This window comes from Ostrea edulis, chromosome 7 (genome assembly GCF_947568905.1).
Source record: "Ostrea edulis chromosome 7, xbOstEdul1.1, whole genome shotgun sequence".
Taxonomy (NCBI): Eukaryota; Metazoa; Mollusca; class Bivalvia; order Ostreida; family Ostreidae; genus Ostrea; species Ostrea edulis.
In genome coordinates, this window is record NC_079170.1 from 27249420 (window position 1) to 27393598 (window position 144179).

The 144179-nt window shown below is 35.3% G+C and overlaps 10 protein-coding genes, 1 long non-coding RNA gene and 1 other non-coding gene across 17 annotated transcripts in view; 6 read left to right on the forward strand and 6 right to left on the reverse strand.

Moving 5' to 3' along the window:
* Positions 1 to 907: 907 nt before the first annotated feature.
* On the reverse strand, positions 908 to 9469 carry LOC130046560 (hibernation-associated plasma protein HP-27-like). 4 transcript variants are annotated; one of them, XM_056143823.1, is made up of 3 exons: positions 9423 to 9469; positions 4116 to 4174; positions 908 to 1349 (listed from the first exon to the last, which is right to left on the reverse strand). In XM_056143823.1, the coding sequence occupies exons 2-3, from the start codon at positions 4165 to 4167 to the stop codon at positions 943 to 945; spliced, it is 459 nt and encodes a 152-aa protein (XP_055999798.1). In that variant the 5' UTR covers positions 4168 to 4174; positions 9423 to 9469; the 3' UTR covers positions 908 to 942. The 4 variants fall into 4 exon arrangements, with proteins under 4 accessions (XP_055999798.1, XP_055999796.1, XP_055999799.1 ...); XM_056143821.1 differs by having other exon boundaries at positions 908 to 1352; positions 9423 to 9467; XM_056143824.1 differs by lacking the exon at positions 9423 to 9469 and adding an exon at positions 8932 to 8973.
* An 8392-nt stretch (positions 9470 to 17861) lies between these two features.
* On the reverse strand, positions 17862 to 27054 carry LOC125653443 (complement C1q subcomponent subunit A-like). The gene is made up of 3 exons (XM_048882896.2): positions 27018 to 27054; positions 20211 to 20269; positions 17862 to 18306 (listed from the first exon to the last, which is right to left on the reverse strand). The coding sequence occupies exons 2-3, from the start codon at positions 20256 to 20258 to the stop codon at positions 17908 to 17910; spliced, it is 447 nt and encodes a 148-aa protein (XP_048738853.1). The 5' UTR covers positions 20259 to 20269; positions 27018 to 27054; the 3' UTR covers positions 17862 to 17907.
* A 5584-nt stretch (positions 27055 to 32638) lies between these two features.
* Positions 32639 to 40736, forward strand: LOC125656086 (polyglutamine-binding protein 1-like). Its single transcript, XM_048886671.2, has 7 exons — positions 32639 to 32820; positions 33231 to 33378; positions 34837 to 34989; positions 35357 to 35457; positions 37752 to 37834; positions 38102 to 38262; positions 40409 to 40736. The coding sequence occupies exons 1-7, from the start codon at positions 32748 to 32750 to the stop codon at positions 40545 to 40547; spliced, it is 858 nt and encodes a 285-aa protein (XP_048742628.1). The 5' UTR covers positions 32639 to 32747; the 3' UTR covers positions 40548 to 40736.
* Positions 40737 to 41058: 322 nt separating this feature from the next.
* LOC125656088 (uncharacterized) lies at positions 41059 to 48126 on the reverse strand. Its single transcript, XM_048886672.2, has 3 exons — positions 47864 to 48126; positions 44349 to 44436; positions 41059 to 41591 (listed from the first exon to the last, which is right to left on the reverse strand). The coding sequence occupies exons 1-3, from the start codon at positions 48069 to 48071 to the stop codon at positions 41213 to 41215; spliced, it is 675 nt and encodes a 224-aa protein (XP_048742629.2). The 5' UTR covers positions 48072 to 48126; the 3' UTR covers positions 41059 to 41212.
* Positions 48127 to 52982: 4856 nt separating this feature from the next.
* LOC125654624 (ELKS/Rab6-interacting/CAST family member 1-like) lies at positions 52983 to 78931 on the reverse strand. Its single transcript, XM_048884616.2, has 15 exons — positions 77660 to 78931; positions 76674 to 77060; positions 76193 to 76291; positions 70955 to 71104; positions 70611 to 70778; positions 68572 to 68739; positions 65318 to 65460; positions 63548 to 63671; positions 62399 to 62539; positions 61139 to 61332; positions 60569 to 60704; positions 59314 to 59445; positions 58234 to 58388; positions 57782 to 57929; positions 52983 to 56977 (listed from the first exon to the last, which is right to left on the reverse strand). The coding sequence occupies exons 1-15, from the start codon at positions 78605 to 78607 to the stop codon at positions 56825 to 56827; spliced, it is 3246 nt and encodes a 1081-aa protein (XP_048740573.2). The 5' UTR covers positions 78608 to 78931; the 3' UTR covers positions 52983 to 56824.
* Positions 78932 to 83732: 4801 nt separating this feature from the next.
* LOC125654358 (latent-transforming growth factor beta-binding protein 4-like) lies at positions 83733 to 123375 on the forward strand. Its single transcript, XM_048884300.2, has 22 exons — positions 83733 to 83824; positions 87532 to 87633; positions 88170 to 88263; positions 89225 to 89292; positions 89554 to 89672; positions 92129 to 92204; positions 93230 to 93792; positions 94974 to 95104; positions 96633 to 96782; positions 98738 to 98974; positions 108837 to 108989; positions 109309 to 109425; positions 110237 to 110425; positions 110620 to 110760; positions 111045 to 111233; positions 114931 to 115068; positions 116139 to 116264; positions 117540 to 117659; positions 118527 to 118646; positions 119827 to 119958; positions 120759 to 120900; positions 121388 to 123375. The coding sequence occupies exons 1-22, from the start codon at positions 83807 to 83809 to the stop codon at positions 121794 to 121796; spliced, it is 3534 nt and encodes a 1177-aa protein (XP_048740257.2). The 5' UTR covers positions 83733 to 83806; the 3' UTR covers positions 121797 to 123375.
* LOC130047981 (uncharacterized) lies at positions 113552 to 114815 on the forward strand. The gene is made up of 2 exons (XR_008796804.1): positions 113552 to 114232; positions 114577 to 114815. It is a non-coding gene; the product is annotated as an uncharacterized LOC130047981 (long non-coding RNA).
* Positions 123376 to 124259: 884 nt separating the features above from the next.
* Trnaf-aaa (transfer RNA phenylalanine (anticodon AAA)) lies at positions 124260 to 124336 on the forward strand. Its single transcript has one exon. It is a non-coding gene; the product is annotated as a tRNA-Phe (tRNA).
* A 313-nt stretch (positions 124337 to 124649) lies between these two features.
* Positions 124650 to 133145, reverse strand: LOC125654836 (LHFPL tetraspan subfamily member 3 protein-like). Of its 2 annotated transcripts, XM_048884926.2 has the most exons (4): positions 132592 to 133145; positions 128931 to 129167; positions 128046 to 128075; positions 126037 to 126249 (listed from the first exon to the last, which is right to left on the reverse strand). In XM_048884926.2, exons 1-3 carry the CDS (start codon positions 133004 to 133006, stop codon positions 128065 to 128067), a joined length of 663 nt encoding a protein of 220 aa, XP_048740883.2. In that variant the 5' UTR covers positions 133007 to 133145; the 3' UTR covers positions 126037 to 126249; positions 128046 to 128064. The 2 variants fall into 2 exon arrangements, with proteins under 2 accessions (XP_048740882.2, XP_048740883.2); XM_048884925.2 differs by lacking the exon at positions 128046 to 128075 and having other exon boundaries at positions 124650 to 126249.
* On the forward strand, positions 129179 to 131698 carry LOC125654837 (uncharacterized). 2 transcript variants are annotated; one of them, XM_048884927.2, is made up of 5 exons: positions 129900 to 130510; positions 130745 to 130879; positions 131028 to 131103; positions 131277 to 131341; positions 131438 to 131698. In XM_048884927.2, the coding sequence occupies exons 1-5, from the start codon at positions 130175 to 130177 to the stop codon at positions 131486 to 131488; spliced, it is 663 nt and encodes a 220-aa protein (XP_048740884.1). In that variant the 5' UTR covers positions 129900 to 130174; the 3' UTR covers positions 131489 to 131698. The 2 variants fall into 2 exon arrangements, with proteins under 2 accessions (XP_048740885.1, XP_048740884.1); XM_048884928.2 differs by having other exon boundaries at positions 129179 to 130879; positions 131438 to 131695.
* Positions 133146 to 136595: 3450 nt separating the features above from the next.
* Positions 136596 to 138285, reverse strand: LOC130047982 (uncharacterized). The gene is made up of 4 exons (XM_056143826.1): positions 137901 to 138285; positions 137692 to 137748; positions 137150 to 137296; positions 136596 to 136944 (listed from the first exon to the last, which is right to left on the reverse strand). The coding sequence occupies exons 1-4, from the start codon at positions 137948 to 137950 to the stop codon at positions 136710 to 136712; spliced, it is 489 nt and encodes a 162-aa protein (XP_055999801.1). The 5' UTR covers positions 137951 to 138285; the 3' UTR covers positions 136596 to 136709.
* A 571-nt stretch (positions 138286 to 138856) lies between these two features.
* LOC130047983 (mucin-2-like) overlaps positions 138857 to 144179 on the forward strand; it is a 5328-nt gene continuing 5 nt past the window's right edge. Inside the window, exons 1-8 of the mRNA XM_056143827.1 lie at positions 138857 to 140253; positions 140773 to 140889; positions 141062 to 141178; positions 141568 to 141684; positions 141857 to 141973; positions 142369 to 142485; positions 142679 to 142723; positions 142873 to 144179. The exon at positions 142873 to 144179 is cut by the window's right edge and continues 5 nt beyond it. Of these exons, the coding sequence (XP_055999802.1) occupies positions 139818 to 140253; positions 140773 to 140889; positions 141062 to 141178; positions 141568 to 141684; positions 141857 to 141973; positions 142369 to 142485; positions 142679 to 142723; positions 142873 to 143213 (1407 nt within the window). The 5' untranslated portion in view covers positions 138857 to 139817 and the 3' untranslated portion in view covers positions 143214 to 144179. The remainder of the gene's footprint in view (positions 140254 to 140772; positions 140890 to 141061; positions 141179 to 141567; positions 141685 to 141856; positions 141974 to 142368; positions 142486 to 142678; positions 142724 to 142872) is intronic.

Below are 144179 nucleotides of genomic sequence, written 5' to 3' on the forward strand. Positions count from 1 at the left end.
CTAAGATGACAAAATGTTTATTTCTTCACACGCATTTAATCACTATGACCATTTTGGCCCCACTTTGTTACCGAAAACCCCTACTACTGGAATCATGAAATTTAGAAAGCTATATTTTGAGCTTCTTCTACGATGCATTTGCAATCAATGGGGATAATAAAATGAGAACAATGTTATCAAATATGGAAAATGTTTTCAAATTCCGTACGTATAATCAAAGGTTAGTGGCAATTTTGAATATGTGCAGCCAACGATCCAGGGCGATATCCGAGTTCCACATAGTACAACTTCTAGATATATTTGACCAAGCTAATGCGGTGGCATTTGCAGGGCATGATGACCCATTATCTATTCTTTTCCCTCATAGACATCAATTTGAAGTATTTGGCAAAACTTACACTGCTGTTAAACATGTGTTCCAGCATGTTAAATCGCTTTGTTCTGTAAATCTCATCTATAGAGTCCAAAAGGCTCAGAACACAAAACGCATCAAACATTAAGTTCTACCTTTTGACACATGGCCAGACAAAAAAAATTAAAGACTCTCTTACAAATATCAGAAGATTGTGTAGGCAGTGTGGGACGATTACTGGGGTACCGTTCTCATTAACGTGGGGAAAGTTAACAATTATGCAGCGCTGTCCCGTCCAAAATAAATTCAAAACTTGGAAGAAAGATATACTCGCAATACTGGTTAGGATAAGCACACACCTATAAAATATAGGATCCAAGCCGCGGAACGATAACATTGTTTGAAATGAAGGGGTAATTTACTAGATCGCTGTATGTTGTATTTCCTGAACATTGTTGATGCATAAATGCATTATGCAATGAAAGTCTCAAAATGTTTTCCCAGTTTATCGGTCATTTGATAGACTTAATGCCTTTGCAAAATGAAACCTTCTAGTGAGGATATATCTTTTATTTCTTATCAACACAAGTTTACAGTTGATCTATTAGAAAACCAGAAAACACATTATAATTAGACACACTACGGTCATGCATTTTTGATGCACGGCCATTGTTGTTCCGAATCCATATTCTGTCGCCTTTGTTAAGTACTAACTGTAAGGTCTGACTGGATTGTGGAAAAGTTTTGGCATTAGAAAACACCACGGACAATCTGATGCCATTCTTCATTATTCCTAGATGAACATAGTTCTTTGGAAAACTCATCAAGGTACAGGAGATGCTGTAGAGACCGTTATAGGGGGCGGTAAAAACGCCGGTTGTCGGTTGATAGGCTCCACCCCAATTTGTCAACACATGATCATACTTCACCACTGCGTGAGAGCCCACTGTTGTGTCTTTGGACAGAAAGGCTGTAAAGGCAACACTCGCTCCTTTCTCTGCTAAACATGAATTACATTTTAGTACTTCGTGCAATTTCTGAATATATTTGTAACAAATGTTCATGTTATAAAAAATCCAAAGGGTGAAAATTTCCAGTGTTGCCAATAGCAATATGCAGTTTTTATTTCATACCACTTTATATCATCATACCTAAGTGAAATAGATCTAATGGTATAACGATTTAGTTTGTCAATACAACCTATCATTTGATCAAATGCTGTCTGACGTCTTTCATACCGATTGTTAGACCGTTCTTGGCACACTGATTTTGACTACAGATAACTCCGTTTATTTGATCAAGATGTATGGCTTACGACCGGTGTGGCCGGTCGACAGGGGATACTTACTCTTCCTATGTGTATCCAGGGGACAGTGTTTACCAACTCTATTTTGAATTGCTCATTGAAGTTATGAGATTGATCGCTGTTCGTTATCTTCACCTTTCATCTAATGCCTTGTACAAGTATCCCAATTATCATTCATATCAGTTATTCAAATATCATTAAGACTTTCTGCTTTCTCTTTTTCAAATTGCATAACTCAAACGTCTTTTCATTTCAAATTATGTGACAAAATACTCAAAATGACAATCAATTGTAGCATAACTTGGCTAATGTGGTCATGTACTTAATATCCTATGCCAACTACCGTCAGCAGATACTAGTACTATAAGTTTAAGTCAATGTATTTGCTCACAGAAGGGAAACAATATTCTAGTGATTTACATGAAATCATAATCAATTTATCTTTATATTTTGAAATCTGTATTTGATCCAAAACTTCACAAAAACCTTTAAAGAGGTATATTGCTTATCCAGTAAATGATCTACCGAACCCCTATCTTTGTTCCTTGGAGATATATCAACAGCTTTGAATGAGATACTTCAAACGTATTCTATCAAAACATATGCGAGAAGTGATGTGAATCCAATGTAGATTCTCTAACATTCCAAAAAACCTTTCAAAACTTTTAAATGACAAAGCTTTCCCCTCATGAAGAGCATCAAAACGTATGATTTTTCAACACTTTACACGATCATTCCTCACAATAAATTAAAGACTAGCTTTTTAACATCTTAGATATTCCTCTTTCAATAAAAATGGAACAGATAAAGGTTTATATATTGTGATATTCCTTACTTTCTTAGACATCATTTTTATTCTACACGTCAGTTCTCTCAAGTTCATAATAAAACGAGCCAGGAGTTCTTCATTGACAATATCTACGTCGTCTTTGGAGATCAAGTCTTTAAACAGTCCTTTGGAATTCCCATTGGCACGAATTGTGCTCATTTATTAGCCGAATTGTTTTAACATTCTTATGAGGCAGAATTCATTCAAAACTCTCTATATGAGAAGAAAAAATATTTTGTTGTGTTCTGGCGTGTTTAGATATATCGACGTTTTATCTATTGATAATGTCTATTTTTATTAATATGTTGATTTTATGCAAGGTGAAGATAACGAACAGTGATCAATCTCATAACTCCTACAAGCAATACAAAATAGATAGTTGGGCAAACACGGACCCCTGGACACACCAGAGGTGGGATCAGGTGCCTAGGAGGAGTAAGCATCCCCTGTTGATCAATCACACCCGCCGTGAGCCCCATGTCCTGATCAGGTAAACGGAGTTATCCGCAGTCAAATCAGTGTGCCAAGAACGGCTTAACAATCGGTATGAAACACGTCAGACAGCATTTGACCCAATGCGAGGTTGTATTGACGAACTATATCGTTATAACGACCATAGAATTTGCGAAATGCTGACTTCAATAGAGACTGTTGAGATCCCTGTACCATCAACTTGTTTGTCAGTAGCTTACCTCGATTTAAAAACTGACTATACCCAGAACAAGCTCTTGCATATCGAATCAGTTGAGATATATAAACACCATATGCAGGTGATGATGGAATATTGTTACATAAATGTGGGAAGTTGACGATGGAGAAGCTGAAATCATCCCGTTTGTCATACAGTTGAGTTGTCAGTTTGCCGTTAATGTCTACTTTCAATAAAATATATATCCCTCTGAACTCGAAATAAAAGACACCAAATAGTCTTTTTCCATATCCCATTCATATTTTGATATCTCATTGAACACAGATGTTCATAATAAACTGACAACTCAACTTTATGACGACTTCAGCTTCTCCATCGCCAACTTCCAATATATATGCAGCAATACTCTACTATCACTTGCATATGTTGTTTATGTCTCTCAACTGATTCGATACATGAGAGCATGTTCTATGATCAATTTTTGATCAAGGCAAGTTACTGCCAAATAAGTTAATGTTAGAGGGGTTTCAAAAGTCTTGTGTGACGTCAGAATTTTGCAAATTAATACTCTTAAGCTTGTTTGAAATTACAACTTGTCGTTCGATCGAATGCTGGCTGATGTATTCCATACCGATTGTTAGACTGTTTTAATATACTCAGTTTGACTGCGGATTACCCCGTTTATATCATCAAGAGGTATGGCTCACGGCGGTTGTGACCGGAAAGGGGGATGCTTACTCGTTCTAGGCAACTGATTTCATCTCTGGTGTGTGAAGGGATTCGTATTTCCCCTATATATTTTTCGTATTTCCCCTATTCTTCATTTTGTACTCTTTATGGGATTTTTGAGATTGATCACTGTTCGTTATCTTCGCTTTTCATTACTCATGCACTGCAACTTCAGTGGCTATTTTTTTCTCTTTGATTTGATTTTTTATCCCTTCAATTACAAAAGTAACAAGATTATAATCGTACTTACGACAACCAGAAACGATTCCCAGTACAGCAAGAAAAATAACACACTTCATCATGTTTCTTCTGAAAAACATATATCAAAAAAATTATATATTTCTCTTATATTACTGCCAAAATTTGCAATATCTTCAGATTACTTCACATTTTCATTCCTGCAGTCAAAATGTTGAAAGTGTTAAGTTAGATGTCAGAATCTCTCTTGTCTCGATCGCATTCGTCATACTTATTTTCAAATCAATCGTCATTATGAATCACATATTACTAATCTCCAAAAAGAAATCAATATATCATATGAAACACAGTACACAATATATCAATATTGTACACAAAAACACATTGTAAACCATACCCAGCTGATGTATTTATATTTATCATATTTTCACAAATTGTTCTCAAATGCTTTCTTCATTGTCTACCTATTTCACACAAAAATACACAGAATTACTAACTTATGCATATATTATCTAATTTACTCCGTTTATCAGAATTTCATTTTAAAATTATCAATGAATTGTGTACGCTGTTTGGAACGGGTTAAATAGTATACGATGGTGGGTATCTTTTAGGGGAGAAGATGAGTTAGGGGGATATAATGCTGAGATGAAAGTAATCAAATTCTTCTAAAAATCATTTTATCATAGAAAGGAGGTCTCTCCTGTTTGAAAATGACAATTTAGATAGATAGAGAGAGAGAGAGAGAGAGAGAGAGAGAGAGAGAGAGAGAGAGAGAGATATGTTATTGAGTTTGTTTCCATGGAAACAACCCCTGAACCTCACAATGTTGAAAAAACACAAAAGGCTAAAATTTAGCAGTTGTAGATCCAAGAATATGTACCACAAACAGGTTGTAAAATGAATATTTTTAATGGTCATTATACAAAGAGTATATGTGCAGACAGAGCTGTGAAAATATATAACACAAAAACAAATAACTCAAAATTTAGTCTGAATTTCCTCAGCGCCTCTAAAAAATATCTTTTTGAGGATAGAGTTTTCCAGAAAAATGGTCAAAAACATTTACTGAATGTAATTGGATTTTAACTATTTTGCTCTGATTTAACGATGTTGTCCATGGCTACAGGATTGATTGATTGATTGAATATTGTTTAACGTCCCTTTCAAGAATATTTCACTCATATGGAGACGTCACCGCTGCCGGTGAAGGGCTACATTATTTCGGCCTATGCTCGGCGCTTATTGCCTTTGAGCAGGGAAGGGTCTTTATCGTGCCACACCTGCTATGACACCGGAGCTCGGTTTGTGCGGTCTCATCCGAAAGAACGCCCCATTTAGTCGCCTCTTGCGACAACTAACCAAAGCTATTGGCATGTTAATGAATTGGATAAAAAGATATGATGATCTGAAACAAACACAAATTGGACCGATTATTCTTTCTCTAAAACACATTTGTTTAAAACATCAAGCACAAAGTTTAAATATTATGCTCTTAAAAGTGATTAATTTGTGAAAATATTTTAGTTCGTTTCAAACGAATTCAATCTGGAAACAAAACTGTGTGAATTTCCTCTGTCTTTTTTTTTTTTTTTTTTTTTTTTTTTTTGCATTTGAGCGTTTTAAATTGTTAGGATAAACGACAAAAAAATCATATCCTGTATGAATGTATATAGAATTTTTGAAAATTCATTTTAAAAATGCATAAAGGTACCGAACCAAACCAAAAAAAAAAAAACAGAGATATCACTGACCTACCTAAATGTTCTGATCTCATTAAAACTTTAATACTTTAGAGAATCTTTAACCACTATAATCAAATGTTTGGCTCGAATTGTTTTGAAAACAGCCTTATTTTGCTTTGAAAAAATAATTCAATCAATAATCTGACAACCGATATTGATACAGTTGCGCCTTAGTATTTGATAATCTAATATAGTCTTGTGCCATTAGTTGTAATTGAATCAGTGTAATTCATTTTAGTAAAAGTGTAAACTGTGAAAAATACTAATAAAATTGACATGAATCAACAGATGATCGACACATTCTAATTGGATCATTAATGATTTAACTAGATACTCACTTAAAGAAGTTACATAACGAAGATATTCATAACTATGTGTACCTCTAAACTGCAAATATTGTTTTAGATGCATGGGGAAATTATTTGATTGCTATTGATTCTATCTATTCATAAGTTTCAACCGATATTCTGGGGAAACCAACAGCCTTTCGAAAAGGGAAGGGGTGTAACAAGATGGGCGCATTAAACATTTTCATAAAACTTTTAATGAATTTGAAGAAAATGATCAGTGATCAATCTCATAACACCTATAAATAGATACAAAATAGATAGTAGGGCAAACACGGACCCCTGGACATATCAGAGGTGGGATCAGGTGCCTAGAAGGAGGGATGGGTTAGTGCTTCATCTCCTTTATATCCCCTAGTTTATTGTTTTAAAAATTTACACCAGAATTATAATCAAATGTTTGGTTTGGTTTTCTTTCTACGCAATCTGGAGAGGGGTGTGAATATGGAATTTGGGTAACAAATGTTCCTGTTTTAAAGAAGAAGAGAGGCAATCTGGAACACGCGTTCAAGTCCCCCCCCCCCCACCCCCGATCTGCAAATGAAAATTAGATTTGGTAAAATACATGTACTATGTTAGATTTAAAGCATATAATCATTATTTGATGAGAGCAGATACAGGGTGATAAGTAAGTTTTGATTTTGCCGATTCCGCATTTCCTCTGTTTTATGACATAGGTGTTTGGACACGTATCGGCAGATCTAATTTCAAATCAAAACATCTAACATTATATGATTTTGATTCAAATAAGGAATTAAACTTACGTAAATTTCAATAATTTTCCCCCCAAAAAATGCATGCATGCACAACTCATTTGGAGACGTTTTTCTGATGAGTAAATCGATCGGTAATAAATTCCGCCATGCATATGCAGAAATCAGTGCTAAATAATTCGTAGCCTTCTTTGTATTTTTCTACTTATTATGGTACTTGAGATTGCATGTATCATAAATGAACCAATGAATTGCATTAAATAATTCACAAGACGCAGACAGTATCTACATGTTTTTCCCTAAAACAGCTCTAGCAAATTTATCGTTACTTCGAATTTCAAACATTTCGGTTGAGCATCACTGAAGAGACATTATTTGTCGAAATGCGCATCTGGTGCATCAAAATTGGTACTGTATAAGTTTTACATGTGCATGTACAGGTAGAGGCATATACGTAAGCGGTACCACATGTACCTTTTTGCTGACAAAATGTTTAGTCCTCGGGTAAAGATATTTTTCAATTATTTTCATAATTTACGAAATGTCGGAATATAATACAAAATATATATTATTACTACGGCATGATAATTATTTTGGAGAATTGTTCAGCACCACCTTTATTGTCGTTCAATTTGGCTATACTTTTTAAATTGTGCAGAGATTCTGTTCGACGTGTTGTGATTCCGTGTTACATTTCTATTTTGAACATATTACACGGGTCTAAATGTATATAATAACATGCAGTACCGGGACATCTGTCAAAAACTATCTGCTGTCAACGAAACCAACGTAAACATGGCGTCAAAAATCACGCGCTTATGTCGTTACCTCATATTTGCTAAAACACGTCATAACGGCATTTATACAAAATTATTCAATCAAAATAAGGCCCCAACTCTATTGATTTATGGTTTTCTATTTCGAAAATATGACTTTGGTCAAAGTCATTATCAATGTATTTTACGACAATCATAACCTAAGTACGTTAGTTCGAGTTGCGCAGTGACTTTAAAAACGTCACAATCATATTCCCCTTAATGCTGATATATTAAAAAATATACTATTGTTACATCTAAAGAGTTCGCATGGTATAACAGGGGATGAGTTTTGTTGCGCTTCACTTCTCATCGGTGTTTCCGATTTACTTGCGCAGATAGTCTCATTATGTAACACGTACATGTACATATCCAATACTGACGTATTACAATAAGATGTGATCAAACTGCAGACTGTTTTCTTTTCCATACAATGTTAAAATAAATGGAAGTAAATAAAATTGTATTACCGAGTTATTCCGATTTCTTTATTATCAACAGAGATATCTTCCATAATTCGGAATTGTATTACTTTCAATGTACACTTTTTTTCAAAAATTACGAAATTAGAACCGTAATTGAAACATCACAATTGCCTGAGAAAGAAAAAAAACACTGAGACTTGTTGATGATTGTTCGGAACATAATACTTAGAAACGTGCTTCTCATTTCCTGAATATTAATTCAAATAAAAAATTAATTTAACATTATATGGTTGTTATAACCATGAAATTTGCCAATAAAACCTGTCATTGGGTCAAATGCTGCCTGGTGTGTTTCATACCAATTGTTAGGTCGTTCTGCACACACTGATTTTGACTACGTATTACTCCATTTACGTGATCAAGATATATGCCCAACAACGGTTGTGATCGGTCGACAGGGGATGGTTACTCCTCCTTATCACCTAATCCCGTATGTAAAGGGTCTGTAAAGGGTCTGTGTTTGCTCAAATCTTATTTTTGAATTCCTTATAGGAGTTATTAGATGATCACCCTTCGTTATCACCATCTTTTCAGGAATCTCTCAATTAATTTACCTTCAAAAAGTTATTTTCTTACGTTTTAATTGAGAAATTAAGTAAATAAGATTAGTTGAAAATACAAGAAATGCAGAGAGTTAAATTGCAAACAATTCCAAAAATCCCCAAGTCCCCTCTTCATTTTACTAATGTTTGATATTTTTGTTGTAATTATCTAAATAAGCAAACAAACAATACATAATAAGGAATCGTTTTTGAAACAGCACCTTTATCGTGTCGTTTTGTTTTTCCCCACAACCAGTTTTCACACCTTCTGTACGGAGAACAATAACCACAGCCTTCATAAGCGCCTCTCAGTATAATGTACCGTTGATATTTTCTGAGTACTTATCAGTAAATAGCAAAACTCAAAGTAAATATCAGAATTTCTCAGTACTTGATAGAAATTATCCCAACAGCAGTAAATATGTCAGTAATTATCATAACTTCTCGGTATCGACAGCACAATAGCAGTAATTATCAACATTTATCAAGAAGCAATGTCACTCAATACGTTTTTCTTTGAATGGGGTTGGCTAAATTAATTATGATGCCTCCGATTTTTCTCTTAGAATTTGATATTTGCAATAGCTCATAATTATGATTTTCATACTCAGAAGCCAACATAATTCAAACTTTTCGAAGACTTTTCTACATAAAATATTGTATTTAATACATTGTTTTACGAATCCTACGGTTTATTTACAGCTGTACTTACCACCACGGCTTCACGGTACTGTAAAGTAAGGTTGAGAATAGATCAGAATACCAACATATTATATACCATTCCATCACCACATCTGGTGAGGAATTACATGCATATATCAATACTTAATTTTGTTTATGCGGCTTCAGTATTAGTTACATTTGTAAAGAACAATTATTAACATCAAAAACCCAGATATTCAAATTTATAAAACTACATTTCAAATATAATGGATCCCGTTTTGATCAGAATGCCCACATATTATTTTAATAATTTATGGTACCGCCATATGGTTCTAAACTCCTTTGATGTTATCGATATTTGATTTCATCTATGTCTCATCAAAATGAGTTACATTTGTAAAGAATAATTTGTAGCAAAAAGGAGACATTGAAGTTTATAAACTGCATTTTAAAAATGTTGCTTATTATTATAGATTAGAATACCCCTATATTTCCTATCATCCTACATCCACATCTGGTGCAAACTTACAGAAACATTATCGAGTCACGTGCTGCAACAGGTGATGATCACTGGATTAGAACTTTTGGCACTGCATTTCTATATGGGAGTAATGATAAAGTAGACAATTTGGGATATCTTTCAAGTCTATAATCAAGAATGAAATTGTTTGGAATTGACAGAAATGATATAAGAGTCTGTATCAATTGACGGAATGAAAATCATTGAAAGAAATAGCGAAAGGACTAAAGAAATTACCGTGGTAGGGGTGTCTGAAAAGAACGGGGTAATTTACTGTAGATCGCTGTATGATGTAAAAAAAAAAAAAAAAAATACCAATATGACTTATTACAAGCAATGAGACTACTTGTATATACTTGTTTTTATTAACACTTGGAATGAACTTTCAAATGTTGGTGGATTTTCAATCTCAAATCAACAGAGTTAATAAATGAAAGAGCCATGTGAGAAATGAATTGGTACTCCTTTTATTTATAATTTAGATACGGTGTTTTTAATGGATACCTTCTAAAGCCTTGTATGTGAAAAACACTATTTTACGAGGGATACAGTTTCAAATCTCTTTCAATTTTTTTCCAATTGTACACCAAATAAGACAAATTCGATATGGAATTAAGAACATTTTCTACTATTTTTAATGATTAAGTAGAAAAATCTATTATAATATAGAATGTATTAAGTGATTATCTTAATATAGATACAGTGTGAAAATAGAAACATATCACAATTGGCATAATAGAAAGGTATATTATGAATTCACCCAATCAAAATTTCCCATATAGCAAACAGGTTATGTAAGTATAAGATGAACTGTGTACAATATTCCCTTGATGAAATATGTTACTGAAACAGATACTTTTTTGTCTTTGCTGAGAATCGAACCGAAACCTCTGGCACGACAGCATAATGCTCGACCAATCAAGCCCAATGGTTAACCCACTAGCCAGAGCTAGTAGGGAGGTCGAGTATTTTACACTACTACATTGTCTCCCCTCATCGAGAGAGGCGTCCCGAATCTCCTGGTCGTGCCTGCGGAATGAAGATCTTGGGGCAATCACTCTCACCGGTCCCACGTAAGGGACCAAATGTAACAGTGCAGTATATACCTCTATTGAAGACTGAACCCGAGATCTCTGACACGATAGTTGATAACTCTACGGATCGACCTAAAGAGCATCTAACACTACCACATTACAATATCCTTAATGATGTAAAATTACATTTCATGCTTCTTACAACTACGTTTACTTCACTCGCTGATTATAGATTCTATTTTATTATTTATTCTCTCTAATGCCCAAAATATGCATTTTGGAATGAGATAGTGTTTGCGTTTTTTTATATTTGTGAATTGAGAAACATATGGTAAAACAAAGTTTAGAAAAACTCCTTATCTTTGATCTGAGTAATCCTATGTACATGTAATACCATATATATGCATTATCTGCTATCTATATATCTTATGAAAACATCCAAATAACGGCGAGAGAAAAATGAAAATGTGAACATTCCAGGTTGTAAAAATTCCATTATAAGGATATTACTTCCATTTCAACCTATCGGTATTATGTTTATCATTTCAGATGGTCTAATCCGCGATATTCTTAGACAGGTATTCCGAATTACCGAAAACAATTTATCGAAATACTCTAAACAACCAAAAAATAAACAATTTATGGATTGTCTGTGTTCGTTCTAGATATTTCGATTCATTAACGCTTGCTCCATCAATTCCATATTGAACTAGAGTTATAACATTTGTTCTTACCCGTGTGACCCATGCATTGAGGCTATGATCGAACGTTCCAGAGGAAGTTTTGTTCATGTATATTGTTTGCTATCTGAAATGTGCTGTTGTCATCTTGTCATAAAACCTATAGGAAAACCAGTTTCTCATAATATTTACATCGTGCCATTGTGTATCGTCTCAGTCATCAGGAGAGCGTTTGTAGGTTCATGTACCTCTAGTTTTTGGTCATGAAATTTTGTATTCACTCCGTTCTTGTTCTGAATCCAGATTTTATCCCCCTTGTTTAACAGCAGCATGTGGAAAGGTTTTAGTATTAGAAACTACAACGGATATCTTTTTGCCATTCTTAGTAATGTTGACGTGGACACTTATCCAGCTACAGGAGATGCTATCAAGACCATTATAGGGGCGGTGAAAAAAACGGTTGCCCGTTCATAGGCTCCGCCCCAATTCGTCAACATGCGATCATACTTTACCACAGCGTGAGCGCTCACTGTTGTGTCTTTATATAAAAGGACTGTAAAGGCAACGTTCCTTCTTCTCTGTGGTAAAACAAAAATAGAACATGTCAATATCTGAAATACATTTGCGTAGTTTTTTGTGTGTGTGTGTTCATGTTCACAACCATAGTGGACAATCGTTTACGAGGGGTAACACTTTCCAAACTTTCTCATAAATACACACAGCATTCAGAACATACTACTGACGATAATCAGACCTAAACAAAAAAGGATAAGTTAATTACATTTGAAAATTTCTTTCATATCATCTTTTTTTATTAAAGTTGTTATCAAATTGATAAGGGTATAGATTTACCTTCACAGGGCATACCAACATCAATTTTACGCTACTGACAACACAAAACTATTATTATGTTACTATATAAACATTGTATTGTTTTGAGAAGTCCTTAACACAGTGGGTACCAATTAAAAAGCCTGTCTAAATATCTCGATTTATTTTCCATGGATAACAATTAGTTGTATAAACTGTGTTTGGGGCTTTTTAATCCCACAATGTTATGACCATACATTACTTAAGCACGGAAATGGTGATGTAAAAATTATACGGTACCAATTTTGATGCACCAGATGCGCATTTCGACAAATAATGTCTCTTCAGTGATGCTCAACCGAAATCTTTGAAATCCGAAATAACTTTGAAGTTTTAGAGCTAAATATAGCCAAAAATAGCGTGTCAAAAAAGTGGAGCCAAATTCGTCCAAGGATAAGAGCTATGCATGAGGGAGATAATCCTTAATTTTGAAATGAATTTCTAAATTTTGTAACAGCAACTAAATATACATCCGTATGTTCAAGCTAGTAACGAAGTACTTAGCTACTGGGCTGTAGAGACCCTGTGATGTAATGAATTACGTTTTAAAGAAAACGACGATTGGTAATGGTAATTTCATACCCAAAATAATTACGATAGTTGTAATGATATATTTAATATCCTTTTTTTTCTTTTGAGATATTTTACATTGATTTGCCTATTTTTTTTAATGGCAATGCAATACTTAAGTAAGATAAGATCACGAATGACAAAGGTGATTTAGTGTCCAAAATAATTCGATAGTTGAAATGAAATGCACTACCTCAAAATAGTATTCGCACCAAGCTTGTTGCATACATTACAAATTCAGTATATTTCTTTCTTTTGGGATGTTTATCATTAATTTATTTTTTCATTTACATAATCATGTCAGTGTAATTTAACTTATGACTCCAGAAATTAGTCCCATTGCAGTACAAAGAAGTATACATTTCATTGTGTCTTCTAAAAAAAAAAAATACGGTTATAAAAAGATCTAATTTTGATTTTTTTTTCCTGATATTAGCGCAAAACATACAATATATTCAGTTCAGTTCACAGTTTCATTATCACAGTTAACGTGTTAAACTCGCTGTCAGTGTCTCTTTTCACTTGGATTTATCATGCTTATTTTTCCGATTTTTTTGTACAGTATATCTACAATATACCAAGTTTGCACAAATAAACCATGGTTTACACCGACTTCAACATGTCTCATGTATTTACCTGTGATCATTAGAATGTCTGCGCATTATCATAAGTGAATTGTATACGATGATTGGAAGGGTTATAATTTACGATAAAGGGTATATCTTTAGTATGAGCTGAAATGTAGATTTTATTTCTATTCCGATTGCTTTGATATCATAAATAAAATTATCAGCTTCTTAACTTGATACCGAGTAGTCTAGCAACAAAGAAGTATCCAATGATTTCAAATACTCAAGAGAACGATTTAGTGATACCTTTGAAAACGTCAACGTGACCTGCGTGTTAAATTTCACAGCTTCTTCTTCTTTGCTGATTGTTATCATGAGCTTGAAGTAGAAATATTTCTATTGAATGATTCATAGTTGTTGACTCCTGAGTAAGAGACATGTATACTGTATCTGCAGCAAATGTTAATATGTAGGAGAAAATTGAACTCATTGTGCTTGATTATAAGCCATTTAGCATTACATTTGACTCCTTTTCAATTAAAAAATATCATCTAGCTTGTTCAGATTTACCATTCTTACTATTACTATTACTCTCGATCTAGAATTCCAATCTGAACCCCTAATTTCTATTTCAATTCATTTACGATATACTAATGTGATTGAGATTCTTTCTAGAAAAACTTTAACGCTTCGCAAATATCATATGAAATTTGACTTGTATGACATTTATATTTTTTTCTGGACAATGTTGATAAAAAGAGAGATATGTGATGTTTCTCTAATCAATGATTTAGCATTTTTGCTTATTGGGTGCACTTATCTTTGCGATTCATTTCTGCTAATAGTAAGAATGGTAAATTCGTCCAAGGATAAGAGCTATGCATGAGGGAGATAATCCTTAATTTTGAAATACGGTTCAGCGGAAATATGCTTACCTGATTTAACAGTTTTAGGTTATGTTTTTTTAAAGGTTTATTTACAGTCATACTTACAGCCAGCAGAATCCATCAGTAATGTTAAGAATAGATCAGAATTTCTGGACACACTAATTTTGACTACGGATAACTCCGTTTACCTGAACAGGATATAGGGCTCACGGCGGGTGTGACCGGTCAACAGGGGATGCTTACTCCTTCTCTGGTGTGTTCAGGGGTATGTGTTTGCCCAACTCTCTATTTTGTATTGCTTGTAAGAGTTATGAGATTGATCACTGTTCGTTATTTTCACCTTTCATACCATCCCCTATTACACCTGTTGCGAATCAGAGTACGGGAATTTATTTATACGACCTCAGTTTTAGCCACATATGTGAGGAATAAATATAATCTTCATAAATTGAAAGGTATCCTTAAGGTTATAAAGCTGTATTGTTGAAATATTGCCCCATGTTCGGCTTGACGGCGTAGTCTGAAACTTTTTCTTCATAATCACAGTCTAATTCTAGATATTCCTAGATGAGTCTTTCGAATCACTGAAATGCTCAGGAATTTTATTGGGGGTTGGGGGGTTGGGGGGTTGGGGGGGGGTTCTTCTGAGAGAAATGCTCTTGCATACAAAAATGCATAAGATAAACAGTTTTATGAATTGCTTTCGTTCATTTTAAGTCATGGGATTTTATTAAGGCTAGTTCCGTTTCATTATTTTTCATTTTGAATTAAACCAACTCACATCCATATATTGACTTCCCCATCCTTAATGTGTTTGTGAACTGGATATTTATTGTTACAACCTGATAATATCACTATTTATTGTTATAACCTGATAATATCACTATTTATTGTTATAACCTAATGATATCCATATTATTGTTATAACCTGATAATATCACTATTTATTGTTGTAAGCTGATAATAGCACATGCAGGGAAACAGTTTCGCAGAATATCATTGTGTAATATTGTTCTAATCATCTGATTAGTGTTTCAATGTCAACGTTTCCCTTGGATATTTTTTCAGTTAGATGATAAATTGAATTACCACATGTTAGCAGGAAGGTTGAATGAAAGTTAGAAAATTTATAGCAGAGCGATTAGACAACAATAATAGATACTAAATAATCAATGGTTGTTAAGCTTTGCATCCTGACCAGGCCTGTCCTCGATTAAGATGTCACCACCGTTTTTCTACAGTAGGTAATGCGTCTGACTAGCATGTAACTTCGGGGATGGGGGTTAATGCAGAAAACAAATGCTGTCTGTCGTGTTTCATACCGATTGTCAGATCGTTCGTGGCACACTGTTTTTGACTACGGATAACTCCGTTTACCTGATCAAGGTCTACGGTCGATATGGGATGCGTACTCCTCCTAGGCACCTGATCCCACCTCTGGTGTGTCCAGGGGTCCGTGTTTGCCCAACTATCTATTTTGTATTGCTTATGGGATTTATGAGATAGATCGTTGTTCGTTATCTTCACCTTTCATGGATATATTTTTACCGTCATTATGATTTTTATCTACACATCTTTACTTCTCTGACTCATCAAGCTACATTAAATATTATTAAGATCTTTCTAAAGGGCGGTGAAAACACCGCTTGTTATCTGATAGACTCCAATCCAGATGGTCAACACGTGCTAATATTTAAAAACCTAATGGCGCTAAATGTGTGTAGTTGTACAGCAGGGACGCGTTTTACAAAAGAACTTACGACTTAAGACCAAGTTTACATACTGGAATTTTTTTAGTTTATTGTAAGATCATTCACTCCAAATGCAAAATATGTTTTTTTAATATTGAAAACTAAGCCTCAGAAAAGTTTTACTTCATTCATTCAAAGTAATAACAGTGTAATACAATTTAAGACTTGTGACTTCGTCGTAAGTTGTTTTGTAAAACGGGCCCCAGGACTTTAAAAGCGACCATTGGCACCGTGGTGTAACTTGGTTTCAATACAGCACGCACTGACGCTGGTCCAAATGAGGTACCGGGGATTACCATATCTGATTCTAAATGAAGACGGTTAGTCTGCACATCTTGAAATTGCAAGATTCGCTTCATTATGTCGTATAGATGCAAAGGATAGCGATACAATATTGACAAGTCGCAAGTCATTTTGGTTGTTTATAAGAACTAAAAGTTTCATATGAGAAGATCAGAACCATACATGTATAAAAGCAAAACAATTCCTTTCAAGATTATACTATGTAGAACTTTTGATATCCATAGATCAATACATGTATATTCTAAATTTATTTGAAAGTGATAAAAATATTTTCACAATTAACATATTCAAAAACATTTTTATGATGGGTTACAGGATAGTTAACATCATTCACTTTAAATTTCTTACGACCTACTGTTGCAAACAATTTCTTTAAATTCAAAGTACTAAAATCAAGATTTGTACAATTGATGATTTGATATTGGATACTTTCTAAGGAGGGGGAAATCTTGGAAATATATCGATTATTTGGTTACGCTGTCGATATTTTTCCATACAATAACATCAAATACAACTTAATACTAAAAGTACAATTTTATTAACATCCCTATAAGATTGCTCTAATGTATAAAACGCTCAGATGAATTTTACGAACAGTGAAAAAATTTTCCAACATTTTCGACATCCTTTTGTTTTTCTACGCTTTGTGACAAATTTTTAAAAGTTTGTCTTTGAACTAGTCAGTAGTAATGATATTTGTGATATTTATTTATGGGGAAATCAGGACAGATGTGTCCTGTATAATTAGATGACTAATTTTTCATATCAGCTGATTTCCCTACAGTTTGAACTAGTCAGTGGTATGGTTACTTGTGTGAATTGTTTATGGGGGAAATCTGGACAGATGTGCTGATATCCTGTGTAATGATATGACGAAATTTTTATATTTGTTGATTTGCCATTTTTTGTTTGTGAATCTTTATTTTCGTAACTTGTCTCCTTTAATAAATCACATATTTCATTCTTTTTTGTGTTTTGTTATTTTCGGGAAAAAAAAGCTTTCGTGAGCTGTTTTCGTGTGCACTGAACAGTATGAGACAAATCTGTTTATCGAAATGCTCTGAAGTACCATCACGGAACCACAATTTGTAGATTGTCATTAGTATTCATTAAATTTTATTCAATGTCAGCTTAATTTCCACATTGAACCTGTACTGTTGCCATCTTGGCATGAGACCCCAGGAAAGCCAGTTTTGCAAAATACATAAAGCGTACCCTTCTTTGTTGTTTTTTATCATCAGGCATTTCTAGGCTCATGGACCTCTTGTTTTTGTATTAAAGGATACAATGAATCAACACATGAATGGATGCAGATTGTGTTTAATATAGAGTCCAACTCCAGAAATAGATTTACAGTTCGTTGATTAGAACACCAGAAAAGACATTGAAAGATTTGTGGTCATAGAACTTTGCATTCTTGCCGTTCCTGTTCTGGATCCAGATTCTATCCCCCTTGTTTAACAGCAGTTGTAGAGTCTGACTAGCATGTTGGTATGTGTTGGCATTAGAATGCACCATAGACATCTCTTTACCATTCTTAGTAATACTGACGTGAACAGCATTACTTGGATGACTCATCAAGCTACAGGAGATGCTGTAGAGACCATTATAGGGGGCGGTGAAAAAGCCGGTTGTTGGTTGATAGGCTCCGCCCCAATTTGTCAACACGTGATCATACTTCACCACAGCGTGAGCGCCCACTGTTGTGTGTTTGGACAGAAGGGCTGTAAAGGCAACCTTCCCTCCTTTCTATGGTAAAACAAAAAAAAACATTGTATCAATGTATGAAGTAGATTTGGATAGATTATTTTAATGTTTATTTTCTCAACCATAATGGACAATTGTTTACGACGAGGTAGCTCATTCCTGTGTTTCCCTTAAATACACGCAGTATTCGTATAATGATATTGAATGTCATTAGACCTCAACAAAATAACGGAGATTGGATGATTTCAATCAAATCTGTTTATCGGCGAGACACACCCTGCATGTAATTCTTCATACATGTGTTACGTACTTGTTATCTTCCTTGTTTATTTCACGTCTTTTATCCATCGTCCACAGTCACAAGATGGTGTGAAATCCAAATCACTAGATATTGAATATATGATGTATATCGTTTTCGATAATCATGACAAAAATAGTTAATCATTATTATTATTAATATCCCTGTTATATGGCATGCAAGGTGAAGATAACGAACAGTGATCAATCTCATAACTCCTATAAGCAATACAAAATAGATAGTTGGGCAAACACGGACCCCTGGACACACCAGTGGTGGGATCAGGTGCCTAGGAGGAGTAAGCATCCCCTGTTGACCGGTCACACCCGCCGTGAGCCCTATATCCTGATCAGGTAAACGGAGTTATCCGCAGTCGAAATCAGTGTGCCAAGAACGGCTTAACAAACGGTATGAATCACGTCAGACAGCATTTGACCCAATGCGAGGTTGTACTGACGACGTAGATCATTATAACGACCATATAATTTGCGAAATCAGAGTGTTGTTTAACAAAGTAAGTTTTTGAATGACTGATCACTAGATATGAATATTTCCTTTTTCCGTTTTTGTTGAAGAAGCAACTGTTTATGATGTCAAAAAGTCTAGTCTTTAATTTATCGTGAGGAATGGTCGTGTATAGTGTTGAAAAGTCATAGGTTTTAATGTTATTGATTTGGGGAAAATTCTGCGATTTCAAGTTTACTAAAAGTTCTTTAGAATTTTTTAGAATCCACATTTGATTAACATAAATCACAATTACATTGTAATCCGTTAATAAGTTGGACATTTAATTCCAGGGTTCATTTGTTCACGTTTTATCAATGCAGTCATGGCCTATTCCGACGATGATTATGTAACATTCGTAATTCGTATATTGTCATTTTAATGAATTTTAATTATAATAAATCTGGTGAAGTTGATTAAATCTTCACATTCGTTTTATGATAAACTTGTTATCAAATTGATATGGTTATTTACCTTTACAGTTATCTCAAATGGGGCGTATACCTTGTGTATAGAGTATCAACACCATACTAACATTATATATATCAAATTTCCAACAAGTGTATAATTTTGGATATGCTTAATACTGTCGTTAACAATTAAGAAGCCCTCTCTGAATAAGTCGATTTATGTTCCATAAATAAAACTTTGTTGTGTCAATTATTTCATTTGTTTTTAAATTCCAAAATGTGATGGTAATGCAAAGGTAATGGTAATGTAATGAATTACTTTTCAAAGAAAATGACATTGACGAAGGGTAATGTTAATTTAATGCCCAAAATCATACAGTAATTGTAATGAAATGCATTACTTCAAATTTGTAATTCGTACCGAACCTGTCCCATACATTACAAATTTAATATCCATTTTTCTCCCTTTTTAGATATTTTCCATTAATTTGTCTATTTTTGTAATGGCAATGCATTATTTCAGTAAAGTAATAATTATGGTGTACTACCTTACTTATTAAAGAATGACAAAGGCAATTTAGTGCCCAAAATAATTCGATTCGATAATTGAAATGAAATGCACTACCTCAAAATGTAATTCGCACCAAGCGTAAAAAATTCAAGATCCTCTTTTGTTTTTCTTTTGAGTTTACAAATTCATTTCTTCATTTCTATAATCACATAATAGTACTTACGACACCAGAAATGAGTCCAATGGCAGCACAAAAAAGTAAAAGTTTCATTTTCTCTTCTTCTGAAAAACATAACGTTATAAAAAAAAAAAAGATAAGTTAATTTTTTTCCTGATATTAGCGCAACAACCTAAAATATCTTTAGCTCATTCTCACAGTTAAGAGGTTCAGAGTGTTACAACCTACAATATCTTTAGCTCATTCTCACAGTTAAGAAGTTCAGAGTGTTACATTTGCTCTCTTTAGCTCATTCTCACAGTTAAGAAGTTCAGAGTGTTACATTTGCTCTCTTTAGCTCATTCTCACAGTTAAGAAGTTCAGAGTGTTACATTTGCTCTCTTTAGCTCATTCTCACAGTTAAGAGGTTCAGAGTGTTACAACCTACAATATCTTTAGCTCATTCTCACAGTTAAGAAGTTCAGAGTGTTACATTTGCTCTCTTTAGCTCATTCTCACAGTTAAGAAGTTCAGAGTGTTACATTTGCTCTCTTTAGCTCATTCTCACTGTTAAGAGGTTCAGAGTGTTACAACCTACAATATTTTTAGCTCATTCTCACAGTTAAGAAGTTCAGAGTGTTACATTTGCTCTCTTTAGCTCATTCTCACAGTTAAGAAGTTCAGAGTGTTACAACCTACAATATCTTTAGCTCATTCTCACAGTTAAGAAGTTCAGAGTGTTACATTTGCTCTCTTTAGCTCATTCTCACAGTTAAGAAGTTCAGAGTGTTACATTTGCTCTCTTTAGCTCATTCTCACAGTTAAGAAGTTCAGAGTGTTACATTTGCTCTCTTTAGCTCATTCTCACAGTTAAGAGGTTCAGAGTGTTACAACCTACAATATCTTTAGCTCATTCTCACAGTTAAGAAGTTCAGAGTGTTACATTTGCTCTCTTTAGCTCATTCTCACAGTTAAGAAGTTCAGAGTGTTACATTTGCTCTCTTTAGCTCATTCTCACTGTTAAGAGGTTCAGAGTGTTACAACCTACAATATTTTTAGCTCATTCTCACAGTTAAGAAGTTCAGAGTGTTACATTTGCTCTCTTTAGCTCATTCTCACAGTTAAGAAGTTCAGAGTGTTACAACCTACAATATCTTTAGCTCATTCTCACAGTTAAGAAGTTCATAGTGTTACATTTGCTCTCTTTAGCTCATTCTCACAGTTAAGAAGTTCAGAGTGTTACATTTGCTCTCTTTAGCTCATTCTCACAGTTAAGAAGTTCAGAGTGTTACATTTGCTCTCTTTAGCTCATTCTCACAGTTAAGAGGTTCAGAGTGTTACAACCTACAATATCTTTAGCTCATTCTCACAGTTAAGAAGTTCAGAGTGTTACATTTGCTCTCTTTAGCTCATTCTCACAGTTAAGAAGTTCAGAGTGTTACATTTGCTCTCTTTAGCTCATTCTCACAGTTAAGAGGTTCAGAGTGTTACAACCTACAATATCTTTAGCTCATTCTCACAGTTAAGAAGTTCAGAGTGTTACATTTGCTCTCTTTAGCTCATTCTCACAGTTAAGAGGTTCAGAGTGTTACATTTGCTCTCTTTAGCTCATTCTCACAGTTAAGAGGTTCAGAGTGTTACAACCTACAATATCTTTAGCTCATTCTCACAGTTAAGAAGTTCAGAGTGTTACAACCTACAATATCTTTAGCTCATTCTCACAGTTAAGAAGTTCAGAGTGTTACATTTGCTCTCTTTAGCTCATTCTCACAGTTAAGAAGTTCAGAGTGTTACATTTGCTCTCTTTAGCTCATTCTCACAGTTAAGAAGTTCAGAGTGTTACATTTGCTCTCTTTAGCTCATTCTCACAGTTAAGAAGTTCAGAGTGTTACATTTGCTCTCTTTAGCTCATTCTCACAGTTAAGAAGTTCAGAGTGTTACATTTGCTCTCCTTTCACTCACGTTTATCGTGTTTATCTTTCAATTAGCATCAAAATGTCTAGTGCATAGTATCTACCAAGATTGCACAAATAAACTATGGTTTACATCTACTTCCACATGTCTGGTTTAATTTACTGTGTTCATTAGAAGTTCATTTTATAACGCATTTTATACCAATTGTAGGGCCGTTTCTTACATACAGAGTTTAACTACAAATTATACCGTTTACCTGATCGAGATATAGGTATCTAGGCGAGTGTGACCAGTCAAAGGGTATGCTTAATTCTCCTAGGCACCTGATCCCTCAGCGGGATTCAAAGATTTAACAATTTATTCCCAAAAAATATTAATTACAAAATACAAACTTATATTAATCAAACTCCACCAATCAATGTCCATTGTTTGTTCAATGCTGAGTACATTCACACACGCGGAAAAGAATGCTTATAGCCCTATCGAAACCGGCCTATAAGTTCAGTCCCTAGTAATGTAATATCCAATGATATTCTGATGAGTACATCTTACCACAAAATTTACAGTCTATTTATGCTTAAGAAAATTCTAGAGGATTCAATTTCTTCAAAGTGTACAACATCAGTAAACAGGTACTACACCACATTTTTATGGAATCCTCCCTAATACAATTTTAAAATTAGAGTGTCTTTTCCAAATTCTTAATTAGGTCACATGTTAAAAAAAATATAATTAAAAGATAGGTCTAGTGCACAAGAACTACACAGCAATTCACACTTTATCGTTCTCTGTGGCTTTAGCATCAGACAATTGTAAGTCTGATTCTTATCCTTTCCTATATTCTCCTGTATTATTTATGAAATAATGGTTACAAAAACCAGGATGTCCTTAATGACAAAATTGAAGATAACAAACGGTATTCATTCTCAAAATTCCTATGACGAACACAAAAGTGTAGGCCAAACACGGGCCCGGGACACACCAGAGGTGGGATCAGATGATTAGGAGGAGTAAACATCCCCTGTTGACCGATCAAACCCGCTGTGAGCCCTATATCTTGATCAGATCAACGAAGTAATTCGTAGTCAATGTTAGTATGTAAAGAATCAATGACAATAGAAGAATGGCAATTGATCGTTAACGGGGTTTTTTTTTCAAAATAATTTGAGGTAACAGTAGTACCACATTAATGGTTTCTTGAGATACACCTATTCATTGTATTCCTGAGAATTATATTGATTATGAGTTTGCGAAGACGTTAAGATAGATCGATACCCATGTGATATCATATGAATTTGCAAAATGTTTACTTAATTAAGTTTTGTGCATGATAGAAAGGTGAAGCTAACAAACACAGATCAATCTCATAACTCCTTTATGGAATAATAAACATTGCGTTGGGCAAACATGGACCCCTGAATATACTAGAGGTAGGATCAGGTGCCTAGGAGGAGTAATCATCCCCTGTGGACCGGTCACGCCCGCCGCGTGAGCCCTACATGTATATCTTGATCAGGTAAACGGAGTTATTCGTAGTCAAAATCGGTGTTCCAAGAACTACGTATATATCTTTCAAAGGAATTTTATTCACTTGATAAAATTAAACATCTGTTAAACTATCGATAATGAAAAAGCTTATATTTTCCGTAAATAATCAATTATTTATAATTAATTATACATTTATATAGCGCCTTATCTAATAAAGACAATTACCTAAAGCGCTTTACATGTAAAACAATAAAAACAAAGAACAATCAATACATAGAAAAAAGTATAGAATAACACTAAAAGTGATTTTGTATTTTGTTTTTTGTTTGTTTGATGGGTTTGTTTGTTTTTTGGTTTTGGTTTTGTTGTGGGTTTTTTTTTTTGTTTTTTTTTGGTTTTTTTTTTTTTGTTTTTTTTTTTTCAATTTGGTTTAGTTGATTTTTTAAAATAACTGTATACATAAATACCCAATTACAGATTAAATGCAAGTTTTAAAAGATATGTTTTAAGTTGGTTTGATAAAAATATGTTGTTAAGGGCAATAACTCTTATGCTGGTATTTTCTCTACTACATGCCTATTATACAATGTTTTCCCTAATATCTACAATTAATCAAAATATATTTATAAATTAGCAGGTTTTTTAATTGTTTACATTTTAACATTATTTATTTTAATTATTCTGTTGAATAAAAATGTGTGATTTTCTGATGTTGACATATATACTTCCGTTTTCCTTTATGAAAGTTGAAGATAACTAACAGTGATCAATCTCATAACTCCTATAAGCAAACACAAAATAGAGAGTTGGATAAACACGGACCCCTGGATATACCTGAGTTGTGATCAGGTACCTAGGAGGAGTAAGCATCCCCTGTCGACCTGTCACACCCGCCGTGAGCCCTATATCTTGATGAGGTAAACGGAGTCAAAATCAGTGTGCCAAGAACGACCTAACAATTGGTATGAAACACGTCAGACAGCATGTACCTAATGATAGGTTGTATTGGCAAACTAGATCGCTATAACGACCATGGAATTTGTGGAATGCTGACTTTAAACGAGACTTTTGAAACCTCTGTACCATGACTTTGTCAGTAGCTTGCTTCGATTTAAAAAGACCATACGCAGAACAAGCTCTTGTGTATTGAATCAGTTTAGAGGTGTAAACACCAGAATATTATGCAGGTGATAATGGAATATTGCTACATCAATAAGGGACGTTGACGATGGAGAAGTTGATGTGAAGTTCATGTGATATATTAGTGGTCGGTCTTCTGCACAGTAGACAATAAAACTGAGACCAGAAACCCCAGAATATGCGCCCCGATACTTCATGATATAAATGCAACAGACAGGACCTTAAATAATAACATTATCTACAACACACGACCATCAATACAAGGAACTCCCATCCCCTAAATCATTTCATACCTGTTGTTTACAGAAAACAAATACTTGATTCGACATCTTCCAGGAGTCCCCTGGAAACACCAGAGGTGGGATCAAGTGCCGAGGAGAGAAAAGCATCCCCCGTCACCCGGTCACACCGGCCGTGAGCCCTATGTCTTGATGAGGTAAATGGAGTTATCCGCAGTCAAAATAAGCGTGCATGTCATGAACAGCCTAACAATCGGTATGAAACACATCAGTCAGCATTTAACCCAATAATAGGTTGTATTGACGAACTAAATGGTTATAATGACTATAGGATTTTGTGAAATTATTGACTTTAAACGAGATTGTTGAAACTCCTGCGTCATCAACTTCTTTGACATTAGCTTGTCTCGATTTAAAAATCGACCATACGCAGAACAAGCTATTGGGTATTGAATGAGTTGAAAAATATTAACATCATATGTAGGTGATAATGGAATATTGCTACATAAATACGGGAAGTTGACGATGGAGTAGCTAAAATCATCCTGTTTATCCTAAAGTTCAGTTGTTAGTTTGCCGTTAATATCTATTTTCAATACAATATCTAATATGTGGTGTAGTTTGCTAACTCCGTTTGCCTGATCAAGACATAGGACTGACGGCCGGTGTGATCGATCGACAGGGGATGTTTACTCCTCATACATGTAAGCATCTGATCCCATCTCTGGTATGTCCAGAGGTCCGTGTTTGTCTAACTCTTTATTTTGCATTCCTTATGGGAGTTATGGGGATGACCACTGTTCCTTATCTTCTCCTTTCGTTATAGTGAGAAGCATTTTACAACTCTTGTATTTTAGTAAGATACATGTTAATATAATTTTGCACCCGTCCTAACAGATTTATATATCAATGTATAATATATCAGTGTATAATGAAATGATATTGAACAATTTTAAATGATTTAAATCAAAATAAATGTTTATTGTTAAATAATGATGAAAGTGAAGTACAGCAAATTTACATGACTGGCAAATTATTGGAAGCCGGTCATTTTTAATTGAGACTTTTTTTGAGAAGTTTTCCGCCCTTGGTAAAAATACCAAAAACCTCATTTTCTATATGTCTATGCGGTAAATGATTAATTTTACTTCAAATTTTTAATAAAGAAAAAGTTTATATAACTTTTTACCAAGAAATTCGTATGAAACCATATTTTCTTTTCGAAATATTTTAATGTAACATACTCATCCTATAGACTTGTAAATTTCTAGGTGAAATATATCAAGCAATAATCAAACTTTTGTAAATTCCTTTGGTTGATTATTTTTGTTCAACAAACTCTTCGAAAAGATACCATAATCACAAAAAGTTCACCATCCATTTTTCAAATATTATACATTGAATACCTTAAGAAATTTAAAACAGTAAACTATGTTGGCGCATGTGCAGTCATGTGAATACATATCATACACAATTGAAGTAAGTATTTTTGTCTGGTATAATAAGAATTATAAATAAATTTTACAGTTTGTCGTTTGTAATCACGAACAATATTAATAAACTCTGATTCATCAATTTGATTGAAATCTATTTTACTATCATGCATATAAATATGAGAAATAAATGTCTACGGTTTTTTTTTTCCTATTATAGAGGGGTAGAAACAATGAAATATGGCGGTTTCGCTAAGTCACTTACTCGCGTTTTATTCTATCCATATTACAAACAACATATTGATTCCAAAAGTAAATTGCAGTACCTATCATGTACATTTTATCATGTGAGTATTACTAAAGGTGACAATATTTTCCATAATATCCATCGTGAAAGGGATTCAAGCAAATTCAAAAACAATCAATCATGCACTTATCTCTGAAACTGAAACTGTTTTTATTTGATTTAACGCCTAATTTTACACAAAGTATTCAATGGCGTTGTACATGTATAATATAAAAAGCTTTAAAAGAATAAACAATACATCATATACATGCAAACACACTCTACATATAATAAACTAAAAATATGTACATTAAAATCTCTTGTGCGAGTTCTAGTAAACTGACAGAAAATGGTAGAAAAATATTGAACTTACCTACTGTGTATTGCGCCTGTGAATGAAAGATCGATTTGTCCTGGGCGCGTATGATTTTTGTTTTTATATATATAGACTATATTTTGCTATCGTGTGTATTATTTTCATTTTAATTGCCTAAATTCCTATATAATTGACGCCGGATACATGGGAGGCTTTTTCTTATTCAATCAGCCCCTGTCGCATTAACGTCAACCTACCCAGGATATAGAACACATAATAAAAACAAAGAGGCTCTCAGGCCTCATCGGTCACATGAGTTTTCATTAAAAGTAATACTAGCCCAAACGGCTATGAAATATATAATGATGTATCATAATATAGTTATTATTTCAGCAAAGTCTCTTAGAATTTCTTACACATCGGAAACATTTAGGAGTTATTTTTCTCTAAAGGTACAACACTAATAAACGACAAAAAAAATGGGGTTATGAAAAAGTTAAACTTTAGACTCAGCCGAAAATCCTTATCTTTAATGTACAACACATTTGTTAGACCGATATTAGAATATGCGTCAGAAGTATAGGAAGGGTGTAGCCAACCTGATTCAAAAAAGTTAGAAAAACTTCAATTAAGTTCTGCTAGAATAGTTACTGGTTAAACTTCATTGGCATCAAGGAAATATCTGTATTTTGATACCGGGTGGGAAACACTTTACATCAGAAGAAAAACAAAACTGAAAACAATTTGTAAAGTAAACTGCAATCCTGATTATCTATCGGATATTTTTCTAAGTATTAAATCCCGTTCTCAAATTATGTCAAGAAAATTTCAAGACAATAGTACATTAAGATGTATACTACAAATTTAAAAAACAAAAGAAGTCCTTTGTTCCAACAGTCATAGAGGAATGGAACTCTTTACCTTTGAAGACAATGCAATCTGAACCTTTATCAAAATAAAATGCATCAGTAACCTTAAAAAATCCCCTCCCTTTCATTTTTCATTCGGAGAGAGACGTTTAAATATCTTACATACAAGGCCTCGACACAACTGCATTCTTCATAAACATTCGTTACGCTGCATATCGTTGAGAGCCCTTTACATGTGGATTAGTAGAGGATGATTATCATTTCTTTTCTTGTAGGAGGTACCGAAATGTCAGACATGAATTATTTAAGAAAATATTCAGACAAACTTCAAATAATGAACTACTGTGGGGTGACACTTCTCTCAGCAATAAGGAAAATAAATATCTTTTCTATTCATCAATCTCATTAAAATCAGACCCCATATTCATTATCATACCGTTTATAACTATATGATAATCAGTATGAGGTCTGATTTTAATCAGACTGTCTCTTCATACATTTATTAAACAAAGTAATCGATTTAATCTATAATATACCGGTTATAATGTACATATTTATCATATATATCTAGAATGTTGTTAAATGTCATGTCTAATATTGATTATCTCCTACTATACTTACATTCCTAATGTTAATCAATAATCATGCATATTATGAAAGACTTTGTATTTATGTTATTACTATGTAGCGAGAGGGCGGTCAAAGTTTTTAGAACTTGTGCCCGATCCCTTTGTAATTATATTACAATAAAATGCGTTTAAACCAAACCAAACCAATAATTTTCCTTTTCTGCATATCTAAGTTAAATTTTAATATTCAAATAAAACAAGATGTGTTCATAAAACACAAATACCCCCGAAAGTACCAATATTGATGAAAGCTAAGACCTTGCATATCATATGTCATATTATATATGCCCAAAGTATACTATTTTCGACTCGCCTTAGAGGTTACGAAATTCACTATTCTGACATATTCTGTTCTGTTTTCCGGAATATGCATTAAAATTGTATACCATATTAGCAAAATTAAAGAAGAGGTTTTCTCAAATAATAAAAACAATAATCACTGCCATGAATTTGGTCTCCCTCTGGGATCATGAGATTTACAGTGTTTGTAAAGGGGCTCCTGCTCCTCTTAATATCCAATCAGTTTCAATATAGTATCAATAGTATTAAAAAAGACGTTGTTTAAAGGGTTTTTTATTTTACACATAAACATTATATACCAAGTTTGGTCCTGCCCTGTAGTCAGAATCTCTAATCCAACGATTATAAAATTTACAATTTTGGTGGAGACCTCCCTGCTCAAAATGACAATGCTTTTAATTATTCGTATAGATTTGCGGTTGTTGAGAAGAAGAGTTTTGAAAAATAGTCACATTTTGGCGTGTTTTTCCCGCCCCTAATGTCAAGGACCGGGGATGCAGAAATCCTAAAATTTTCAGTTTATGACCCACTTGTCCAAAAGACGCTTTATACCAAAAAAAAAAAAAAAAAAAAAAATGGGTGAACAAGGCGAGAAAAATGCCTAATCATCGAAATACATACTATAAACATATTTTCTATCATGTATCATTTTTCTTGTGATCAACTGATATTTGATATTTTTATTGTTTGATGATATGGGTTTCAAACATTCAGTGATGAAATAGATTATATTGGCCACCAAAAAAATATGAAAATAAACAAGATACAATGTATAAGAGGAATGGAAACCCTGGCCTAAAGTGTTCTACACATGTACGTAGTGATATGATGTCGTCAATGTAATGGACTTGGAATAAATTTACAAAACTCTATTATTTTATATCAGATTTGTACTTCTCTCATCTATCGGGGGTCATTGCTCCATCTTTTGTAAAGTCTGAAAAATGCAAGGTTTTTTTTAATAGTTTTTCTATAAGTATCTTATTTTTTTTTTTTTTTTAAATGGAGAGTTGATCCACACATGTTGAAATATTCCAATATTTCAAATAATTTAATTGCTCGTGTGCTTTATTTACAACCTATGGTAAAAATACATACTTTAAATCTAATTCTAACTCCATTTGAGAGTGATTTTGTTTTTGTCTTTCCTATCTACCCACTCGTGGTAATTTTTCTCGCCTTGTTCATTCATCTTCTTTGAATAGAATTGGAATGGTAATTATCAAGAAGATAATATTAACAGTCATTTAATACTATACCAAGTTTTATCTCGCTTCTGGGGCCCCGGGAGTACAGGAGTCCTAAAAACAATCTATGTCCCCTCGTCTCTTAGATGCATCATACCAAATTCGAAAAGAATTGAATTGGTTGTTATTACGAAGAAATTAAAATTTTAAATTGTTCACACACGACAGACGACAGAAGCAGACCAATAACAGTATGGCTGAAAAGTTTCCTGTGGAATATTGGGAAGGTTGTGTTCTAAGTTTCCCATTATCTGCGCTTTTTCTACAGGATCTGGAAGATGTTAGATAAGATGATAAGAATTATTTAAAGTCAGGTTTAACAATTAGAAACATGAAGTCCTTAAAAGAGCTATTTTCCGACTACATGCATAAAACTCGCACAACACAACATATACAAGACAGTACTGTTTCAATATAGAGTAAGTATTATAATACATCACTATCTAGCGTCTTTAAGTTGACTCGTGGTCAAAAACCTACAAGTAGCCAGTAAATATCATAAATTATTCCAAAATACATCTTCATATACCGAATATATAAATAACTTATTTGAGACAATATAATATGCATTTGATTTGTACTTGTACTTTAGTGACTCAATTCTTTTTTATGAGTCGCACAAGGTATGAATGCATAGTGATTTGATAATCGTGGTATTGTACGGCATCGTGTCTGTTGGGGAGACTCCATGATTTCCATTGTCAGATATATCTTTGCTTTGACGCGACCACTGATTGATTAGTTTTTTCCATGATTTCCGTTTATGCCTGGTCTGTTTAAAGGCTGAGGTTTTCAACCAGTCGGTTTTCCTCAAGTAAGTTAAGTAAGGGCGGGGCTAATTTAAGGCAGGTGTGAAGCCCCAAGCCTGAGGAGACCCTGCTAGCTTGTATATACCGTCCCAAATACACAGGATGTTATCTGTGTTACCTGCATTACCTGTACGTTTTTGTAAGAACGAAAAATTCATAGTAGTCATTTTTCGTGTGCAGGTCAATCGAAACGTTGATAATTAAATCTAATGAATCAAACGTGTAAAAATTAAAGCTCGATAAATTTATCTTATATAAATGAGAACGCTTAGACAGAATATTCTTTATTCTAAGTTTTCTTGTATCCATTTAACTGCCTCCGTCAGATACCCGGTATTCGACGATGGACTGCCAAACATACAGTTTCCGACGGGAGTTCCTGCGTACTGCGGTAGATTTTCTGGCTATGTACCGATCATCGTCCCACGCCCTGTGATGACTACATGTATTTATATTCCAAAACTGTTCAGAAAGTTTTATTCATTTTGAATTAATTTTTCTGGAAGGCACACCAGAGATGGCTGTGTGACTCGTCCATAACGCATGGCCTACAAAACAGTCAGGACATTCGGATTTTCCGACAGTTCCTTCGATAACTGGTCCAGACGAAGAATTTGTTCTTCCTCTGGATCCTAATTCCAACCATTGTATGCAAGAAAGCGCCCTTATAGCGGCTAACTTCTCTTCCGATAAGTTGACAGTTACATCAATTCAATTAAAATTAGATGTTAGATCCGCTTGCGTACTCGCATACCTATGTATGCGAATACACGAGAGGATTTAACGTCTAATTTTAATAAGAATAAAGTTACATGTACACGTTTGTCGCCATGTTTCGAGGGAAAATTACGCTTATAGATTTTCAAATGAGTGTAAACAAAATTTCATTAACGTACAATGTATTTATTCATAATTAATCTGATTAGCATAAAATCGATGTCCTTGTAAATTATATTCTAACAATCCATAATAATTATTGTCAATCGTACCCATTCTTAAGCATACCCTACTATATTCTATAATAATTGATGTAATTGTATGCAAATTTTACTACTAGGCCTATTATTGTATAACTATCTCTACATGAAAATTCCCTCTCCAGTTGGATTTCGCGGTAACCATCAAAGGATTGCACGAGCGCCTCGATCGCCTGATAAGATAGATAAGGTATACTAAATGTCCATCAATTTCTAGCATTGAATGTGAAGCTCAATTTCTCCTGATTGACAAGGGTTCACAGGCCAGGTAAATTTGAAGGCGGTGCTTATTTTCGTGGTCTTTAAGATTCCAGGTTTCTCGGTACTTTCAGTACTTTGATTAACATGTTTATCATTTTGTAAAAGATCCTACGATTGGTACGTTTTTGGTTGTTTTGTTTTTTTCCAAATGGAACTTATTTCATGCATGTACAAGAAATTCAGGGATTGAAGAAGCACATAAAATCACATTTACATTTTTTCCCACACAAATGGAAACATTTCTATCTGGTTTAAGTAACAAGACTTTTTTTCAGACCAAAGAATTGCAAACAAGTTCTGACAATTAACTTATTAGTTTTTATCTTTATAGATTAGGCCTAGAAATAATCGTAAAATAATCTGTCGTTCTCAGCCTTCTAGCATATGTCGCATATGTTCCTATCTTTCAAGAATTTCTAGATTACGTGATTAAAGAATGAATTGTAAAATTTGTAAGTAGTATGTTACGTTAGATTAGCCATGTTAGGTTGTCGTCAATTCTCAAGGGGGAAAACTTGTATGAAAAAATCAAGCATGGTACACTAAACACTATATTTATACTGCTTTGAACCGAAATGACTGGGGTCGAACTGGTGAGGGTTCGAAAATCGATTCCTCCATTCGGAGTCCCTCGTGCATTTCATTACCGTGTACGTATATGTGAAACTCGAAATTAATAATCTGAAACATTAAAAATGCCACTTCCATCGGCTTTACTTGCAAAGTTGAAGAAGAGGGGGATTGTTCCTGAGCAGCAAAGAAAACCTGGTGTGTATTTTGTGTCCGTACCATAACAGATTAAATTAGGCATAATAACCTTGCCGAATTTCCTCTGACATTTAAAAAGTGTAGTGTAATAGGAGTAAATAATGTAGACAATGCAGATTATAAGATACTCTCTGAATATTTTTCTATAAAACGATTTGTAACTTATTTCGGCTCAGTCAGAACATTTTTAAATTTCTTTTAAATAACCCCCCCCCCCCCCCCCCCCCCCCCCCCCCAGACTATGAGCAAGCTAAGACTGTACCATATTGTGACCGTAATTACAGTGTCCACAAATTTCAGTGTTTTGCCTCTTCGTATCACTACGTCTTCATTCTACATGTACGTTTGCTGTTTACTGGGCCTAATTCTATTTTAAGCCATTTTATTGATGATAAGGTTTACTCTTTCAGCGGAGGAGATAGAGGAGGTATTTGCTGAGGATTACGATGATCCAGTCAAGGAAAATACCGCCCCTCCCCCCGCAGATCTGGAGATGGACACGTCAGTGGACAATCAGACAAAATCCCTGGTGTTCGAAGTCTCAGCTTGCCCAAACAGGTCACATTTGTTTTTGTCCTATGCCATTACTTCTAAGTGCACAAATTGTTTGGGTTTTAGTACAGGACTGTCAGATTTTGATTTGCATGTATTAAAGCACCAAGAAGCTAGTCCGAAATATCTGACGTTTTCCTGGGTTTTTTTATGATTTGGATATTTACCTGGCACAGTAAATATCAAAATCATAAAAAAAACCCAGGAAAACGTCAGATATTTCGGACTACAAGGAGCATGCATGTGTATATATTTCATCCAATGTGTATCTCATGAGCATTTTGCAGATTACTCCAGTTGAATTTTATGTTTGTTGTAATACATGGGAAATTCTTGTAGACAATATGCATTTCATTTCTTTATTTTGCAATCCATCTTCATGATCATTTAGTGAGCTCTTGATCACCTTTCACATGTATGCTTTTAATTTTGACTGAAGTTGACATACCAACTTATTGGAAAGCTTGAGATTTTAATGAAGAAAGCAACATTATTTTTGTTACATTTTGCCACACAGTACTCGGGGTTGTCAGTAGAAATTATTGAAGATGAGTTCCGGACTCTTGGTTTATAAGCAGCTTGAGTCCCACGAAAAATTTATGAGTCCATGAAAATTTTATGAGTCCCATGGATATGTAATGAGTATTTTTATATAAGACAATTAAAATGGAAGCAGTAGAAAACACATCAGTTTTAAGATTTATTTTTAATCATTCGCGACTTGGCCTCGGACGACTAATTGTCCACACCAACAGAATCATTTCCCTGAATCTCCCATCATCACAACAACCCTATTTAAAATTAAACAGCATTTTAATCAAATTATCATTGTGATAAAATAGATGGGTACTAGTTTTGTTTGCCGACAAACTGAAAAACCTACCAAAGTTTACAAACTACGCTACTTTCGATTCCAATAAAAATGGCTACCAGAAGACAAACATTTATATTTAAATATAGATACCGATTTGTAAAACAAACAAATAAATAAAGAAATAAGAGTAAATAACTGCCAGTGCCCCGGAGTGGCAAAACATTCTACATTTTGCATGTTATCTAATTATCTTTTGAATATTATATTCTAATTTGCACCTAATTGACTGATGCTAAACAAACAAGTCGGATTGGGACACTGAACTCGGTGGTTTTATTTCTGTTCACTAGAGCGTAACATTTTACCTAATTTTTTTCCTACTACGAGTTTTAATTAATACACACAATATCAGGGCTTCTAAAAAAATTATGATTTTCACTCGGAGTCCTTGACCATTATTGACGCATCCAAGGGACTCACCATATCAGACAAACTTGAGTCCCAAATGAATTTTTTGCGTCTAGGATGCAGATTCTTGCGTTAGTGACAACCCTGGTACTGTACATCTTTTCTTCCTAAATTTTGTTTTTGCGTGTTGTGACGATATGTTGCTGTGAATACAACCTTACCTGAGATCGTGTTTTACACAGATACAATAAATACCACACCTGTGTAGAGTACTGCATGAAGAGATGGGGGAGTCAGAGGTTTGAGCCGGCCCCCACCATGATCAGGAAGAGGGACAGGATGCTGAGGCGGTATCCACTCCCCGAGGGGTGGGAGGAAGTGGCAGACCCCCAAACGTGAGATCTTTTTGATGTGTTGCAGATAGAAAGATATCAAAAGATTTTATGTTTTAGGATCTGTATGATTAGTGTGTGGTGTGTCTCATGTCTCATTCATTTTACTTCCTTATGTAAGGAGTACCATATCCTAACTGTATAACATAATAGGATTAGGCAGCAGGCAGAGTCTATATAAACCTTCTCCCATGCAAGGACTTGTACTGACTTAAAAGTGACTTTCTGAAAATGTTAAAATGAGTTCAAATGATTATTCAAAAAAACTTGACAGTTTCACATCGTTGTTGAATCAGATCCAGATAGAAATAGTTTGGAAAATTGAATTACACCCCTCACAGTTAAAACTGGCCTGCTTTCTATTTATCAGGAATCGTTACTTCTACTGGAACACCTTTACAGACCAGGTATGCTGGCTGTCACCTGTACACCCCCGGGCTCATATCACAATTTCTGCCCAGAGAATTCAAGGTAGGCGTGTCTAAAATATTTCATTATGGCTGATTGTATTGTTTTTTACTGCTTTAAATTCCCATAGGTATTGAATAGTCTGAACATGCCTTTCATACCCCAGGGTGTCAAGCGCCTGTTTATTCCTATATTTTCCTTTAAGCTTGAATGTTCCTATATTTTCCCCGTAAGTCATATAAAGCCTTATATATATATATATATATATATATATATATATATAAATTACTCCTACTTTCAAAAATTATTTTTTTTTAAAAAGGGAAAAAACCCAAAAAATCCAGGAGCTGATGCTAGATTGATATTTAGTTAGATTGTTATGAAGAGAATAACTATGATTATTGTATAAGAACTGTCTACTGGATGGAAAACTGTCCACATCTGAAAGGATTTTGTCTTTGTTTATGTTTAATATTATTTCTTCTCCAGTAAGATACTATGCTTGCTAGATTTTTATGCAGAAAAAATAAACTTTTTTTTACAAACTCTTTAATGAAAACCCTATTTATTTCTCTAAATCTGTTGTAAAAATCCCGATAATTGCCCTATAAACTACCCCAAAAAAATCCTATAATCCTATATTTTTTAGACCAAAAGTGGCTTGACACCCTGATACCCCACAGATCATCTGTCTTAGAAGAATAGGTCTTTTGATAGGCAAAATTTATTTGTTAGAGATGGCAGTGTAATTAAAATATCAAAGAGAATAGATTTATCCTGAGCATGATAGCATTGTAGCTGGCCATATTTATTGTAACAATGAGATGTCAACTATTCCCCCAGGTGTATCCAAATCATATGCACTGCATGATTACTAATCCATGCTCTCCAGACTATCAATGAAAATTTATATCAAAATGTCAAGGATTAGTAAAATCGTTGATATTGCGTGAAATAAAAAAAAAAAACATAAGAAGTAATTATAGATGTAACTTTATGAATTTTCATACAGTTTCTTGACTGTTTCTGATATTTCAAATGATAATAGGCATACATATAAATATATTTATTTATTACATAACTAATAAATAGTCTATTATAAAATCTGCGTAAAATCTAGAGAATGTTGGCGTTCAATATCCTGAGAATTTATTGAACGCTAACTTTGCATTGCGTAAATTGTGTGTGCCCGAAACATTCCGAGTATGAGCGTTCAATATTGACCTTACCATAACGACGTAAACAAGCCAATGCATGCTGAATATTGAACAGTTAAGAAATGCATGCAGATGTTGCACATTTTCCCCTTAGATGTCAACATTGATGAATTCTCGTCTATTTTGGAGTATTTTGAGTGAAAAGGGATATAATTTAACAACTAAATACTTTAGCTATATAATAAAAGGGTTATTAAACTTATATTGGTGAATATTGGCACTCGTTGGCTGTCAAAATTCACTCGCAAGCTCATGCATTTTTACAGCCACCTCGTGCCAGTATTCACCAATATAAGTTCAATAACCCTTTAATATAAATCATTTGGGATGTTAAAAGTTGAAGGTGTTTGTGTTGATGTTAGTTTTTGTACATCCTGTTTAAGAATTTTTTACTCATATAGAGATACCACTAGCTACAGATGAGGTGAAACTAATTTTTACTTGTGCATGACACTCGAGAACAATAGTAGTGACATGGGACCTTCATTTATTAGGCCATATCCGATAGACCTGTGACTTTCACTTCTAACAAAGGAACAGTGACCATCTATGTTAAATGTCTTGGTTTGATGTAGATTGAGAATTGAACCTGGGACCTCATGATTGTCAAACAAGTGTCCTAACTACTGGCCTATCACAGCTGGTTTAACAAGTGTCCTAGCTACTGGCCTATCACAGCTGGTTTAACAAATGTCCTAACTACTGGCCTATCACAACTGGTTTAACAAGTGTCCTAACTACTGGCCTATCACAGCTGGTTTAACAAATGTCCTAACTACTGGCCTATCACAACTGGTTTAACAAGTGTCCTAACTACTGGCCTATCACAGCTGGTTTAACAAGTGTCCTAACTACTGACCTATCACAGCTGGTTTAACAAGTGTCCTAACTACTGACCTATCACAGCTGGTTTAGCAATACTCTTCAGTTTGAACTTCATTGGAAGAATAGACCAACGACTTTTTGTGCAGCTATGGAGATACATGAATAAAAGGGAATAGTTGAGAAATAATATCACTTGTTCCAGAACAGGCCCTCTTGAAGCTAAATCTTTAGAACTTGATCATACAGTATGTACAGGGTATATGTTTAGGTATGTTTTCATTAATTTACAAAGGTAGAGTGTATTCATATTTACAGATCTCCTGGGTGACCAGTCCCTGGCAAATAAAGAGGGAAGTGATGAGGAGATGGAGACAAAGGGTTCAGATGAAAGTGACATGGTGGGTGTGGCAGTATTTGATGATACATAGAATTTTGATGAAGTGTTTTCTCAGTGTCATTTTTATTATGAGTATATGCTGTGATATTTGAGCTTTTGAACAGAAATGAACCCATTTTAGTTTATGGGCCTGAGACCTGTTATATCTGAACTTCTTTCTAAATTCTAAATGAATCTTTATATTATCCAGGAAATTGCTTTAATCAAGTTGAGTAATATACCTTGTTTTTCTGATACCTTGTTTACTTTGATATTTGTTTTGTTACAGAGTTCATCATCTTCATCTAGTTCATCAGACTCGGAGGATGAATATGACAAACGGCGACGAGATAGGGGACGTCGTTATCATGATAACAGACGTAGAGGTGGAAAACGCCAGAAGGATGAATTAGATCCCATGGACCCAGCAGCGTACTCAGAGGTTCCAAGGTAAACGTCGATTTATATCGGAACAATTACAGACACCTAGTCATCACCAATTGTCTGCAGGAGAGAATTTTGTTCCTGCTTTGTTTTTGTTTAAGATAAGGTTTGCGACATTTTAACATGTAGCGAACAAAGACATGTTGCATATCAGTATGTTCAGTAGGAATTTATCTTTTAAAAATTGACTTTTTAAAAAAAATCGTTCGTGTCGTTTTTTGACCAGATGGGCTTATTTTTGTGATGTTTTACATTTTCGGGATCTTTGTACAAAAGGGAATACTAGTGGTATTAAAAACTACACGAGACAAACTTATGGGGTGAAAAGCTGGTATGATTTTTAAAAAGAGTATTATCTATAAGATTATACTAATTGGTAGAAAAATGTTATTTTAAAACACCAAAAAATAGCACATTTTATATCTTGAATAAAATTTAAATTGGTTGCCATGGCAACAAAAAATGTATATTGAACAGCTTTATAAGATCTACGTCAGAAAAAATTTTACTTTAAAAATAAATTGATATATTGATCAATTATAACAGCATCAAAATAAATCCTACTTTCCTTACTGAGCAAGATTCGCAGAGATTACATGGTCACAACATAATTTTAATGGAAATTAATCGCAGCACATACTATATATGTATATATAAAATATTGTAGACTTTCATAATATCAAAGAAAATAATTTATAAATGATCATTTGAGAAACATTATTATTATTTTGTCATAGAGGTTTACACATACGCCACTTGACACTTGACAGCGGTAGTAGATAACAAGTAAATAGTATGACATTTTCCCTCGATTCAACAATGACGTGACGCATTTTTTCATTATGACATCATAAAGCGTGAACTGCACTGAGGTATATCCAGAGTTATTTCCCTGTTGTTGCAAACCTTACCTTAAAGTATGGGCTTTTGTATTTTACACAGTGAGAAAGAAGTCCTTCTAGTTGGACCTCTGTTTAAATTGTTTACCAGGAAGTGACTCACTGTTTGTTCAGAGATACATGAAGAAAGCGTAGACAGGTTTACGTATCAGTCAGTATACTTCTGTCGTAGGCCTCAGTATCAGTCAGTATACTTCTGTCTTAGGCCTCGGTATCGGTCAGTATACTTCTGTCTTAGGCCTCAGTATCGGTCAGTATACCTCTGTCTTAGGCCTCAGTATCAGTCAGTATACCTCTGTCTTAGGCCTCAGTATCGGTCAGTATACTTCTGTCTTAGGCCTCAGTATCAGTCAGTATACTTCTGTCTTAGGCCTCAGTATCAGTCAGTATACTTCTGTCATAGGCCTCAGTATCGGTCAGTGTACTTCTGTCTTAGGCCTCAGTATCGGTCAGTATACTTATGTCTTAGGCCTCAGTATCGGTCAGTATACTTGTCTTAGGCTTCAGTATCAGTCAGTATACTTCTGTCTTAGGCCTCAGTATCAGTCAGTATACTTCTGTCATAGGCCTCAGTATCGGTCAGTGTACTTCTGTCTTAGGCCTCAGTATCGGTCAGTGTACTTCTGTCTTAGGCCTCAGTATCGGTCAGTATACCTCTGACTTAGGCCTCAGTATCGGTCAGTGTACTTCTGTCTTAGGCCTCAGTATCGGTCAGTGTACTTTTGTCTTAGGCCTCAGTATCGGTCAGTGTACTTCTGTCTTAGGCCTCAGTATCGGTCAGTATACCTCTGACTTAGGCCTCAGTATCGGTCAGTGTACTTCTGTCTTAGGCCTCAGTATCGGTCAGTATACTTCTGTCTTAGGCCTCAGTATCGGTCAGTATACCTCTGACTTAGGCCTCAGTATCGGTCAGTGTACTTCTGTCTTAGGCCTCAGTATCGGTCAGTATACTTCTGTCTTAGGCCTCAGTATCGGTCAGTATACCTCTGACTTAGGCCTCAGTATCGGTCAGTATACTTCTGTCTTAGGCCTCAGTATCGGTCAGTATACTTCTGTCTTAGGCCTCAGTATCAGTCAGTATACTTCTGACTTAGTCCTCAGTCTAGTGTTAGCCCAAAGTAAAGGGGTCTAAAGTTCATTAGATTTATATAAGAGTAAAATGGATCAGATGGACATTGAGGCCAATGGTCCGTGTTTCTTGCCTGCTTTTTCCTTCTTCTTTTTTTTATCCTACATTATTACTTTTATTACAGAGGGTCATGGTCAACAGGACTTGCCACTCGAGGGGAGGCGAAGACAGGGGCAGACACTACTGCCTCAGGGCCACTGTTTCAGCAGCGTCCATACCCCAGCCCCGGGGAAATCCTGCGCAGGAATCGGGACCAGACCTAATCAGACACATCAATATTATCATCCTCATATTTATCATCATCATCTAATCTTTGTATCATTAACATATGACAGTATAAACATTGTTTCTTAATTCATTAAAGATAAAACTGTTGACAGATAATTCTGTATCATTTACATCTTGCTGTATCAACCTTTTATTCAGTAAGAATAAATGTGTGGAGAAATCCAGTGATACTTGTTTAATCTCTTCATCCTGTTCAGCCTCAGTAGGAGCAGAAGTCTGACTTATTGTTTTATAAACAAAATTTCCTTTTCCTTTCACCATTTCTCTGGAAGGGGTCTAACTATTTATTTCATGATTTCCACAAAAATTGATTCCTGAACAGCTTTAGACTTGTCAAGAATAGAATCACTGAATACTTGACAAACCTTTACAGGGAAATGAAAAATGTGTGAATGCTCCGATTTCCTTCACCAAAGTGTATGAAAAGAAATAAAATTTCATTTTTGAGAATACGTTAGGGTATGAAGTGCGACATTTCACACCAAATTAGACGTACTATATTTATCTGTATTCATACGTGCATTGTTTACAATTGCATCACATTCATGAGGAAATGATTATCACTACAATGTGTATAAATATCATTTGAGCTGTGAATATTGGCTTGTAACAGATATACATGTATGTGTAACAGACAGTTCTATTTGGTGCTGGTGTTAATATTTCGAACAGGGTTTGCAAACGGTTTCCATGCTGTAACAGACTTAGCCTCGCGAGAATTAGAGGGTCTGCCATTCTCTGCTGGTGCTTCCTTTCCTTTCTTTAATGTTTTCCCGCCTTTTCTAGACCTCATTACTTTCCCTTTTTTGGACACAACTTTCTTTCTAGTTGATTTACCAGCCCTCACACCAGCTTTATTGGTTTTCTTTGCAGGAGCTTTTTTTCGGAGTGGTTTTCTTGCAGTATGCTTTGGTTTTTCTTTTTCACTGTCATAGTCTGATGAACTGCAGCAAGAGCAAAACCGACGGCAGCATCCGTGGCCATCTGTCTCACTTTCTTCATCGTAAACACGGTGTTTGCTGCAATATAGATTTGGAACCTTGATTTCGTCATATCGCACATACACAACATCAGATAACCTTTAAAATATGTCTGTTACAATATATAAATCATTGACAGTGATTTCTTTAAAGCATATGGTAAAAAAAAACATATGTTTGCTGCAATGTAGTTGGGCAGTGATCACAATTTTGATGGAGTGAAGGTGAAGAACATAATTCCTGTAAAAAATACAAATTTGAGAGTAAGACAAACATGTACCCCTGGACACATCAGAAGTGAGAGACCCCCCTCATTGTAACATCAACTTATATATAATTTGATGTTTTTATGCATGCAGTGATTTATCCAAGAGAGCACTTCTGATCAGATGGTAGACTAATGTTTGCAATATTTACTCTTCAAATGTCTACACAAATACTTATGATGTTTTACTTTCCATTCAGTAATGTGCTTTGTAGTAAAATTTCATGTTAGTGATTTTGATACCACTCCCATGGAAATTACCACTCTAAAGAATAGCCTGTAAAGACGAGAATAGTCTGTAAAGACTGGAATAGCGTGTAAAGACGGGAATAGTCTGTAAAGACGGGAATAGTTTGTAAAGACGAGAATAGTCTGTAAAGACTGGAATAGCCTGTAAATCCGGGAATACTCTGTAAAGACGGGAATAGTCTGTAAAGACGGTAATAGTCTGTAAAGACAGGCATAGCCTGTAAATCCGGGAATACTCTGTAAAGACGGGAATAGTCTGTAAAGACGGGAATAGTCTGTAAAGACGGGAATAGAGTGTAAAGACGGGAATAGTTTGTAAAGACTGAAATAGCGTGTAAAGACAGGAATAGTCTGTAAAGACGGGAATAGCCTGTAAAGACAGGCATAGTCTGTAAAGACAGGCATAGCATGTAAAGACGGGAATAGTCTGTAAAGACAGGAATAGTCTGTAAAGACGGGAATAGTCTGTAAAGACTGGAATAGTCTGTAAAGACGGGAATAGCGTGTAAAGACGAGAATAGTCTGTAAAGACGTGAATAGTCTGCAAAGACTGGAATAGCGTGTAAAGACGGGAATAGCCTGTAAAGACGGGAATAGTCTGTAAAGACGGGAATAGTTTGTAAAGACGAGAATAGTCTGTAAAGACAGGCATAGTCTGTAAAGACGAGAATGGTCTGTAAAGACGGGAATAGTCTGTAAAGACAGGAATAGCCTGTAAAGACGGGAATAGCCTGTTAAGACAGGAATAGTCTGTAAAAACGGGAATAATCTGTAAAGACAGGCATAGTCTGTAAAGACGAGAATAGTCTGTAAAGACGGGAATAGTTTGTAAAGACGAGAATAGTCTGTAAAGACGAGAATAGTCTGTAAAGACAGGAATAATCTGTAAAGACAGGCATAGTCTGTAAAGACGAGAATAGTCTGTAAAGACAGGAATAGCGTGTAAAGACGGGAATAGTCTGTAAAGACGGGAATAGTCTGTATAGACGGGAATAGCGTGTAAAGACGAGAATAGTCTGTAAAGACGAGAATAGTCTGTAAAGACGTGAATAGTTTGTAAAGACAGGAATAGCGTGTAAAGACTGGCATAGCATGTAAAGACGGGAATAGCCTGTAAAGACAGGAATAGTCTGCAAAGACTGGAATAGCATGTAAAGACAGGAATAGCCTGTAAAGACAGGAATAGTCTGTAAAGACGGGAATAGTCTGTAAAGACGGGAATAGTTTGTAAAAACGAGAATGGTCTGTAAAGACAGGCATAGTCTGTAAAGACGAGAATAGTTTGTAAAGACGAGAATAGTCTGTAAAGACGAGAATAGTCTGTAAAGACGGGAATAATCTGTAAAGACAGGCATAGTCTGTAAAGACGATAATAGTCTGTAAAGACGTGAATAGTCTGTAAAGACGAGAATAGTCTGTAAAGACGAGAATAGTCTGTAAAGACGGGAATAATCTGTAAAGACAGGCATAGTCTGTAAAGACGAGAATAGTCTGTAAAGAAGGGAATAGTCTGTAAAGACAGGCATAGTCTGTAAAGACGGGAATAGTTTGTAAAGACGGGAATAGTTTGTAAAGACGGGAATAGTCTGTAAAGACAGGAATAGTCTGTAAAGACGAGAATAGTCTGTAAAGACAGGCATAGTCTGTAAAGACGAGAATAGTCTGTAAAGACGGGAATAGTCTGTAAAGACGGGAATAGCGTGTAAAGACGGGAATAGCGTGTACCGACAGGAATAGGTGTAAAGACGGGAGTAGTCTGTAAAGACGAGAATAGTCTGTAAAGACGGGAATAGTCTGTAAAGACGGGAATAGCGTGTAAAGACAGGAATAGCGTGTAAAGACGGGAATAGTTTGTAAAGACGGGAGTAGTCTGTAAAGACTGAAATAGTCTGTATAGACAGGAATAGTTTGTAAGGACTGGAATAGTCTGTAGAGATGGGAATAGTCTGTAAAGACGAGAATAGTCTGTAAAGACGGGAATAGCGTGTAAAGACGGGAATAGCCTGTAAAGACTGGAATAGCGTGTAAAGACGGGAATAGCCTGTAAAGACTGGAATAGCGTGTAAAGACTGGAATAGCGTGTAAAGACGGGAATAGTCTGTAAAGACTGGAATAGCCTGTAAAGACGGGAATAGCCTAATTCCCTGTAAAGACGGGAATAGTCTGTAAAGACAGGAATAGCCTTTAAAGACTGGAATAGCCTGTAAAGACGGGAATAGTCTGTAAAGATTGGAATAGCGTGTAAATTTAATCACAGAAGAACGATCTTGTGATCTACTTACCAAAAATATCGGATGCAGAGAGCGATTAGGAGCAAAATTATGATGAATGCGATGAATCCCATCAACGATAAAACCAGGATAACCCAAACTGTGAACAGAGAATTTCAATCAGAAACAAGACTGTAAAAAGACAGGAGGCCCACGGGCCTTATCGGTCACCTGATTATTACACTAGTGTCAAGGGTTATGAAATCTTGTTCTGCATATCTAAGCTAAATTTTGATATTTAGCAACTGTATAAAACAAGATGTGTTCTTATAAAACTTAAATGCCCTCGAAAGTGCCTATACTGATGAAAGATAATACTTAATATGATACATGTTATGTAACATTAACACGATTTGACTAGTACTCATCCTAGAGTCAAAACCCTAAGGTTGCAAAATTCATAATTTTGGTACATCCTTTCCTGCTTTTTCGTAAACATACCGTTAGTTTTTATACCGTAACAGCAAACATAAAGAAATCTTTCAAATGATAAAGATAATAATCACTATAATAATTTTTGCCCCACATATAATTTTGGTAAAGATCAACATACTTCATTTAGTTTCAATTTAGTATCACTAGCATTGAAGAGGATGTCATTATTTTACATATTTACACTACATAATACTCAGTTTTAGTCTCACCCTGAGGTCAGAATCTCTACCCCAGGGATCATAATATTTACACCCTGACACCAAATCCCCTACCCCAGGGATCATGAAATTTACAATTTTGGTAAAGGACTACCTGTTCTTTCTAAATATCCATTGAGTTAATTATAAAGAATATGCTAATTGTAAAACTAGGATAAGAAGTTTTCTCCTGCGATGGCATCATTAATTATGTTATACATTAAACAACCCTGCTTAAGATTGAAGTGTTAGAAAGGTCTAGTGTAAACAAACTATTATTTACTATTCTTCACAGGCTACACAAAAACAAGGCGGAATGGAGTATTTTAGAGGTCATTGTAAAAAGAAAACAAAATCAATGAAACCCGTTCATCAAATCAAATCAACAAAACATGAGAGACGATAAATCGTGCCAAATGGCAGTGAAAAACTAAATAATACCGTATTGTAAAAAGCAAACCATTCAATATTAAATAACGATCGACAAACTGCATGGGCTCTGAAAACCCCACCAACGATAAAATCTAAAAAACTTAACCAGGATATAAAACCCCACCAACGATAAAATCTAGAAAACTTAACCAAGATATAAAAGCTGATTGAAGGGGAAAAAAGCAGGATGAACTTCACAGTAGATTAAGAAAGCAGCTACACATATACCACGTCGATGATAATACTAAGTCAATAGATCAAGACAGTCTGGATCTGTAGTAAACCATACATCACTAAGAAAACCAGACTGTCAACGGAAAACCAGACAGTCAACGAAAAACCAGATCAAAAACAAAACCAGACTGTCAACGGAAAACCAGACTGTCAACGAAAAACCAGATCAAAAACAAAGCCAGACTGTCAACTGAAAACCAGACTGTCAGCGGAAAACCAGATCAAAAACAAAGCCAGACTGTCAACGGAAAACCAGACTGTCAACGGAAAACCATATCAAAAACAAAGCCAGACTGTCAATGAAAACCAGACTGTCAACGGAAAACCAGATAAAAAACAAAGCCAGATTGTCGCTACAAAATCACATCAATGATAAAATCAGACTGTCAAATGAAAACCATATCAAAAACAAAGCCAGACTGTCGCTACAAAATCACATCAATGATAAAATCAGACTGTCAAATGAAAACCATATCAAAAACAAAGCCAGACTGTCGCTACATAATCACATCAATGATAAAATCAGACTGTCAACGGAAAACCAATCAATAACAGAATAATTAAGATAATCGATAATGAAACTAGACTGACAGCAGAAAATATACCAATGACAAAACCACATTGTCTACAGAACATTACACTAGTGACAAAACCAGACTTGTCATCAGAAAACTATATCAATGACTGCCCCCCCCCCCCCCCCCCCCCCCCAGATTGATGACAAAACCAGGTTGTCAATATTAGAAATTCACATCAATGACAACAACAGATAGCAAAAACCACATCAATGATAAAAACAGAATTGTCATTACAAAACTAAATCAATGACTGCCCCCACCCTAAAAACCCAGATAAATGACAAAATAAGACTGTCTACAGAAATTCACACCAATGACAAAACCAGACAGTGAAAAACCACATTAATGACAACACTAGACAGTGAAAAACCACATCAATGACAACACCAGACAGTGAAAAACTACATAAGTGACAAAACCAGACAGTGAAATACCACATCAATGACAAAACCAGACAGTTAAATACCACATCAATGACAACACCAGACAGTGATATACCACATCAATGACAAAACCAGATAGTGAAAAACCACATCAATGACAAAACCAGACAGTGAAATACCACATCAATGACAACACCAGACAGTGAAAAACTACATCAATAACAACACCAGACAGTGAAATACCACACCAGTGACAAAACCAGACAGTTAAATACCACATCAGTGACAACACCAGACAGTGAAAAACCACATCAGTGACAACACCAGACAGTAAAAAACCACATCAATGACAACACCAGACAGTGAAAAACCACATCAATGACAAAACCAGACAGTGAAATACCACATCAATGACAAAACCAGATAGTGAAATACCACATCAATGACAACACCAGATAGTGAAACACCACATCAATGACAAAACCAGACAGTGAAAAACCACATCAATGACAAAACCAGATAGTGAAAAACCACATCAATGACAAAACCAAAAAGTGATATACCACATCAATGACAACACCAGATAGTGAAATACCACATCAATGACAAAACCAGACAGTGAAATGCCACATCAATGACAACACCAGACAGTGAAAAACCACATCAATGACAAAACCAGACAGTGAAAAACCACATCAATGATAAATTCAAATCTTCAGCAGAAAACCATATCAATGATAAAACCAGTCTATTAACAGGAAAAGAAGATAGACTCCCTGTAAATAGAAAGCATACACATATTTACATGTACATCAATATATAAAATCACGAAAACTTTAACGAAGGTGAATAAAGATACAAGTGGGCCTATACAAGAAATTGGTATTTTTAATCTCTATTACAAGGAGCTACGACCTGCGATTTAATCAACACTATTCCAAACTTTCATCTAAAGTTTTAAACATTTTTTTATTTAACACCGATAATAAAACTTTTGTTCCGTCTTGTTTTTGATTCGTTTTGTTTCACCACATTTATAATATGAAATTTTGTATAGCCCTATGTTTCAAACGGAATGTACATTTAAAATATATTGATTACTAATTGGAAACAGTAGACCACATTTTATAAATTAGGGTTTATACTGTTTCTGAAATTGGAGATAAAGACAGTCCACCAATTTCTGAAATCTACACACATATTCAAAACTTGTGTAAAATTTACACGTAAGTTAACGTCTAGGTACTAATATTTAAGTCAACACTTACTGTTGTTGAGATACGAACTACTACATTCTGGCAGAGACCCGGAGGTGGGCAGCCACACCCCGGTGTTGTTACACGTGACGATGGGACTCCCGGACATGACATAATCGGTATTACAGATATACTGTATGACGTCACCGGTGGCATACGAAACCTTAGCACCGACGTAGTATCCGTTAGATATCGCTGTCGGGACTGGACAGACGGACATGGCGGAACAATCTTAACCTAAAGCTAATGACGACAAGAGTCAATAAAGCTCTGTTTACAGAATTCAGCTGTTAATGGAGACATTGTTATTTCAGTTTAAAGTATTTAACTAGTATTGACCGAATGAAACGTCTAAGCAAGTGTGCGCAAGGTTCTATTGATTTAGTAATTTTTTAAATATATATAGTGTTAATTGCATTGAAATTTTTATAGAAAGCAGGTTTCCCTCAGAATGTAGGGCAATGAAAGTATAGATATACACGTGTACGGACCCGATGCGCTTTTAGTTCGTCAACCTCCGAGAAAAATAAATTTTCAGCAATGGAACTGGTTTAATTCTCGAAGATAATTCTATTTGACGATTTCAATATGGAATAGTGATGTTTTTATAAAGTCATAAACTGCCTATCTTGTAAAGGATTTCGAAACCTTGAGACCTTTGTATTATACTTACTAAAATGAATCTTGTCATTCTAATGTTCGTTGTTTTACGCCCTATTCAAGATCTTTTCCACTCATTCAAAAACATCATTAACAGCTAATTATAAATAGTTGAAGTGCCACTAATTTTGACCAACTCCGTGGCAATGAGAACTCTCCAACGTCGAGGTGATCCAGACTGACCATCGATACCCCTCCCGGTTGTGAAGCAAAAACCCCATCTTTCTGATGAAAAATTGGGTGTATTGTTCTTGCAGTACATACCCCCACGTGCCCGTCGTATCGTCAGTTTGTCACACTTTCTCTTCATTTTAATTCCTTAATTACAACCCGTGGGGATCCGGGTTAGAATATTTCCTCAGTACCCCTTGCTTGTCAGAAGAGGCGACTAAATGGGGCGGTCCATCTGATGAGACTGTAAAATCCGAGGTCCCGTGTCACAGCAGGTGTGGCATAATAAAGATCCCCCCTGCTCAAAGGACCTAAGCGCCGAGCAGAGGCCTAAATTTTGATAAAGATCCCCCCCTGCTCAAAGGACCTAAGCGCCGAGCAGAGGCCTAAATTTTGCAGCCCTTCACAAGTAATGGTGACATCTCCATATGAGTGAAAGATTCTCGAGCGGGAAATTCACCAATATACATCCAACCAACCTGCCTTAATTACAATATGTGCAAAATCATAATGATTCGTTTTGAACACGACGGGGCATATCGTTGGTGTGCAATAAATACTTTGGGTGTATGACCATTGGCCAGATAGACAAAACTCCGTGAACGTTGGTCAATGAAATAGTTTCTACAATAAAGGATTTAGGATTGTAAACTTACGACAACCAATACTAGTGACATAGAATACCAATACTAGTGACATAGAATACCAACACTAGTGACATAGAGAACCAATACTAGTGACATAGAGAACCAATACTAGTGACATAGAGAACCAACACTAGTGACATAGAGAACTAATACTAGTGACATAGAATACCAATACTAGTGACATAGAGAACCAACACTAGTGACATAGAGAACTAATACTAGTGACATAGAGAACCAATACTAGTGACATAGAATACCAACACTAGTGACATAGAGAACCAATACTAGTGACATAGAATACCAATACTAGTGACATAGAGAACCAATACTAGTGACATAGAGAATCAATACTAGTGACATAGAGAACCAACACTAGTGACATAGAGAACTAATACTAGTGACATAGAATACCAACACTAGTGACATAGAGAATCAATACTAGTGACATAGAATACCAATACTAGTGACATAGAGAACCAACACTAGTGACATAGAGAACTAATACTAGTGACATAGAATACCAACACTAGTGACATAGAGAATCAATACTAGTGACATAGAATACCAATACTAGTGACATAGAGAACCAATACTAGTGACATAGAGAACCAATACTAGTGACATAGAGAACTAATACTAGTGACATAGAGAACTAATACTAGTGACATAGAATACCAACACTAGTGACATAGAAAATCAATACTAGTGACATAGAGAACCAATACTAGTGACATAGAGAATCAATACTAGTGACATAGAGAACCAATACTAGTGACATAGAATACCAACACTAGTGACATAGAATACCAATACTAGTGACATAGAGAACTAATACTAGTGACATAGAGAACTAATACTAGTGACATAGAGAACTAATACTAGTGACATAGAGAACTAATACTAATGACATAGAGAACTAATACTAGTGACATAGAGAACTAATACTAGTGACATAGAATACCATTACTAGTGACATAGAGAACTAATACTAGTGACATAGAGAACTAATACTAGTGACATAGAGAACTAATACTAGTGACATAGAAAACTAATACTAGTGACATAGAATACCATTACTACTGACATAGAGAACTAATACTAGTGACATAGAGAACTAATACTAGTGACATAGAGAACTAATACTAGTGACATAGAGAACCAATACTAGTGACATAGAGAACTAATACTAGTGACATATAATACCAACACTAGTGACATAGAGAACCAATACTAGTGACATAGAATACCAATACTAGTGACACAGAGAACCAATACTAGTGACATAGAATACCAATACTAGTGACATAGAGAACCAATACTAGTGACATAGAGAACCAACACTAGTGACATAGAGAACCAATACTAGTGACATAGAATACTAATACTAGTGACATAGAGAACCAATACTAGTGACATAGAATACCAATACTAGTGACATAGAGAACCAACACTAGTGACATAGAGAATCAATACTAGTGACATAGAGAACCAATACTAGTGACATAGAGAATCAATACTAGTGACATAGAGAATCAATACTAGTGACATAGAGAATCAATACTAGTGACATAGAATACCAACACTAGTGACATAGAGAACCAATACTAGTGACATAGAGAACCATTACTAGTGACATAGAGAATCAATACTAGTGACATAGAGAACCAATACTAGTGACATAGAATACCAACACTAGTGACATAGAGAACCAATACTAGTGACATAGAATACCATTACTAGTGACATAGAGAACCAACACTAGTGACATAGAGAACCAATACTAGTGACATAGAGAACTAATACTAGTGACATAGAATACCAATACTAGCGACATAGAAAACCAATACTAGTGACATAGAGAACCAATACTAGTGACATAGAGAACCAATACTAGTGACATAGAGAACCAATACTAGTGACATAGAATACCAATACTAGTGACATAGAGAATCAATACTAGTGACATAGAGAACTAATACTAGTGACATAGAGAACCAATACTAGTGACATAGAATACCAATACTAGTGACATAGAGAACTAATACTAGTGACATAGAGAACCGATACTAGTGACATAGAGAACCAATACTAGTGACATAGAATACCAATACTAGTGACATAGAGAATCAATACTAGTGACATAGAGAACTAATACTAGTGACATAGAGAACTAATACTAGTGACATAGAATACCAATACTAGTGACATAGAGAACTAATACTAGTGACATAGAGAACCAATACTAGTGACATAGAGAACTAATACTAGTGACATAGAGAACCAATACTAGTGACATAGAATACCAATACTAGTGACATAGAGAACTAATACTAGTGACATAGAGAACCGATACTAGTGACATAGAGAACCAATACTAGTGACATAGAATACCAATACTAGTGACATAGAGAATCAATACTAGTGACATAGAGAACTAATACTAGTGACATAGAGAACCAATACTAGTGACATAGAATACCAATACTAGTGACATAGAGAACTAATACTAGTGACATAGAGAACCAATACTAGTGACATAGAGAACTAATACTAGTGACATAGAGAACCAATACTAGTGACATAGAGAACTAATACTAGTGACATAGAGAACTAATACTAGTGACATAGAGAACTAATACTAGTGACATAGAATACCAATACTAGTGACATAGAATACCAATACTAGTGACATAGAGAATCAATACTAGTGACATAGAATACCAATACTAGTGACATAGAGAACTAATACTAGTGACATAGAGAACCGATACTAGTGACATAGAGAACCAATACTAGTGACATAGAATACCAATACTAGTGACATAGAGAATCAATACTAGTGACATAGAGAACTAATACTAGTGACATAGAGAACCAATACTAGTGACATAGATTACCAATACTAGTGACATAGAGAACTAATACTAGTGACATAGAGAACCAATACTAGTGACATAGAGAACTAATACTAGTGACATAGAGAACCAATACTAGTGACATAGAATACCAACACTAGTGACATAGAGAACCAATACTAGTGACATAGAGAACCAATACTAGTGACATAGAGAACCGATACTAGTGACATAGAATACCAATACTAGTGACATAGAGAACTAATACTAGTGACATAGAGAACCAATACTAGTGACATAGAATACCAATACTAGTGACATAGAGAACCGATACTAGTGACATAGAGAACCAATACTAGTGACATAGAGAACTAATACTAGTGACATAGAGAACCAATACTAGTGACAAAGAATACCAATACTAGTGACATAGAATACCAATACTAGTGACATAGAGAACTAATACTAGTGACATAGAGAATCAATACTAGTGACATAGAGAACTAATACTAGTGACATAGAGAACCAATACTAGTGACATAGAGAACCGATACTAGTGACATAGAATACCAACACTAGTGACATAGAGAACCAATACTAGTGACATAGAATACCAATACAATCCCGTAGAGAACTATTTCCCAAGTACTTTTGCCTAAAACCAATAGCAAAACAGGGAGCCAATTCCTGAGACATAGAGTATCAATTTTTTATGCAAATTGTTCAGCATACAATGCGATGTACCCATGTCCATACAATGCGATGTACATGTACCTATTTCCATGACTTAAAACAAAGTTTGGTGTTAGACATATTTTATTTGTGTATACATATTCTAAGCAATGCCAGCAAATGTTTAAAATCACAGAATCAACACTAATTGTGAAATGCTGATGGCTCAACAACAATTCACCATACACACATAGAAATTATTCAATACATTGTTTTGAACAAAACGCTGGCACTATCATATTGAATACACAACAGACATTTTTATCTCAATACAGAAAGGAGATTTATCAAAACACATTGGTTTCACACACTAACTATATACAACTCTCAAACAGGCAAGAGTTTAAACAGCGAAAGGTCAAATGGTGATTGTTTAAATAGTAAGTATAAATTCTAAATGTTGAATTTGTAAGCGAATCAATAAAACTAGATCTCTGAAAATTAAATACAAACAGCATCACACAAATGCACAACCCTTCAAATCTATACTAACTTCTCTTTAATGTTTGTTAAATTTAAAATAAATTAAAAAGAAATACACGTAATTTTATAATGCTAAGTTTTGTTCATATCCTACCAGCAAGATTCAAAACAATTTTATTATCAGCATATATCATTATCATCATCAATGAATTTCATATATAACTATATAGACTTGAAAATTCAGGTTATTTTAGGCACATTTGTTTTTTCAATTGTGCATATTCTTTCACAATAAAAACTTTCCCTCTGATTAGCCAAAAGGTTGTTTTAAAAACTTTTGTGAAAAATCACTGGTCATAAACAAATAAATAAAGTTCTCTCTGACACAAATATCAAATGTTACCTGAAATTCCTTCATAACATCGACAAATGAACCGATACCAGAGAATTTCATTTTCCCAAATACTGTAAAACTAATCTCTATCAAAATGTTTACCAAAAATCAAGTAAAAATATAATATCAGAATTGATAACAAAACATTTTTTCACAATACAAGACATACTATAATAAAATTTCTCCTTATCTTAATCGAGTGTGGATTTCAAAAATGGAACCATACCCAATCCAACAGAAGCTGAAAGAGTTATTTCCCTTCCTGTTAATTTGATAAAATGGGACAAATTGAATGTGAATGAAAAAAAAAAATAAACATACAAACAGACATTCAAATACATGTAATGCAGTATACAACTTACAAAAACAAATAAACAATCTAAAAGGACTTAGTTGCTGCAAAATCAACTGAAAATGAACACAATCGTAGTATTGAAATTTTTATAAACTAAATTAATACACAAACAGCACCGCGTTCAGTGAATCTAAAAATAACTTGTGGTAGGTGTATATCAAGGTCAAAAATACACACCTAAAAATAAATATGCAGTTAAGTTTTTCAAGCGTGTACATGCAAATATGGATTCTGGTTAACAGAAACGAAAGTGCGAGTGTTCTTTACATATAGTGCAGCTCCTCTATTTAAGCTACTTTGTATATGCAGGAAAAGAATATCAATATTTGGCTAAATATTGCCTGCATGCATTGCAAATGTAGAAAAAGTTATACACATAGTACCTGTCACATATTATTCAACTGATATCATTATGCTAATGCATTGACATGTTAATGCAAGCAGTGGGTCTATGATTCAACAATTTCCACCATTAAATTTTTTCAGGCCAAATGTTCTTGAAAGATTGATTATAGCTTTGATTCATCATAAACTACAAACTGGGTAGTGCATTTAAAAGAGATTTAATATATTACCTTAGATTTAATAATGATGTGAGAGAGAGAGAGAGAGAGAGAGAGAGAGAGAGAGAGAGAGAGAGAGAGAGAGAGAGGGATAAAACTCGTTAAGTGAGGACAATCTTTATGTGGCAAGAAGTGTACTGTGAAAACAAATATTCTGCCCTTACAGTTACATCCCCATAAACATGACCCACATAATGTGAAAAATATAAAACATTACATTAGTGGTGTGGGGACATATACCTACTGATATTCTCTGTCAAAAACAATTTATTTACAGTATTTGAAAAGCATATCCAGGTGTCCCTATCTATTAGATCTGCCTTAACAATGATGTGTGTATTCTCCCCTAAACATGGTGAGGGTGTCCTCACTTAACACTGGACAGTGAGAAAGAATCATCAAGGAGAGATATTTTGGCAAGATAAAAAAATGTGTGTATTGAATTGGAAATAGTCCTTTACAACACTGAATTACATAGTCCATCTTTCTCTGCATTTAAGCCTTCTTACAAAAAAAAAAAAGGAAAAAAATATTCCATACGCGGTTGCGCCACATTTCTAAAACTGCACAGTGTAAATCACAACATTATTTTATTACCTTCCGCTATGGCAATTTGTCACACAAGACAAACCATAACAGCAAGCCACACAGAGAGGAAAAATCTCAATGGAATTCATATTGTCATTAAAGCTTCCACACATAAAAATAAACTCAATATATTAATAAATAAAATTTGAATCTTTCGAAAATTACCTTAAATCTCTTTTCAGAAAAAAGATTATCAAAAACAAATCTCACATGATTAAGCATCCTTTGCGCTCTGCATCTTGGAAATAAACCCCTATCTTCGATCACAGAATACTGTATGCGTACACACCATTAATTTAGCGGGACTCATACATGTATTATAGCACCTTTGGCAGTGAAGCAAGAGTACTACTTTACAGCTGTGCTAAAATATTCATCCACTATGAAACACATCGACAAGCGCTAAATCATGACTATTCCAAACAGTACATCAGATTGATTACACCCCCACACACTCAGTATTGCCTCTGGCCCAGAAAAAAGGTAGCAGAGTTGTTCTCAGCTTTTGAGGTAATATCATGTCATGTTATAGTGCACCCTATTCCTTCTTTAAGTACATGAACTGGACTCTAGTACATCAAAGCATAGCATTAGTATATACTCTCACTAAATATCACCTCAACAGACACATGTAAGGTCATTGTGTGATGTGCATTATTCACTGCAGCAGACAAAACTTTGCAGAAAGGTATCGGGACTAAAAGGGATTTGAATAAACAGTGTAATACAATACTGGCCATTAACTATTAAAAGCGCTAGAAAACATTCAACACACTGTATCCTTAACCAAGTTCACTACAGTTCTCTCCCTTAGCATCCTCATCATTTACCAGATTCTCCAGAGACAATATCTGTGAAGAGGAATCTGTTGATCTCTTGGATTAACTCTGATACTTATTTCACACCAGGATATACAGATAAGGAAATCTTGTAGTATGGTCGCAGGGTGTAAGAATTATACATCAATCACAGAAGCTATTGTTGTTGTTGGTCAAACTGGGTTTGGTCTACAGCACGGGGAATTAATTGTGGCCCACATCAAGAAATACTATAAATCATAAACCACTAAAACTTAGCGAGGATTCATTTTCTGCAAGTTCCCATGGTGATCTAGATTGATCAGTGAAACATGATTTTCCCAAATACAGTATCAAAATTGTTCACATTACATAAATCTACCAAAGTTAACCTGTTGGTTGAATATTCAAGAGATTCATATTTTTTCGTACAAGATGACTTTACGAATTTAAGTAAAATTAAATTTCTCACTGATTAAAGGTTCAAGTACTCTTGTCTAAATGTCAGAAGTAAATGTCTGACAACTGCATTCTACATAGCTCCATGCACAGTGGACCATGTCTCAGCATGTCATGATTCTTGCATTCAAAATGATATAAATAACCTAAATGTATTTAGTCTTAATACAGATCACATTCATTGCAATTGTCTTTTTTCATCATGGTAGACAATCAGTCATCCTGTAAAGTTCTTCCGGTTACCGGTGTCCTGTAATCATTGATTAGCATTACTCTATTGGTTAGTTTTCCTGCAATGATGACCCGGGTCAGTTATCCTGTAGCGTGTGTCATGAATCTAGAGAAGCAGGGGCGGTGAGAACATACGGGTTGACACGGTCTGGTGACATCCCCTTGGACTTGTGACTTGGAGATTTTTTGGAACGCCCCAGGGACTCGCTTCGTCTCTCCTGCTTTTGAATCAGCTTCATCCGATTCTGTGTCTGATAAAAATAAAAACAACCATTGAAATGGGATTAATGTTTCACCCAGTTCAACATCTGTAGTCAATGCTCTGTTTCTTGTCAATTAACAACACAAAAATGATCTATGCCTATTGCCTTTACACTCTTCCTCTTTAAAATACTATAAGTTGTAAAACCTAAACTTTTGTTCGAATTTTTTTTTAAACTTTAAACTTAAATGTGCTGTTCTGTAGAAACACATAATTCCTGACTTAGCCTCCATTTCAAAATTGATTGAACAGTTTTGCCTTAACTTTTACGACTTTCCTTTTCCTCAAGATGTTGCAGTGACATGCTGCATGTTCCTTTCTCTCTGTTGTGATGTTTCTTTCTCTCCGTTCATTTTATTGACTTACCACTTCCCTGATATGTTTCTTCCTCTTAGTTACTTCAGTTTTTGCTGAAACATTTCTTTCTCTCTATTCAGTTTTCAGACTTGAAACTTCCTTGAATTTTCTTTCTCTCTGTTCAGTTTTCAGACTTGAAACTTCCTTAAATTTTCTTTCTCTCTCTTCAGTTTTCAGACTTACCACTTCCTTGAGTTTTCTTTCTCTCTGTTCAGTTCTCAGACATCACTTCCTTGAGTTTTTCTTTCTCTCTGTTCAGTTTTCAGACTTACCACTTCCTTGAGTTTTCTTTCTCTCTGTTCAGTTCTCAGACTTTATACCACTTCCTTGAGTTGTTGCTGTAACTTTTCTTTCTCTCTGTTCAATTTTCAGACTTACCACTTCCTTGAGTTGTTGCTGTAACTTTTCTTTCTCTTCGTTCAGTTTTCAGACTTACCACTTCCTTGAGTTGTTGCTGTAACTTTTCTTTCTCTCGGTTCAGTTTTTCTATTTCCTCAGTGTTCTTTCTCTGTTTTGTACTGGTCATCTCCAAAAGTGCAATGTTGGCATCCTTTTCACTCATAGCAGCCTGAATGGCCTCTTGTCTGAAAATAGTTCCTTACTATTAGAGACCATCCGTAAGCCTGTGTTTATATGCAAACTAAATAGATTAATCAGTAAATAACAGCTTATACCCCCCCCCCCCCCTCGACTCACTTCAATACGTACACCTCTTCCAGGTGCTTTTGGTGTTTTTCCCCTGATTCACTTTATTTTGTACACCTTTTCCAGGTGCTTGTGTGCCCCCCCCCCCCCTTCATTTTGTAGATTGTCTCTCTCTCCCTCTCCCCCCCCCCACTTCCTTTCGTACACCTCTTCCAGGTGCTTATGGTTTTCCCTCTGACTCACTTCATTTCGTACACCTCTTCCAGGTGCTTGTGTCTCTCAGACTGGAGCTTCTTCAGCTTCATCTCCTTATCCTCCAGCTGCTTGGTCAGGAAGTTCACCCGTGCGCTGTTCTCCGTAGTCTTGTTCCGCGCAAGCTCCATCGTCAGCTCAGCTACCTGTTGAAATCAGTGCAACTAACATATGTACCTCGAAAATATATATCAAATGATTACAAATTAATTAGATGATATTTCAGTTGAACATAATTTCAACCGAGTCAAATATTTTTAAAACCACAAGTTTGGACTCCTCTCTGATGTACAACCTGATCTGTGTCTCACCTTGTTATACAAAATATTGTTATACTGGCCTAGGGTTCAGCCCCCTCTAACTGCTGCTCCCACTATACTTCTCTTATGCTGCTTTTCTACTGACCTTAAATTCTGCCTCCTCCAGCTGTTGATGGTGGTATACTTCGGTTATGCTGTTGTTATACTTTTGTTATTTTGTTGCTATACTTACATGTACGTTATGCTGTTGCTATACTGACCTTGCATTCCGTCTTCTCTAGCTGTTGCTATACTTACGTTATGCTGTTGCTATACTGACCTTGCGTTCTGCCTCCTCTAGCTGTTGGTGTTGGTATACTTTTGCTATGCTGTTTTTATACTTCTATTATGTTGTTGCTATACTGACCTTGCATTCCGCCTCCTCTAGCTGTTGCTATACTTCTGCTATGCTGTTGTTATACTTCTATTATGTTGTTGCTATACTGACCTTGCGTTCCGCCTCCTCTAGCTGTTGGTATACTTCTGCTATGCTGTTTTTATACTTCTATTATGCTGTTGCTATACTGACCTTGCGTTCCGCCTCCTCTAGCTGTTGGTATACTTCTGCTATGCTGTTGTTATACTTCTGTTATGCTGTTGCTATACTGACCTTGCGTTCCGCCTCCTCTAGCAGTTGGTATACTTCTGCTATGCTGTTTTTATACTTCTATTATGTTGTTGCTATACTGACCTTGCGTTCCGCCTCTTCTAGCTGTTGATATACTTCTGCTATGCTGTTGTTATACTTCTATTATGCTGTTGCTATACTGACCTTGCGTTCCGCCTCCTCCAGCTGTTGCTGCTGTTCCACCATCACCATTTCTCGCTCTGCTGTGATCCGGACACTTTCTTTCAGTGCTTCCTCCAGTTCCTCTATTCTGTCTCCCTTGGCAATCACAGCATCCTAAAACATAAACATTTCTGATTAATTGTGCTTGTTGTGTTACATTGTTTACCTTTTCATTTTTAAGAATATTCATTATTTAACAGATATAATTTTGGAATGGAGAATACTATGAGGTAGAGAGAGTCTATAACTATTATCTGATTAAGCATATGGCGTCAAGGTCATTAAACTTTAGCTGAACCCGTACTTAAAAAATACTCCAGGCTCCAAGTAGCATTCTCAAACCAAGGTTGTAAAACTCTTTCAGATTTTGAAGTAGCAGACAGCAGTAAATTCGTATGTGTGCGGCCATATCTATTTTGAGTATGACTCTGAAGAGGCTAAAAAACATACTTGCAAAATCTTGAGCACATACTCCATCAGAGCATGAAAAGTTTTATAACCACCACCTCTGAATATGAGTATGAGTTAAGAGTATGGAGTTTGAGAACATCCTCATAAAAGTTTTGTAACCTCTGTTACAGCTAGATAACATAAATCAATTATAAATATTGAAACCAACATTTTATAAGCTGATAATTCAAAAACTCATATAAGGCAAAAAAAATTTAATATTTAGTTTCCCAGGCAACGCCACATTCCAAAATTAAATCCTGCATTTAAATTTTTAATTACATATTTTCCACAATTTTTTCGGAATTTTTACACTTAACCATTTCCGGTTTTTAAAATACTTGGCCAAAACTAAACGTCCAATTGACTAAGACATATTTCTCAGTGTGTATAAATAACATGGGTTATAATCAACCGCTGATATAGTCTGATATACTATGAAGATTTGATCAAGAATACTGAACACTTGCTTTATTCACACTGGTTTGCTTTGTTTTGAGTTCAAATAAAAACACAAAATCTTGGAAAGCATGTACGTTGTGTTTTTTTGTAACATATTTTATAATAATATTTGAATATTTTGAGACTGAATGTACGGTGTATAAATATGATTTAGTATTTTTAAAAAAGGTAGATTTGGAGAAGAAAAAAATACCTGCCTGCCTCATCAGTTTTTCAAAAAAGTGCCCAAGAAACTAAATATTAATTTTTTTAAGCCTAACTGGAAACAGAGATAACAATTGATGAAAAAAATGATCAGTAAATGACTCTTTCCTTTTTCATTTACCTTCAGTTGTGAGGCATCTTCATTGAGGTCCCCTTCTCTTCGCCGCGCCTCCTCCAATAAATGGGCACTCTTCTTCTTCTCAATCTGCTGGCTACGTTTTAAGGTTCCCATTTTTTGCTTGTACTCTTTTATTATGCTACATTTAAAACAATACAGTCATGTACATTGTATGATTCATACAAAATGTTATCCGCATAAAAGTACTTGTCTACTAATGCAATGAATATTGATTGTTAATAGCTATCACAGCTATAAATGCTATTTACTATAAATCACATGTACTTCACAACACTCAATCTCCATCATCTTCCTAGATTTATCAGTGAATCAATTTTCACAAACTATTAATTTTTTAATCATTATGTACATGTATGCATATAAAATTATTCTGAGAACCTTATTTTGGAGATAAAACAAAATTATCACATATAAAAAGTTACTTAGAGTAATGCAACACTTAAATGGGAAAAACTTATTGGACTATAAAATGAAGACATTCTCCTTAAAAAAAAAACTATTTCGATCATTAGCAAGCACGTGTAGTTCCGCATCATATCTATGCAGACTTACTCCTGCATTTCTGCAATGTCCTTCTCTTTTTTAGACTTATCGTCTTCCATCTCTGTAATGACAGTTTGTAACCTCTCCATCTCCGCCTTGGATGACTTTGTTTCCTCTTCCTGTTTCTCTACCAGAGACGTCAGGTCCGTAATCTTCTTCTCACCCTCTTCATTTTTAGTTGTTTCCTTTGCAGCTATTGTTTTCTAAATACAAGTAAATTTGATAATCATAGCAATATTAATAAAAAATTTCAAATCTCCATCAAAAGATTAATCAATAAGCAAGTTTCGAGATAAGAAATCTTGTGTGTAGGAGGTGCATTTAGTAGAATGCCTAAGTGGGACAGAGTTGTACCAACAGTCAGTTAGGAAAATGATAAAAATATATAAAGCGGCTTCTGTTTAAAGATGTAATTGTAGGAAATATCAAATACAATCAAAAGAAATGTTTTCCTAAAATGAAAACATAAAAACAATGTAATATTTGCAAGTTATAGCCTACATATGGTATGTATGAGCAACAAAATAATGTGAAATAATAAGCATTTGATGTGTTTATTTATTCCCTGAATACTTATTTCTGACTTAGTTTGTGCATCAATCAAATTTGGGTGATGAAAAACTTACTGTGTACATTCATTTATGCATTGATGGGTATTTGTCCTAATCCTTGCGTGTAAACAAATTGTTTCGTGTCTCACTGTTTAATGAGAGTTCTCTAAAGGGAAATAACTCTGACACATTTTGAAACTACACTGTGCATTTATATCAATGCATTTTGATTTATAAATATTTATATTCACCAATGTTCTCTCAATTATTATACTTTGCTGGTTCAATATTCATAAATCCTCATAAAGGAACTCGTGATTATATCACAAAAGAAGCTTGCTTTGTATGGAAAGTTATTCAGAGCATAAAAATCTATATATCTTGTTTAATATACTGTACAAATACATGCCACTGTTGATTGTATTATACATAATGGGTATATTTAAACAATGAAAGCAAGGGTAATTTCTGTATACTCAGTATTGACAATAATACAAATTACCCCCCTGCTTCCATTACAAACAATCTACACTGTAGGTATGTATTCCTTGAATATAATTGCTTCATCAAATTTTACCACTAAACAAACATTTTGAATGTAATCACATTTTGAGTACTTTAAACCAAAAGACTTCAAATAAAGAAATGACATGTACTTTAGCTAAGGATTTGTAATTTTACTCATTTGTGAACTTTGATAAGCATATCATAAAGGTACCTCCTCAACATCAGCCTTTAGCTTCTGAATTTCCTCTGTCTTTTCATGAACTTCCTGTTCCAGATGTTTGATGCGAGCCTCAGTTTTAAACTTCTCAGACCCTGCCTCTGTCACCTTCTCTCTCAGTTCACAAAGCTCAGTCTGGAAAAAAATTGAGCCAATAAATACATTCTATCAAGGGCATCAGCAGTAGTAGCTGTATATGAAAATCACTGATCTGGATCCATCAAACAAACTGAATATCTAGTTCTGACAACTGAAATGGAGTATACATTTCCGTATATTGTGATGCATATTTTACTAAATTCATCATATTGTGCGTCTCTTTCAATAACAATTTTCAATTTTCATGTTTCATAAATGATATGTCTTTTGCAAATTAGAGTTTGCATTCATCTCTCTTTACCTGCCTACACTGTGTTTACCTGTCTGTATTTACCTGTCTGTCTGTGTTTACCTGTTTGTGTTTACCTGTCTATCTGTATTTACCTGTTTGTCTGTGTTTACCTGTTTGTCTGTGTTTACCTGTCTGTCTGTGTTTACCTGTCTGTCTGTTTACCTGTCCGTGTTTACCTGTCTGTCTGTGTTTACCTGTCTGTCTGTGTTTGTCTGTCTGTGTTTACCTGTCTGTCTGTTTACCTGTCAGTGTTTACCTGTCTGTCTGTGTTTACCTGTCTGTCTGTGTTTGCCTGTCTGTGTTTACCTGTCTGTCTGTGTTTATCTGTTTGTCTGTGTTTACCTGTTTGTGTTTACCTGTCTCTCTGTGTTTACCTGTCTGTGTTTACCTGTTTGTCTGTGTTGACCTGTCTGTCTGTGTTGACCTGTCTGTCTGTGTTGACCTGTCTGTCTGTGTTTACCTGTCTGTGTTTACCTGTCTGTATGTGTTGACCTGTCTGTCTGTGTTTACCTGTCTGTGTTTACCTGTCTGTCTGTGTTTACCTGTCTGTCTGTGTTTACCTGTCTGTGTTTACCTGTCTGTCTGTGTTTACCTGTTTGTCTGTGTTTACCTGTTTGTGTTTACCTGTCTGTCTGTGTTTACCTGTCTGTCTGTGTTTACCTGTCTGTGTTTACCTGTCTGTCTGTGTTTACCTGTCTGTGTTAACCTATCTGTGTTTACCTGTCTGTGTTTACCTGTCTATCTGTGCTTACCTGTCTGTCTGTGACCTCCAGTTGTAGTTTGTCCACCTGACCCTTCAGTTCATGGTTTCGTTTCATGTAGAGGTCACATTCCTCCTGGTGCTCCGATTCAGCCCGGTCTCTCTGTTCCTTCAGCCTGTAAGCCACAACAGAGGAACACCCAAATTACCTTACAGTTCTATACACCCACAACAGAGGAACATTCTAATTACCTTACAGTTCTATAAACCCACAACAGAGGAAGACCCTAATTACCTTACAGTTCTATACAACCACAACAGAGGAACACCCTAATTACCTTACAGTTCTATAACCCACAACAGAGGAACACCCTAATTACCTTACAGTTCTATACACCCACAACAGAGGAACATTCTAATTACCTTACAGTTCTATAAACCCATAACAGAGGAAGACCCTAATTACCTTACAGTTCTATACACCCACAACAGAGGAACACTCTAATTACCTTACAGTTCCATAACCCACAACAGAGGAACACCCTAATTACCTTACAGTTCTATAACTCACAACAGAGGAACACCCTAATTACCTTACAGTTCTATAACCCACAACAGAGGAACACTCTAATTACCTTACAGTTCTATAACTCACAACAGAGGAACACTCTAATTACCTTACAGTCCTATAACCCACAACAGAGGAACACTCTAATTACCTTACAGTTCTATAACCCACAACAGAGGAACACCCTAATTACCTTACAGTTCTATACACCCACAACAGAGGAACATTCTAATTACCTTACAGTTCTATAAACCCATAACAGAGGAAGACCCTAATTACCTTACAGTTCTATACACCCACAACAGAGGAACACTCTAATTACCTTACAGTTCCATAACCCACAACAGAGGAACACCCTAATTACCTTACAGTTCTATAACTCACAACAGAGGAACACCCTAATTACCTTACAGTTCTATAACCCACAACAGAGGAACACTCTAATTACCTTACAGTTCTATAACTCACAACAGAGGAACACCCTAATTACCTTACAGTTCTATAACCCACAACAGAGGAACACTCTAATTACCTTACAGTTCCATAACCCACAACAGAGGAACACCCTAATTACCTTACAGTTCTATAACTCACAACAGAGGAACACCCTAATTACCTTACAGTCCTATAACCCACAACAGAGGAACACTCTAATTACCTTACAGTTCTATAACTCACAACAGAGAAACACTCTAATTACCTTACAGTCCTATAACCCACAACAGAGGAACACTCTAATTACCTTACAGTTCTATACACCCACAACAGAGGAACACTCTAATTACCTTACAGTTCTATAACTCACAACAGAGGAACACCCTAATTACCTTACAGTTCTATAACTCACAACAGAGGAACACCCTAATTACCTTACAGTTCTATACACCCACAACAGAGGAACACTCTAATTACCTTACAGTTCTATAACTCACAACAGAGGAACACCCTAATTACCTTACAGTTCTATAACTCACAACAGAGGAACACCCTAATTACCTTACAGTTCTATAAACCCACAACAGAGGAACACCCTAATTACCTTACAGTTCTATGATTCATCGTCGAAACATACCAACCATGCTTAATTTATCGACACAGAACAAACAATTACTCCTTTCATACTCTATACTGTATAATTGAAAACTAAATAAAAATACTGAATATTAGTATCAAATGTGAGTTCATTCTCACCCTCCGTACACAATTTCTAGAGTTGTACATGTAAGTCTAAGATGGATATGATTGACAACCCACCTCTCTATCTGCCTCTCTTTCTCTGTAATGGTCTCCTCTAGAGTTGCGATGGCAGAAGTGGTGGTCTCCATGTGGGTCTGTGATGCCTTCAGCTGAGATATTGTTGCATCTTTTTCTTTTACATCTTCTTCCAGAGCTTCAATCTGTCATAGCACAAAATATGACTAGGATTTGATATCTAATTGTATTGGTATAGCAATATCAACTAAATCAATCAAGGTATCTTACTCTAAAGAAGTAAACACTAGACGCACATAGCATATAACATATTAGCATAGTGCACCTCAATCTAGTAAAGAGGACAACTCATTTAGAAGCACAGAGCACAGCTGACATAAAGATAATAGAATGGCGCACCTCAATCCAAGATTAAGAAGCACAGAGCACACCTGACATATAAACATAATAGAACAGAATAGATTTATTGAATCCAATTTGGGGTCCTTGAGGGCATACAAATAAAGATCAACATACAAACGAAGAAAGTCAGAATTGATAGCAGTAATATGTCGACATAAAAAAAGAAAGAAAACGAGACTGACTACAGAAGATTATAGAATGATCCATATAGCCATAATAAACATATAAATAGTCTGTAAGAATAGGGCACCTCAATCTAAGAAAGAGCACAACTATAGCATGATCCATATAGCCATAATAAACATATAAATAGTCTGTAAGAATAGGGCACCTCAATCTAAGAAAGAGCACAACTACAGCATGATCCATATAGCCATAATAAACATATAAATAGTCTGTAAGAATAGGGCACCTCAATCTAAGAAAGAGCACAACTATAGAATGATCCATATAGCCATAATAAACATATAAATAGTCTGTAAGAATAGGGCACCTCAATCTAAGAAAGAGTACAACTATAGCATGATCCATATAGCCATAATAAACATATAAATAGTCTGTAAGAATAGGGCACCTCAATCTAAGAAAGAGTACAACTATAGCATGATCCATATAGCCATAATAAACATATAAATAGTCTGTAAGAATAGGGCACCTCAATCTAAGAAAGAGTACAACTATTTAGAAGCACGTAGCACTGCTGACAGATAGACATGAAAGAAAAGGACATCTCAATCTAAAAAAGAGTACAACTATATTTAGCAGCACACAGCACAGCTGACATGGAAAATACAATAGGGCACCTCAATCTAAGAGGACAATTCATTTAGAGGTACAGTACCCGCAACGTTATTCTTGACATGATAAACGATAGAACACGATACACGCACGATAGGATAGGATACACGCACGATACGATAGAATACACGCACGATACGATAGGATACACGGTAAACCTGATAAACGCAAAACCTGATAAACGATCTTCACGATAGACCTGATAAACGCAAAACACGATAAACGATCTTCACGATAAACGGAAAACCTGATAGAAATGTTGTAAATTTAGAAACGGTTTAGACGGAACGAAATTTTGATACCTACAACATAATTACATTATGTTTACATTATGTTGATAATAATATTGAAGGATTTCAATGTTCATTATATACCTACATTACGGACAAAGCGGATTTCTTGTTTCCCGCGTTCTCGTGATGGGAAAAAATCTAACGCGGTAATCTATAGGTAACTCAGGAAAACCGCGTTCTCATCGCGGGATGACTATCAGCTACCTGTCCCCGTCGCGGTAACATTTGTTTAAAACATTGATCGGTTTTGTACCATATAATTTCTTTAATCCACGGTCGTACGTTTTTTTTTGTTTTTTTAATGCCATCACAGCTAAAATTAAAAAAATAAATAAAATATATACGGCATTGAATTCATTATTTGATATCTATATGAATTTTATCAGCCAATGATTCTAAAACTTATATTGTCACCAAATGTTTAATATATAGATTATACAGGGAATTAACTAAATGTAATATAATGTAGTGATGTCATGCTTCAGTAGCTCTCTTATGCTAATGTATATTACCTTTGGTATGAAATAAAACCAAGTAATATTGTGCGTGTAGCGAGGAGGGGGTTATTTTGCATCAAGCTCTAAGTTCACGGCTCATTCAACATCTCAAGTTATTTTCATAACGACCGTTTTAAAAAAAATCAACCGCACTACACCTGTTAGATATTTTTACACTATGATTGATAATTGATAGTCATAAGTAATTGGAACATATTTATTTGAATTGATATTTTGTTAACAAAACATAAATATACTGTTTAAAAAACATAAACAAAACTCGGCTTGTTTTAAATTCGCAATTTTGAAACGCTTAGTGTGTAAAACAAAATTCAAATAATCATCAAAACCAACATAAATTTCCAGTATCTACACGTACGAGTATTGGTACATGTGTACATGTACAAGGTATATAAAAAAAAAACAACGATGACAGCGGAATCGTGCCCAGTTGAGCAGAATTTTGGGGGATGCAACACCCTTGCACCCTTTTAAAACTTAATCTTCTAAATGTGTGAAATACAATGTCCCTGAGAATGTTAGCTGTCAAAACACGGGTGATACACAAAATCAGATATAAGGACGCGCACAAGTTCAGCAGTTGCTATATAAGTAGCATACACGTGGGAAAAAAAATCGGAAGAAAAAGAACCATTATTAAAATATACATGTATGTGATAAACAATGTAATTTACTGATTTTTCCTTTCAAATCGGAACTCCCTATTTTTCTGCTAGTGTTAATTACAAATAACTGTTTCTAGACAAACAAATGTTTATGAACTTCAGAAGGAGCTTTCAGATTTACTGTGCTCGGTTTACTGTCCTACTTTCCAGACTACTTAGAATTAAATTGTGATAAATTTTCACTCTCTCTCTGGACAGACAAATAGCTCTTCTTCTGCCTTAAAATCGACAACTTTAAGTTCTCCTTCAAATATACCGTCTTTCCTCGATTCCTAAAAATAGCTTCTTTAACAAAACGAATAAAGGTTTCGGAAAGTATCGTACTTTTTCATTAGATTTTATATACGATCCCGATAGTTTCCGAAGCTACACGATAAACGATTTTCACGATAAACGGAAAACCTGATACACGCAAAACACGATACACGATAGACCTGATAAACGCAAAACACGATAGAAAACGGAAAACCTGATACACGATAGGATAGGATACACGCACGATACGATAGGATACACGCACGATAGAGCACGATAGGAATGTCAAGAATAACGTTGCGGGTACTGTACATGGCAGTACCGATTTGTAAAACAGGGCCACTAAACTATATGAAAGACAATACCTTTCTGTGTAGGAGAGTGATTTTTCGTTCCTTTGTCTCTATCTGCTCACGGAGCTCTGTTATCTCGCTTTCTATGCGTCTTTTCTCAGATTGCAGACTCTGGGATTTCTGGTCATTCTTATCAATAGTAGAGTTCTTCTCCTTCAACTTCTCTCTAATTTCATCAATCTATATATTGTAAAAGAGGAGATAAAAATAAGTATGTAATTCTACGACTCAAGCAACATCAATCAACTAGAACTAAAGGACTGAAAGGATTCTAAACTCAAAATTTGATAGATGAAAAAATGTACATATGTTACGGGTAATGGCTAGCCAGCGGTCATAAAACGTAATTAAGTCTGTAGCATTGTATCTGTCTGAAGCTTGTCTGTCTGTGGCATGGCTAGATATCTGTTGCAAGATATGTTCACTCATAATAATTTATTTACCTCTGTCTCTAGCATGACTAACTACCTGATTATAACTTATTTATCTGTCTCTAGCATGGCTAACTACCTGATGATAACTTATTTATCTGTCTCTAGCATGGCTAACTACCTGATGATAACTTATTTATCTGTCTCTAGCATGACTAACTACCTGATGATAACTTATTTATCTGTCTCTAGCATGGCTAACTACCTGATGATAACTTATTTATCTGTCTCTAGCATGGCTAACTACCTGATGATAACTTATTTATCTGTCTCTAGCATGGCTAACTACCTGATGATAACTTATTTATCTGTCTCTAGCATGACTAACTACCTGATGATAACTTATTTACCTCTGACTGTAACATGACTAACTACCTGATAATGACTTACTTATCTCTGACTGTAACATGACTAACTACCTGATAATGACTTACTTATCTCTGACTGTAACATGACTAACTACCTGATAATGACTTATTTATTTGTCTCTAGCATGACTAACTACCTGATGATAACTTATTTACCTCTGACTGTAACATGACTAACTACCTTATGATAACTTATTTATCTGTCTCTAGCATGGCTAACTACCTGATTATAACTTATTTATCTGTCTCTAGCATGGCTAACTACCTGATAATGACTTATTTACCTCTGACTGTAACATGACTAACTACCTTATAATGACTTACTTACCTCTGACTGTAACATGACTAACTACCTGATAATGACTTATTTATTTGTCTCTAGCATGACTAACTACCTGATAATGACTTATTTACCTCTGACTGTAACATGACTAACTACCTTATAATGACTTACTTACCTCTGACTGTAACATGACTAACTACCTGATAATGACTTATTTATTTGTCTCTAGCATGACTAACTACCCGATAATGACTTTTTTATCTGTCTCTAGCATGGCTAACTACCTGATAATGACTTACTTATCTCTGACTGTAACATGACTAACTACCTGATAATGACTTATTTATTTGTCTCTAGCATGACTAACTACCTGATAATGACTTATTTATCTGTCTCTAGCATGGCTAACTACCTGATAATGACTTACTTATCTCTGACTGTAGCATGACTAACTACCTGATAATGACTTATTTATTTGTCTCTAGCCTGATAATGACTTATTTACCTCTGACTGTAACATGACTAACTACCTGATAATGACTTATTTACCTCTGACTGTAACATGACTAACTACCTTATAATGACTTACTTACCTCTGACTGTAACATGACTAACTACCTGATAATGACTTATTTATTTGTCTCTAGCATGACTAACTACCCGATAATGACTTTTTTATCTGTCTCTAGCATGGCTAACTACCTGATAATGACTTACTTATCTCTGACTGTAACATGACTAACTACCTGATAATGACTTATTTATTTGTCTCTAGCATGACTAACTACCTGGTAATGACTTATTTATCTGTCTCTAGCATGGCTAACTACCTGATAATGACTTACTTATCTCTGACTGTAGCATGACTAACTACCTGATAATGACTTACTTATCTCTGTCTCTAGCCTGATAATGACTTATTTACCTCTGACTGTAACATGATTAACTACCTGATAATGACTTACTTACCTCTGACTGTAACATGGCTAGCTGTTTGTCTTTAGCAGACACCTGGTCCTTCAGTACTGTGATGTGTTGCTTGTTCTCAGACTGTTGACTTGTCAATGTGTCTACTTTCAATTTCAGACCCTCTAGTTCTGTTTCCTTTCTAGACAATTCTGTTTTCAACCTCTCAACCTAAACAAAGTTATTCTTTAGGATTACATCAACAAGCACAGAATGACACCAACAATGAACATTTATGCTTATAAAAACCCCATATACACTGTATCAATACAATGGATCTGGAATGACACTAACAGCTTCTGTACTAGACCTGTACACTTAACACAAATCTGGCTTGATCCACCCACCTCCTGCCTGAGCTGTTTTTCTTTACTAGATAAGCTGTCTTTGGGACCGGTCTCCTTCTTCCCACTCCCCTCGGATCCGTCTACCTGGTTTTTCATGATACGGTCCTCCAGAGCCTGGACATCCTTCTCCAGAGCAGCGATACGAGAGTCCTAAAATAAATCACCATGCAGTTTATATATTGAGAATAAATTACCATGCAGTTTATATACTGAGAATAAATTACCATGCAGTTTATATACTGAGAGCAACAGGTGTTTGCAGGAGACCATAGAAATTGGACTCCTTTCATAGTAAGTATAATCTTACAGTAATATAATAAATTGGATGTGGTATATCGCAACTCGGTTTTATTCCACTAAGTTACAACTCTCCAAATGGTATACACATGAAATCAACTGAAAATGTACATAGTTTATTTTAAAGTAGCAGTGATACAATATGTCAGTACAATGAATCCCTCATTAAAATATCAAAATTAATGAAGCTGCCTGGACTTCATCAAATCTCTAACAAAATCTCTTTATTGTCTCCAGTTTGTACTTTGTCTCCTGAGCTATAAACTTCACTACTAAGAACTAATTGCTAAGAGTAAATTTCATCGTATAAAGTACATCCCCATACCAAAGGTCATCTATATATTACTGAGTGTACTGCATATAACTCTAATCATTACCGTGTGCGATTGTCCTGTAGCTTAAGTCTAATTATACACATAAAAAATGTCAACACTTCATGGACATGAAGAATAACAATGGGTTAAAATTAATTACACACAATATTTTATCACGTTCATGTTTGGACTTTCAGGGTGAATAATCGATGACAACTCGTGGCAATCTATCAAATTTTCCACACCGGTTAGATCAAAAATACACATCATTACCTCTTAAAAATCCATGTGGTTACAATTTTATCCATTCTACCTATTTGTTGACAGAAAGTTTCCACCTATTGTAAATCATAGACAAAATGTTTCACCCATAAACTGTATGTAACTGGGATGTAAATATCATTTCCTTCAGTGTACATACATTTTATGAGAAATGACAAAAGTCATATCTGGGAGTACATGCAACGTTTCCAAAAATCAAATTACAAATTGTTAGTTTGAAAGTCTGTTTGAAATAATCTGAATAATTTTAGTTATGTCAATACAAAACATTCAATACTGGGGTTCTAATGTTACCAGTGTCAAATGTGCTGACTGTCCTGGAAAAACCAAAGCTATGATGAATTAAAGCAATAATCAAATTATAAACATTATTAATATCTAATGAGGCACCTCACCTCAATGTACGGAGATTCTCACAGAATCCTACTAATGGCTTAAGATTTTTTCACCGAGTCTGACGAGTACTTTCCACTGCCTAAATTAGTATTTTGATATAAAGGACTGTCATTGTTTGTTTGAACGGAGAATTTTCTTCCTGATGTCAACATCATCTTCCTGTGTCAGAGTCAGCTTATATTCACTCATTAATATTCATGAATCTATTTACAGTATGTATATTACTATCAAAATCATATTGACTGCTCATTTCATTTTTTTTTTTCATTAATAATAGACTAACATGAAATCACATAACAAAAATTATCACTCACAATGATTTGAAATAGAAATTTTACACAAAATATGTGTCAATGGATTTTTTTTTTACTAGCTATACAATTTCAGCTCACAACAAAAATATCTTCCCATTCCTAAACAGATAAACACTCCTGGACAAAGGCGTGGCCATTTGACCTTTGACAGTGACATTGACCTTCTGAAATTCTGCTCTCTGACACAGACTTTGACCTTTCATTTTAACAAGTATGAAATTTCTACATTCAAAAATAATTTAGATATATTTATATAGCTTTAAATGTATGACCAGAAAGGTTGAAGATGCAACACAAAATAGTAAACAGCATCTTCGATCTCGGAGAACATAAAAAATACACTATTTCATCAATCATTAAACGCACCAAGTCCTAGTTTCCATAAATTGAGATTTCTAATGATTACCCTAACAGAAAAATTAATACTCACTTCAGTTAATAGCTAAATATGATTGCTTTATTGATAACAAATCTATGTATATAAATATGATTGCTTTATTGATAACAAATCTATGTATATAAACATGATTTGTAAATCTGAAACTATAAACGTGGTAAATGAAATCTTTTCAATCTGACTTAAAAGTTTCAAAATCCCTGCTCTGTAATTTGTAAACTTCATAAATCATCAAAACTGACCACTGATTGAAAGCTACATGTATTTTGCTTCCTTCACGATTAATTCAGGAAAAATGGTGTGTTAGATTTCAATTACTAGATTACATTCAGGGGATTTAAACAAACATTAAATACTTGACATAAGCTGATGACTTTCCTTTCAATAAGTGACAAAGAACTGAAACCGAATCATGTGAATAATTATAAATCAAACAGGAATCACTCATGGCCCCTGAATTCTGTGACCGGCAGTATTGTATGTATTCAGTGTAACGGGAATCTGCCACTGACACTTTCAATATATTGATCTCTAACACCTCTACCACTGAACACAGAATTCCACACAGAATTAGATCACATCCTGTGCTAATTGTTAAGTTTCCTGTTCCAAACAATGACAAATTTACCATCTAGGTGTTATTTAGTTCAGTCATCCATCACCACCCTCAAAATTTTGATAATTACAGACAAAAAATTTGCAGTTTACAGTCCCGAATCCAAGTGCCATACCAGTAAATGCATGCATTTAAACTTTAACCCGGTTTGTTTCCCTGCAAACATAAATTCAAGATTACATGATATATATGAATGTACATGTACTTTCTCCTTAGTTTTACATTTTCACATGCAGAAGGATGCAAACTACATGACAGCGTGTAGATTTCATACCATGTCCAATACACAGAGGATGGTTGTCTATGCTTACCATAACCTTAATAAATTTGTCATTCAATTTAAACCAGGTCAACTACCACAACACACCAAATCTACAAAAGGAAGGAATTATATGCCAATGTTTTGGAAATGCAGATCAAGCTTGTTTGATATATTGAATAGAAAATCACATATTGACCACACTTCCCATATAAATTTACAACAGCTATGTCATGCTACATCAGGAGGATGGAGAGCAGTCAATTTCATTCCACGAATTTTTTAGGTGATTAGTCATACAGGTATGAAATCGTAAAACAAAATAAAATGGTAATAATTCTTGTGGGACTAGCACACTGAGACTGATCACCTGAACAGAATGAGTCTGAGGGAGGTGTATCTAATTACAGGATGTAGAAGCAGTTAATGGTGTAATGTTACTGCCTACATCTTACTGCATACTAATAAAAAAAAAACCAACAACAAAAAACCTCAAATAAAGGAGGGGGCTAGAGAAAATCCAATACTGTACTAACATTGACTTCAGGTTTCATATCATTTTCACACCTGATCAGGAAATCATCCTTGAAACTTTTGATTTATGATAAATTTGTATCAATACTATTACTCATAAATATCTGTATAATTTATAGACTAGCTCCCACCACATTTACCTTATTCTTGGACAACATGCTATTAAAAATGAAACTTTACAACTTAACCAGAAATACACTCCCTTATCCACATGTTGTTATTATTACCGGGGTCAACAAACATTTAGAAATTTATTTTTAAAATCTTATCCCCAGGGACAGATGGGGAGGGGGGGGGGGGGTGTTTAGCCACTACACTCCTAGTGGAATATCAGAACTTTTTATCTAAACAAGAAGGATCTGACAGCAGCCGTTTGCCAGGGCCACCATCATGTCTTAACCCTGGACATTTTTAGTTCCTTTAAGCTCAATTAACCCAACTCCCAACCCCCTCTGCCTCAGTATCAAATGAACTTTGGTACCCCCTCCTCTCAAAATCACACACATGTATGCATGCGTGCATCCGGGTATGTGTGTGTTAACTTCATGTTTGGTATGCAATAAATTCTATGACACTCACTAAACTAAACCTAAAACTATGTAAATCATGTCAGTGAAGGCTTTATCACATCTGAACTCAAGTACCGTTTCCTATCAAACAAACAATTTCAACAGATGATGCAGATAAAATACTAACTGCAGAACTAATGTTCTTTTAAATATCAAGATTATGTGATAAAGCTAATCGATGAAAGACTAATAAGGTATCTAGTTACGGATCATTAAATTCTGAAGCCAATGCAGGATAAATTGCTGAAATCGTGTCATCATCATCATCAAATAATCCCTCCTCTTTACGGTGATATTATATACAAAGATATGAAATTGTACCATAAACATTTGTTTTCAATTAGCATTCAACAGAAATTGACCATTTAAAGTCAATGTGATAAAACCGACAGCATTAATACGAGGTACATGCATGTATATATAATGTAAATGGCATCATGTTACCATGGTAACAGATCAATCTAATGGAGCTGAAAACAACTTGCATGGTAATCAGTTCACAGTGAAGCCTAAAACCACCAGTTGAAAATAAATCCCCAAACCACCATCAGGTACAGGAACTTTGTGGGGAAAATTTGTTTTTATGAGTACAATTTGTTAGCACAATGTTAAAAATCTAAAAATTATTCACATTATTTAATATCTGTGTGATGTAAAGACGAACACTGTCGTTTGTCATAAGATCACAATTACCTATAAAAATTCCTGGAACCAGAAATATATCACAATATGAAAATTGAGTCCTACAAAATTTATCAACCAATAAAAATATTTTAAAAGTTTAAAATAAAAATGTACAATTAAAGCTCCCCATGCAAACAATGGTAAATATGTATTATCACTGCCAGAATGAAAATCATGACCAACTTAAGACATGCATTTACCTCAAATTAGACTTTATACAATCAATATTTATTATCCTGTGCAACAATTTGTTTCAGATCCAGCTCATCACTTATCACAATCATAGGTATGAAATTTATCAATTCATTGATGCAGTATCTACTTCATCTTCATTTTTAGCTAATCTAAAGGGAAGAAGGAAAAGTTTGACTGGTGTATAAATCAGGATAAATTGTTACCTTAAGCTTCTAAGATCAGAGGATGGCTTTTTAAGTTATGTATTGAAATTTCTAGTGACAGGGTATTTAAGTATAACCCTTCCTTCACAGTGACATATGTAAAGCAATCATTAACCAGCATTTCATCAAAAATATATCCCAGTTGGGGTAGAATGTACTCATCAGGATAAATAATTACCTTGGCTTCTAGCATGGCTTTCATCGTGTGTGTGCTGGCTGGCATCTGCTTCAACTGCAGGTTCAGTTGTTTTAGCTCGTCAGAGAGATGATTCTTTTCCTGAAATATCAAACCATAAAATAGATTATCAAATCTTTACATTAGGTATATGTGTTGCCCATATCTAAACTGATTTTTGGTTAACCTTTCACTTAAACATACACACACTTATCTATCACCTTATTTATCATTATAAAAGTATTTACTACACAAGGTATTTGCACTCAAAATTGGATGAAATCAATGTACATAAAATAAGGTGTGACATTTTGAATTGAGATTAAATATGATAATATTTAGCAGGAATCCAGTATATATGATATAGTTTATTCACCAATCAAGGGCCCTCGGGGGGCATGTACATGTTAACAGGCAATTAATTATAACAATGAAAATAAATAACAATCATTTAGAAGTATATACACACAGCTTTCTCTCTTACCTCTTTAAGAGCAGTGGACTCATCCGACTGTTGACTAAGTTCATTCTGGAGCTGTTTGATTTTGCGCTCGTCTTCGAGTCGCTGCGCCTGCAGACTCTCGATCTCGTGCTGGTTCTCCTGTATATTACTGATTGAATGACCCTTACTCTGTAACATCTCGAGCAGTTTCTTCATGCTCTCGTCTCGGGCAGATAGTGTCTGTTTCTGGATGTCAATCCGCAACTCCATCTCGTCCACTGTCTTACGTAAGATGAGTATTTCTTTTGATTGCTTGTCTTTCTCTCTCTGGAGAATCTCATTTTCTTGCTGAGAAATCCGTGAACTTGCTTCAACATCTTCACCCAGGCTGACTTGGTTCTCCAAACTTTGGATAACAGACGACTGTTTCTGTAATCACAGAAAGCCACAACATGTTAATATGCATTATACGTGTAAGACAGTAGATTTTTCACAAGCGTGCGGATCTCATCAAAACTATCTCTCTTACTCTGTAACTAAATGCCACTTTCAGGTTGGGTTTTTTTTATTGTAGCTAAGGTCACCCTTAAATACTTGCTATTTATTGTAACTATCATTTTAGTAATGGGCAGGTAGCTTAGGTGTGCAATGGGGGGAGGTGGAGGGATCTAATTCATGCTTCATAGCCATTTTTCATAATTTGTCAAAAAACAAGTATGCTGTACAATTAAATTCATCAAAATATCAAATTGATTATCAATGACACTGGTGGCAGAAGATATATTTAACAGGTTTGTCAATTTCAATCTTGAAGGGCTAGTAAATTATAAATAAACTGCATTTATATGCCCCCACCCACCCCGGGACTCAAAAACGTTTTGAGACGACTGCCTTGACACCATAAAGTCTACCAATATATTTCAAAAGATTGAAATCTATAATCATGGTAATTATTTTTTGATTTTTTCCTTTTATAAATTTTTCTCATTAACCAAGCAATCATGTTAAACTGTGCATGATGTGCTAACCTTTAGCTCGGCCTGAGCCACTTTGAGTTGTTCATTTAACAAACAATATTTAGCACTTTCTTCCTTTCTTAGGGCCCTTTCTTTTTTCAGCTCTGGACTCCAAAATGTTTTTATGCTGTTCATGCTGGAGCTAAGCTTCTCTCGGGTCGAGTCCAGCTCTTGGTGAAGCTTGGCACATTCCTTGCTCAAATCAGCTATTTGTCCTTCCAAATCCAGAATGAAAGTGTCACGAAAGTTTCTCATTTCTTGGTTGTATAACTGTGTTGTGTAGTCCGGGCGTTCCATTGAGCGTGACCGTCCTGGGTAGTGGTGGTCACGCTCCAACGACCTTGCTCCCATATGAGGATATTCTCTGTCTGTAACTCTATCTCTACTGAAACTAGACGTCATGGAGTAATTGTGCAAGTCTCTTGGACTAATGCTAGAATTAGACTCACTCTGTGCTAACATATGAAGTCTATCAATCTGTCTCTCAAGTGACCGGTCACTCAGCTGGGGACTTGTCTCGTGCTCGTATTTTTCCCTCAGTGACCGAACACCACCAAGAGTGCTTGCTTTCCCTCCAGAATTGGTGGGGCTGCTGAAGGGACTCCCATGGGCGTTGGACAGGGCAGGGTTAGATAGGGCTGGATTGGCGGGACTGTGGTATGGGCTTCCCCCACCATGACTGTTTGTCCCTCCTTCAAAATAATATGCATGTGCTGGGGAATGACTCAGTGTCTGGGACCGGGTTAGTATTTCTGATGACCCCATGGTCTGGCCGTTTTTGGCAGACGAAGTATGGGTTACTCCATCCGCAATCACATAACCTCCAGAATTCTTTCGGGTTTTCCCAGAGAAGATATTCTTCGGTAACGAGGCGGTCATGCTGCTGAACGGGCCATGACTAGGGCTATCTTTCCCATTGCGCACCTTTCCTTCTTTCGATTTCTTGCTTTTACTGAACATTTTGATTTACGACGTCTAGTCATCAGAAAATTATGCAAAACCCATTATCCTCTTGAGTGCGAGAATTACCATCTCCGCAGGGGCTGGAGCGATCACTATCAGTAAAGTCCGTCACACGAAAAGAAAGACGGTTTCTCGAATCAAATCAGTCAGAAATGTCACATGCTGGTTAATTTTAACATGGAGTGGAATAACATTTTGCCCACGTCCACCAATTTCTAACACCTTCTGAACGCCTTCGAAATAACTTCAACATTTGCAGACAACTTTCTCAGCAGCCCGTCTTAATTAATATTTATACTCATTCTATTTCCGGTGTTTAAATATTTAGGAATGATTTGTACAGAACGAATAAAGACCCCCATCTCCCCCACCCCCACCCACCCCCACACACATACACACTCGCACGACACACACACAAACACACTTTTATACACATGGGGGAAGTGGGGCCGGGGTGTCTTTATGTCACGGAATAGAAAAACGAAGAACAGCGGACTAATTTAATGGGTGGGTATTTTTACCGCCGGACACCGCCAGACACAGCCGACCACCAAAAATATTATGTATATTATGTATTATTAAATTAATGTACCAGTTCTTGGCACACCGTCCCTTGTTGTTTGCTCCTAAGCATGACTGAAAGTCTTAAATTAAATGTTCTCCAAATATTTTCATTATCTGCATGTATGATAAGTTATAAAATCTGAGACAAAAGTGGGGGGAGGTACGTATGTTCTTAGTAATGAACCAGACTGCATTGAATTTGACCTTTTTGCACTTACAAGATTCAATATTCATACACTGGCTTTCATTAACATAATACAATAGCCATGACAAAATGTACTAAAATATAAAATTATACGGTCTACTTATTAGTTAAAGAGTATAGAATTTATCTGTGATATATATTTTTAAAAAAGAAAATCCTGTGGAAATTGTTGGGCAAACCTTATAAGAATGTACATGTTTACTATTCGATTATGTTATAACAATGATAATTAATAATGTATTCTCTCTCTCTCTCTCTCTCTCTCTCTCTCTCTCTCTCTCTCTCTCTCTCTCCATCCATCCATCCATGCACACACACCCATCATCCATCCATCCATACCCCCCTCTCTCTCGATCTCTTGATCTTGACTCTACACCCTGGACATTACGCGCGTCTTTGATTAATTTAGCCTATACTACAGATGACAAAACTGTCTATACAGGCAGTTTTTCAAATTTTCATATAAACAAATCTCAAGAGACATTTATTTGAATTTTTCATACTTTATTTCAAACCTACAATTTATTATCTACAATGTTGAAATTAACCTTCAAAGCCAACATACAGCATTTTCCCCATTTAAGCAAAGATTTTGACATGTATTTGGCTTTGAATGAAAGTCCTTCGAAGCAGACCCGCCTATAAGATTTTGTTAATAGGTTACAATCTCAAGAACAATTGACAATAGTATGTTTTTAGGGGCATCCTAATCTCGGTTGAGATTCGGTTTGGCTGAATATTTGGATTGACGTCTCCAAATATGCATCCGAGCCGAATCTCAGCCGAGATTAGGGGCATCTCTGCCTTGGAGTCGAAATTCACAACAACCAAAACAAAAAACAAACAAACAAAAAAAAAACGACAAAAATAATATATTGTATATGAAAACGTGTACTCATTTTCCTTCAGTAATCTAGTTAAGGTGCATGTTCATTATTCATGTATGACAGCATGCAATTGTGGAATTGTGGCAGCAGACTCATGATGTATAGCCATAACGGACTCTCTCGATTAAAAAGGCCACTTTCAGAAAAATCAACGGACACTTTTCCGCGGAAACCTAGTTCCGAGGACGATAATCATTCATTCTGTATTACTACTCAAGTGTACTGCATGCTGAATTTCGGTAAGGTTTATAAACCGAAGGGTTATTGCAACAGTAAAAACACTCCCTCGGATTTCCATTTCATAATTTTGGTAATCATACTTATACTCCAACTGCCCTTTCAAAAGACGAAATTCTTCAAAACCATGCTTCAGTTTTAGACACATTTAATATTCCAGTCAATGGGTCGAATGAATATGAGTTACCGTACCTATACTGGATTCCTAAACTACATAAAAACCCTTACAAACAAAGATACATTGCTGGATCCAGTAAGTGCTCTACCAAGCCTCTATCTTTGCTCCTCACGAAAATTTTAACAGCTGTGAAGGGGAAACTTCAAACTTACTGTGCGACTACATATGCCAGAAGTGGTGTTAATCAAATGTGGATTCTAAAAAATTCTAAAGAACTTTTAGTAAACTTGAAATCACAGAATTTTTCCCAAATCAATAGCATTAAAACCTATGACTTTTCAACACTATACACGACCATTCCTCACGATAAATTAAAGACTAGACTTTTTGACATCATAGACAGTTGCTTCTTCAACAAAAACGGAAAACGGAAATATTCATATCTAGTGATCAGTCATTCAAAAACTTACTTTGTTAAACACCAGTCTGATTCCACGCACAAGTACTCTGAAGTTGAAATAAAAAAAATATGCTAGAGTTCCTCATTGACAATATCTTCATGGTCTTTGGTGATCAGGTCTTCCAACAGTCTGTTGGAATTCCCTTGGGCACGAATTGTGCTCCTTTGTTAGCTGACCTGTTTTTATATCCATATGAAGCAGAATTTATTCAAAAACTTCTACGTGAGAAGAAAAAAATCTCTCGCTGTGACCTTCAATTCGACTTTTAGATATATCGATGACGTTTTGTCTATTAACAATGATAGCTTTCATTCATATGTCGATTTGATATATCCCTGTGAGCTCGAAATAAAGGACACCACAGAGTCGTCCACTTCTGCTTCATACTTAGATATTTTATTGAAAGTAGACATTAACGGCAAACTGACAACTCAACTGTATGACAAACGGGATGATTTCAGCTTCTCCATCGTCAACTTCCCACATTTATGTAGCAATATTCCATTATCACCTGCATATGGTGTTTATATATCTCAACTGATTCGATATGCAAGAGCTTGTTCTGGGTATAGTCAGTTTTTAAATCGAGGTAAGCTACTGACAAACAAGTTGATGGTACAGGGATCTCAACAGTCTCGATTGAAGTCAGCATTTCGCAAATTCTATGGTCGTTATAACGATCTAGTTCGTCAATACAACCTCGCATTGGGTCAAATGCTGTCTGACGTGTTTCATACCGATTGTTAAGCCGTTCTTGGCACACTGATTTTGACTGCGGATAACTCCGTTTACCTGATCAGGATATGGGGCTCACGGCGGGTGTGACCGGTCAACAGGGGTGCTTACTCCTCCTAGGCACCTGATCCCACCTCTGGTGTGTCCAGGGGTCCGTGTTTGCCCAACTATCTATTTTGTATTGCTTGTAGGAGTTATGAGATTGATCACTGTTCGTTATCTTCACCTTGCATGCATCAGTGACATATGTTTTATTGTTGCTAAATGATATATATTTAAGCAAGTAAGAAATTTGCCCCAAAAATGATTAAGACCGGATATTACCATTACAAAAATACAAAATAGCATTTGGAAATAACACAAACAATATATATATCATGATGAAAATTAATGCATCGTAGTAAGAGGTCTATGAAAAGTTCAAACTATATCCACATGACACTAAAGGCATCGCGATGTGTGAAAAACAACTTATTGTATTTGTTTGGCTTTTAAAAGTCATAAACTGGAATGAATATGATGGACGAGCTTTTTGTATAGACTAAAACCAAATCCAACCCAGTAGTTTTTTTCTCTCCTTTTTTGTGAAGAGAGCGATAATTCAATTAATGCGCGCATCATTTCAATTGATGTGCGCAATAATTGAATTATTAATTTCTTGAACTGATTTATAATATCATTAATTCAATTGATGGGCGCAATAATTCTTTTAGAGAGAGAGCACCTATATAATTAGAGATATTTTCAATTCAACGTATACCTATTACCACCATTGAATTAATGATCTCTTTAATTGAATTGTTATTCTCTTCAAAAGAATGGATGTGCGCACTGATTCCTTATACAAAATCGTTGTAAATAAGTTAAGATATCTCCAATTGAATTTAAGAGATCATCAAATCATTTAAATAAAAATTTTCGAGCAATAATTCCAACACATTGATGCACGCATCAATTCAATTGATGAGAGCAATAATTGAACTGATGCGATCATTAAATCAATCATTACCCTCATCAATTGAATCAATGCGCGCATCAAATCAATCATTGTGCGCAATAATTGAATTGATGGTGTCTTCAAATAATTAAAGATATCTGCAATTATCTGAGTTTATTGTTTATTTGGCGCTTCATAAAGCTGAAGAATGAGTGATCATGATATGTTGTGTCCTTCAATATCGACTTTGCGATATACTGTAGACGCACATGTACACGTAGAGCCATGGACCCCCCCCCTCCCAATGCAAATATAAACAATATGAATAACGATTTATAGTGATTATGACGCTCTGATCTGCAGTTGCTCTCAGTGCTGATATAATTCGTGCATCATCGAAAATGTTTTTTTTTAAAAAACAACATTTTTTAAAATATATAAAAATTATCTTTGAAAATATCCCAAGACAAAGCAACGGAGTTGAGGATCTGTTACCTTTTTTTGGGGGGGGGGGGGGTATCTGAGGGATATCGATCGCTATATACATGTAGCGATAGTATGTATACATATTGATAAGAATTTTATAATGCGAAATACAATATTACATGTAGGACTGCATAATGAGGAGTTTTCATATACGTAATCAATTTCACTATTTTGAAACGATTAGTTCAAAATATGAAATAATGTCTCTGATATTACAAAACTCGACAATCTACCTGTATAATTAGTAATATGAAAACAATTTAAAAGAACATTGATAAGTGCGAAATTAAGTCCCATTTCAAAATCAGGTTCGTCTCCAGGAGTGAAATATTTACTGACAACATTGAGACCTCCAGCCATAGAATTTTCGGATCTTTTTCTGTTCATTTTTCTGTAAATAGTCTCAAATAGCCATTTGTGTTACTTGCGTAACGCGCCACTACTTCTTCGTTTTGTTAAATTAACAAATAACGATCTTAAAAATCAAATCTCATTGATTGGCCTGTCGGTCAGTCAAGCGGCAGTATTCAAGAAATGTAAACACGTTGAAATATTAAACAGAGGAGATGGCCTCTTTTGGACAGGTTAAATAATCCATTTTGCTATGTTATCTCTTAGAGAAAAATTAAACGCTTTTGACATTATGAATTTTTGTAACAGCAGGCAGTGTTGTTGGCTTTTAAGTTTGTCATTGGGTCTCGTTGACACACGGATCCAGTGCCACTTGATATTTTAGTTAGTTAGATACACACATTGCATGATGTCTGTTGTATTTAGATACACACATTGTATGCTTATGATATCTGATGTATTTAGATACACACATTGTATGCTTATGATGTCTGTTGTATTTAGATACACACATTGTATGATTTATATGATATCTGTTGTATTTAGATACACATGTTGTATGCTTATGATATCTGATGTATTTAGATACACACATTGTATGATTATGATATCTGTTGTATTTAGATACACACATTGTATGATTATGATATCTGTTGTATTTAAATTATGATACATGTATGTTGTAATACACGTATCAACACTTTGCGAAAGTTTCCCTTGTCCGCCATCTCCCGGATAAAAATCGTATTTCCCTACGTTGTCCTTTGTAATTTTCCTATCTGTAGCTTTGACATCTGTTATGTTTCCATCAATTGCAGTCAACTACAATATGCCCCAGATTGGGGCAACCCATTCACTTGTATGAAAACTTGGTAATTGGCTAAAATTCAAAGTAATAACATCTTACATTTGGTAAGGTAAAGAAGGAAAACTTGGTTTTTCACCGATTGACCTTTGGCTGATCCCGAAAGGGACGTAACTCGTGGCGAAGTGTTGATAGCTGTATTAGATACAAACATTGCTTGACTATGATATATATTGTATTTAAATTCAAACATTGCATAATATTTGGACCATATTAAAAAAATGTTTGCTTCTCTCTCCCGACCCCAAGTTTCAGAGGAGGGTTGATAGGTAGATAAAAGATTTTTAGCCAGCAGAATTTTATGTAGTATGAAATTCTCATGACCATTAACAAAGCCTGACGCCAAAATATCACGATGCACGTCATTCCATGTTTCCTTGTCAAACTCGTAAAGTCGATTCTTGTGTAAAGTTCTTATTTGATTGTCACGTTTAGCAAATAGGGGAAGTTGTTGATATTTAGGACAGTACTCAATATGCATTTCGGAAATACTCGCCATTTAAACACTAAACATAGACATATTGTATGTACATGTACAACGGTTGATTCGATAAACACTCAGATTTCATCATATTTAATACACATGGTGTTATAACTTCGGACACATGGTGTTATAACTTCTGACAGTTAGTCAGTTCGGTTGCTGCATTTTATTTTGTGGTTCACTGGCATTTTATGCTTTTGTTTCTGCACATTATGTTATTCATATGTGGTAGTGATTTTGATTTTGTTTATGACTTTTTAATCACATCGGTAGATCTAACTTTTACCAGAAAATATTTCAACTGGACTTGATTTTGCTGATCAAACAAAATGGATGCTGACATCTTTTACAAGGTCATGTATTTATTAATAAATCAACCAATCAGAGCTGAGTTACACATGCGCATATTCAAATAAAGGGGCCTATCTCTGATATCTTTGATACATTGAGATTATAGATAAATTCCATTACTTCATATATTGAAATTCTGATTTATTCAGCTGTGAACAAATGAGACAAAGAAGAATTCAAATGTTGTTTCCATACATTTAATTATTCTGTTATATATTTTGAGGGGAAAACACTTAAATGCTGATTCCGATTATAATCGATTATTAATCGATTACATGTGTCCGATTATTGTCGATAATCGATTATGGTTTTTGGTCCGATTGCCCATCACTACATATAATTAGGTGTTTTCCAGTTTGTAAATATATCAAGTTTGGAAATAAGTTTAAACTGAGAACACGTAAATATGATGCTTCTTATTGACTGTCGAAAATAATTCCACCCTTCCGAAATATCAACACTCCCCTACTGAAGAACACAATTTGCACACCCGGATGCCCTGAAGTCTCTTGTCTCCTCGTGTAGACATTTCTCCATCTCGATCTAGCAGACCACTAGTCCGAAATATCTGCATTTTCCTGGCTTTTAAATTTAAAAACGTAAATCTCAAAATCACAAAAAATCCAGGAAAACGTCAGATATTTTGGAATAGCAGAACACCTCAATTCGTATTGTTTTTTAGCTCACCTGTACCGAAGGTTCAAGTGAGCTATTCTGATCACATTTTGTCTGTCTGTCTGTCTGTCCGTAAACTTTTCACATTTTCGACTTCTTCTCCAGAACCACTGGGCCAATTTCAACCTAACTTGGCCAAAAGCATCCTTGGGTGAAGGGCTTTCAAGTTTGTTCAAATGAAGGGCCATGTCCCTTTCAAAGGGGAGATAATCACAAAAATGCAAAAATAGGGTGGGGTCATTTAAAAATCTTCTTCTCAAGAACCACTGGGCCAGAAGAGCTGAAATTTACCTGAAAGCTTCCTGACATATTGCAGATTCAAGTTTGTTCAAATCATGGCCCCCGATGGTAGGATGGGGCCACAAGGGGGGATTAAAGTTTTACATACAAATATATAGGGAAAAACTTCAAAAATCTTCTTCTCAAGAACCACTAAGCCAGAAAAGCTGAGATTTACATGAAAACTTTCTGACATAGTGCAGATTCAAGTTTGTTCAAATCATGGCCCCTGGGGATAAGATGGGGCCCCAAGGGGTGGATCAAAGTTTTACACACAAATATATAGGGAAAAACTTTAAAAATCTTCTTCTGAAGAACCACAGAGCCAGAAAAGCTGAGATTTACATGAAAGCTTCCTGACATAATGCAGATTCAAGTTTGTTCAAATCATGGCCCCTGGGGGTTGGATGGGTCCACAATAGGGATTCAAAGTTTTACATACAAATATATAGGAAAAATCTTTAAAAATCTTCTTCTCAAGAACCACTGAGCCAGAAAAGCTGATTTTTACAAAAAAACTTTCTGACATAGTGCAGATTCAAGTTTGTTCAAATCATGGGCTCCGGGGGTTGGATGGGGCCACAATAGGGGATCAAAGTTTTACATACAAATATATAGGAAAAATCTTCTCAAGAACCACTGAGCCAGAAAAGCTGATTTTTACAAAAAAACTTTCTGACATAGTGAAGATTCAAGTTTGTTCAAATCATGGCCCCCCGGGGGTAGGATGTGGCCACAAGTGGGGGGGGGGGGGGGTCAAAGTTTTACATACAAATATAGAAAAAAGCTTTAAAAATCTTCTTCTCAAGAACCATTGGGCCAAAGAAGTTGACATTTACATGAAAGCTTTCTGATATAGTGTAGATTCAAGTTTGCAAAGGGTAGTTTGGGCCATAATAGGGACTAAGGTTTTACATGCAAATATATATGGAAAGTCTTCAGATATGGGCCAAAGTGACTCAGGTGAGCGATGTGGCCCATGGGCCTCTTGTTTTAATTTTAGATTGAAACCAATGAAAATATAGAAAGTTCGGGTTCTTATAAAACACTGATCTGTACCTGAAACAATCCTGAAATTTTCCAGAAATAAAAAAAAACTTCGCCAGAATGACGGAATAAAAACTTTTGGGTTGGTATGACTTTCTCGGGCGAAGGGAAACAAACAATATTTTTATTTTGGCCTTGTTTTGATTATACATTATGTATGAATGTAAAGAGCAATTCTTTGTGAATGTAAACATATTACATATGAAGCTTGTTGAATGGATCTGTCTCGTGTCTTGTAGAGTGAGTACTCACCAGAAGAACGAGAGGCTGTACAGAATGCATTGAGACAGAAACTAGGACCGGAATTCATAAGCCAACGTACCGGTGCGGGGGGTCAAAAAGTGAGTGGAATAAATTACTTTCTTTTCAATTTGATTGGCAACCTAACAGAAAATAGTATTCATATTAAGCCTATTGATGTAATCTGTATATATTGCCTGTGATACTTTGACTGCATGATGCCTACAGCAATACTTTTGTAAAAGTATCACATTTAAGCAGAATCTTTCAAAAATTAGCTATACTAGTATATCAATTGCCAAGATCTTTTGTAATTTTGGAAATTTTGTCAGTTCAAACAATGAAATATACTGCTAGTATCAATCTAATGAAGGAGAGTTTTGTCTGAAAACTGTAAGTAAGAGTAAAAGTCTTTTGGGACTTAACAACCATGGCAACTCCATCTTAACTGAATTCAAAATCATATGATAACTATAAAAACATTAACACAGTCATCTAGGTAAAGGAAGTCAAAATGAAACACGGAAGAAGAATATCATTTACATCACTTATTGCAGATCAGAATGGAGAACAATGTCCAGATTCCATTAAAAATATTGTCTTCCACTGATCCTCCAGTCTTTCATGTCTTTTACAGCTTGCCTACATTGAAGGCTGGCGCGTCATCAACCTGGCCAATGAGCTGTTTGGGTTTAATGGCTGGTCCCACTCGGTCTCACAACAGACTGTTGGTAAATCTTAAACATTTACATAATACCATGTAATGCATCCAATGATGCCACGTTCAATGTTTGATTCATGCTTGTCAATTCCGGGGGGTTTTGGTAGAGCTTTTGTGATGACGAAATTTATTTAAATTCTTATTTAAATTCAGTTGTTCCACTTAGTGAATTTTATTATTATATCCCCCGCGAATGAAGTTCAGGGGGGTATACAGGAATCACTCTGTCTGTCTGTGCAGATTTGTGTCCGGGCCATAACTTCTTTGTTCTTTGACATAGGCATAACGTATTTGACACATGAGTGTATCACCATGAGACGATGTGTTTGGTACTTTCATGATCTCCATATGACCTTGACCTCAAGGTCAAAATTAAAGGTTTTTACAATGGATTCGTGTCAGGGCCATGACTTCTTTGTTCTTTGACATAGGCATACCATATTTGACACATGAGTGTATCACCATGAGACGATGTGTCGGGTACCTATATGACCTTGAACTTTGACCTCAAGGCCAAAATTGATTATAGGGTTTTGACATAGTCATACCATAAGACATGTGTATCACCATGAGACTATGTGTCATGTACATTCATGACCTCTTTATGACCTTGACCTTTGATCTCAAGGTCAAAATTATAGGTTTATACCATGGATTTGTGTTCGGACTTTATCTTCCATTTTCTTCACAAAGGCATACCATATTTTTACACTCAGGAAAGAGGTAATTTATACCTATTAACAACACCCTTTGGGAGATTGGGGTAAGCAGGGAGTATTCTTAGTGAGCATTGCTCACAGTTCCTCTTGTTTACAAAAAATCTTCATAACAAACTGAAAATTTAAATTTCTATCGTATCATAACAAATTGTGAGGACATAACTGGACCAAATGTAGTTTTCCTGTTCACAGTCAGGGCCAGTAGTCCTTTTTCTTAAACACAGACTCAAATTAATGTCGTGTTGATTACAGACTTTGTTGACCACTGTGGGGGGAGGTACTACGTTGGAGTCAGTGCATTTGTCAAAGTTCAGCTTAAGGTTTGTACTCAATGGTCACAGCTGGTCAGCAGTAACAGTTGGTTGCAATAGAGATGTGTATTGAAGAGATTTGTCAAACTGCAATTTTTTAAAAAAATTTGATATACACTTTACAGCTTTGCCCAATATTTAATGATTTTTAATTGTACATCACTTTCTTCTTGTATTGTAGTAGGTTTAGCTTCTATGTTGTCATTAAGAATAAATGTGAATGGTATTAATGAAATATTCACACAAATGATACATGTTTTTGATGAATAGGATGGTGTGTTCCATGAAGACATTGGTTATGGAGTCAGTGAGGGAATGAAATCCAAAGCTCTGTCCATTGAGAAGGCCAGGAAAGAAGCTGTTACTGATGGGCTCAAACGGGCACTCAAGTGAGTATTCAAGCAGGCACTTGAGTGAGTATTCAAACAGGCACTCAAGTGAGTATTCAAGCAGGCACTCAAGTGAGTATTCAAGCAGACACTCAAGTGAGTATTCAAGAGGATGCTCAAGTGAGTTCAAGAGGACACTCAAGTCATTCAAACTTGTACTCAAATGATACAAGCAGACACTCAAGTGAGTGTTTAAAAAGACACTCAAGTCATTCAAACTGGCACTTAAATGATACAAGCAGGCACTCAAGTGAGTAATTGAAGAAGGCACTCTCAAGTAATACAAGCAGAGTGATTAATTTATATGCCGTATTTGCACTGCACTGCTGTTCTTTGTGATATACTGTAGATTCCTAAATATACGCAAGGAATTTATTTAGTGTACTTTCATGAGAGACATCACTCACAAGGAATTTATTTAGCGTACTTTTATGAGAGACATCGCTCACAAGGAATTTATTTAGCGTACTTTCGTGAGAGACATCACTCACAAGGAATTTATTTAGCGTACTTTCATGAGACATCACTCACAAGGAATTTATTTAGCGTACTTTCGTGAGAGACATCGCTCACAAGGAATTTATTTAGCGTACTTTCGTGAGAGACATCACTCACAAGGAATTTATTTAGTGTACTTTTATGAGAGACTTCACTCACAAGGAATTTATTTAGTGTACTTTCGTGAAAGACATCGCTCACAAGGAATTTATTTAGCGTACTTTCGTGAGAGACATTACTCAGTGCTCCAAGTCACATCTGCTATCAGGTCGCAAAATGGCGACCCAAGAAATATTTCTGGTCACCATTTTCAAATTTCTAGTCGCCATGTTCAAAATTTTTACTCACCATGGTAAAAGATTTTGTAAATAAGACCTACAATTTTTTTTAAATTTGAATATCTTTCAAGAAAACAAATCTACACCCATGTATGTGTTTTGTTTGTTTTATTTTTAAACTGAATAGAAATGTGCTGTGAAACATGCTGGATGCTAACAAGTCAAGTATTTACTCTGGCAAAAGTTGTATTGCATTGGGCCATCCTGTATATTTTACAGTATGCTTCTGGGGAAGGAAACCCAGCGTTCCACACAAGGATTTACTTTAAAGTCCTCAATAAGTGGGCCTTCACTGCTTATGAGAATAAGGGCTTCTACTTTTGTTGGATCTTTTACTGAACAATCAGTATCAGCATCAATAAGAACACTACATCCCGAGTTTGTAATTGTCTGTGAAAATTAGTAGCAACAGTTGCCCCGTTCGACTTACTGCTAATAATGCAGTCACGGACAAAGACGTGTATCTTGCTGTTACCGTGAATAGTCACACTTCCACATTTGAAAGATGTACACCAGGTCGTGGTGAAATCGGACAATGGGTGTCCAGAAATGGTGGAAGTTGCTGGCTGATTGGCCTCACAAATTCAGCAAAACATTTTGCAATCTCTGTATATCAACCACGAAAATTCCTTCAGCCATTAGGACTGAGGTTCTTCCTTTACTTTTGCATTTTCTTTAGACACAGCTACGTCATTTTTAAATGCAGAACTTTCTCCGTGTGATTCTTAATTTCTTCGTTACATGTACTAGGCCGAGGCTTCTACTTTTTACTACTGATAAATCCAAAGTGCTTTAACTCTCGTTTTACCGCCATCTTGATTGCTTTCAAACGCTGTTTTGACTGAGACTGAAAAATAGTTATTCAGACTTCCGATTCCAATTACAAAATTTTACTGGATCCCCAATTTTTTTCCACTCGCAAAAAATATGACTTAGATATAATCTCTAGTCGCAAAATCGATTTTCTGGTCGCAAATGCGATCGTTTTACTCGCAACTTGGAGCACTGTCACTCACAAGAAATTTATTTAGTGTACTTTCGTGAGAGACATCACTCACAAGGAATTTATTTAGTATACTTTCATGAGAGACATCACTCACAAGGAATTTATTTAGCGTACTTTCGTGAGAGACATCACTCACAAAATAGAATTACTCGCTTTTATTTTGCTGTTGCTAAAATACATGGAAGAATTATTGATTAGCAGACAACATGCAAATTCATGTTCACGCGATATGAGATATACAAGTTAATTTGCCATATTAAATACATGTATTTATGTAAAATAAGGAATCTAGAGTATTCTGACATCGTAGTAGTAACAACTTTGGTGCACCAAAGACTTATTGGATTACTTTGTGTCATCAACAGCGCTTGGAAACTTCCATGTTTACAGTGGATTATGGGTGATCCAAGCAGACATTCAAAAGGCTGCATTGATTAAACTTTTTTATTCAAATCACATCATGTGCTGGGTAGTAATAAAATATATGAGACACTTACTGTTTGTCATATAGTACATATGCAGTGTTTATTTCACATGCAAAAATGATTGCTTAATCGATGTGATGAAAATTGTCAATGTTTGAATCTAACATCCCAGTATTTTTGTATTTTCAGGAGTTTTGGTAATTCAATGGGAAACTGTCTGGCAGATAAAGACTACCTAAAGTGCATCAACAGAGCTCCTAAAACCGTGGGTATTTTGTGTAAATAGGTCTCCTAAAGTTGTGGGTATTCTGTGGCTCCTAAAGGCGTGGGTATTCTGTGTTAACAGGACTCCTAAAGGTGTGGGTATTCTGTGTTAACAGGACTCCTAAAGGTGTGAGTATTCTGTGTTAACAGGACTCCTAAAGGTGTGAGTATTCTGTGTTAACAGGACTCCTAAAGGTGTGAGTATTCTGTGTTAACAGGACTCCTAAAGGTGTGGGTATTCTGTGTTAACAGGACTCCTAAAGGTGTGGGTATTCTGTGTTAACAGGACTCCTAAAGGTGTGAGTATTCTTTGTTAACAGGACTCCTAAAGGTGTGGGTATTCTGTGTTAACAGGACTCCTAAAGGTGTGAGTATTCTGTGTTAACAGGACTCCTAAAGGTGTGAGTATTCTGTGTTAACAGGACTCCTAAAGGTGTGGGTATTCTGTGTTAACAGGACTCCTAAAGGTGTGGGTATTCTGTGTTAACAGGACTCCTATAGGCATGGGTATTCTGTGTTAACAGGACTCCTATAGGCATGGGTATTCTGTGTTAACAGGACTCCTAAAGGTGTGGGTATTCTGTGTAAACAGGGCTCCTAAAGGTGTGGGTATTCTGTGTTAACAGGACTCCTAAAGGCGTGGGTATTCCGTGGTCAGGTTTTGTTTACACAAAGTGAATCAACAGAACTTATAATGTACTAGTGTACAAAAAGTTGTCTTCTAGTTAGAGGGTGTGGAGTAGTTTAGAATACTTAAAGGACTTCTGATTTGGATTATGAAATTTTTGTATGAGCAATAAGTTTGCAAGATGTTTGCTAATCTTCATATTTATGAAGTTGCATCAAAAGTTATTTGAGTGTTGGGTGTGGCACATGGAGTGGGTATTAGTCCAGTAGAGATAACTCTAGTTTGATAAAAATATATTATATACAGATTTAATATATATTTCAAAATAAAAAAAGAATGGTTAAAACCTTCAAAGAGCACTATAAAATTTATGTAAATGTTTTTCTCTGTACTTACAGACTACAAGGGTGTACAATTTGGAAGACATGAGGAAAACGGATCAAGATGAAGGAATAGAACAAGCCAGAAAATCTTCTAATCTCCGGAAGCTGTCCAATCACAAGCTCACTTCTGAACCGAGCCATCAAGCTTCAACCAGGAATGTGAATTTGGTTTCAGCAACCACTCCAGACACAGATCTTAGAGACACGGGGATTGGTTCTAGAGACAATATAACAACCACCACAAGTAACTCCTCCAATGAAAACATTTCTAAATATAGCAACTCCAGGGAGACGACAAAAATCTTGACAAATGCAGAGATTGTCCACGGGTCAGGGAAATACTGCTTACCCAGTAAAGAAAATGTGAACCCGCGGGACCTGGGGGTAGCGGGGAACACAGAGTGGGTGTCAGCTGAAGTGGCTTTGGGGAAAGAAGATGACCCACCCCCTCAGGAGTTTGTAAGGAGGGGCTCTCTTCCCTTAAACCATGGAGTAGGGACAGGAATGACGCTGCGTCACAAACGGACCCAATCTATCCAGAAAGTGGAGAATGAACAAGATAATGTTAATATTTCTAGGTAAAGTGTAAATGGTGATCTTTGCTATTGTTTTTACTGAAGTACTTACATGTCTAGTAATAGTTTTGATAAATAGTCATGTCTTCATTATTTAAGTATGTATGGTTTACAGATTTAGGATGTTTGATTTCTGTAGCACTATTATTAATGATTTTAAAGTTCTTGGACAGAGTTTGAAATTCTTACTGTAACATTCATTTCCTGTGTTTTTTAAGCATCCTCCTTCTCCTCCCCTTCTTTTCATTTCCAACGTAAACTATATGTAATAATGAGTGGTCAATCAATATAAATATTTTGACAATTACAATTCAGTTAGATGGAACCTAGTTTATAACTGTGTATGGGATTATAGCTATAAATAGATATGTATATGGGTGTGTGTGTGTATATATATATATATATATATATATATATATATATATACTAAAAAAACATTAAAACACTTTTCGAAATATTTCAGCCGTTTCACCAGCCTTCATCATATTAAAATATTAAACACGACTGATGAAGGCTGGTGAAACGGCTGAAATATTTCGAAAAGTGTTTTAATGTTTTTTTAGTATTCTTACAAATTAGAGACTTTGGATATATATATATATATATATATATATATGATAGCAAGGTGTTGCTGTCACAGTGATTTTGGTTAGAAATAACGTACACCAGATAATTTTGGCATCTGGACCATTTAATGTTGTTTTAAACATCCAATCATTCCAATTCAAGAATAGTTTGCTGATATACTAAAGAACGTCACCAGGTGAAGAGTCACTTTTGACCTACGTCACTCAGGGCTGTATCAGTGAGGGTTCTTTATTTTGCCTTTGCTGACTGTTAGCATTGGACGTCTGTTTTTAGGGTCTCATCTAAACATCTGGCTCTCACTGCCAGGCACTAGGCGAAAGAACAGTCACTACTTATATCAAAAACAGTAAGCTTATCGCGGTCCTTGCACATGTTGCTTTATTATAGTTGCATGGAAATTCTTGATGGAATTTTCTCTGAAAAGTTGAGGATTGGTTTTAAGGATGTATGCTACACCGGAGAAATTTGAACATATTGATAAGAGTTGTCACTGATTATTACAGTGCTAAAGAAGATTTAAAGGCCAAGCAAGAAAGAATACAGCGATAATGATAGAAAAATGTAACATTGATAAGAGTTGTCACTGATTATTACAGTGCTAAAGAAGACGACAAGGAAGATTTAAAGGCCAAGCAAGAGAGAATACAGCGACAGCGCCAAAAACAGATGGAGTTCAAACAGAAGCTGTCGGGCAAACATGCAGACAACATCACTATTAATACCATAGGTAACACAGACAACATTGCTATTGTTACTAAGTAACAAGAGTTCCAAAGCACAATTTCTCTCAAAAATGTTTGATAAGGATGCTCTTTCTGTAGAATGTAAAATTGAAGGTGAAGTAAATCAAGCAGTTATAAAAATTATGTAAATTCCTATAGTAGATTATTAGTCCCCTACCATCCGTCCGTCTGTCTGTTTGTCCGTCAGTTTTGCAAATCAGTTTTCCTGACTTTTTTTTATGTGCTTGCAGATATTCATTTGATGTTTGGTACATTGCTTTGCCATAACAAGTTACAGATCAAGTTTGAATTTCATCTCTGTCCGTTGATTTTTCACCAAGTTATGGCCCTTGGACTTAGAAAAATAGCATGAATTATCAGTTTTCCGGACTTTTTTTTTGGGGGGGGGATGTGCTAGCAGATATGCATATGATATTTGGTACATTGCTTTGCCTTAACAAGTTACAGATGAAGTTTGAATTTCATCTCGATCTGTTGATTTTTCGCTAAGTTATGGCCCTTGGACTTAGAAAAATAGCATGAATATCGGATTTACAGACTTTTTTATGTGTTTGCAGATATTCATTTGATATGTGGTACATTGCTTTGCCATAACAAGTTACAGATCAGGTTGGAATTTTGTCTCGGTCCATTGATTTTTCACTAAGTTATGGCCCTTGGACTTAGAAAAATATCATGAATTGTCATTTGTCCTAACTTTTTTTGTTTGTTGTGCTTACAGATATTCATAATTTTGATATTCAGTACATCATGATGATTGCTTTGCCATAACAAGTTACAGATCGATTTATAAGTTTTTCTGGTCTAGTCTTTCTACCTGAATAGTTGATTTCTAACCAATCCTATCCTGGTTTCCCAATTTGCCCTTTTAACATAACTTAAGTCTCATAATGAACTTTGAATATGGTTGCGGGCCAAAAAAATTTTGCCGCCGGTAGGGGACTGTGTATTGCTATACAATACTCTCAGAATGCTTGTTTTTATTAGAAAATCCCTTTAATATACCATGATTACAAAAATCACACCTCCCATATATTAGATATGAAATATGATCGTTATACATTGGATACCTGAACACTACAGGTAACACACAGACAATATCACCATTGATACTAGAGTTAATTAACACATGGAGACACAACTATAGGTAAAAACATACGCTAAATGTCAGAGTGACCATTCATACTGTTATAGATACCAATGCTCGTGTATAACAAAAATAACTTCTGTTTTCACATGTAGGTTAGGATAAATGAATGTATTTGTATAATAAATAAAATCATGGCTTTTCTGACCAAGAAAGTAGTATAGTTGATACAATGTTTGGCAGACATTGATTAATTCACTTTATCTACATATGATTGTTTAAAACTCAACAAAGGATACTAGATTGATCAATACAATTCATGGATTAAAATTCAACACTTTCAAAAATATCTATCCATTGCCATTGAAGTTCCAATTCATGTAAACTCAGTTCGTGTTGTATTTCTGATGTTTGTCCACTTGCAGGGCCTCCCGTGGCTACCTCCACTCCAGCGTTTAATGGCCTCGGTCCGCCCATCCATACCTCCAGTCCCAAGGTCATGTCAAAGTCGCGTCCCCAGAGTAGTTCAGAACCCTCTCCAAATCAACCAGAGCTTCTCCCTGAGGAAAATTACGGTAAGCAACGCTGGATGTTTTATGGCTGTCAACATCTCATTTCATAAATCTCTGGTTTCATAGGCTCTATAGTACAATGCTGATTGTATACATATGTATCAATAATTTCCATTTTATGTCCCCTTTGAACAAAAGTGGGCATATTGGTTTGCACCTGTCGGTTGGTAGGTGTGTCAGTTGGTAGGTGTGTCAGTTGGTAGGTGTGTCAGTTGGTAAATTAAGTGTTGTCTGCTCAATGTCTCAAGGTAAACTAAGTGTTGTCTGCTCAATGTCTCAAGGTAAACTAAGTGCTGTCTGCTAAATGTCTCAAGGTAAACTAAGTGTTGTCTGCTAAATGTCTCAAGGTAAACTAAGTGTTGTCTGCTCAATGTCTCAAGAACTCTGCTTCTAAACTTGTTATAATGGTTTTCCCTGTGGAGTAGATGACCCCTAATGATTTTGAGGTCACAAGATCAAAAAGCAAGGGTCAAACTACTCTGGATATAAAATGTTTACTCAATATTTTGTGAACCCTTTGCATGACAAACATCAAACTTGGTACACTGGTACCCCTTAACGGGTAGGCGACTTGTGGGTTTTTAAGTCACAAGGTCTATACATACATATAATGCACTACATAGTACGGTAACTCATTGAAGTATCATGTCATATTATGACTCCTTTCCATTTTAAATAAATCAATGTTTTCTGGACATAAAAAATATTGCTCATCATCTTTAGAACCCTTTGCCAGACAGAGATCAGGATTAGCATTTTAGTTGCTCCTGACTAATATATAACCCATATTTTCATTTTCATTACAGAAATACTAAATTTAAAGTTGATCCTTTTTTATACCGCCACATAGGGGGCATATATGTTAAGTTTTAAAACATTTCAGGTCTTTTATGGAAGTCATATAAAATATACTGGATATTATTAGGTATATTGTTTCCAAACACACAGTAAGCAGTGTTTCACTGTTGGTAAAGGTGAAATAGTTTGAGTTCCTGGATACTTATCACCATGGAGTGCCCAGAGTTTACACCGTTTTGTTGGGATGTGATGCTGTGAATATGGTTTCTGTGCAAAAAATTGAGCTCCTATGAAATGTAAATGCTTTCTTAAAATCTTACAAGTGTCTGTGAAGTCCTCTCATAAAGGTGTAAGATTTTACTGAAGTCCTCTCATAAAGGTGTAAGATTTTACTGAAGTCCTCTCATAAAGGTGTAAGATTTTACTGATGTCCTCTCATAAAGGTGTAAGATTTTACTGATGTCCTCTCATAAAGGTGTAAGATTTTACTGAAGTCCTCTCATAAAGGTGTAAGATTTTACTGATTCTTACAATCATACAAGCATTTGTAAAGTCCTCTCATAAAGGTGTAAGATTTTACTGAAGTCCTCTCATAAAGGTGTAAGATTTTACTGAAGTCCTCTCATAAAGGTGTAAGATTTTACTGATGTCCTCTCATAAAGGTGTAAGATTTTACTGAAGTCCTCTCATAAAGGTGTAAGATTTTACTGATTCTTACAATCATACAAGCATTTGTAAAGTCCTCTCATAAAGGTGTAAGATTTTACTGAAGTCCTCTCATAAAGGTGTAAGATTTTGCTGAAGTCCTCTCATAAAGGTGTAAGATTTTGCTGATGTCCTCTCATAAAGGTGTAAGATTTTACTGATGTCCTCTCATAAAGGTGTAAGATTTTACTGAAGTCCTCTCATAAAGGTGTAAGATTTTACTGATTCTTTCAATCATACAAGCATTTGTAAAGTCCTCTCATAAAGGTGTAAGATTTTACTGAAGTCCTCTCATAAAGGTGTAAGATTTTGCTGAAGTCCTCTCATAAAGGTGTAAGATTTTGCTGATGTCCTCTCATAAAGGTGTAAGATTTTACTGAAGTCCTCTCATAAAGGTGTAAGATTTTACTGAAGTCCTCTCATAAAGGTGTAAGATTTTGCTGATGTTTCTTCAGAGGACACAGAGCTGTGGAACAACTCACTGGAAATTGAGAGCATTGATCCGTTTGGTGAAAACCCTGCAGCGGGGGCAGGCAAAAAACATTTAAATAGAAGCAAGACACTCCGTCCTACTGAGTCAAGGGGGACAACTCCCACAAAATCATCAGAGCAGAATCGACCTAACACACTTACCAATCACTACCCTGTCACCAAGGCAACGGGTACATTACGCCAGGTCACAGGTTACACAGGTATTGTACTAGTTATACTCAGGTGTTACCAAGGTAAAATAAAGTTCTATTGACACGAATTAGTTTCATTAGAGAATTTTTTAAAAATGCACAAAAGTATTTGGGTAGGAAGCACCAGTTTGGGTCAGATTTTCTGTTATAAAATGCAGTAATTGAATTAGGATAATCAGTGTTAAATATTCAGCCTGGGGATGCTCTCAGTTTATAATCAGACAACTTGAGCTTGCTCCACATTGTCTTGCGGGATTTTATTTCTTCACGAGAAGTGGACTACTTGACAAGTCAGTAGTAGTAACAATACTGACTTCAATGACCAGTCAAGCATGGTCACGTACTGTGAAGTGGGCGTCCACAAAATGAACCATCATTAATACGGGAAATCTGTCATTGTCAGGAAGGTCATATGTCAAACACATGATGTGCATGTTCATGGGTCAAGGGGGACAACTCCCACAAAGTCATCGTCTGGGCAGAATCAACTATCACACTTACCAATCACTGCCTTCAGGTCAATGATCGAACTTTACTGTCCTTTCAAATTTGACCAGAAATAAGTAGGGGTCATCTATGATCATGAATAACCTACCTACTAGGAAATATAACCCTTGTTACCGTGATTGAATTTAAGACCTATTATCTTGATCAGGCCAAGGTTCTCTATCAATCAGCATCTGTTTTGCCAGTCAGCAAAATGCAAAGCAATGTGCCCCTTTTTTCAGTTGAAGAGAGGGGTGTAATTAATTGTTCATACTCTGTTGTAACTTCACACAGTTCAGGGCTAGAAATAATATATTTTTATTCACTGATCACTTGGGCTATCAACTTGAATTTTTACTTATCATTTGATAAAATTTACTATCCCTTTCGTACCAGTGGATATGAAAACGATTAGCCCAAATTCCATTTTTAATGGTGATGAAACACTAGGCCTAATGTCTTGTTTATTCAAACTGACATCAACGGTGGGTTTGAAAAACATTGTAATCTTACTCTTCTTATCCATGTTTTTCACTTACACTTAGACAATAGTTGGAGTCATCTTCATTTTTTTGTCTTTTGTGAAAGTGTAATGTCACAGGATTAAGAATATGTCACAAATTAGGCAGCTCATTCATTTCTTAAGAATGTGTCACAGATTAGCCAGCTCATTCATTTCTTAAGAATGTGTCACAGATTAGGCAGCTCGTTCATTTCTTAAGAATGTGTCACAGATTAGGCAGCTCGTTCATTTCTTAAGAATGTGTCACAGATTAGGCAGCTCGTTCATTTCTTAAGAATGTGTCACAGATTAGGCAGCTCATTCATTTCTTAAGAATGTGTCACAGATTAGGCAGCTCATTCATTTCTTAAGAATGTGTCACAGATTAGACAGCTCATTCATTTCTTAAGAATGTGTCACAGATTAGGCAGCTCATTCATTTCTTAAGAATGTGTCACAGATTAGACAGCTCATTCATTTCTTAAGAATGTGTCACAGATTAGGCATCTCATTCATTTCTTAAGAAACTTACAGCTGAAGACACGCGTGTTCTTGAATATGTTGTACAGTGTGACCGTTGAGACGAGTGAAGATCCATGACTTGCAACACGACTTTAGGCATTTAATCTGCCTATTCATTTAATGTGGGAAATATGATGTGGTCGATGTACACAGTGCACACAGTGCATTGACATCATATTAGCTGCGATTTTTTATTTTATTTATGGGGTTATACATGAAGTATACTGCAGTGACGGCAACATTTTTCCAGAACTCCTCGCGTGGCCTGTGTGAAGTGAGAGAAGTCATCCAAGGACTGCTGAATGGAGACATACTCCACTTTAGACAACTCATTCGTAGAAACATTCATGAATTTATCTACACTGTGTTACTTTACAGTACAACTTAATGAAAGTGAAATTATCTAACATGCAATAAAACTCTGGACACATACATCTACTATTTACCAGCCCAATTTTTAAGGAATTTTGATAAGTATGCAGATTAAGAAGCCCCAAGGGCACATGCTCTTTGAATAGCACTAGCCCAAATCCATGATTTATTGGCCCCAGACCATCAGGCCATCAATTATTTTGAGTCCTGCAATTATCCAACAGAAGTTGCTTCTAGAAAATTACATTAATACTGTTTTAAATACCTTGTACATCACAAATTGTGAATATTTATTATTAGTTTTAAAATTTTTCTTTACATTAAACAGCAACTCATTGTTTTACTGTAAGAATACATTTACAAGGCAAACAAGTCTGTGAACTCCTAATTTAGAATTTGTAGGTGTGATTAACTTGGAACATTATTTCTTGTTCTGTTTAACGAAATCCATTACCTCTGAATGCCCCAACCATTCTACTGCAGCATGTTGCCATAGATACCCATTGTCATCATGTGTCATAGTATCGTTTTGTTTACAGATGACATCAGCAATGTGCAGAAGCGACGGAGAGTGGACGTCTGATAACTCGCATTCAACGACGGAGAATGGACGTCTGATAACTCACATTCAACGTCCAATGGCACATTCGATTGCAGTTGTTTTGAAATTGGTGATTTCAAAACGGACATGAATTACTGCAGTAACTTGAATTGTTTTAAGCAAATCTTGGTTCAGAATCAATATCCGTGGAATAATGGAAAGCTGGGCACAAAGTGCCTAATTACCATTAATTAGTGAATATACTTATTTAATTACCATTAATTAGTGTATAAAGTACCTAATTATCATTGGTTAGTGTATATAGTACCTAATTACCATTAATTAGTGGATATAGTGGTATAGAAGTGCATGCTATTCTGTGACTCAAACTTTCCGATTTAGATATTTGTTACATGTAGATTGTTTGTAAACATGTGTCAATCTGTCTGTGTAGATGGAGAAAATGATTTTGAAATATTTAGGTTAAAGGATACAAAGTTATAGATTTAAGGCTCCGTTCACAATGTGTGCAATACTTTCTGCATTTGTATGTGTATTTCATATCATCATTGATTATTTTATTGCGTGCAGTAAAACATGGTTGTAGTGAATGTGCACATAATGTATTTCCATGTATAACAAAGTGATTTTCATTCTTCTCAACATAGATACTGAATAGGTCATTTGATATAATGAATTGCGCCTATTACGAAGCAGAAGAGGACTTCTCTCGTGATTCACTATAACCGTGGTTTACTGTATGCATCCTGTCATGAATCACAGGTTGTCTCAGGGGAATGCATTAGAATTCTAGATGTGACTCAACAATTAATTGAATAAATCAATTTAAACATCAATATTTGATATTCTATTGAAGTTCCTGTAAACTTGATACAATTCTGTACTGGTAATACTCAGAATGATTTATTTTTCTGTGAAATTGTACACAGTGTGTTCTAAAAGTTTGTATGCTGAGCTGTGTTGAATTTCCAAGTGTTTCAAAGCAATAGATTTTGAGTTACCATGCTTAATAATCGGTATCGTGTGGCATTAAAATATGCTGCATAATCTGTATGTAATTTTCAGCACCAAATTTCGAATATGATATACTTTAAATTAATGTTTATAAGCAACCCCTCCTAATTCTCGTACACAGTGTCGTTATCCGTTAGTGTGTTGTGTCTGATCTTTATGCACTGACACAGGGATAATTTATAGCTTTACATTTACAATAATTCGTGAGAAAGGGATCTCGTGAATCTTGCCATAATATTTCTTGCAAAGTTAAAGTCTTATTTTTTTTATAATCATTAAAAGTTTTTATATTACATAGCTGTTGACGATTTTAAAAGTCTGTACTTTTACAGTAGGTAAATATGTTTACACTTGGAAAAAAGACACTAAATTGTTATGCAATCATGGTAATGTATTGAAAATCCAAAGCAAGACTGTATTATGTCAAGCTTTAGGGAAATTCATGTACAATTGACCACACTTAGACATTTTCATAGTAACACTTTGTATCATTATAATATTCGCAGTACACAATTCTAAGCAGATTATCCTTTCACTGAGTGCATGCTGTGACCTTAATAGGAAACTTCCACTAACAAACCTTCCTAAGAACTTGAAGTGGTTCTTCAGTTTTAAAGAGTTGTCTGGGCTCCTGCAGGGAGTCTCACTTTGACCTAGTCTGTTTCATCTATACAAAGCCATTCTTGTGGTTAAGTATGAGTATTTAATTCTTGGGTCAATATATCCAACTTGGAATTTTTTTCATTTAAATGTATTGGGAAGAAAATATATTTTTCCAAATGATTGTTATGGGGGAATAATAGATAGAGGTAAATTCGGTCGTGTTCCTCTCTGTGGCCTGAAAAATTTCTTCATTGTCTCCATCTGAAGCATCAGTCAAATGTTGATTTTATCACCGTGATGTAAATTGGGATTTTTTTGGCAATAAATCTGTGCTAATTGCGTGGTTTGGTATAGTAGAGGGATTTAAATTTCATGCATATTGTTCCACATATTCCCATCGACAGACAGTGAACTTGGAGATTATCACCCATCCAGGAAGATGGTAAAAGGAATATTTTGCAGTAGCCCAATGGTGATAGGATTAATTATTATTGAATTATTCTCATTCTCGCTAGGTAAGTTTTTATACTTTTTGTGTGTTTACAGTGTATAAATTATGATAAATCCATCATTATGTTGTATGATAAAATTGTGATTTTAGTAGAATTCAAGATTTTATAGTTATGTAATATTTGCAACATTTGAAGTTACTTGTAGTTTATAATATATATTATATGTATATACAAACCTATTGAAGAATTTAGAAAATAATTACTCTTGTTACTGTGTGTAATGTAGAATTACCTTTCCAATTATAGATATTGTTCATCTAGATAAGCATTTCTTATTAAATTTTCTGCTGTGTTTAGGTCACCTGAGTCACTCGGGTGACTGATTGTCTTTGGTCTTCATCTGTCACCGTGCATCGTCCGTTAACAATTTCACATTTTTAACTTCATCTTCTTGAAAACTACAGGAACATTTAACATTTTTGGTGTGAATCTTCTTTAGGATAAGAGGAATGTAATTTGTGAAATTTATTATCTTAGCTCCACTGGGCCTCATGGGTGGGACCAAAACTGCCAAATTTAAAAAATCTTCATCTCTACTACCACACATGTGGGAGAAAAATAATATGCATGGTTATGATGATCATGGAGTCCTTTACTATTATTGTAAAATTCATGGTCCCTTGGTTAAGGGATCAATCTTTAGGGTGTGGCCATTATGGCCATATAGTAAAGATATATTAAATCTGAGAAAATCCTCCTCTTCTTTACTCTCGGACATGTGTGAGAAAAACTAAATGCATTGTTATTATGTCCATGAAGCTTTCTACCTAGATAGTGAAAATCATGGCTCCTGGGTTAAGGATTTAGGCTGTTGGGTGGGGCCAATTTGGCTCTCTAGTGAAAATGTATTGAATTTTAGAAAATCGTTTTTACTCTCAGACATGTTTGAGGAAAAACTAAATACTAAATGCATGGTTATGATGTCCATGAAGCTCTCTTCCTAATTTATGAAAATCATGACCCCTGGGTTATAGGGATTTAAGCCCTATGAAGGGGCCAATATGGCTCTCTAGTGAAAATGTATTATATCTTAGAAAAATCTTCTTTACTCTCAGACATGTGCTAGAAAAATTAAATGCATGGTTATGATGTCCATGAAGATCTCTATCTAAATTGTAAAGTTCTTGACCGTCATGCCCTAGGGTGGGGCCAATATGGCCCCACCCTACGTTTTTATTGCACACAACACGTGTGCATACAAATTAAAATGCATACATCCTTTTATTTACTTCTACAGTAGTGGAAAATAAATTGAATGCATGGTTATACCGTTATAATGTCTAAAGTTACTCCTGGCCAGGTCAAGTGTTCAGGCTTTGGGCAGGACCAATATGGCTATATACCATAGTGAAAATGTATTAAATCTTAGAAAATCTTTAATGACAATATTTGTGGCCTTAATTAGAGGGGGGGAGCTAGCTTGGCCATATCATAGTAAATATGTGTTATAATTTTAGAAAATCTACATCAATTTACTGTATATTGTAGTTTTGTAGCAATAAACTGGGAGCGTGTTGTGAGCAGTAACTCTAAATGAAACTGTAATGGAATGAAGGTTTACACATTTTTATACTGAAAGTTCTTTTTAAAACATGTCTGGTTTATACTGCTGCATTAAGTTGTGAATTTTTCATATTTTCAACTTTTTATAACTTAAAAAGTATGTTTATTCAAATTTAGTAAAAATCATTGTTGTGAACAAAGATTTCAATCTATTAGTAAGTTTGTTCCTTCGTTTGTTGTGTGATGCCTCAATATCATAGATTAAGATTGTCTATAGTATTACGATATATGAAGAAAAAAATGAACCTATAAAAGTGCCAAGTTCAAATGTTCAGACTTTTAAATGTTTTCTATTTTAAGTAGGGACATTATTCCTCATAAGAATGATAAGATATTGGACCTATTCTTCATATCTACAAAATTTGATCAGTTTTCTGGTGTAAAGCAGTGTGTAAGATCAATGAATTGTTAATTGAAAAATCATATATATGTTTTTCTCACAGTGACTTCAGTTTTAAAATCATCAAGCGATTAGTGCATGTAGTCCTAGATTTTATAGTGCTCTGTTCAAGGTCAACTCACTGAAGAAAATGACATCTCTGAGATTTGAACAATTTGTGATCACAGTGAAATCCTTTAGACTTTTGTTTTCTATTTCAGCAGAATTTGGCTATATAATACAGTGAGTGACCATCACTCATGTAAGTCTGGGTTATGTTTCAGCTGCCATCGACAAAGCTTTACTGGAGAGCTGTTGCCTGCAGGGGACAAAATACGCCACTGACTCGGACACATGTGAGGGGTACGCTCAGTCTGTCCCAGGGGTGGCAACCAGGGACCAGCCCAGTTGTCTGACCATCCTCAGGGTCTGTTGTATGAAGCAGAAACAGCGGGACCAGTGTCAGAATGGGAAGTCGGATGCCCTCAGTTACAGCAGGTGTGCCATACGAGATGACTTATTCGGATCAGAGCAGTACAAAGTATGTCATGATTCCGCATAGTAACAATCGCTAGGCAGGTTACCTCCGTATAGTAACAATTGCTAGGCAGTCAGGTTACCTCCGCATAGTAAGGTTACCTCCGCATAGTAACAATTGCTAGGCAGTCAGGTTACCTCCACATAGTAACAATCGCTAGGCAGTCAGGTTACCTCCGCATAGTAACAATCGTTAGGCAGTCAGATTACCTCTGTATAGTAACAGCAGACAATCGCTAGGCAGTCAGGTTACCTCCACATAGTAACCATAACTAGGAAGTCAGGTTACTTCCGCATAGTAAGGTTACCTCCGCATAGTAACAATCGCTAGGCAGTCAGGTTACCTCCGCATAGTAACAATCGCTAGGCAGTCAGGTTACCTCCGCATAGTAAGGTTACCTCCGCATAGTAACAATTGCTAGGCAGTCAGGTTACCTCCACATAGTAACAATCGCTAGGCAGTCAGGTTACCTCCGCATAGTAACAATCGTTAGGCAGTCAGATTACCTCTGTATAGTAACAGCAGACAATCGCTAGGCAGTCAGGTTACCTCCACATAGTAACCATAACTAGGAAGTCAGGTTACTTCCGCATAGTAAGGTTACCTCCGCATAGTAACAATCGCTAGGCAGTCAGGTTACCTCCGCATAGTAACAATCGCTAGGCAGTCAGGTTACCTCTACATAGTAACAATCGCTAGGCACTGGCAGTCAGGTTACCTCCACATAGTAACAGCAGGCCATCGCTAGGCAGTCAGGTTACCTCCACATAGTAACAGCAGGCCATCGCTAGGCAATCAGGTTACCTTTGTTAGATCTGACAGACTACCCGAATTATTTCTAATTTTACAGGACATTCAGTCTGGTAAACAATCTAGCTTTACCAGACCAAAAGTAATTTTTACCAGATCAAAATTTCTAATGTGCAAAATTCCTTTATCGACTGGAATTCCTATATTTACCCCTGATTTACATTGCTATACATATATCGTGTTCATTTTGATAAAATGGAAGTAGTATGGTATACCAGAAATACGATAAAAATAATATTAATAATGATGGACATTTGGTCCAGAGTTATACAAAATTTTACCAGACTGACCCAATTTTTACCGGAAATGTCCAACAAATTTCGCGTACTCTGATCTGACAACAAGATTTCGCCTCTAGACCTGCAGTTGTCAGACTGACTCTTTGTTCCATTTCTAGGAGTGTTGTCACTGCTGCTCAGACTGACTCTTTGTTCCATTTCTAGGAGTGTTGTCACTGCTGCTCAGACTGACTATTTGTTCTATTTCTAGGAGTGTTGTCACTGCTGCCAGCTGGGCCTGATCACACAGTCGATGAGAGGAGACTGCTCACTGTTACAGAAGGAGAACTTCGGTGGACCCTGTGATGCCACGTTCAGCGAGTGCTGTCTGGGCAGTACTAAACTTAACAGTAAGTGGCATTCATTGAAAGACCTGTCAAATATTTGTCATCTTGTTCTATATATTCTTAATTAATTTAATTAACTGGCTTATGCTGTACTTTTTCGGCAAACGGAAGAGCCTCGGTTAACACTTATACTCTCCTTTTATACCCAGGAGTCATAATGTAACAAGTCTTCAGTGACAATAGTTATTTCTGGCCCTGAAATTTAAATTCATTAATTTCTGATATTTAATGATCTCCATGTTAAAAAAAGTCAGAATTCCTGATTCAGTGGAATATGAAAGTCACAAAGCTCATGATTTCTAATTCTTTGAAAAATGTCAACTTTTCCAGCAGATTTTATTAAATGTTGGGCTGCATCTTAAAATAAGAAACAACATTCTTTAATATGATGGTGGTAGATGCATACAGTTCCTTCTTTCTAAAGTCAAACAGAAAAATGGTGATATTTTTCTCATTTGAAAGAAAATTGTAGGCGGTGAAGAGTAAATTTACGACTCATTTCTAAAATTGTAATCAGGTTGTGTATGTCACCTTTTAAACTTGAAATTTATTGTGTTTTTGTAGTCGGGGGACGATGGGATTTTTCCTCTTTTCAGAGGAAATCCTCTGATTTGCTCAATTTTCGAAAAAATGAAATGCTCTGGGTTTGATCTAAAGTGGCAGAAAATAATATTTTTCCAGGTATAGTGGGGTGTTTTTCTCCCTTTTTGACCAGTTTTTCTCTAATTTCTGAGGAATTCAGTCACATCCGTGTTAGTTTCGAATTTCAGTCAGAATTAGGGCTAGATTAAACCATTAGTGAACCCAGTTCTTTGTAACTCAGATAACTTCTACCTATAGCCATGTCAATGAAGTTGTTCATGAAATATTGATATGTCTGTTGTTATATCAAACAATGGACTTTTTTGTTGAGGTCGGTATGAACATTTACCAGTATCAATCTAAGAAACATGTCTATAATACAGAGATTAGTCTAGAACAACAGTTGGTAAATGTGAGGTAAACAGTAAATTCTTAACTCATTAAAGAATAAAAATATTAAGAAAAACTGAAATATTTTAAGCCTATTTTTTGGAAGCTTCATCACTGCCATATAACATTATAATGGCATCAATTTCATAATGAACAATAACAATGACTCAATGTCAATTTAAACCAGTTCAAAAATTGGTCATTATGAAACTATACCACTGCAAACACGAAAACAAAGGATCTGGATTTGTCGATGCAAACAATTCTATAGGGATGGTAGGGATTTATCAAAATGTATTTCTTTGGTTACAGCCAATGAAACTCAGCAATGTATCCAGTCTCCTGATGTATGACAGGTCATCATGGCATGAATGAAGCATTCTGGTTGAATTTCAATTTCTTGATTTGTAGGCACCACAGCTGTCAATGACATTGACGAGTGTGCTCTCCACCGAGGTCACATATGTGGACAGATTTGTGTTAATACGATTGGTAGTTACCGATGTGATTGTAACCCGGGATACACGCTTCACAGCGATGGCAGCACCTGTATTCAGGATAAACGTAAGATCTGAATTGAGAATGGAGCATTTCTCAAATTGGTACAGAATATATATGGCTATTTACTTACAAAGTTTAAATAGAAGATTTATGCAAAAATATTGAATTTTTATTATGACTCTGCATCAAAGCTGTAACAGCCCAATAGTAATGATAGTATTTATCTATCCGCCGTCTAACACTGTATAATTGTTGTGCAATATCTCCAGGCCCCGCCGTCATAAAACATACTTAATTTTTTAGAGAATTCTCAAAAGTTTTATGACGGTGGGCCAGAACTTTTTTTACATTGATTTATTTATGAATAGTGTCTTTGTTTCAGCTATTGGGTGTAAGAGATACAATCCCTGCCAGCAGAGGTGTGTGGATGATGACAATGGCGTGAGCTGTGCCTGTAACCAGGGATACACACTGCAGGCAGACGGCATTAATTGCAAAGGTCAGTCAGGTCACCAGTGGTCATTTTAAATTTTGCTTGTACTAGTATTGAACATTATGTAATTATTGTTTCACCACTGTTAAATTTAACATCTCTTGAAATACATGTATGTTACTTACGATTCCAACCATTTAAAGATTAGGTATTTTAAGAAAGTGGTGAATAGCCATTTTATCAGGTTAGCCGAGTCACTTATGTGGCCTATGACTGTCTGTGTCCGTCTGCTGCTGAGGATCATAATTCAAGATTGTCTTTTGGTCAAGGTCACTGTTCATGACTCAGATTGTTTTGATCAAGGTCACTGGTGAAAAAGATATGCAAAAGTAAGAGATATTTGTCCCAGACAATAATTTTATAATGGAAAGAATTTAAAACAAGTTTATGTTTGACATGAAGCTATTTTAAAAACAGATGGCGAGTCAAGGTCATTTGCCCTAGCTCAGGGTCAGTAATGAAAATGTTAAGATATTTTTCCAGGTTGAAATTTTGTAATGTAGAAACATTAGATGTATTAAATGATTGTCACAATTGATTATATTGTAAATAAAGAGAATGGCAGTTCTCAAGAGTTTGGAAGATGCGAGTCTTGCACCATGACTATGAAATGCTTTTGATTTTTTTGTTTGTTATATAACATGTACAGGCCTAAGAACCTCTTTAAGGAAGAATGTTCTATATATGTACTAAATTACCTTAAAATAAGTGATTAAAAACATCAACTTTTGAAACTTTCACATGAATTTATGTCATAGATTATAAAATTATCATAGGAAGTCTTTATTACTGTGTTGATTTGAATTGGCATTTACAGATGTAGATGAGTGTGCCTCAGGAACTGCTGACTGCCCACAAGGACACGGTTGTTACAATCGAGAGGGATCTTACAGGTGCCAGCCCTGCCCCCAGGGTACAGAGGTTGACCTAGTCTCCAAGGGGTGTCGGTCTCTACCCCAGTGTACCAAGGGATACTCCTATAACAGCGGTTCTGGATCGTGTGAAGGTATCGCAAAAACAGCAACTGCTCCAAACCAGATTATAGCGTATAAAACTGTAAAAAATCAAACCTTTAAACTTATTATCATCAGCGGCTGCTCCAAAGCAGTTTATAGCGTATAAAACAGTAAAAAATTAAACCTTTAAACTCAAAATTTTTTTTTATAAGATTTTGATTATTTTTATACATTCCCCCACCAGACATTGACGAGTGTGCAGCCGAGATGAACACCTGTACGGCCAGGCAGAGGTGTGAGAACACTGTCGGTTCTTATGTCTGTAGGAGAATTCTGGGCTGTGGGACAGGATACTCCATGATGGAAGACACTCAGACTTGTAAAGGTCAGTGAAGCTGTAAATAAGAAACATGTAAACATGGGCAGAGGTACGTAATTTATAGAATATGTGTACGTGTAAACTCGGGAAAATATTTGTAATTTTTTTTTAAGTATGCTGTCAGGCATTTTAAGTAAAATTTGTAATTGATAAAATACTGGTAAACTTTGGTAGTGAAATATAAATAGTGAAATACAGGTTTACACAAATAAAGGAAAGTAATCAATAAAACATCATAAAACACAGAAAAAGGGTACTAAAAATTAAATTGAAATTACTTTTAACTTCAGACATAGATGAGTGCTTGTTGGGCACACATAATTGTCCCTCAGGTTTTGAATGTGTCAACATAGATGGTTCGTTCCGGTGTCGACAACCAACGTGTCAGAGGGGCTACCGATTCTCCACAACAAAAGGCCGCTGTGAGCCCATACAGTGTCCTCGGGGTAGAGAAGCAGACTCCAAGGGGATGTGTGTAGGTATGTAACTTGTCCTGTGTCAGAGTATTCTATTGTAGGTATGTAACTTGTCCTTTGTCAGAGTATTTTATTGTGGGGTGTAACTTGTTCTTTGTCAGAGTATTCTATTGTGGGTGTATGTAATAAGTCCTCTCTGAAAAAATATGAATATATCAAAAATAAATTGTGAATTATGATGACAAATCTTAGGTAAAAGTTTACCTTTCAATCATTAAGTCAACTTCTTGTTTATTTTCTATTAAGTATTTTTAAGAGGAAAAGGGTACACGACATGTTTGGGGTGAATGACAAAAGGCAATTTCGCTTTGGGGTGTAGTATCGTGAAGGTCCTTCTGTAATTTTTTTTTTTTTTAGCTCACTTGAGCTTTCAGCATAAGTGAATTTTTTTGATCACCCGTTGTCCATTGTTTTTCTGTCTGTAAACTTTTCATACTTTCAACTTCTCCAGAACCACCCAGCCAATTTCAACCAAACTTGGTACAAATCATCCTTGGGTGAAGGGAATTCAAACTTCTTCAAATGAAGGACCATTCCCCCTTCAAAGGGGAGATAATCACAAAAATGCAAAAATAGGGTGAGGTCATTTAAAAACCTTCTCAAGAACCACTAAGACACAAAAGCCGAAATTTACATGAATGCTTTTCAACATACATATAGTGAAGATTCAAGTTTGTTAAAATCATGACCCTTAGGGTTAGGGTGGAGCCACAATAGTGGATTAAAGTTTTTTTTACATGCGAATATATAGGGAAAATCTTTGAAAGTGTTCTTTTCAAGAACCACAAGGTTATAAGAGTGGTGATTTACCTGAAAGCTTCCTTGTATAAAATAAGTTCAAGTTTGTTTAGATCATGGACCCTGGAGGCAGGGTAGGCATACAACAGGGGATCAAATTTTTACATGCTGATATATTGGAAAATTATATTCTCCAGAACCAATGGACCAATTTCAATCAAACTTGATACAAATCATCCTTGGGTGAAGGGGATTCAAGTTTGATCAAATGGAGGACCAATCCCCCTTCATAGGGGAGATAATCATGAAATGCAAAAATAGGGTGGAGTCATTTAAGCATCTTCTTCTCAAGAACCACTGAGCGAGAAATGCTGAATTTTCATGAAAGCTTCTTGACATTGTGAAGATGGGGTCACAATAGGGGATCAAAGCTTTACATGCGAATATACATGTGTAGGGAAAATCTTTAAGTCTTCTTCTCAAGAACCACATGGCCATAAGAGTGGAGATTTACCTGACAGATTCCTGGTATAAAGTAGATTCAAGTTTGTTTAGATCATGGTCCCTAGGGGTAGGATGGGGCCACAATAGGGGATCAAAGTTTTACATACAAATATATAGGGAAAATCTTTAAAAATCTTCTCAAGAATTTCCAAGCCAAAAAAGTTTACATTACCACAAAAGCTTCCTGACATAGTGCAAATTCAAGTTTGTTAAAAAGATGGTCCCTGGGGTAGGATGGGGCCATAATAGGAGATCAAAGTTTTACATACAGAAAATCTTTAAATATCTTCTTCTTCTCAAGAACCACTGGGCCAGAAAACTTTATTTTACAGTACAGTCCACAAGTATTCCCCATTGCACTGTAGAAAACACACGGTGTAAAATGGTCCGTGTTACACCGTGGACACAGTGTGGCATGGTGTACAGTTGTATGTGTATTTCAAAACAATATGTCTCCGACACTATGTGTTCGGAGACATAAATATAAATAAGAATTACTCCACAAATTACAAATTATTTAAAATATACAAAATTAAATAATTTGAAGATATAAATCACCTTATTTAGACACTTTAAGATTGCCCGTAGAATATACATTTTGATAATTATACCCCCCAAACGAAGTTCTGGGGGGTATATAGGAATCAGTCTGTCTGTCTGTCTCTGTAGATTCGTGTCTGGGCCATAACTTCTCTGTTCTTTGACTTAGGCATACCATGCTTGGCACACAGGTGGATCACCATGAGACAATATGTCGAGTACCTTCATGACCTCTATATTACCTTGACCCTTGACCTAAAGGTCAAAATTAAAGGTTTTTTTTTACAATGGATTCGTGTCAGGGCCATAACTTCTTTGTTCTTTGACATAGGCATACCATATTTGACACATGAGTGTATCACCATGAGACAATGTGTCATGTACCTTCATGACCTCCATATGACCTTGACTTCAAGGTCAAAATTAAAGGTTTTTACAATGGATTCGTGTCAGGGTCATTACTTCTTTGTTCTTTGACATAGACATAACATATTTGACACATGAATGTATCACCATGAGACGATGTGTCGGGTACCTTCATGACCTCTATATGACCTTGAACTTTGACCTCAAGGTCAAAATTGATTATAGGGTTTTGACATAATCATACCATAAGACATGGGTGTATCACCATGAGACTATGTGTCATGTACATTCATGACCTCTATGACCTTGACCTTTGATCTCAAGGTCAAAATTATAGGTTTATAACATGGATTTTTGTTTGGACTATATCTTCCATTTTCTTCTACAAAGTCATACTATATTTTTACACTCAGGAAAGAGGTAATTTATGCCTATTAACAACACCCTTTGGGAGATTGGAGTAAGCGGGGGGTATATTCTTAGTGAGCATTGCTCACAGTACCTCTTGTTTTTAATTGAAGACCGCACTATACACCCAAGCTGTTAAACTACTAAATACCTCAAATAATGACCTGGTAGCCACTGCCAGTTTTAACAGATGTGAGTGTCAAACGGTTAAAATTTGAGTGAGACTAGGTACGTTTAGCAGTACAGAAGACTGACTGCACTTCCAGATAAACCAGGTGAATTTAGGGCTGGGACCTTGAAGACATTTCGACAAAAGCAGGATATTCGTGCTAACCGTACTTGAGATATCTGGAGTTTTTTTAAAATCATTTATCTAGGCAATATGGATGGGACTGATGATTGACTTTAACACGACCAGGGTATTCGAGATAAAGTATATACTAGAGGTACTTTATTTCCTTTGTAGTTTGTAAGACAAGTTCTGAATGGATAACAAGCCAGATAGTGTGAATTTCCATACACCCAGCTCAAGCTGAAAGTAAATAAAGTGATATCACAATACAATTTATATATAGACAGGCAAAAATGAAAAATTATGTGGTAATGTTGTTTGTTCAGTAGAACGTACTTGTCACTATTTACCGCATTGTAACTTCACATTTATCTCTAGCTTGTAAAGCACTTAAAAATCTTATATAAATTTCCTTATTTAACTCACTAAATAATTACATGTAATATACGGTTACATGAAAAATAAATTTGTTATTTGTTTTCATGGGGATTTACCCAGAATTGTATTCCACATACCCTCCTGTCTACAGCCTGTGTGGATGTATAGATCACAACCTGGGGTTTATCCCTGTACATCCGTGACTGGACCTGGATAAATAATAGTTAAGTTAGCACATATAAAATGGTGTTGTACATGTATATGAAATGTGCTGGCCGTTGATCATGTATACTAGCATATGTGTTGTCTCTCAGCATCTTGCATAGTTTTATCCGTGATTTACATCGAACTTTCACAAAGTTTTGTTTCAGATTATCTTGAAGATTATCAATATTTTACACAGATTTAGTCAAGAAAAAGTAGATAGAGCTTGGTTTCAGATTATCAATTTTCTGTACATATTCCTTTACTCAGATATAGACGAATGTAAGCAGTCTGGAATATGTCCATTGTCAGCTCGCTGTGTCAACACATATGGCTCATACCGCTGTATACCCAGCACTTCCTGTCCTCAAGGTCACGAGATTGACCCTGTCACACAGACCTGTGTAGGTAAGTCAGCCATTCCACTCCTACCTGCCGAGCTAATGAACATCGAACATCTACAGAGTGGTGTGTAATACGAGATTTGTGAAGTGTCATCCTTAACAACTTTAGTTCGGGTCGCCTTACATATTTGCACATGCTTTTGATTTTAGTGATATTAAATTTACAGATTGAGTTCAAATTTCGTCACACTTGTCTGATTTTTTGCAAGATTTATGGGACTGTGCTCAGTGAAGTTTTCCTGACTTCTCTCCATTGTGCCTCAACCTAGCAATCTAATTACTGTAATCCAGTTAGAATTAGATCCTTTGATCAGCTCACCTACAATCACTATGCTTTGTGTAGTGATCATTGGTGAGTGAATCAAAGGATCTAATTTTGATTAGATTGTTCAACCTAGGAAACTTAAATTTGATATGTGATAATCTAATGAATGAAAAAAAGAAGATAACGAACAGTGATCAATCTCATAACTCCTATAAGGAATACAAAATAGAGAGTTGGGCAAACACGGTCCCCTGGATATACCAGAGGTGGGATCAGTTGCCTAGGAGGAATAAGTATCCCCTGTCAACCGGTCACACCTTCTGTAAGCCCTATATCTTAATCAGGTAAATGGAATAATCCATAGTCAGAATCGGTGTGCCAAGAATGGCCTATCAATCGGTATGAAACACTTCAGACATTTAACTCAACGATAGATTGTATTGGCAAACTAGATCGTTATAACTTAAACGAGACTGTTGAAACCCCTGTAACAACAACTTGTACTGTAAAAACTGATCATACACAGAACAAGCTCTTGTGTATCGAATTATTGAGAGATATAAACACCATATGCAGGTGATAATGGAATATTTCTTCATAATAGATACAGATTAACTTTCACTTGTATCACAATTGAAATATTCTAACAAAATTGTAAATGTGTCATGTGCCTATGTGGTAGACCTATGATCGAAGCATTACATACCAGTCAGAACCTTCATAGTTTTAACTATCAAGGATGCATAGAGTCAAATGTCAGGCTAGCTGGTAACATGTAATAACTAGATTTGTCTTTAAATTTATTTCAGACATTGATGAATGTGCCATGGGCACCCACAACTGTCCAAGTGACCAGCAGTGTGTCAACATTGCCGGGAGGTTTAGTTGTACTTGTAGTGCTGGCTACAGAAGGAATTCGCAGGGTAACTGTGAAGGTCAGTCGTCTCCTATAAACATGTCTAAAATACGAAAATAACATTCTGACACTTGATTAAATGCTTTGTATAAAAATACAGGAGATCTATATTGATGGGGCATTTTTCAACAGAATCCCACATTTTCTTACTGTTCTGCATCCATTTTGTAAGCACTTTTATTATACCCCCCGCGAACAAAGTTCAGGGGGGGTATATAGGAATCACTCTTTCTGTCTCTGTCTGTCTGTCTGTCTGTGCAGATTCGTGTCCAGGCCATAACTTCTTTGTTCTTTGACATAGGCATACCATATTTGACACACAGGTTGATCACCATGAGACGATGTGTCGAGTACCTTCATGACCTCTATATGACCTTGACCCTTGACCTCAAGATCAAAATTAAAGGTTTTTTACAATGGATTCGTATCCGGGCCATAACTTCTTTGTTCTTTGACATAGGCATACCATATTTGACACATGAGTGTATCACCATGAGACGATGTGTCGGGTACCTTCATGACCTCCATATGACCTTGACCTCAAGGTCAAAATTAAAGGTTTTTACAATGGATTCGTGTCAGGGCCATGACTTCTTTGTTCTTTGACATAGACATAACATATTTGACACATGAGTGTATCACCATGAGAGAATGTGTCGGGTACCTTCATGACCTCTATATGACCTTGAACTTTGACCTCAAGGTCAAAATTAATTATAGGGTTTTGACATAGTCATACCTTAAGGCATGGGTGTATCACCATGAGACTTTGTGTTATGTACATTCAAGACCTCTTTATGACCTTGACCTTTGATCTCAAGGTCAAAATTATAGGTTTATACCATGGGTTTGTGTTTGGACTATATCTTCCATTTTCTTCTACAAAGGCATACCATTTTTACACTCAGGAAAGAGATAATTTATACCTATTAACAACACCCTTTGGGAGATTGGGGTAAGTGGGGGGTATTCTTAGTGAGCATTGCTCACAGTACCTCTTGTTGAACCTGAATTGACCCAATCAGAGAGCTTGTACTGGAAGGAAATGTGTATTCTTTGAATCAAATCAAATTTGATCCAGAATGAATCAAATATCGAATTGAAGATTCAACTGCATCGCTATTTATTGTTTCACCCTTAAGTTTTAGTCTGAAGAAATGATAGCACTTGACAATCAGAGGGTAACTATTGAATCTGTAGAGAGTGATTCAATAATCGATGAGATTCATTCACATCAGCTGTTTTGAGCGTTGTACGTGTGGATTACATGAATCACTGCTGACTTATTTTGTAGATTTAGACGAGTGTTCCTATGGCAATATCTGCCCATTTAATGGAGTCTGTGAGAATACGCCTGGCAGTTATAAGTGTAACTGTAATGCTGGGACTGAACTCAGAGGAAGGTCTTGTGTAGGTATGTATAGAGGCTTTCTGAACCTAGGATCTCTAGCTACATGTATGATAATTCACTCTCAGGGGAAGGTCTTGTGTAGGTATGTATAGAGGCTTTCTGAACCTAGGATCTCTAACTACATGTATGATAATTCACTCTCAGGGGAAGGTCTTGTGTAGGTATGTATAGAGGCTTTCTGAACCTATGATATCTAGCTACATGTATGATAATTCACTCTCAGGGGAAGGTCTTGTATAGGTATGTATAGAGGCTTTCTGAACCTAGGATCTCTAACTACATGTATGATAATTCGCTCTCAGAGGAAGGTCTTGTGTAGGTATGTATAGAGGCTTTCTGAACCTAGGATCTCTAACTACATGTATGATAATTCACTCTCAGAGGAAGGTCTTGTGTAGGTATGTATAGAGGCTTTCTGAACCTATGATATCTAGCTACATGTATGATAATTCACTCTCAGAGGAAGGTCTTGTGTAGGTATGTATAGAGGCTTTCTGAACCTAGGATCTCTAACTACATGTATGATAATTCACTCTCAGAGGAAGGTCTTGTGTAGGTATGTATAGAGGCTTTCTGAACCTAGGATCTCTAACTACATGTATGATAATTCACTCTCAGAGGAAGGTCTTGTGTAGGTATGTATAGAGGCTTTCTGAACCTAGGATCTCTAACTACATGTATGATAATTCGCTCTCAGAGGAAGGTCTTGTGTAGGTATGTATAGAGGCTTTCTGAACCTAGGATCTCTAAATACATGTATGATAATTCGCTCTCAGAGGAAGGTCTTGTGTAGGTATGTATAGAGGCTTTCTGAACCTAGGATCTCTAACTACACGTGTGATAATTCATTCAGTTTTCCTCTGGTTTCAGATATTGATGAATGTGAGGACAGAAATTTATGTGAACACAGATGTGTGAACATTGTGGGATCTTACGAGTGTTCATGTAGACCTGGCTACAAGCTGAACGCGGACAAACGAACATGTTCAGGTAATGATTAAACCCAGACACCAGAAATGTGTTCAGGTAATAGACAACCTTTGCAAATTCACATGTTCAAGTGATAGACAAACCTTCATAAATGCATATGTTTAAATATTGGATAAACCTTTACAAACTTGCACATAATTGGATACTAGGCAAACCTTTACAAATGCACATAACACTTGTTTAAGTTTCAGTTTCCACTTCTGTATCCTGTAGTAATGACACTGGTACGTTTGGGATGTAGCAGAAATGTAATGGCTTAAATTAGATATTTGTAATGAGATATCAAGGTGACTCAGTGACGTATTCCCATCTGTTTTTATCTGCCATAGTGCATTAGTATACCAATGTTTTACCAATCTTGTATGTAACTTCTTTATGCATTTTATGGCTTCATCTAAAAATTGTAAAATTCAAACCCCCAAGGTCAGGGTTCTGGATATACAGGCATACAGTATATTGAGAGTGTATTAAATTATTAAAAAATGTTCACTCCTTTATCAAAGTTTAAACCTTATCTATTTTGAATTGATAATGAAGAAGTTTGGTATGAGGGGGTCATTTGTGTGGGAGGTACCTGGGGAAACCCCACATTTCCAGATGAGTGATTACTCCAGCATCACATTAAATTTGATTGACACTTAGAAGCAAGTGCTTAGTGATCATGGAGGCCTTCTATCAAATCTGTGAAATTCATTACACTTCGGTCAGGGATTTATACAATCAATGACATTTGATTAGATCTACTGGTGACTGTATGGACCTGGTCAGATATTTGTTGACAATATTATGCAATATAAATCATTACATTTATTATATCCCATGCAGCAAAGTTGAGAAGTTTTTGACCTGTCCGTCAGTCAGTCCATTAGTCCCTTTTTTGTCAGTGCAACTCCTCTGAGACTGCTTAACAGAATTTTGTGAAACTTTGTTGTTAATAAGGACACACTGTGTAGATGAACATATTCCCAGAAAATTCTGATTCAATGATTTTTCTGGGAGTTATGCCCTTTTGAATTTAGAATTTTGAGTCCGTCTGTCCTGTTCTTGCAGTAATGTATAGCATTACTATTTATTATGTGAGGCATTGTCAAGCAAAGTTGGAGCGTGGGGTATGTGAGCTTGTGCATCTCTGCTTTCTTTCATGTTATATGATGTTTACTAAATACATTCCTATTTACAGATATTGACGAGTGCCAGTCTTATTCACTGAGGGGTCGTGTTTGTGGAGGGGCTTGTGTCAATACCCCTGGTTCCTACATGTGCACCTGTCCTGACGGGTGGAGGACGCTAGGAGGGGGAAGGTCATGTCAAGGTCAGTTACTATAAATAGTCATTAGTTTTTATTATGTAGGATACAAATTGGAATGCTTTTTGTCCCCCACCGCAACGTGTAAACTCGTAAATAAAAGGACATGAATATCTTAATCAGCAAATATTTTCAGTGGGAGTTATTTTATACAACATCATGCTATAAATGTCTGTAATTTCTGTAGATATTGATGAGTAAATATCTGTAATTTCTTTAGATATCGATGAGTAAATGTCTGTAATTTCTGTAGATATTGATGAGTAAATATCTGTAATTTCTTTAGATATCGATGAGTAAATATCTGTAATTTCTTTAGATATCGATGAATAAATGTCTGTAATTTCTGTAGATATTGATGAGTAAATATCTCTAATTTCTTTAGATATCGATGAGTAAATGTAATTTCTGTAGATATCAATGAATAAATGTCTGTAATTTCTGTAGATATCTATGAGTAAATGTCTGTAATTTCTATAGATATTAATGAGTAAATATCTGTAATTTCTATAGATATTGATGAGTAAATATCTGTAATTTCTATAGATATCGATGAGTAAATGTAATTTCTGTAGATATCGATGAGTAAATGTCTGCAATTTCTATAGATATCGATGAGTAAATATCTGTAATTTCTATAGATATCGATGAGTAAATATCTGTAATTTCTATAGATATTGATGAATAAATGTCTGTAATTTCTATAGATATTGATGAATAAATGTCTGTAATTTCTATAGATATTGATGAGTAAATATCTGTAATTTCTATAGATATCGATCAATAAATGTCTGTAATTTCTATAGATATTGATGAGTGTGCTGAGGGGACATACAGATGTACATCACAGGAGTCGATGTGTTTCAACACCCGGGGCAGCTACAAGTGCCCCCAGGTGACCTGTCCCGCAGGTTTTGTCAGAACTCCTGTAGGGCCTCGCAGAAACAGGTAAGTTACCACCTATATGAAGGGCAAGCTGTGATCACAGCTGCCGTAATCTAGTCCTGAAATTCAACATATTCTTTGGTTTTCTCTAACATTCACTATTTTGCATGTTGAAATACATGTAGAAAGAAAATGAAGATTTTTTTGCCCTGCAACAGATTCCTAGTTTGGATGAAGTTGTAAGTTTCGCCTCGAGACGATTCACACCGAGACTGTTCGCCCTAAACAGTCTCGGTGCGAATCGTCTCGAGGCGAAATGTCCCATTACCAACCAGAGACAATTAGTGAATGTAGTTCTTTAATATTTTATCATAAAAAATTGTATTATTTGTATAACTGTTTATAAATATTTTGCATCAAATGCAGTTTTGTGGATCCTGTTTAAACTTCATTATTATGGCTTCGTAAGTGTAAAAAATACAATGAAAAAGAAATACACTAGACTTGCACTTTTTACTCTGCAGTTTATCATTATGATTCTTTTTTTCAGTGTCCGATGTAAGAGAACTTCTTTCACCTGTCAAAGAGGAGATATAGAGTGTCTCACTGCTCCTATCTCTCTATCCTACAACTTTCTTTCCTTCCCATCAAACATCAAGATCCCAACAGACTTATTTGCCATGTCAGGGCCACGGACATCTCAAAAACAGTTCACCTGGGATCTCAAGGTCATCAAAGCACAACCTCTTAAATCTGGAGTAATGACCGTCAATAGGGGTTACTTTGACCTCAAAATTAAGAATTCTGCCCAGGCTGTCGTGTCCTTGAACTATCGTATCCCTGGACCTCAGGATGTTGAACTGGAACTGACCATGCAGATCACTGACCTCAGGTCAGGCTACACAGGGACAGCAGTGTCCAAAATATTCCTGTATGTGACCGGGGAGAGTGTGGTGTAAAGGACGTAATCTGTACTGTAAACCAACTTTTATTTGCGTACGAGAAATTTTTGCAAGGTTCACGAGAGAACCAGTCCTTTAATCCTTTCCTTCATAGTGACACCTTTGTACGCCTACCATGATTTGCATGTACGTATATTTGTTAAAGGTTATCTCTGTTGCAAAAATTAGTCACTACGAACCAGTATATCCCTGGTGCATCGCGAAGTAAAGTCATCACAAATAAAAGTGGGTTTACAATATCTCTCCTTTATTGTAGTTTTCATTTTATGATGTCAGAAAGTATAATAAAATGCACTGCACTCATTTAGCTTAAAAGAATTGTTGCAAACTATATTCACACAAAAAAATCATATGACATTCTGTTTTGTTTTTTTTTTTGTCAATGTGATAGTGTAAATATTTTTTTAATCCCCACATTTCTTTGTTTTTTGTTGTTATTGTTTTTTGTACAAGAAAACACCTGCAGCATCATGTAATTTTGTGCGAGAACTCTGGTGCATTTGCTCATCATAATATTGCATCAATAGCTTTCATTTAAGGGGGAATAACACACCAGAGAAATTTTATATGGATGGAATATGGAGGATATGTACAAAAATATTTTAAAATTAAAAAGTTTCAGATTTACCTCATTTAGTGAAAAAATGCAGGTTTAGTCGAAATTAATCGGGGAATGGGGGGGGGGGGTTAAAACCCCTACTAAACTTGAATACACAATCTACAGATCAACAGTTAACATGTTAACCTATTGAGCTACCCAGCAAAGCAATTAGATTTAAAAGGAATATACAGTACGTGTATTGCTGATACTGTAGAATCATTTAAATTCGTGGGGGCCAATTTTCGTGGATTGCTGAATTTTTACGGGTTCGTGGGAAGGTAATTTCGTGGATTTATATATTTGCAAGATTCTTGTATACTAGTTGTCTTTATTCGTTGAGGATGTAAATTGGTGGGTAAGGGGTACCCACGAATTCCACAAAAAATGAGCCACCACGAATTCTAATGATTCCACAGTATTTATATTTTTATTCAAGTTTTAAGAGGAAGCCAGCCATTATGAAGATGTATTATTCCTCCTTTAATCAGCCATTATGAAGATGTATTATACCTCCTTAAATCAGCCATTATGAAGATGTCTTATTCCTCCTTAAATCAGCCATTATGAAGATGTATTATATATACCTCCTTAAATCAGCCATTATGAAGATGTATTATTCCTCCTTAAATCAGCCATTATGAAGATGTGTTATTCCTCCTTAACATCAACTTTGTTCAATCATCTGTTCCATGCATGTATGACTTCTATCCATTTATAACTGTTATTCAGATAAGAACTAGATTTAAGAATATGACACTGTATATGCACTCATTTATGGAGACATATTTTGCAAAAGTGCTTATTTATGGTTGGGAGAAAACATGTGATCTCTTTTCATCCATTTTGTAAAGCATAGAGGTGCTAATTCATACTAAGCATTAGCTACGATTGCACTGTGCTAAAATAAGCATACATTTAGTATTCAGCTGATAATCTTCAAACAAACATTTGTATTAATAAAGCTTTGAAAACTTATTACTGATTTCAGAGCAATTGATTTCCAAGGCAGACAAAGGGTCTTTAACAATGTTGTGAAGTATATGACAAGTACTACATGTATTCAGTTTTATTACACAATTGAGTCGCGTGATTTGCTCTTCATCAGCTGAAAAATGATGGGGACTACCCATAATGCTTCGGGAACAATGTCGCACATCAACCGTGTTATATTTCCCGCGTTAAATGAATCGCCTAAAGTCGTGTTGTCAGATGTTATGGTTCTTCGCTCGTCTCAGCGATCACACCGTAAACATATTATTTGTGCGAGGTTACTCATTGATGTTTGGGTCAAAAGGTCCACTACATAATACTTCCAGTGAGGGGTTGCTGTTTTGAGGTACCCGTGTTAATGTACCACTTCAAACATTAGTACACCTTAATGCATGATTTTCGTTTCTTCACATTACCAATATATTTTTATGACCCTTGATTGATGATTCAGGTCCGTCTGTCCCCAAAAACTTTACCCTTGGACATAACTTTCGCATAGATGGTGAAAGGGCTTTTATATTTCACAAGTGTATTCTTTATGACAAGACCTTTCTTTTGGTTTCAAAATTTGTGACCTTGACCTCAGGGTTTGACCTGCTCTTTTTCCACAGCTGGTGACATCTCAATATAAGTGAAAAATTCCTCAAAGCTCTTATGACATCGGAAGTAGAAATAGCTGCAAGAAACTAACAAGGGCAAGGAAGTCCACCATATTTCTTTCAGATACTGTCTTGCTCTATCCGTAGACACCCCATACGAGTTTGTTACACCCGACTGATTTTTACTTTAAAAACTTGTGTATTGTACATCTCAACATCTGTTAAATATCCCTTAAATAAATCTGTAGCAGTCAGCCAAGTTCGATTGCTGGTTCCCAGATAGCTCAGTTGGTAGAGCACCTGACTAAAGAATTCAGGGTGTCCGGGTTCAAATCCCGGTCTGGCCCATTGTATTTTCTCCCTTCCTGTTACATTTGGTGCTGTAGACCAGCCCCTGGAACTGGCAGGTAAAAATGCCTGCCAGGGGATTAAGATCCAGGATTGATGTCTTCAAGGGGTGAAGACATTCAAGGAGGAAGGAATGTAGCAGTCAGCTTCCCCCTAGAGATTCAGGGGGCCCGAGTTTTCTACCAGTTACAAATTATTTTTCCTAAAATTTTTGCCATTGAACATGCCTTGCCTGTGTAGCGACCTTGACTCATTCAGATCTTGAAGGTCATTCTTCATTTGTATGTATATGTCCAAGCAACAAGAAAGAAGTTTTGGGAAAATATACTTTTTTATACAAAATATCATTACATTATATGCAAAATACATTACATCTTAAAGAAAATAATTATGAACAATAACCTAGATGTTGAAAGCACATTTATACAACTCATTCTATTAAAAAAAATGGATGACAACCTGTTTGACGTGAGGATTTAGTCCACTGTAGTCTGAAGACTTGGAATGTTTCAATATTATGTATGCAAGCTTGGTAGCAAGATGTAATTAGAACTGTCAGGACAGGAGTAATACTCTTAGAGGTGCAAATTGGATTGTGGGAAATAGTGAATGTGTGCTCATTGAAGAATAAATAGTACTAAGATGTACTCTAGATAAATACAACATTAACCCATCCACCCCTCCAAATACTGGGAAAATATCCATAACTCTTAAATGTTAAAAAATCTCAACAAAACAGCAGATGGACAACTTCACTATTCATGTAAGATATACACAGTTTTAATCAAATCTGTTCATTGGTGTTAAAGATGTGCTCTGGACAAATCACGCGCACAGATGGACAAACAATTTGATTCCAGTATAGTATAAAAATAAATCCAAAGAATGTCTACTGGGAGGGGGTAGTCTAAGCCTTTCTTTTTAATGCAATATAAAATCACCAAAACAAATTCCGAGTGTAATTATATAGACCTTACAAACTTACGTCAGTGGTCCCTTGCAGACTGAGGATGTGCATGTAATAATTAGTCATCGCAGAAAGTCTTATTCAATGTAACCAAAACAATTGGAAGCAAACAACACGAAAAATCAAATTGAGTATATCTACATGTACCCCAGTGTCAAACTTAATCACACAGAACAAAAAGTCATGATATGTTATTCTTAGAAAGCTCTCTAAAATCTCAAATGTTTTCTCGACAAAAACAAATCTCAATGGTAATAATGTGCATGCTGTGATGTACTGTACATGTATATAGGTACAACCCACTATTTTGTAATATTTTGGATAAACTTTCTAACAACCATCATCAGGTGTGTACTGTACACTATTTCCCTCTCAAACCTGCACACAACTACGAATGCACAGGTATCTTACAACTATACAATACTGAATAAGTGTTGTCGCTAGCAAAGCTTAGGCTGTCCGAGAGTACCTATCCTACCTTTATGACATAATGTGAATGGAGACAATAGGCGTGGTTTGCAACGATAAGTTTTTTTATGAAAATGTATAGACCTACAAATTTCTATAAAGATATATCTTTTACGATAATTTGGATAATTAATTACATATAAACAAATTGAAGTATCCAACTGCAGTTTAAAATTAGGTAGGAATTTTGAATTTTGAAATAAAATTTCCTACTACAGTATATTTCTATCATTTAGATCCAAAAATCAAAAACACAACATAATCTGTAATCTCGCCAAACATTTTGTTATAAAACATTGCATGTAGTTAAATTGTTCAATTCCTCGGGAGATTTTTTTTTGCAGACAGGAGTTATTTGCCTTTACAATCGGATGTCATCTGCTGCTTGGGAACTGTCGTCTGCTATCACGGTCTCTTGAATCGCTACTTTCTCTCCAGCAGGTGTGATGTCAGTGAACCCTCCGTTTGTATAAGTAGCTATAAAATAAATATTAGACATTTGACTTCTCTACTTCATCTCTAGCTGGTTAATAGATAAAAAAAATAGCAGGGTATACTGTTAAATATGCCAAATTTAAGATCACTTGTTCAAAGAACAAAATAAATGAGAGCACCTTCATTTGAACTTTAAAAAAAAACAAAATAAAATTTTCAGTTTACAAGATGTTTAATTTTGCGAGTAGAATAAAAGTAGCTTTTTTTTTGTGTTAACATCGTTTAGTTATTGTGAGACAATGGGACCAGTTTTGTATGACTCATGGGGCATTGTTCAGATCTTCCCAGCACGATGGACAGCTCCACATCATAGATATGATGGACATTATATAGTCATGTTACCCTGTAACATAATAAGGACCTCAGGGTTGGAAACTCAATGAAATTATCAGACAGTCGCAGGGCTGGGTACACTCAAAATCTGACAGTCATAATTTTCAGTTTTGTGATGCTTAGAATTTTACAATACAGGCATGAATTTACTAATATATAAAAAGTTAATGTGTGACAATTGCTGTTGTACACTGGTTAATAAAATTTGCCCAACTGCCGGGCTATCGTGAACTTTCATCCCCTTCTTCCTGAAAAGTAGACCGTATCGAGCATTCGGGCGGGCTATAATTTCCAACCCTGCTGAAATCCTGTTCTCAATCTGGGGAAACATTCCATAGCCTATTGCACATAAGCATGCAAATATATCGAGATTACACATGACCATTCCTCTTGTTTCTAATATTCAAGCTATGATATTAAATTTATTATATGTAATTACTCTTAACAATGATGTTTTAACTGGAATTCCTAATAAAGAGATTTCTTTAGAGAAACAAAGATAAGATCAAGGGGTGCATACATTATGTGGGAGAGTCTTTTCATGATACAACAATGAAAGAATAGATCACAAATCAAATTCTGTTTAAGATTAATATATATATATATATATATATATATATATTAATCTTAAACAGAATATATATACATATAAATTAAACAGAATATATATATATATATATATATATATATATATATATATATATATATATACACACACACACACGCACTGTATATATATATATATGTATATATATTACACTGTGTATGTGGATTGAAACCCCTCACTTGATCATTCAAAATCATACGATTCAATATTACAATACATCGGAATCTTATCCAGCTTTCAAATGTTACTACCCATTTCATATTTAAAAGAATTTTTTGAGAATACAGATGTGAGCTCAGGGGGGAGACCCTTATCAGTTTACAACATCTCAGAGCAAGTGAATAAATGATTGATCATTAATTATCATATTGTTAGACTTTGAAAACAATAGGAAATGATAGTAGAACACATAAAAATGATTTTTGTTGCAATGTTGTGTGTGCAAGAAATTGCTCTCAATTTAGAGGAGTTTTCTACAATTGAAGGGAAATGGTTGCCTGTAAAAGAGGAATTAATTCCTTTCTTGTCAAAAGTGGAAAGGATTTGATACAGGTAAGTACAGTAACTCCGATAATATCGGTACAGGTACATATCAGGGGAATTGAATTTTTATCCAGAGTTTTTTAAAAACAGTTTCACAGTCTCTAAAAATGGATACCCTGGAAGAATTAATTTTTTAATGTCAAAGAGAAATCTTCTACTTTTAAATATTAATAATTTACTTGTTATGAAAGACTAGTCCAAGAATCTGCTGACCACCAGCTCATCAGAAGAACTACACTAAAAACATGCAGGTTAGTTTCTCAAACATTTAGTGTCTCATGCTATTACATCATACCTTTTTCTAGATAAATTTTTTACTTTATGTCTGCAAGAAAATAAGCAATTCACACATATATATATACAAAACTGTGCAGATTATTGACTAGTAAATATATTCATCCACAGCTTGAATAAGGAATACATTGAAATTTTAACTCTCAACTTAGGAAATGAATACTACTTTCACACCGTGAATACTGGTATACCAAACCAGGGAAGATTTCAACCAAATAATGTCATACTGACACAATCGCTAAATTTTAAATGCTGATCTTGGATATTCTTGGTGCCTCTATCCAAACACAATATTGTAATACGTTGAGATTTATTTATTATAATAAATACACGAAATGTAGTTGAAATCTTCCCTATCTAGATTCTAAATGTGAATATATGCTAACAAAAACACTACAGGTCAATTGGTATATACATAGGAATCATATTCAGTAGATAATGTTTTTTGGGAATCGATATTAATTTTCTAATTAATTCATAATTATAAATGTTTAATTTATGTATCACTTTCTTGCACCTACATGAAAAAGTTAGATATACCTGTATAAACATTAACCTTGGTTCTATGTGATATGCTCTTATTTCAGTTATTAGTAAGTCCTATGTCCCAATGAAAATTCAATATATAAATCACAAATAAACATATGATTGATTGAATATTGTTTAACATCCCTGTCGAGAATCTTTCACTCATATGGAGATGTACAGTGTACATATGAACAGAATTTGTAGTAATTACAACATGTTGTACAGCTCTGTAAAATTTCATGTCTGTTCTGCATCACACTGTGTTGATAATTGCATTCTCATCAAGAACCAAGATTGTTTCCTGAATGGAGGACACCTGAAACTTAATCTCAACAGAAGACACCCAAGTAAAACTTACATTTCCGTTTTCGGTACTCAGACTTCTGCAGCAAATTTGCCTGTTTGGCAGCCAGTATGAAGGCGAGAGTTGCCAGAATGAGGGCGTCGAACACCAGCACTATGGAGAGGATGAATGCCCATCGAACCTGGCACTGACCGACACGGTACTTTCCAGCATCCTTACCACAGGTTCTCTGTACCTTCTCATCGTCCCAGCCATTGGGGTAAATGATGCACCCCAGAGCCATGCACACACCTGCAGTTGTAATAGTTATAATACCAGTGATGTTGTCAGATCAACATGTTTCTCATCATACACATAAAATACAATCAAACTTATTCATATCAACAAAATTTAGAATGATTGATTGTTTTGCTGTTTTCCGCCACACTCAACAATTTTTCAGTTACCTGGTGGTGCCCAGTTTTTATTGGTGGAAGAGAGAACCCAGATACAATGTACCTGGGAAGAGAACACCAACCTTCGAAAGTAAACTGGGAAACTTTCTCACTTACCGGCGCGAGCGGGATTCGAACCCGCGCCGACCAAAGGTGAGAGGCCGTGTGATTTTGAGCGAGATGCTCTAACCACTAAATTTAAAAATTAAACATTAAATTTAAAAAGATGGTCTTGTTACTACATCATAAGTATAAGTTACTTTGCTTGTTCTATGTTAATTTATCTAAAGGTTGTATTCTTCAGATGCTGAGGAAATGTCTAGACTAGCTTTGAACACTTTATTTAGCTATATGAAATAGCTTGATTAAGCTAGTTTAGATTTAACAATGGATCTAACCAAAAAGTTGCATTAAAAAAATTGAACATGTTTATACATTGAACTAACCACAACACTACTCTAATTAAGAGTTCATAACAATACTAGGTAATTTTAATAATTCCAGGAACATACAATTTCTAATTGTTAATGGTCCACTACCCTGTGTGTGTTGAAGTATAAATAAGTATGATGACTTTACAATGTGGAATCTGATTGCCAATCCATTATTCTTTTGATCCTCACTTACTTTCATTCTGAAGATTGGATAACTATTGCTCAACAACTTTATAATTCTAAATATTTGACAATTTTTAACCAAAATCCTTCCTTAGGGATGTACTTTAATTAAAGGGAACGTATGGTCAAAAATTTAATTTTGATATGTGAAAACTGGTACCTTCTAGACAACAAAACCTAGCATAGAAAAAATAATTGCTGCTGATAACAAGATATAATCTGTCATTTACACTGAAAATTCAGCTGTATGGGAGAATCTCTTATCATGGCGGCTGATGACGTACATGCGGCAATTCATTACCGCTGCTGTGCCTATAGGGATAGCATTAATGGTTGCAGAGTAACACACTTTCCAATATCTATAATAATGCCTGAGTGTCAAGCGAAATTTTGCACTGTGGTTAGAGGAAAAGGAATATCTACCTTTAGCATCCCCAATCCCCAAAAAAATTATGAACTTTGTGCAAGATGGATCCATAACCTAGGAAATGCAAAATTAAATCCAAAAACATTTGTTTTTTCAAGAGATAAAATTGTATGTGAACGGCATTTTGAGAAAGATTGTTTTAAAGAGGATATAAGGGTAAGTACCAAATATATTTTGCTTTTTTTCTCAGTAAATATTAATGATTCTAAATGTATAAATAATCAGTGTTTATTTACAACCTTAAAAACTTTAACTTATGATCATTTTCTAATTTGATTTAATTCAATTTATTTTGATATCCTTATCCAGTGAACATTTTTGTACTGGCTAGAGATGAAGGATAAACACTGTATTCTACTTATTCTTTAAGTTAAATTAATTTTTATTTAGGCTAAAATAATGGGATACACACCAAAGAGAAAACTATTAAAAGAAGATGCACTGCCTACAATATTTGATGACAGCAAGCCCAAGAAAATAAGGGAAAGTAGTTCAAAAAGATATGAGAAAAAGGAAAAGCAGGAGGTAATACTTTCATAAATCATTTACAGCACTTCACTTTCACAATTTGTATTAAACCATTTCTTTAATGGCAATGTACAAGTAAACATATGAAGTACAATACATGTATATATAATTAAAGGTCATTAAAAGTATTTTTCATTTTTTTAAGCTAATCAATCGTCTTCTGGAAAACACATGTACAGAACCTTGTGACCAACCTGGACCATCAACATCTAAGGAAACGGGTAATTTGATGCATTGCTCTATTAACTGATTAACAGAGTTTTACAACCAGGGTCATTTCAATTCCCCTTGTGCCGTTAATCTTTCAAGTCTTGACATTTACGCAGCAATTAATGCAGAGGGGTAGTGATAATCAACTGATTTGTTCTGTATACAATCCTTCTTTTGTAAACAGATGTACCAATAAATCAAAGAAAGAGAAAACTACCAGGAAAAATAAAATCCTCCAAAAAAATAAAGGTAAAAATTGTTGTGTGAAATACATGTACCTTTAATAATGAAAATTCATTTCTTTAATTTATGAAGTAATTTTGATGTTATCATATATATTTTCAGCTCAATGAAGACATGGATATCCCAGTTTTTATCCATACTGAAGATAATTGAATACACTTGTGGATTACAAAGACGAAATATTTTCACTCAGTGAAATTAAATTTTTATGCTTTTATAAATTGATTTGATAAAGATTTAAATTCGCTAAATCTAAGCCGATTCAATTAGCTGTACAGTTATATAGCTTAATTTAGCTATTCTAAATCTTTTAAAATTGTGCTGCACCTGCTAGTAGACTTCCGCATAGTTCAATAGAGTTAACATTCTTGAGCTAGTACTGTGATGTTTGTATCATGTGCAAAGGATATTTTGAATAAGTGCAGAACTCTCACATGAGTGTAAATATGCACTGGTGATACACACATATTATTACTACAGCAACTTGATCCGAAGAGTCAAATCATATCGAGTTCACAGGCGCGGATCATCAGATCACATGACACTCGAAGAGTTGAGTTTGATCTGATGATCCAAACCTGTCAATGACCCAACTCCTTGAATTAAGTTACTGTTACGTAGCAATAAATTTATTATATACCCCCTAATGTATTTTAAAAAATCCATGTTTAAAAGATAATATATAAGTGTATTCCAAATTATCAAAAACACACACATAGTGAAATTATTTTTTGTGTACGCAGTTTTGTTTGTGATGCTGTTGATATTTTCCACAAAAAACATTGCGTTGATGCATTGTGATATCATCGGTTTCAGAGAGACATGTGAATTCAGAAAACCAGTGTGGTGATCCGAAAAGTCGGATCACACCCTGTGATTTTACAATATCAATCCATGGATTATTGATAGGTATATAATAGTGTTTTGTATACCCAAATATACATGATGCCAAGGTATAAAATATCCTATAAACCCCTCTCAACTTAGACATTCTGACAATGATTTTTTTTATATGTCAAAATGGTCAAGGGGTTAATTAAATTTTTCACATTGACAAACTGCAGTTCAATATCTCCATCAATCTCAGCGAGATTTGTTGATGCTGGATATTTGGATTGACGTCTCTCCAAATGTCCAGCCTCGATCATGAATCTTGCTGAGACTATATATCTCCATTAACCGGAGATGCGTGTACTTGTACTCAGCACACCCATGGATGTGTATAACAGTTAACTTGGCACACATTAACTCCTTACATCCAATGGTCTGTAAAACTCCACAGATCTTCAAAACTGTAACAGCCTTCAGGAAACAGAACAGCAATAGGCACACAACGGAGAACATAAACACCAGGGCACAGACTCCTACAAGCATACTGGCCGCGCGGAACGAATCGTTGGTGAGGGTGGTAAAGTCCAAGAAATCCCCTCGACAGCTGTACTCCCCTCCCACCTGTAGACGCTCACAGTATTCATACAGTCCGAAAAAACCCACCCCCGGGGACGTCTCCGTGTCTCCGAGCCACTGAGGCTGGATAAACGCAACAGCATTCAGGATGACAAAACAGGCGGAGAAAATTCCCCAAACAACAGTGATCACGCGAATATTCCTGCGATAAGTAAGGTGCTGCATTCTCTTGTACTCAGGCAGATGTTCTGCCTCGCGATCCATTGTGAATCAGTCTTGATTTTACCCACAAAACAGTTTTTCTTTTCCTAGAAGTGCCCCTCCGAGTCCGATCAATTTGTTTGGGTGAGGTATGAGTTTTCTTTCCTCCGCGCACTAGAGAGTTCTCTAACCGGTTTGACAAGTTATCTATAAATAGATTTTACGAAACTGAAAGGGTACTGACCTGTGAGTGTAATAACATTTTATGGCTCGTTAAAACAACTCTTATGAAGTATGATTTCACCATTGAAAGAGTGATACAAGCTCTCGATTATTTTTTAAATATTTTTCCTTGAGTGATTGGTGCATGATATGAATATCTAATAAAACATGCCTAAAAGATTGAGATATAAACATTCTAATTTTTTTAGATAAAAATATTTAAGAAAATTGAAAACGTTATTTGTTAATATTTTTTAAATCTACGGCTAAAATCTTTAACCAGACTGAAGCTAGCAGCCACTAACCAGCAGCCAATAAGCACGTAGAAGCTAGCAGTCACTAAGGAAATTCATCAAAGGACTGAGAGTATTCATAGAAAAATATTTAATTTGAAACCTATTTTAAAGGAAATTTTTAATTTAATTCATGTTTTGAATTAATAAATGTCAATCGCAACACTCATGGGCAACTTAGCTCATACGAGAGATTGTACATCAATGGTGAAATGAATTAATATCAGTAATTTGTAATGAAAGGATGGGAGGAAATAAAATTGACCACACTTTTCATTTTCTGATCTTTTTTGAACAATTAATTTCTCACTTTACATGCACGAAAGTAAATGCACATTGATAATTTAGCTCACCAGAATATTACGATCTTAGGCCTTAAGTACCTATGAATAGATTGATAGGGAAATCTATATGATGTGGGGTCTTTATTATCTCAAGACTGATCCTATTTTCACGTGCCAATCCATTTGAAATCATATTACAATCAAAAATCTTTTCTGTAAATTAGCTCACCTGAAGAGTGATAACCATTGCTTTGTAACAAAAGAAATCTTTTGAGCAAGTGGTATAAGGAAGCAGGATTAAATAATGATGCAAACACTTTCTCTGTAATATCTGGTGAATAATACCTCCATCCTGTGACTGTTATAAAAAATTGTGCATTAGCTCACCTGATTTTGACATTGCGCATAACCTACTAAAACAGTATAACACGAGTTTTATGACTGCTTTTAGAGCTGTAATCTGTGAAGACAAGGCAAAAGGAACCTCAAGGCAAGGTAAAGGACCCCTAGAGCTATCATTCGCCACTTTCAGTTTGGGACTGTAGTGGTACATGTACCACCCAGGGGTTGGGACAGATTTCAAGTCTCTATATCTACTCTAGGAGGGGAGACAGGGACAATCTATCCATTGATTGGAGTAGAGAATACTAAGGGGTACTCGATGCCATGTAAAGAAGAGCTGTGGGATACCCTGAAGTATTGTTTAGCTCACCTGAACTTTGACATTTTTCGTTCCTCGTAATGAAAAAGTGGGTTTTATGACTGCTTTCAGAGCATTAATCTTTGAAGACAAGGCGGGAGGAACCTCAAGGGAAAATAGAGGACCCCTAGGACTACCATTTACCGCTTTCAGTTTGGGACTGCAATGGTACCACCCAGTGGCTCCCGGGTGTCGGGACAGATTTGGAGCCCTTATTTCTACTCTATCAGGGGTGACAGCGACAATGTATCCATTGATTGAGGTAGAGAATACTAAGGGGTACTCGATGCTATGTAAAGAAGAGCTCTGGGATACTAGGAAGTATTATTTAGCTCATCTGAACTATGACATTTTTCGTATCTCGTTGAGAATAATGGGGTTTTATGTGACCACATATCATACGCTGGACCAATGTTGGCCCGATATTACAGAACGTGACCATCTTTCATGTTAACAAACCCTACGTTTGGGTCCATATTTTTATGTTATATTTCCAATCCAAGATCCTTTAAAATAGACCAACATTGGGCCAACATCGCATTCCCAAAACCGACGAACTGACTTTAACATTATGCTGTGTAGTGCCCACGTCGGGCCAATGTTCAATCCAACGCCAACCCCAACCAACGTTGGGCTGATATGTAGCCTTGCTATCTAGGAAGATATCTTATAAAAGTTATAAAATATCTTATAAAGTTTATGAGATATCTTGTAAAAATTCATTTATGAGATATCTTCTAAAATACAACTGCCCCAATTGGGGTAAGTGGACACATTAAGGGGTTAATTAAATTACGTGGACTTCTAATTCAGAATATTTTTTTCATAGTTATACAAACTTAAAGGTCACTCTTATCCCTTTGTAATGTAAAACATTTTTCACATCTTACTTTGAATACATGTAGTTTTAAAAATATGACCTTTGAAGATGAATAAGGGAAAAGTGTCCATTTACCCCATGTAATTGGGGTAAATGGTCGGCACTAAAAGCTAAATAACGTTGTGATCTATTCTGCTTGAAGGGAAAATCTGGGTGAGTGGGTAGATGTAACAACCACAGCGGTTCAACTAACAGACCGTAGTTCAGTGGTAGAGCGCCGGATGGAGGCCTAGATAAAATTCAAGGAGTCACCTTTTTGAATTCCGGATTGGTCGCTTGCAGTTCCTTTTTTCTCATCACACAAATCAAATGTACAAACATACATCATAATTTCCGAAGTTTAATTCAAAATAAAATATTCTAATTGTAAAATTTGAAAGTATCAATTTTAGATTAAAAATTATTAAATTGAAATATTTACAAACTGTTTTCTTTTTGTATTTGAAATTGACGACCACATCGTTTATAAAACCCGAAAATCAATATGTATGTGTACATTTATTGATACTGGTAATGGAAATTGGAATTAATTTCGATGGTAAGATTTCTATATGTATGTATATATGTATGACAATCTTCGACCCCAAAACAGCATCGGGCACCAACTAATACACTTCCTGATCCAGTACAAAATAAATGTAAAACAAGACTTGCTAGTAGTAAGGGGGACAGTACACAGTCAGTATACAGTCAAGATGACGTCATGGGTTTTTCCCCACATAGGTCATTGAGGTCAGGGGTGAGTACACAGTCAAGGGGGAGTATACAGTCAAGGGGGAGTATACAGTCAAAGGGGAGTATACAGTCAAGGGGGAGTATACAGTCAAAGGGGAGTCTACAGTCAGAGGGTGAGTCCACAGTCCAAGGGTGAGTCCACAGTCAAGGGTAGGTGAGGAGGTGATTAGCAACACTTAAAGGATTAATTCACATAGCAACAGTCGAAGGATGATACCATAAATATCTATTGTCAGGGTCACCTTAGTTCATATAGCAACAGTTGAAGGATGATACCATAAATATCTACTATCAGGGTCACCTTAATTCACATAGCAACAGTCAAGGGAGGGATCTAAAAATATCCTTTTTTGTCTGCTATAAAAAGGCCAAGTTTTAAGATTCTATGCACAACCATTACTTGCAATCAAAAGATCCAATTCAATTGAGTAAGTAATATTTTATTATCATATTTACCACAAATTATGAACACATTTATGGATATTTTGAAGACATAAAAAGTAAAATTCCATCTACTTGTACAATAAAAGCTGCCCTCTATAACGTTACTTTTTTTTCTTATTAAATTATGAACTGATTAACAATAAGAAATTGTCAATCAGTATATAAAATATCAAACAAATCTCAATGGATATTTACAGTTTTACACAATTCATAGTATGGTATTGACGTTATTGTTAATGTCAATATCACAAGTTGTGAATTTCACTCTCTTTTTCTTTGGTGTCACGGGAGCCAACTGGTCCTCCAAATAATTAACAATAATGTTCATTTGTTCCAAGTCCTTTGAAACGCGGTCGCTCAAATCTCGGAGTAATTTAAATTGTTCTGCTAACGGCTCCCTCAACCTCTTTTCCAACAAATTATATTTCTCAGGATTTTTTCGTCTACAATAAACAGGATAAAAATGACATGTTGCAATAAAAAAAAAATCAATTCAAGATATTTTATATTAGTTCCTTTTCCCCAGATTAGAGATGATGTTAATATGCATAATATTTAAATTTTATGATATTTAAATTTTTTTTTAAATTTTCTCTAATTCAAACATTATAATAATAAACAAAGTATAAATAAAATGTTTATGTTTACCGGAAAGTAGTAAGGATGGAATTCTCACAGTTTTCGAAACTGTCCAAAGGTTCCTCGTCAATCACGGTTGCTAACCGCCAGTTTGAATCCATGGCCGGCGAGTACATGTAACTGGCTGAGGTGCCGCAGTTGTGCTGGCTCTCAGGTCTAAAGAGATATGGAGAGGATTACTTTCCTTTGTACTTCGATAATTTAGTTTGAACATAAATTTAATTTTACTTCATAAAAAGCAGTTAGTCTTTGGCACCAAATAAAACATTGATGTACATCATTCCAATTCTACGTATATAAAATGTTAAGAAGAAACGAGAAACTTGGAGATTTAATACTTTGAAGAGATAGAGGGAGAAAATACTCGTTATCTGTTTAAAATTTACTAAATATAATAAAAATTGTTAAAAGGAGGGAGAAAATACTCGTTATCTGTTTAAAATTTACTAAATATAATAAAAATTGTTAAAAGGTGTAACATTACACTAAAATGATTGGAAAATTTATGGTTCTAAAATCATTTCAAGTCTAAAATTAATGTTTATATATACCTTTTAAGTAGAATTGTCTCGGTTTGACTTGTACTTTCGGGGGTAGGAGTGGAAGGCCTTTAAAAGAATATATAACACACTTTCTGATTCCAATTAAAACATTAATATTTATAATGTATATTATCTATATAACGTGAAACAAAGCACTACATGAAAGTAGGCATATCAAGCCAAAGAAAGATAACTCTTATAAAAGCTGTTAAACTCACCGCTTTGGCAGGCCTTCCATTTCCAACTCTTCACTCATCTTCAACCACATTTGTTCGAACTCCTCGAATGAATTTGCTGAATTTGTGGAGTCGCTGTCAGGAGAAAAAATAAATACTGTAAATCAGACCCATACTGAATTCAAAAAAATTCCATTTCTAGTTCTTCACCCATCAAGCTTAGAAAAAAAACCTCAAACTATGTAATATATACTGAAAGATACATGTGAAATTCAAATAATTAATATATAGAGCACTAAATATTCACAACTAAGTACTGAAATTTTACGCTCCAACCCGGGGTCGAACCAGCGACCTGGCACCCTCCGCCTAGCAAGACTGTCAACTCAGCACATTAGCCCATTCGGCCAAGATATGACCTCCCATATATATATATATATATATATATATATATATATATATATATATATATATATATATATATTAAGTAAAAAAATATTTTTTAAAAATTGTTCTACTTACAGAATGTCAAGAAACTTTTCTGCCATGATCAGATTTTTTGTCAATGATAATTTCTGTTTGCAAACTCCATTTATATATAATTTCGGGTGGACGTTATGGATGATGATTAGGTCTTTGGAGTTTCTTAACTCTAATTTCGTAACACTATAATTGGTTGGTTGAGTAATGACCGAGAAGTGCCCCTATTGATCGTATTTATCATCTGCACCCCTTTTAGTCACGTTTGAAAAATACCGCCCGGTTGTCCAATACCTGCGCAAACATTGCAGCAGGAAGTGTCCCACTTATTTACGTGGCCTCAATAATTAACTCGGTTAATGATCTCAGCTTACTGATTAATTTTACACAAAATATATATGTATTATGAATGTAGTTATGGAACAACATCAATCATTGTATTTCCGCTGTATATTATATAATCATTAATTCCTACACGAATTACTAACAATTAGTTTACTAACTTTAGGGGGGGGGGGGAACCGAACAATTTCATGGAGACAGGATCAGAATCATGCTCATTTCTATATATGGTTGGGGAAACTGGAGACTCTTGTCTGTCATTATATCATTGTATCAGCTTGAAATGTACATGAGGGCTATTCTCAGCCAGCGCCAGTACTGAGTAGGGAAAATAAACAATCAAAATAATTTGATTATAAAATACATTTATTATATATGATATTTAAAGGGTCACCAACATGCGTAAAAATGGTGGTGTGACTGAATGTGTGAGATTTGTGACACACACTTGTCTCATACAAAAATGTCCTAATGATTTGTTATATAATTTCGGAACCGTCTTTCAAACCAGGGGGGCAGCTCCGGAATTTGAAGCTACGGTTAGAGTGGGCGCCGTCCGGGTTTTATGCAAGGGGTATGATCAGCCCTGGTTGGGGCCCAGGGGACGATTTTTAAAAAATAATTTTTAAACGTTTGTAAATATAAGACCTGCAAAATCACAGCAAAACTCCTGTCATGTAGAAATATATCTTTTTTACTTTTTTTCTTACGAATGGTTGTAAATTAATCAGATTATTAAAAAAAAATCAAGTTCAATAGGACGATTTACTGATGAAGTTGAAAAAGATAACCATGCCCGCTTGTATTGTACTCGTATAATAAACATCAAAGAGTCATTTTAAACGCTACTTTGTAAAACCAATTACTTAAAGTCGAGTGACTGACACATTTGAATAAAAAAAAGAATAATAAGAATAATCAGAGTTTCCATATTTGCAATAACAGTGGCGGATCCAGAGATTTTTTATTCCAATGAATGATATTGTATTTTTTGTTCAACATGTAGGGAGAGGGTGAATTAAGTTTTTATAAACTGTGCCCAATCCCGTTGTAATATTTGATATAAAATAAATTAATGAATTATAAGATAAATCTAATAACTCATTTAGTAAATGAGACAAAGAAAAGATTAATGGGATGTCGAAAAAAATATGGTATGAATTGATGAAAAGTGTAAAGGTTGCGTTGCTGATGGAAATACCCGCGAATCCTCCGTCACATGATCAATTTAGCTCATGCGACTTTTTTATCAAATGGAAAATGGAGGGACGAACTACAGCATGTGTGATATGTGCTGCAATAGTGATGATGACACTTCAAGATTTTTATACTTTTGCTAAAATTATGGATGTTGCGCAGTGTCCAAGATGTCTGAACAAACGTGGAGTTGTAACGTGTAAAACTTACAAGAACAATTGTGTCAGTGTTTTCCTTAATCGTGCCAGAACCCAAATCCGTGAAATTCGCGTCCCTATGTGTACTATCGATATTGTGGTCAACAGAAAGTGGGAGTCCCTTACTGACTTTCCAGTAGTGCGGGACATTAGGGGACATCAATGTGCCAGTGTATTCAGTAAGTAGTACTTAGGGTTTTCATTATTTCAAATTAACGTGTATTTGACCACTTAATATATCATTTTTTGAACGACAAGTCGTTGTTTGTCGTTGTTGTGGTGATTTGCTAGAAGAGGAGGGGGTTTTTAACGAATGATGTATCGTGAGAAAAATAGGACCACGTGATATTTTCATAAACCAATCAAATCACTGCGTCTTTTACTATGGAATGTTTACGTTTGTACAACTTGTGTATTGGTATTTAATTATGTAATTTAGTCTTAACTGATTCTTAGAACGTTTCTGTAAATATCAAGAACAAATTAATAACTCGTGTTTTCAGTTCTAACTGTGACTGGTATCTAAAATAAGTACTCGTATGATCGGGTTCGGGGTACATACAGGGAATGTGAAATCGGAAGTTTGAAACGTTCCCTTTGTTAGAGGGTGTACAGTGAAACTGAAAGTAAACATTTTGTTTTTGTTGTAGATCCCCTAAAAAAAAATAATCACCGCTCCTTTTAAAAATGTATTGCAGATATGCCTACTGAAGAGTCCAAGATGTTGGCCACCACTACAATACCATCCACTTCATCAGCAAATACACAAGGGAGGGCTTGGATTGGGCCAGCGTCATTGAAAAGTACAACTCAAGGTAGGACTGCATTTGTTGAACTAGGTTGACTTGGTAGTTTTACACAATTTAACAAGAGTATAATTCAGAAATATTATTGAAAGATTAAAAAGCAAAGTAGTATTTTTTTCTTACCAGGAAAAAAACCCCCAAAATAGTCACCACCTCTGTGTAAAAAAAAAATGTATTGCAGATATGCCTACTGAAGAGTCCAAGATGTTGGCCATCTTTACAGTGCCATCCACTTCATCAGCAAATACACAAGGGAGGGCTTGGATTGGGCCAGCGTCATTGAAAAGTAAAACTCGAGGTAGGACTGCTTTAACGTTATATATCCCTCAGCAAGGCGGGGTAACTCATACATATATAAGATAATGATGAAATTAAAAAAAAAATGTTTTCTATTATGTTCTGATTGAATGATTATCAATTATCCACCAGAATACATATCTATATCAACTGCGAATCTTGATCAACATATAAATTGATAATGGAAAAGAGCATTTTCAATTTCTGACACCTGAGGGATGGATAACCTTAATTGAACTAGGTTGACTCAGTAGTTTTACACAACAATTTAACAAGAGTATAATTCAGAAATATTATTGAAAGATTAAAAAGCAAAGTAGTATTTTTCTTACCAGGAAAAAAAAACCCAAAATAGTCACCACCTCTGTGTAAAAAAAAAATATATTGCAGATATGCCTACTGAAGAGTCCAAGATGTTGGCCACTTCTACAATACCATCCACTTCATCAGCAAGAACACAAGGGAGGGCTTGGATTAGGCCAGCGTCATTGAAAAGTACAACTCAAGGTAGGACTGCATTTGTTGAACTAGGTTGACTTGGTAGTTTTACACAATTTAACAAGAGTATAATTCAGAAATATTATTGAAAGATTAAAAAGCAAAGTAGTATTTTTTTCTTACCAGGAAAAAAACCCCCAAAATAGTCACCACCTCTGTGTAAAAAAAAAATGTATTGCAGATATGCCTACTGAAGAGTCCAAGATGTTGGTCATCTTTACAGTGCCATCCACTTCATCAGCAAATACACAAGGGAGGGCTTGGATTGGGCCAGCGTCATTGAAAAGTAAAACTCAAGGTAGGACTGCTTTAACGTTATATATCCCTCAGCAAGGCGGGGTAACTCATACATATATAAGATAATGATGAAATTAAAAAAAAAAAATGTTTTCTATTATGTTCTGATTGAATGATTATCAATTATCCACCAGAATACATATCTATATCAACTGCGAATCTTGATCAACATATAAATTGATAATGGAAAAGAGCATTTTCAATTTCTGACACCTGAGGGATGGATAACCTTAATTGAACTAGGTTGACTCAGTAGTTTTACACAACAATTTAACAAGAGTATAATTCAGAAATATTATTGAAAGATTAAAAAGCAAAGTAGTATTTTTCTTACCAGGAAAAAAAACCCCCCAAAATAGTCACCACCTCTGTGTAAAAAAAAAAAATGTATTGCAGATATGCCTACTGAAGAGTCCAAGATGTTGGCCACTTCTACAATACCATCCACTTCATCAGCAAGAACACAAGGGAGGGCTTGGATTGGGCCAGCGTCATTGAAAAGTACAACTCGAGGTAGGACTGCTTTTGTTGAAAAATGTTAATAAATAGATATCATACATGTTAAGCCAATTTCAATTTCTTTTAGAAATGAATTGTAAAGCTTTATTGTTAAATTCTTGTGTAGACATGCAAATTCTTTGTTGAGACTATTACGATTATCACAATTATGATTTTTGGGCTAATGTTTTGTGTTTTTAAATTCCAGGGTTACAATTATCTACCGAAGAATTTGACGTGCCTGGGACCGCAGGTCAGTTTGAAACCCTACTGATGTTAATTATCCATGAGAATGAACTGAACAGATTTTTTTTTTTTGATAATTACTTGTTGTATTTGTATGTTGTGTTTGATGCATTGATGAAAGTGTTAATTGTAATTACTTGTTCTAACTTTTAATAGGTGTTTTTGCCTGGGCAGTTGTCACAACACTTGCCATTATTCTGATTGTGATAAGGCATCTTTTGCTTTCGAAAATAAAATGCTGCTGTAGAAGGCAAGTCAACCATCTTCCTAGAACACCATCACCACCTTCAACACCGTGCACTCGTGAAACTGTAGAGCAGATAAGAATGCATTTATTGCACACACCATCTTCCATTGCTACCACCCCCAGCAGTTTATCGGCGTCAACCCCCAACACAGTAGTTTCAGTAACTCGACCTCTCCTTGGTGATGATGACGATGAACCTATTTCACAACGTACCAGGGCTAAAAGTGTCGCAAAGAGACTTAGCCTGTAATTTCTTTACTAGTTTTTCAAAGGGATGATATTACTACGTTTTGAACTTTTTAATGACTGTGTAGTGTACAAGTTTTGAAAATGATAACAGTAAACAGTTTTATGAATGTGTAATCAGTTTAAAGTTGTGCATTTTTTATGACAGATTTTTTTGGAATTGGAAAAAGCATAAAGTTTGGGACTTTTTGAACTGTTTAAGTTCCATTATTTTTCCTTTTTTTACAAAACAGATTTGTTAATGACAACAATTTGATGACATTTTACTTTTTTTAATGAATGTACATGTAGTACAGAGCAACGGTATTGTTTAAGGACATTGACTCGTTAGTTTTTCCTATGGTTGCTTTTAATGTTTTTGTATTTTTTATTTTTTTTTTTATTTTATGCGACAGTTTGTATTTTACTTGAATACTGATCAAAGGAAAATTTAAAGTCCTGCCTTTATTTGCTGATTATTATAATTTACATATGACAGTGATCATTTGGTTATTTTTGGGATGTGCAATTGATGTAAAATGATGTTTAAGTTGATTTTAACTGATAAATGTGATTTACACTTAACATTGATCATTTGCTTATTATGATTGTGATGTATAAGTTATGACATTAGGGTTAATTGTTGCAGCACATATTTCTATATAATAATATTTAATATCCAATAGTTATAGAGTATTATGCTTAATATTATCTACCTGTGATATAATGCTGTTAATAACAATGCAGGTTTTAAATATTTTTGAACATTTGTTTAGCTAGAAATTCTTTTGGTTAGCAACTGGGTTTAAAGAATAAGTTTGCACAGTTTGATATTAAGCATGTTAATGTCTATTTATAGATATTTTTGTCAATAAGCCAGTATATTTCTTAACATTGTTTTTACCTAATGTCATTTCTTTGAAAATTTGTTAAGTATTAGGAAATACTTAAAATTTTTGTTACAGGATTTTTGTTAATAAAAAAGTATTCT

What these genes read in the sequence shown, in the direction of transcription:
- LOC130046560 (XM_056143821.1), bottom strand. Translation starts at nt 4,167, where the DNA reads ATGATGAAGTGTGTTATTTTTCTTGCTGTACTGGGAATCGTTTCTGGT. An exon ending in GGGAATCGTTTCTGGTTGTC is followed by an intron (nt 1,353 to 4,115) that starts GTAAGTACGATT and finishes ATTCATGTTTAG; the next exon opens with CAGAGAAAGGAGCGAGTGTT.
- LOC125653443 (XM_048882896.2), bottom strand. Translation starts at nt 20,258, where the DNA reads ATGAAACTTTTACTTTTTTGTGCTGCCATTGGACTCATTTCTGGTGTC. An exon ending in TTGGACTCATTTCTGGTGTC is followed by an intron (nt 18,307 to 20,210) that starts GTAAGTACTATT and finishes GTTTTACCATAG; the next exon opens with AAAGGAGGGAAGGTTGCCTT.
- LOC125656086 (XM_048886671.2), top strand. Translation starts at nt 32,748, where the DNA reads ATGCCACTTCCATCGGCTTTACTTGCAAAGTTGAAGAAGAGGGGGATT. An exon ending in GTCTCAGCTTGCCCAAACAG is followed by an intron (nt 33,379 to 34,836) that starts GTCACATTTGTT and finishes TGTTTTACACAG; the next exon opens with ATACAATAAATACCACACCT. An exon ending in GAAGTGGCAGACCCCCAAAC is followed by an intron (nt 34,990 to 35,356) that starts GTGAGATCTTTT and finishes TCTATTTATCAG; the next exon opens with GAATCGTTACTTCTACTGGA.
- LOC125656088 (XM_048886672.2), bottom strand. Translation starts at nt 48,071, where the DNA reads ATGTCCGTCTGTCCAGTCCCGACAGCGATATCTAACGGATACTACGTC. An exon ending in TAGTTCGTATCTCAACAACA is followed by an intron (nt 44,437 to 47,863) that starts GTAAGTGTTGAC and finishes CTCTGTTCACAG; the next exon opens with TTTGGGTTATCCTGGTTTTA. An exon ending in CTCTGCATCCGATATTTTTG is followed by an intron (nt 41,592 to 44,348) that starts GTAAGTAGATCA and finishes TCTATATTGCAG; the next exon opens with CAAACACCGTGTTTACGATG.
- LOC125654624 (XM_048884616.2), bottom strand. Translation starts at nt 78,607, where the DNA reads ATGTTCAGTAAAAGCAAGAAATCGAAAGAAGGAAAGGTGCGCAATGGG. An exon ending in AGTCCACTGCTCTTAAAGAG is followed by an intron (nt 76,292 to 76,673) that starts GTAAGAGAGAAA and finishes TTGATATTTCAG; the next exon opens with GAAAAGAATCATCTCTCTGA. An exon ending in GACATTGCAGAAATGCAGGA is followed by an intron (nt 60,705 to 61,138) that starts GTAAGTCTGCAT and finishes TTTTAAATGTAG; the next exon opens with CATAATAAAAGAGTACAAGC.
- LOC125654358 (XM_048884300.2), top strand. An exon ending in TTGTCAAAGTTCAGCTTAAG is followed by an intron (nt 89,293 to 89,553) that starts GTTTGTACTCAA and finishes TTTGATGAATAG; the next exon opens with GATGGTGTGTTCCATGAAGA. An exon ending in TCAACAGAGCTCCTAAAACC is followed by an intron (nt 92,205 to 93,229) that starts GTGGGTATTTTG and finishes CTGTACTTACAG; the next exon opens with ACTACAAGGGTGTACAATTT.
- LOC125654837 (XM_048884927.2), top strand. Translation starts at nt 130,175, where the DNA reads ATGGGAGAATCTCTTATCATGGCGGCTGATGACGTACATGCGGCAATT. An exon ending in GTTTTAAAGAGGATATAAGG is followed by an intron (nt 130,511 to 130,744) that starts GTAAGTACCAAA and finishes ATTTTTATTTAG; the next exon opens with GCTAAAATAATGGGATACAC. An exon ending in AGAAAAAGGAAAAGCAGGAG is followed by an intron (nt 130,880 to 131,027) that starts GTAATACTTTCA and finishes CATTTTTTTAAG; the next exon opens with CTAATCAATCGTCTTCTGGA.
- LOC125654836 (XM_048884925.2), bottom strand. Translation starts at nt 133,006, where the DNA reads ATGGATCGCGAGGCAGAACATCTGCCTGAGTACAAGAGAATGCAGCAC. An exon ending in AGTTTTACAGACCATTGGAT is followed by an intron (nt 129,168 to 132,591) that starts GTAAGGAGTTAA and finishes TTACAACTGCAG; the next exon opens with GTGTGTGCATGGCTCTGGGG. An exon ending in TGAGTACCGAAAACGGAAAT is followed by an intron (nt 126,250 to 128,930) that starts GTAAGTTTTACT and finishes TTTATTTTATAG; the next exon opens with CTACTTATACAAACGGAGGG.
- LOC130047982 (XM_056143826.1), bottom strand. Translation starts at nt 137,950, where the DNA reads ATGTGGTTGAAGATGAGTGAAGAGTTGGAAATGGAAGGCCTGCCAAAG. An exon ending in GAGACAATTCTACTTAAAAG is followed by an intron (nt 137,297 to 137,691) that starts GTATATATAAAC and finishes ATATCTCTTTAG; the next exon opens with ACCTGAGAGCCAGCACAACT. An exon ending in TCCATCCTTACTACTTTCCG is followed by an intron (nt 136,945 to 137,149) that starts GTAAACATAAAC and finishes TGTTTATTGTAG; the next exon opens with ACGAAAAAATCCTGAGAAAT.